The sequence below is a fragment of the Pipistrellus hanaki genome, assembly GCF_964339955.1.
Source record: "Pipistrellus hanaki genome assembly, chromosome: X".
Classification (NCBI taxonomy): domain Eukaryota; kingdom Metazoa; phylum Chordata; class Mammalia; order Chiroptera; family Vespertilionidae; genus Pipistrellus; species Pipistrellus hanaki.
The window spans coordinates 25,201,700-25,345,878 of record NC_140524.1 but is presented as its reverse complement, the minus strand read 5'-3'; the positions used below and the strand labels follow the sequence as shown (position 1 = coordinate 25,345,878).

The following is a 144,179-nucleotide window of genomic DNA, read 5'->3' as shown; positions in this document are numbered from 1 at the left end:
CTTAAGCAAGTTAAGATCCCTTTGAATAATCTGAGATGTGTGAAATAAGGTTAGTCACAGGATTTCCTGCCACCAGAGCTCACAAACAAACTTTCCTCACTTCCTCTTTTTTAAAGTTCAATTTAGGCTCACTAATCTAGTTGCTTTGTTTTAGTGGTTACAGTCTCCACCCTGTTACCAATGGTTAAAAGGGTTAACGGATGTTCTTTCAATCTCTCTCTCTCTCTCTTTCTCTCTCTCTCTCTTACACACACACACACACACACACACACACACACACACACACACACAAAACACACACACACACGCACACACACATGCACACACACCACAGATGTTATATTAAAATCATAGACATTCTTTCCATCAGAAACTAAGTCTTTAAGAAAACTTAGTTTCCTCCAGTTTTGGCTTCCTCCTCTGTCTTCCTTGTACACTTTATTATCTGTATTCTTATCCATGGAATTTACTATAGTATCCTTTCTCTGGCTATCACCCTCTTCTCATCTTTCCAGGTGCTTAGGTTGTCAGCCCCCATAGAGCTCCAGGCTCTAAATTTTTCTTAGTCTCTCTCTCTCTCTCTCTCTCTCTCTCTCTCTCTCTCTCTCTCTCTCTCTCTCTCTCTCTCTCTCTTTCTCTCTCTCTCTCCTGCAGCCTCCTCCCAACTATACCTCCCCACATGTCCTGTGACCTTCTTGAAGGAAGGGATTGTACATATGTGCATCCCCTAGTGTTGTGCCAGACCCCCAATGTTTGTTGAACAAATGGTGACAAAACAAATGAATCAGATAAAGTCATTCCTCCCAGGTAAGGGAGTGGGGAGGTATAAGAGGGTAAAAGCAGCAATAAGTGATGATAGGAGACTTGACTTGGGGTAGTGAACACACAATGCAATACAGCTAATATAATATAGAAGTGTACACTCCAATAAACTCAATAAATAAAATATCTAGCTGATAACTACTGATGAAATTAAAACAGTAATAAAAATAAAAATAAAACTTCCAGCAAACAAAAGCTCTGGACTGGATGGCTTCAAAGGGGAGTTTACCATACATTCAAAGAAGAACTTAAACCTATTCTTCTCAGACTATTCCAAAAAAATCCAAGAGGAAGGAACACTTCCAAGCTCCGTCTATGAAGCCAGCATTACCCTAATCCCAAAACCAGATAAAGCCACTTTAAAGAAAGAGAATTAAAGGACAATATCTCTGATGAACATAGATGCTAAAATCCTCAACAAAATTCTAGCAAATCATATCCAGCATTACATTAGAAAGATCATACACCATAACCAATTGCCATTTATTCTGGGGATGCAAGGCTGGTACAATATCCGCAAATCAATAAACGTGATACACCACATACACAAATTGAGAGACAAAAATAACATAATCATATCAATTGATGCAGAAAAGGTGTTTGACAAAATCCAAGAAATTTCCTGATAAAAACTCTCAGTAAAATGTGAATAGAGAGATCATACCTCAACATAATAAAAACCTTATATGACAAACCTACAGCCAACATCATACACAATGGGCAAAAACTAAAACCATTTCCCCTAAGAACAGGAACAAGACAGGGCTGCCTACTTTCATCACTCCTGTTCAACATAGTACTGGAATTGTAGCCACAGTGATCAGACAAGATGAAAAAATAAAAGGCATCCAAATTGGAAAAGAAGTAAAATTGTCATTATCTGCAGATAACATGATATCGTACATAGAAAAAAACTGCTAGACTTAATAAATGAATTCAGCGCGGTAGCAGGATACAAAATTAACACCCAGAAGCCTATGGCTTTTTTATACACCAATAATGAACTCAAAGAAAGAGGAACTAGGAAAAACAATCCTATTTACCATTGCAACAACAACAAAATTAAGATACCTAGGAATAAACTTAACCAAGAAGGTAAACGACCTGCACTCAGCAAATTAAAATTACAGGACGCTGAAAAAAGAGGTAGAGGCAGACATAAACAAAAGGAAGGCTATACCATGTTCATAGATTGGTAGAATCAACATCATTAAAATGCCCATACTACCTGAAGCAATCTATAGATTCTATGTAATCATTAAAATGCCAACAGCATATTGCAAAGACCTAGAACAAACTCTCCAAAAGTTCACCTGGAATAAAAAAAAAATACCACAAATAGCTGCAGCTATCTTGAGAAAGAAGAACAATGTTGGAGGGATCACAGTACCAGATATCAAGCTATATACAAAGCCACTGTCCTCAAAACTGCCTGGTACTGGCACAAAACAGATATATAGACAATGGAACAGAACAGAGAACCCAGAAATCGACCCAAGTCATTATGCTCACTTAATATTTGACAAAGGAAGCCAGAGCATACAATGGAGCCAAGACAGTCTCTTCAATAAATTGTGTTGGGAAAATTGGACAGATACCTGCAAAAAAATGAAACTAGAACACCAAATTACACCTTACACAAAAATAAACTGAAGATAGATAAAGGACTTAAATATAAGATAGGAAACCATAAAACTCTTAAAAGAATCCATAGGCAGCAAAATAGCAGACACATGTTATAGCAATATCTTTACTGACACAGCTCCTAGAACAATGGAAACTAAGGAGAAAATAAACAAATGGGACTACATCAAAATAAAAAGCCTCTGCACAGCAAAAGAAACCATCAACAAAACAACATCAATTTTATAATAGCTAAGATTTGGAAACAGCCAAAGTGCCCATCAGCAGATGAGTTGATTAGAAAACAGTAGTACATCTACACAATGGAATACTATAATATACAAAAACAAACAAACAAACAAACAAACAAACAAACAAAGACCTGTAAAAAAGGAATTCTTACCATTTGCAACAGCATGGATGGGACTGGGGAGCATTATACTAAGTGAAATAAGCCAGTTAGAGAAAGATAAATATCACATGATCTCACTCATTTATGGAATATAATGAACAACATAATTTGATGAGCAAAAATATAACCAGAGACATAGAAGCATCAACCAGACTGTTCAACCTATGAGGGAAGGTGAGATGAGGGGGTAAGAGATCCACCAAAGGACTCATATGCACGCATATGAGCATAACCAATGGGCATAGACATTAGAGGGGTGAGGGCATGTGCTAGGGGTTAGGAGCAGCCAGGGAAAGATCGATGGGGGCAAAAGGAGACTCATGCAATACTTTAAACAATAAATAATTTAAAATTTAAATATGTATGTAATAAAATAAAAGATCTATTTCTACAAAGCCATAAAATATAGAATCTAATGGTAGAAATTTCAGACCCCAAGGCATAGTTTTCCCCACTTTGACTTATCTCAGATTCCTAAGATGCTATGTGTGATGGGGCTGAAGATTTTTATATTCAGAGTTATAGATTCCCCATTTTCACCAGACTGTCCAGATTTTCCAGTAGCATTCTTCTCCTTTCATCTTGTCCACTGATGACCAGGACAACATGTAATTTATCTTTATAACAAAATCTACCACTAATACAAAAAAGGTCCAATCTAAGTACTATATACCAGTTAAGTTTTTCCCAGGTACAGTTCATGTCACTCATTTTACACAGATGTAAGTCACGGAATGATTCCATTCAGGATCCCTTTAATGGTATTCCTTTTTAATCCACAGGCCTTTTATCAAAAGTGATAGGATTCAGGTTGGTTCACTTTATTTCCATCCCCAGTCTAGGGAGGAGCTATTATCTTTGTTTCTCATTCTGGTTTGCAGAGCAGTCAGGTTGTGTTTTGTTTTAACCCTAAATAATATCCATTTGCTTCTGATAGAACCCATTTCTGTATATGCAGTCAGCACCTTCATCGCCACCACATTGGTATTGTACATTCTGACTACTCTGCTCTATGAATTTTGCTTTTTTTGATTTTACCTCCTTTCCCCACCCCAAAGCACAGGCCTTGTTCTCTCCATGAACTTTTCTATGTACTTCTTTTTTTGTTTTAGAAGGTCCTTCCTGGCATTATCCACTACCAAGCATCTAGGATCCTCTGCCTTGGATCTTTATTTTTTTCCCTTCTTAACTCTCCAGCCAATCTTTCCCAGACTATATATTCTTCTATCATAGCTTGCCTGCTCTGTCATTTTTCTTTAAGTGCCTCAATTAATTATTCATAACTACCGGCTCAGGGTCAACTTCACCTCCTTCCCCCATTCCTGATCTAGCTAAGGGATCTCTATGTGACCTAACTAAACAACTTAGTTTAGAGCAAGGGCCATGGTGTATGCTTCTTAATGCTCCACACAGAAATAAGAACAGGGCTTTACACATAGCCAATACTCAATAAAGATTTTTTGGTTTGATATTCTTGAATAATATCCCCCATTTAGTGTTCTATGATGCATATTGGTGATGTAAGGACAATTCAAATTTACTTCAAGTTTACTGGAAAAATACTTTTTAAAATGAATGCAACTATTTCTAATTCACCGTAGGGGTGGTTGGGGGGGTTTTCATAATCATTTTGGGGGAAAGACATGTAGCTTCCCATGATAGTGGAGGGAAACATTTCTGTAGATTGTGCTATATCATTACAGAGGGTGTATGCTATAAATAAGAAAACCACTGGTATTACATTCTGTTTGAGTGTAAGGGGAGACTTGGTAGTGCTGGCCTGGGAAAAGCAACCAAATGGGTAGCACCAAATAACCACAGGGATTTATCCAAATTTTGACTGGTTAAATGAAAAACAAGTGTGTATTCTTTTCAATAAAAATAATGGATATGTATTCCCTTAAAGAAGGAATTCCAAACCTGTCACATCTCAGCAGGTAGAATTCTGCCTCCTAACACTCATAGGAATTTAGTTTCAGTTTCTAAGTATTTTTCTTGAGTCAGTCTCTTGGGGGGATAGTATTTCTACCTAAATAATACCAAAAACTTTCACTTTTAAAAAGGACTTTGGTTTATTAAGTATGATTTACAATGAGTACTGTGTCAGCTGCTGGATGGAAAATATTCAATTGCTGCTGTCCTTCATAAATAATCATCATTTCTAAAGGAAAGAGGTACCTCCATAATTTCAAATCTTCTGTAGACTTTCAGTAAATACTATACAATATCTCAATTATAAAATATTTTATGTTGTTCCTTAACAAAATTAATTGTGTAATTCTCCCTTTTTCAGTAAGGCTTGGTCCTAGTACCTCCCTACATGTGATATATTTGGGCAAATGATAATTAATTACTGCTTATGAGTTTCATGTAATAAAAATGTTTACTACCTTCTGTTCTAAATGCTTTGTCAGACAAAAAGTATGGGTATAAATTTTATAAGACAAGTCTTTAACCCTTATCTCATAGTCTAGTGAATCAGATGAATATACCAATCAATAATTACAAGTAATGGACATAGACATTAGCAGGGATGGGGGCATTTGCTGGGGGTGGGAGGTGGGAGTGGCTGGGTAAAGGTCAATGAGCAGAAAAGGAGAAATATGTAATACTTTAAATAATAACTAAAAATTTTATTGGTAGTTCAGCTCATGGTAAAATTGTGTACATGTAATGAACCTAAAGCAGTCATATTTTAGTGCAAAAAACTAAAATTTAAAAGCTATCAAGACTACATTATAAAATTTCCAAAAGCCTCCTAATATTTAAATAAAAAGGGGGATAGTAGAAGAATATCATGTAAGGAAAAATATCCTGTAAGTAAATTACATCTAGAAAATTTTTCTTTAGGAAATTAACTTTCATTTGTAATGCTAACAGCAAGACACCCATGTAAAACATACATGGTGTCAAAACAAGCCAAAGGAAAATAGTTTGGGCAAAAAATGAAAAAGGATAGCAAGTCAAATTTATAGAAAAGATTCCTTTATTAACTTTTGGTCGAGAATATGTTGTATATTTTCAGAAAACAACTCTGAGACCATGTGGGTTCCTGCAACAGAGAGGAATTGACAGGACTGCTCCAGCCATGAAGACAGAAGAGAAACAGTCCAGAGATGGAAGATGCTGACCACGCCTTGTCATACTAGCCTTCAGCAGCTGTGTGTCACTGTAGCTTACCCAGGACCAAATCAGAGAGGGTTGGACCTGCATTACCACCATTTGTCCACCATCCATAACTGAAATATCATTGCTGACATGTACACATAAGGAACTGTTTGACATTGAAATTGGGACTCAAAAGAACTGTTGGCCCAGAAAGAAACTCACTATAGACTGATTCATTTGCCTCTCAGCATAACCATTATTGCTTTTCTCATTTTTGGTTCTTATAAGTGTATTTCTAGTATCACATAATCTCATTCATCTAGGGGAAATGATGAGCAACAATGACTGATGAACGAGAACGGACCTGAAGGCAAGGAAGCATAGATCAGACTATAGGACCTCAGAGGGAAGGCAGGGTAGGGGGGGGATAAGGGGAAGAGATCAACCAAAGGACTTGTGTGCATGCATATGAGCCTAATCAGTGGTCATGAACAACAGGGGGCTGGGGGCATGCACGGGGAGGGTTTTGTGATGGGAATGGGGGGATGAGGACAAATATGTAATACCTTAATCAATAAAGAAATTTTTAAAAAGAATTAAAAATATAATAATTACAACTAAATTTGTTAAGTGCCATACAGGAGTTTATATGAAGACTAATGAAAACATCCCATCAGGTTTAGACTATCTTACTGAAGACATCTCTTATGAGCTCCTCCAACATAGTAAGGTAGACAACAGGAGGAAGAAATTCTTGCAATCTCATGAAAAACACAAAACCAACAAAGGTCATTGAGGTTAAAGAAAGGAGCTTGTTCTAGCCAGAACATAGGGTATGTAAGAAGGAGACCAGGAAATGGATGAGGTATGGCATGATAATGAATTGGGATTTTATTTGAAGGTATTGAGAATTCATTGATGGAACTTAAGAAAGTGAGTGTCATGTTTAGATTTTTACTTTTAAATAGCCCATTTTAATAGTAACATGTAGAACAGATCATAAGATCATGAGCAGAATAGTTAAAAAACTATTGCAATAATCCAAAGAAGAAACAATGGTAGCCTGGGCTAGGGCCATGGGAGTGGAAATGGGAACTTCAATCAATAGTGGTTACATTTAAGCATTATAGAGATAAAATAAATAGCATCTTATCACTACTAGAAGAAAAGGTTTGAAAGAGAGTTAGACATAATGGGAACCAAGATTAAGTCTGAGGTCAACAACCTAGAATTTGGAGTTAAATCTGGAATGTTCATCACTTAGCAGCTGAGGTTTGAGGCAAGCCTTTTCATCTCTGGAAACTCAGTTTCCTCACAGCAGAAGCACAAATAGCTGTGGCTTACGTAATAGATCTGTTGTAGGAATTAAATGAAATCATGTAGCCCCAGCCAGTTTGGCTCAGTGGATAGAGTGTTGGCCCACAGACTTAAGGGTCCCAGGTTCAATTCTAGTCAAGGGCATGTACCTCAGTTGCAGACTTGACGCAACCAACCAATATTTCTTTCTGTCTCTCCCTTCCATTCTCTCTAAAAATCAATGGAAAATAAAAATTATTTTTTAAAAATCTATACTAATAAAAGGTTAATATGCTAATTAGACCAAGAGATCTTCCGGGAAACCTTCCAGACAAAGCCATGGTGGTGGGCCTGAGGCAGAGGCGGTTAGGGGCAAGCAGGCCAGCAAGGGGGCAGATGGGGGCAAGCAGGCCAGCATGGAGGGGGCAGTTGGGGGTGAGCAGGCCAGTGGGGGAGCAGTTGGGGGCAAGCAGGCCAGCAGGGGCGGGGGCAGATGGGGGTGATCAAGCCAGCAAACAGAGTGGTTAGTGGAGATTGGGAAGGCAGGCAGGTGAGCAGTTAGGAGCCAGCAGTCCCGGATTGTAAGAGGAATAGGGCCTAAATTGGCAGTCGGACATCTCCCAAGGGATCCCAAATTGGAGAGGGTGCGAGCCAGGCTGAGGGACACCCCCTCCCTTGCACAAATTTTGTGCACTGGGCAACTAGTGAATAAATAAAATCATGTATAATAGTATGGTTTACATGTTTCAAAGTGCTATATACAAATGTTAATTGTTATTCTGTTGACTTGAAAACTCACATTTCTTGAATTTAACAAAACCAAACCATGACCTTCTTCCTTAAGGCCAGATACTGGCACTATGTTTCTTATAATTAAAGAAAATGTTCCTTGTGCAGGACAGGTAGACAGAAGAGATTATTTAAGTCATAATGATGAATCAGGATGACAAGTCAATCAGCTCTCTCCCCTATGCTGCCAAACAGGAAATGGCTATCAGGAGTTATTGTATAGGTGACACTCAACAGCCATACTTTTAATATTCCATTAGACCTACTGCTTTGGCCTGCTTTTAGTCACATAGGCAAGAAATCATTGTTTATATCCTTAAAAAAAGCAAGAGTTTTAACTTGGGGATTTGAGATTGTTTATCTCATCTAATCAGCTATATTAGAACAAGTAAAATGTCCTCAGGCCCAAGGAGAATGCAAAAACAAATTTTATTTTCTCTGAATTGTCAAAAGTCCACATAAATAATAATAAACATGCCCTGTGAATAGTGAGGTCTATATAAGGAGTTGTACCTCTATTTTATTCCTCTAAATTATTTTTGTGAAGGAAACTACATATATTTTTTACAAGCTGACTAGAGATTATACCTATTTCTAGGTGAATAGGTAATGTTTGCATTTGCTTCTAGCTTTGTATCATCTGCTTACCTTCTACATTGCTCTGAGTTCTCATGGTACTAATTCAGTTATCAACTATACATATTTGATTAGACCTCATATTTCCAAAATATGACTTTTGGGTCTCTGTTGGGAAACAAGGATCCTTCTATCCTGTGTATTTCTTTGGCTTATTTCTTATGCTATTTTAACCATATTTATTTATTTCCAGCATCAAATAAATTAGCTAGAGTTTTTATTTTTAAAGTGCCATAAATCTGGCTCCACTAAGGTAGTCTTTCAGTGGAAAAAAATATATATATATAATTTCTTAATTACTCATAATATTTCATATATTCCACTAGGTGCTTTACATGAACTATCTCATTTAATTTCTCAAGACAACCCTGTATGTTAGGTATTACCATTATTTTAAAGATCAGCAAATCAAGGCTCAGAATGATTAGGACATTTGCCAAAGGCTCCAAAGATAGAGAGTGCCAGAACTAGAATTTGAGCTCAAGTCTGTCTGATTCCAGAACTTGATTTCTTTTAAAAAAAAATAAAATATATATATATATATATATATATATATATATATATATATATATATATATATATATAATTGATTTCAAAGAGGAAGGGAGAGGAATACAAAGATGGGCACATCAATTATGAGAGAGATCTCCTATTGGGAATCTAGATTGCAACCCCAGCATGTGCCCGACTGGTAATCAAACCATAATCTCTGCTTCATAGGTTGATGCTCAATCACTGAGCCACACTGGCTAGGCAAGATCGTAGTTTCTTAACAATTATATGATTCTATTAATACATATAATACCATTTCATATATTCTTAATTATTACTGGCTTAAAGCTTAATGGGTATGTAAGAGAAGCTCATCTTCTGGTACTTTTCTGCTTCTCCATTCCAGAAATATTCCTACTTTACCCACATGTGTCCCATCTTATGCCTTTAGAGTACCCTCAGGATTTGACTTAAGTCTGTTCTTACCATCAAAATGTAGCAGCCAAGTATTTTCCTTAAGGCACCTCTTTTATTTAAGTTTTCAGTGAAAAAGATCAGACAAATATGCTATCTGTACATAAGGTTGAAACTGATGCTTTCATCACATCTCTGTAAACAGAAAAGTTAGAATAATCTGTCCAATGTTTTATTAATCATTCAATAAAGAACCTAGAAGTTAAGTGGAATTACTACAGAATTTATCTGATGTCATGTTAATAATTGTTATCTAATAAGTCATCAGTAGAGATGGAACTAGCATGCTTGCACAAGAACTGTATGATTAGTAAATTACTATTTCCATTATATATTTATAGAGAATCCTTAAGGGTCCTTCACATAGCATTTTGGAGAATCATAGCTTATCTTTGTCTAGATGATTATTACCAAAATGTGTTTATATAACTGCATATACCATACACACACACACACACACACACACACACTAGAGGGGCCCTATGTACCCTCTCCATTCCAGAACAATTCAGGGGAAGTCTATTGGCCAGTTTAGGTCCAATCCCTGTGGGATCGCTGGCTCCCAACCACTCACCTGCCTGCCTGCCTGATCACTCCTAACCACATGCCTGCCTGCCTGGCTGCCCCAAACTGCTCTCCCCTGCTGGCCTGGTCATCCCTAACTGCCCACCCCTACTGATCTGGTCACACTAACCACCTCTGCCTCAGCCCCCACCACCATGGCTTTGTCCCGAAGGATGTCCAGATGTCTGGTCTAATTAGCATATTACTCTTTTATTAGTATATTAGAGGCCTGGTGCACAAAATTTGTGCATGGGGAGGGGGGTGTTTCCTTTAGCCCAGTCTGCACTCTCTCCAATCTGGGACCCCTCAAGGGATGTCCACTGCCAATTTAGGCCCAATCCTGGTAAGATTGGCCTAAATGGTCAGTGGGACATCCCTCTCACAATCCAGGATGGCTGGCTCCCAACTTCTTTCATGCCTGACTTCCTGATTGTCCCTAACCACTTCTACCTACTAGCCTGGTCACCCCCAAGCAACACCCCTGCCAGCCTGATTGATGCCTAACTGCTCCCCTGCCATCCTGTTTGTCTCCCCTCCCCTGCAGGCCTGGTCACCCCTAACTGCCCTCCCCTGCAAGCCTGGTCCCCCCCTAAATGCTCTCTCCTGCAGGCCTGGGTTCCCCCCAACTGCCCTTTCCTGCAGGCCCAGTTGTCCCCAACTTCCCTCTTTTGCTGGCCTGGTCACCCCTAACTGCCCTCCCCTGCTGGCCTGATTTCCCCCAACTGCCCTCCCTTGCAGACCTGGTCCCTCCCAACTGCCCTCCCCTGCTGGCCATCTTGTGGTGGCCATCTTGTGTTCACATGGGGGCAGCCATCTTGTGTGTTGGAGTTATGGTCAATTTGCATATTAACTCTTTTATTAGCTAGGATAGAGGCCTGGCGCATGGGTGGGGGCCAGCTGGTTTGCCCTGAAGGATGTCCTGAATCAGGGTAGGAGTTCCCTTGGGGCATGGGGAAGCCTGGGATAGGGGCCTGTGGTGGTTTGCAGGCCATCCACGCCCCCAGGGACCCAAGGAGAGGCCCTGGTATCTGATATTTCTTTATCTTCTATAATTGAAACTTTGTAGCCTTGAGCAGAGCCAAGCCTCCTGCTTGCTCCATGGCTGCAGCCATTTTTTGTTAGGATTTATTTATCTTCTATAATTAAAACTTTGTAGCCTTGAGTGGAGGCCTGGGACGGCCAGGGTGCACGGAAAGCTTGGCTTCCTCCAGTGCTGGGGAAACCCAAGCCTTCTGCTCACTACATGGCTGCAGACTTCTTGGATGGGTTAATTTGTATACTTGCTCCTAATTGGCTTGTGGGTGGGCGTGGCTTGTGGGTGTAGCAGAGTTATGGTTAATTTGAATATTACTCTTTTATTAGGATATATACTAGAGGCCTGGTGCATGAAATTTGAGGATCAGGCCTGAACCAGCAGTCGGACATCCCTCTCACAATCCTGGATCATTGGCTCCTAACTGCACACCTGCCTGCATGCCTGATTACCACTAACTGCCCCCTTGCCAGCTTGATCATGCCTAACCACCTCTGCTTGCCGGCCTGATCATCCCTAACTGCCCCCTCTGCCAGCCTGGTCACCCCTAACTGCTCCTATGCTCACCTGATCACCTCTAAATGCCTCTGCCTGCTGGCATGATTGCCCCCAACTGACCCCCACCAGACTGGTTGCCCCTAACTGGCCCTCCTGCTGGCCTGGTTGCCTCCAACTTCCCACCCCACCAGTCTGGTCATCCAGCTGCCCCCCCTGCTGGCCTGGTCACCTCATGCAGCCTGTTGTTCGGTTTTTTGGTCATTCCTCACTACCCCACTGCGAACCTAGTCATCCCACACAGCCTGTTTGGCCATCCATCCAGTTGTTTTGGTCATGAGGGCCCCTAGTTTTATATATATATGGATTACTAAAGAGTTACTATTATATTTGATTTTTCAAGGAAAAGGGATGGAGTCAGGATGAAGACTTATCCATATTCTGTTACTGATATTCCATTGGAACCTGCAATTGTAAAATAGCTGGCTGAGATTAAGGTTATAGACTATGTCCATGAAACCGAACGAGATTAACTTAAACAAATGGGAATTGAAATACAACTTTGACCTTAGTAATTGCATGTTTGAAACAACTAAGGTTTACCAGCATCTGAACAGATTTAACAAATTCATTCTTTGGAACTAAATTTTTTAATTTTATTTAAGAGTAACTAATATACTCAGTGAAATAGATACAGTACACATTTAATTTCTAATATACATACCTCATATTATGTACAATTCATTATATATATATGATGAGAGATATGAGGAGAGATCTATGAGGAGAGATCATATATATATATGTTATGATCTCTCCTCATATATAGAGATAAAATATCATAGAGTTATTGTTAAAATTACATAATAGCTGTGAAAACATTCTAAAGCATAATACAGACATAGCATGGTAGATCGATATTATTGGCACAATTAGAATAGTCTATCTTCTTAAAAACCAGAATCATGTATATAATGACAGCCAGAAACATACATGAGAATAAAATGTATTAAAAAGAAGATTAACTTGATTGGATATGTGCTTTAGAAAGATTACTTTGACAGAAGTATGGAGAATTGATTGGCAAGAGATAGAGGGTGTGCAAGAGTAGGACCAGGGGAGAAATAGACACTGACTGCAGTAGACCAATTATTAGGGTACTATTACAAAGAGCTCAGAACATAGATGATCAACTCAAGAGTTATTATAGAGGTTACAATTAATAATTCTTTGAATGCAACGGATGGATAGGCTTTTGGGAGGAGGTGGATACAAATGAGAGGAAAAAATAAATAGCAATTATTCACATCTGAAAAATTAGAACTACTAAATACTATATACTATAAACCATCTTTCTTTTCTTTATGTACTTCAATCAAACAAAAATTCAGTTGGCTCTTTTATATAAAATAATTTGGCAAGCATTTCCCCCTTTTCATTTATTTTCTGCTGTTTCTGAGAGTAGTATCAAGGAGCCACAAATCTCAAGTCTGAGTCCTGCTCCAAGGGATTGTTTGATTTTGCAGTTGTATCTTCCATGAGAGGCTGTGTGAAAGTCCCAAGGCATGGGTTAGTCCCAGTGGGGCACTCATCCAAGGATGCCAATAGTTGTCTAGCCAAGTGGGGAATCAGATTTTTGGCCAAAGAAGACTGCAAAAGTTCAAGTTTGATAAGTAGCACCATGTGCCAGGTCCTAGGGTGAGGCAAAGCGATAAGAGGAAAAATGAGTCACAAGGACAGAAATTAGAACAGACTGAGGACAAGTTAGAAATGCATATGAGATAAGCTGGGGTGAATGGTTCAGGCCAGAAGCCATGGATTCTGAAAAAAATGTAGGAGGCCTGTTTTCATTCAGTGTGGGCCGGTTGGTACAGGCAAATACCTGATAGCTTGAAGGCACTGAACAGGCCCAGACAACTTATATGGAATTCCTGATCCAAAGTATCTCTGCTTCAAGAGCTGAAACTTACATTCTTATAATGATAGCAGGATTTTCTATTTGTATTCAGTTTCCTAAGATTTTCAGTAGAAATATGTGTTCTCAACAAGTAAGACCACAAGTTCTTTCACCCCCTCTAAATTCATGGGACACATGATTTCTAATCCAGAAGTCTAAATCCAAGGATATCTATCTTTCTCATTCTATTGGGTTACTATTATCAAAGACAAACACTCTATAAACACAGACTGCTTCATTAACTGTATTTAACAGGTAGCGAAGGCTTAGTTACTGACAACTGCCAGATGCTAACTGTGAACATAGCCCTTGGCTTTCAAATTTGCTGTAACCTGATACAGAGCACAGAGCACATATTTTACTTCAAGAGAGATGTCCAATTTCATTAAACTTTCTGCTCAGGCTCCCATAACCTGTGCATGCTACACTAGGCTCTCCAAGAAGTTCATATCGGCCTTGTCGTTAAAAAAGTGTGAAACAAAGGAGTAGGAAAAATACAGAAAGAAAATACAATGACTCTTTCCCCACCCCCCAAAATATAGTATTAGGTGTAATAGGGATAAAGAACTTAAGTAAGAAAAGGTTTATGAGGGAAAATTCAAGCCGGAAATGGTTCAGTCATCATAGCTATTTCTGATCCTTTCTCAGCTGACTTTTGACTTTTGTTCTGCACTAAAGCTTCTCCCTGCCTTTTACCTAGGGCAGTCATTGTCACAACCATGCCTGGTTTCCAGCAGTCCTAACTCTCCTGGACCACTTATGGTTGTCCTACTAGAATAAAGTTGGTGTTTTTTAAAGAGGATTTTTACTAAGAAAGAAAAAGAAAACAAAAGCAAGGAAGCTGTTGCCTAAAACTGGACAGGATTTTTTACTTTAAGACAATGTTTCTCAAAGTGGGCTCCTAAGATCAGTGGTATCAGCAATATCAGGAAACTCATGAGAAATGCAATTTCTTAGGCCTCATCCAAGACTTTCTGAATGAGATACTCTAGAAGAGAGGCCCAGACATCTATCATTCAACAAGCCTTTCAGATTGAGAAGTACAGATTGGTAGTTACAAAGTAGTCTTGGGGATGTAAAGTACAGAATAGTAAATAAAGTCAATAATCTATATATGTAGAAGGCTAAGTGATCGACTGTCCATCCATCTGACCATCTGACTGACTGACTGGCAGGTACATATGACGCACACTGACAAATTATAAATAAATGTTGACTCGCACATGTGCTATACATGTAAAGCTCTCCCTGGCGCCAATCACATGCCTGTTTTAATTTTATAATACTGTATTATATACACTATTTTGACATGTAAATTTTTTGCAGTAACATAATTACTGCACAAATCTTTCCTCTAATTAATTTTCTTTCAATGTGCACAAATCCCTGCAATGGACACTAGTATGGTAATAATGATATATGGTGCCAATTGGATATTTGAAGTATCAGTGGGAACAGTTTGTAAAGTATATAATTGTCTAACCACTATGCAGTACACCTGAAACTAATACAAAATAATATTAAATGTAAACTGTAATTAAAAAAAACTAAAAAAATTAAATGTAAAAAACAAACAATCTTTTCAGATGATTCTAAAATAGGCTCAAGTTTTGAGAATCACTTTTCTAAGGAAATTGCAACCTATTCCTGAGTAGTGTTGACAGTCCTACCTGCAGAATACACAGCCTACTCTTTCTCTCCTTGTGTCTACCGTGTTTGGTTTTCCTATGGCCTGCTCACTACTGGCTAACTATATATTTGGTCCAGTTACTCCATGTTTTGGGCTAGCAGGTGTACTAAGTTTTACTACTAATAATCACTTCAGGAACTTCCACATTTTTGCCTGTTTCTCATATGCTCTGTACTGTACTAAGCACATTACATTCAGTGTTTTACTTAAGTCTTACAACAGCTTTATAAGGTAGGCATTATTATCTGTATCTTCCAAATGAGGAAAGTAACTCAAGGAATGCCAGGTAATAAGGGGCAGGGACAGGATTTATAACTAGGTGTCTGTGACTTCAAAGCCCATACTGATAACCTTGGTTTCATACTATCTCTACATAGTCACATAGCTCCCATTGTCTGGGAAGCTTCTGTCATCACATGTCAATTCACTATCCTGGTGTTCTGATTCTTCTTATGCATGGCCCCTTTCACATATTATCCCAAGACAAGTTACTTAAGCTCATGGAGCTTCAGTTCTCTTATCTGTAAAATGTAAAAATAATTCTTACCTCAGAGGGTGGCTGTGAGGGTCAAGTAGGTAAATGTATGTGAAAGTGTTGTTCATTTTAATAGAAATGAAAGGTATTATGTATCGCCATTCTACAGATGAGAAAACTTAAGGGCAGTGTGGTTACCTGACTTAGACAAAAACTGTTGCCTTTCCACCTTTCATTATTCCACCTTTTATTTGAGTCTATGTGAAAGCTTCTGCTCCCAAAATAATGCTACTTGCAACTAGAAACCATATTTAGTAAGTATTCTCTATTAATATAAAAAATAGTCTCAGGCCAGGGTTTAAAATGAGGAGAACACAAATATATTTTAAACAAAAGAGGTGAGAATGGCTTCGAACCAGGGTCTGCCTGTGGGAGTACTGGCCTAGCCACTAGTTACTGAAACAGACTTTGGGCAGCCAGAGGACACAGAGTCACGGTGAGGGGATACAGAAAGCAGAGACTCTGTGCTTTGAGAAATAGAAGAGCTCAAAGGATTGGGCAGCTTCACCATTTTGCTTATGGCCCAATTATTTATATTATCACTGAAATCCACACTTAATCCTATTTCTCTTTTTAAACAATTTAAAAATTGTATCATACTATACTTCAGAACAATCCTGTGCTTTCCTTTGTCCCTTTCTCCTTCCTCTGTTTCTTAGGTTCCAATTTTTTTTTAATTTTTCTTTTCATACTTCCTTCCCAGTGATAAGGTTAACTCTCTGTCAACTAGATGTTCAGTCCTAGTCTTTCTTTTCTTCTCTGTTTATTTTTCATGGTGTTCCCAGAGCACTGATAGTGTTCCAATAAGGTAGAGGTAACCAAGCCAGGAGAGGATAGTAGAACATTTTGTGGAAATAGGCAGTATTGCACCAACAAGACAGAAGAACCCCCAAGTAACACTGGATGAGTCTGTCCTTGGGTTTTGTGAGGATTGATGTGTCAGTTTTCATGAGAGGTGTTTTTTACACAGGGGTACTGTTTTAAGCTACTTTCCCACTTTTGCTTGTATTAAATGTATTTTCTCTGTAATATAATTTATTAAAGGAATATGGGCTTGAAATAACCTAAAATAAATGCTGACTGGAATATAGATATTAAAGGGAAAACCTCTATCTGCTCTGTTTATGGCAATTCATTATTCTGCAAGTGATTTTTTTTTAAGTTCCATTTCTAATGGGAAAAACTTTGCTTTAAACAGGATTATGTGTAATTTAGCTATCAATGAAAACAGATCCAGGAAGAATATAAGTTCCATCTTGAAATACCCACAAGGAATTCACATCTATTCCATTACTTACGTCAAATCATAAAAAGAAAAGCCACATTTGGGCAAATTTCTGGTCCATCTAACCCAGAATTTTTTAGGGGGTTCAGAGACATGTTGGCAAGTAGGAGCCCAGAGAGTGTGATTATCTTTTTAATGACAACCTCAAAGTTTTAATACAATTTACAAGACTTTCTTCGTAAGCTATCTTGGTTTTATCTTCTACATATATAGTTCTAAATCCTTAACTCTCTTTTCAGCTCAACTTGTACTGTTGCTTGAGGTGGCGAGTTCCCTAGATTTACTGACCACTTGTAAAGTCTCACTTCCTTTTGTTTGTCTTGGATTTTACTCTTTTTAGTTGAGTTTGAAGTTCTGTGCTGAGCTCTAGCCAGTAAATAAATATTGGGTCGGCAACTAAGTAATTGCGGATTTTTTAAAGAAAATCAAAGACAATTTTTTCATGGAACTAAATAACTTTATTCTGTAATGTATTGCCCATTTTGATCAATGACCTTTTGCCTTCTTTCAGGCAGCATCATAATCCCACGTTCAAAAAACTTCTGGTTTTTATTAGCAAAAAACTGAATCAGGTACGATTTGACATCATCATCATTATTGAAATTTTTACCATTCAAGGAGTTTTGTAAAGATCGAAACAAAAAGTAATCAGATGGTGCAAGGTCAGGACTATATGGTGGATGTGGCAAAACATCCCAACCAAGCTCCATTAATTTTTGCCGAGTGACCAAAGATGTGTGTGGCCTTGCATTGTCATGATGGAATACAACACCTTTTTGATTTGTCAATTCGGGCCACTTTTCTTCAACTGCATTGTTTAATTTCGTTAGTTGTTCAATGTAGACATCAGAATTGATCGTTCGGTTGGGTGGTAAGAGTTCAAAGTAGACAATTCCTTTGTAATCCCACCAAACTGATAACAAAACCTTCTTTTGATGAATATCAGCTTTTGATGTTGTTTGAGTTGGTTCACCTGGCCTGCTCCACGATCTTTTCCGCTTGATATTGTTGTAAACAACCCATTTTTCATCGCCAGTTATCAGTCGTTTTAAAAATGGATCATTTTCATTACGTTTCTTTAGCAAATCGCAGCTGCTAATGCGTTGCGTTAACTGTGATTCTTTCAGTTCGTGAGGAACCCATGTATCAAGTTTTTGAACATAGCTAAGTTGTTTTAAGTGATTTTCAATGCATGTATGTGATACATGAAGCTTCTCTGCAATCTCACGTGTTGTACTGTGACAGTCTGAATTGATTATTGCTTTGATTAGGGCGTCATCAACTTCAACTGGACGACCAGAGCGTTTTTCATCTTTGAGTGAAAAATCACCAGAACGAAATTTGGCAAACCAATTTTGACACTGCCGTTCTTTTAAGGCTTCGTCACCATAAACAGCACATAACTTTTTATGAGCTTGCGATGCGTTTTCCCTTTGCGGAAATAAAAAAGCAAAATATGATGAAAATGTTCCTTTTGATTTTCCATTTTTCAACGAACGCCAAACGAAAACTACAAAACAGATCAAAAAACTTTTTTTACTGATTAACAGCTGAATAGCCAACTATCAAATAACAAAATGTGTTTTACATTTGTACTACGTCTGCAAACTAAAAATTCAACTGAAGCCATATATGTGTGAAACCCGCAATTACTTAGCTGCCGACCCAATAGCTTTCACTACTACTCTGTATATACCCTTCATGATGCTTTTATAATGAGCATAACAGTGATACCTACCTCATAGGGTTAATAAATATTGAATAATTTAATACATGTCAAGTGCTTAGACCCGTGCCAGGCACAGAATGAGTAGTAAATAAGTGGTAATTATCAGTAGTACTAGTATTATTGTGAACTTTGGCCATTGGCTCTATTTTCATGATTTTGGGTTAAAGGATCCTAATACTTTGAGTATGTCTCAGTATAGTGCATTCTAATTCATGCTGCCCATCTCTATATCACCTTGAGCTCCATTATGCCTTCCTTTATTTATGGCCTCCTGTGTTAAACATTATGGCTGCTACAGGTTTTAATATTTTTCAAAACTAGGATAATGTTTTATTATCTTTCTAGTCTGTTTTCTATTGATACATAGCATTTTGTTGACCTTTCCAGCCAAAATGGCACAGAGAGCTGAAATTGTTTCAGAAATATCTATAACTCCTAGATCTCTTTCTAGAGCCATAAATAACACTAGATCTTATTTGTATTGTATAGTTAGGATTTTTTATTGTAAATGCTTTGCCTTGCTAAGACAATCTACTTACTCTTCCTTTTTTTCCATTCCCTCAATTTTCAGAGATTTTCTTGCCATTTATTCTGCAGTGGCTTGGCATTTCTCTGCTGAGAATAGCTTAGTGCCAGCTACAAAACACAGAAATACCACTTTGTATACCTTATTTTACACCACTTATAATACTTAAATAAACCTAGGACTATGGGAATCTTAATGCAAACACTTCTCCTTTTAGAGAAGCACCCACTTTTCCTATCTTCTATTTAATTCTGTAAGTTGGCTCACCTTTCATGGCATGTTTCCCCAAATCCCATAAGAATTCATTTAACAACAACAAAATGTCAACAGTGTGGAAGCTTGTCAAAGGCTTTTTTTTAAGTCTATGCAAATTATATCCCCTGGTTCTTCTTGTCCATATGTTATTTACTCTCTTGAGGAGCACTAACAGATTAATCAGACATGATTTTCCCTCACATAAACCCTACTGCCTTTCTTCGGAAAGGTCAGGTTTTACTGTGACTCTAGATATACTATTTGGCTATAAAAAGATAGTTCAGATATTTCCATATTTTGCTTTTTAAGAAAATTTTCACATAATCATTAAATGTCAGTGCTGGAAAGAATCTTAGAGATGACCAAATTCTCTTCACTTTATAAAAAAGAAACTGAGGCCTAAAAAGGCTTCAGCCAAACTCATTTTTTATTTTTATTAGTCATTTAATTATTATTCTGCATTGTGCAAAAACATTTGGACATATGTTTTTTCTGATGTTTCAAATTCAATGCATTTGTAGTTAAGCATAGAATATGCAATAGATATAATTTATGGAAGCAAAATGTTTTCAAGAACACAATCATTTTTTAAAAACAGGCTTGTTACACTTATTGCCATACTTTAGCACCCAAGTATGCTCTTTATCTTGTTATTACAGTTAAGAATCCTACCCCCAAAATATACCTGCTTTGTTATTGTTAAAATCATATTGTTAAGCTTATATTGTGTTTAGTATGTGTCAGGCACTGTTCTGAGCATATATGACATAGATCCTCAATTAAACTTCAAAAGTAGGAATATGAATTCACAATGTTTGAAGACAAGTAAGTGGATACATTTGGGTTGGAGGAGGTAGTGACTGGATAAGGGTGTCAAGATGACTTCTAGAGTACAGGTAGTGTTCTACTTCTTGATCTCGGCAACAGATTCATGAGTGTGTTAACTTTGTGAAAATCCATTCAGCTATGATTTGTACACCTTTCTGTATGTCATACTTCAATTAAAAATTTAAAGAAAAAATAATCCCATAAATAAACTTGATTAGGTAGATATTTTTATTACCTACATTTGACAGATGAGGAAACTGAGGCACAGATAAACTAAATACCTTGCTAAAGATCATAGAGTTAATATGTAAACAAAACTGGCATTTGAACTTAGTCTGGCCCCTCAGCCATGTTCTTAATTAGCATACTATATTCCACCTCTCAGAATTGATTTTATTTTTCAATAACAAGATTATTTTCTTTCTAATCTTATGATAGCTTTGCCTTTGATCCTAACTGCACTTAATTTTTTTAAAATTTAATAAATCTTTATTGTTCAGATTATTACAACTGTTCCTATTCTTTCCTGCCATAGGTCCCCTCCACCCGGTTCCCACCCCACCCTCTGCCCTTACCTCCCCCACCCCCCAATGTCCCCATCCATAGGTATACAATTTTTGTACAGTCTCTTCCCGCACCCCCAACACCCCTTTCTCTCTGAGATTTATAAATCTACTCCCTTTCTATGCCCCTGATTCTATTATATTCACCAGTTTATTCTGTTCCTCAGATTTTTAATTAACTTGATTCTTAGATTCACTTGTTGGTATGTATCTGTTGTTCATAATTTTTATTTTTCTTCTTCTTCCTCTTCTTAAAGAATACCTTTCAGCATTTCATATAATACTGGTTTGGCAGTGATGAACTTCTTTAGCTTTTTCTTATCTGTGAAGCTCTTTATCTGACCTTCAATTCCTGAATGGTAACTTTGGGGGGGTAGAGTAATCTTGGTTGTAGGTTCTTGAGATTCATCACTTTGAATATTTCTTGACACTTCCATCTTGCCTGCGTAGTTTCTGTTGAGAAATCAGCTGACAATAGTATGGCTGCTCCCTTGTAGGTAATTAACTGTTTTTCTCTTGATGCTTTTAATATTCTCTCCTTGTCTTTTGCTCTTGGCATTTTAATTATGATGCGCCTTGTTGTGGTCCTCTTTGGATTCCTTTTGTTTGGGGTTCTGTGCACTTCCTAGACTTGTAAGTCTATTTCTTTCACCAGGTGGGGGAAGTTTTCAGTCATTTTCCTCAAATAAGTTTTCAGTGTCTTGCTGTCTCTCTTCTTCTGGCACCCCCATTATTCTGATGTTGGTATGCTTGAAGTTGTCCCAGAGGCTTCTTACACTATCTTCAACTTTTTGGATTCTTTTTTCTTTTTGCTTTCCTGGTTGAGTGTTTTTTGCTTCTTTGTATTTCAAATTTTTTACTTGATTCTTATGATCCTCTAGTCTGCTGTTGAATCTCTGTATAATATTTTTTTTTTATTTCAGTCAATGTATGTTCAATTTTTAGTTAGTCCTTCTTCATATCCTCAAGGGTCTCATTAAATTTATCTGCCTTTTCTAGGAAATTCTTGGAAAACCTTATAATCATGGTTTTGAACGCTGTATCCAGTCGTTTGCTTTCCTCCATTTCTTTTGTTTGTGTTTTGTTTCTTTGTCTCCACATTTTTGCTGCTTCTCTGAGTTGGTAGGGTGACTTTTTGTGCTAGGTGTCCTATATGGCCCAGTGGGTTGGCCTCCCAGTTACCTGAGGTGGGCACTCTTGGTGCACCCTTTTGTGGACTATGTGTAAAGTTTTGTTGTAGTTAAGTCTTAATTGTTGTTGGTGTCACTGGGAGAAATTGACCTTCAGGCCAATTGGCTATGAGGACCCGCTGTGTCTATAATGGAAGAACTGCTGTGCTGGAGACATGCTTATGGGGCAGGGCTTGTTTCAGTGGGGCTTTGGTGTTCACTGACTCTGCCTCTTGAATGTGTCACTCATGGATGTGAATAGTTGAAATCTGGTGTCGTCTCATAGTGACCACTAGATACACTAGCTTGTGGATCTCCAATGAGGTATAGGTCAGCTACTGTCTGGGCCCAACAGGAGCTACAGTGAGAACTACAGTTTTCTCTTCTTTGCTTGGGATTTGGAGGTTTGGAGCTGTCTGACCAGAGCTGCAGTTTGTTAGGTTAAGCTGCAATAGGGCAGGCCATTTATATGCAAAAAGCCACTAAATGGAGCTTGGGTGGGTTTGTAGATTGTAAGGGGTGAGATCTCAGGGAATCACTAGGCTAGGGTGTGGCAAAAAGTGATGGCTGCCAGTCAGGCATCTCTGTGTCTCCGAGTTTCCAAGTCTCTGAGTCCTGTGCCCCAGTGCAGTAAACAATGATTGCTGTGTGCACCTCTGCAAGAAAGTCACCTTCACTTTCTGACCTGATGGCAGACAATCCAGCATCTCCACAGAAAGTGGATTTCAGAGTATTTGAGAGCTTGTCTCCCTTTGGGTTGAAAAAAGCAGTGCACCCAGTTACCTGCCGCCAGCCCAATTCACATGCTTGGGTACCTCAGCTTTTCAGAGCTTGTGCATGTCTCAAGCTCTTTTATCTCCCCTTCTATTGATAGTTGTAGAATGTCCACTCAGCCAGCTTTCCTGTGGTTCTGGGTGATAGACATTTTGTCTTTTAGTTGTAGTTTTGAAATTGTTGTGCCAGGCAGCAGTTTAGGTGTTTACCTATGCTGCCTTCTTGGTTTCTCTGCACTTACATTTGTATTTCCCCTGATTATATATCATGGCTTCTTGCTTCAATGCACATGCACACACATATACACAGTAAAATGCTTTAATGATACAATTTCCCTGCCCTTGCCATCTCTTTTTATGCCTCTCTGTACCCCTCAGAGATGAACATTCTCAATGAAAATAACTCTCTAAAAATCCTTGCAACTAATCTCTAAGAGCAGAAATCACACTGTAGTCTTTTGTTCCAACCTAAATATACGAGAGACTCAAAAAATCACAGAAGAAGGGGAAATATTTTAGGCACACTGGATTCCAATGGACTCTACCCCTTGATTCCTATGTAACTTCTGGACAAGTCTAAATATTTTTGTAAAAAGGGGTAGATTTTCAAAGATTCATGAAGATTACTGAGAGTGGTGACTCAGGGGAAGAGGTAAATGGACAGGAGGAAAAACCTACCACTATATTTGAAGTGTCAAATCTGCACCAGATATTGCAATAGAGCAATTTATGTTCATTATCTCATTTAATCTTCACCATTACCATTTTAAGGAGATATTAATAATCCCCATTTTTCAGCCGAGAAATATGAAGCTCAGACATCAAGTTCACATACCTCATAAGATCTGTTTGACTCCAAAGCCCATTTATTTAGTTTCCTTTTCCCCATTAAATTGCAGTGCCTATCAAAAAGTAGATGCCCTTTGCCTGCTTTAGAGTGAAAATATCAAAGGAAGAGAGAAGAAAATTGTATAAATAAATATATATTTATATTTTAAAAACTTCTTACTAAAAGCAAACTATTACTCTATTAACAACACAAGGCTGTTTTGTGAAGGAAGAAAAAAGTATTTTCAACAATGGTACTGATCAGTTAATTCCACTTATTACAGTGAATCATACTTTTTCTATAATCTCCCAACTTAGAAATCACTGAACTTTTAAAATGTTATCGATATTTTCACTTTCAGAACAAAAGTTCTTGCTAAAAATACTGTGACCAAATAATAATTAACCACTAGAGTAAATTACAATAAATTAAAACTTATAGACCTAACATCCTGCTCAGGAAGTATCCATTAGTCTTTACTTTTTTCAATATTCCACATATGGATAATGAATCACTCTATGCTCCATTCTTTATAATCACACTTCCTGGGTTCAAATCCTGGCTCCACCCCTTAATAACCATGTGACATTGGCTTGTAGGGTTGTCAGATTTAGCAAATAAAAATACAGGAGAGCCGGTTAAATTTAAATTTCAGATAAATAATATATTGTTTAACTATGTCTCATGTAGAATTATCCATCACTTATCTAAAATTCAAATTTAACTGGGAATCTTATATTTTATCTGGTAACCCTACCTTGGATGAATTAATTTCTCTGTGCCTCAGTTTGGTCAACTGTAAAATGGGAGTGACATTATGATAGTAGTACCAAGCTCATGGAGTTCTGATGAAGATTACATGGGGATATGTGTAAATTGCAGCCATTCTGAACACAGAATAAGCATTATGTAAATGATAACTCTTATAATTAGCTAATCCCCCTATTTACATTAATATGAGTTTGGTTTGGGCTCCTGCTTTAAAAAGGACAATTAAATAATTACTTTATACCTCATTTACTATGTGCAGAACCAAAGTAGAAGAGTGATACTGAAGTGAATTGTTATATATATTCACATAGAATAGCTTATGTTTTTATTAGGAAACATGTTCAATAACCAGCACTTTACAACCCAGAACAGTCTCTTCTGTTATTGTTCATAGAAATGACCTTTCCATACAGCAATAACCTTTTTATGCTTTGAGATTCTGAAAAAAAAGAAAATATATTTTTATATTTATTTTATGAACTAAATATATCCTTTACAACATAGTTAAGTACTCATTTCTCTATATTTGCATAGCAGGAATCTTTATATTGACAACATGCAAAAATAACATTAAAATTTAAGAGCTGGTATATTTCAGTTTCTTGTAACACCTTAGAAAAACCCAAACACATAATAAAATGCATTGTACAAACATTTAAAATACAATCTATTTGTATCTGCTTTATGATCTCAGATTGTAAATGTCTACCACTATTTTCACAATTTATAAGAAAGCATGATTTATCTATGTTAATTTCAAGTTGGAATTTAGCCATTTTAATGCTTACCTTCACATATGGTAAACTACAGGGATATGTGAAGTTTCATAAAAAGTCAATAGCACAGAAAGAATGAAAGAACCAGGAAAGCACGAATGATTCTGAAAAATTGGAGAAATGTTAGCTAAAGTTGCTGTGCACTTTCACAGCAGGCAAATATCATGGTTTTGCCAGTAATCTGTGTTTTATATTGCAATAAATTGTTCCTATTTTTTTTCATGTGGAAGACACTAACTTGGCTTCATGAAACCAGGCACACATGTCATCTCCCACCTCATTTTCTTTTTAGTGTAGGAGGGGAAATATAATATAAATTATTCTGTTGGACAATAATCTATTTTACAGTTGCATGCAATGAAACCATCTCAGAAAACCTGGCAAGATAGGATTCAGATCTTTCCATATAATTTCTATCATTTATTCAATGCCTTCCTTTACTGTCATTATCATGCATGCAAAAGGTAGTCTATATATACAGCACACAACAGAAATATTTAGTAATACAATCTTATAGACATAAGACCAGCAATTATTACTTTGAAAAAATGGTAGGCTCTCTGCAGATAAGTATGATGTCAGTGGGGACAGGCAGCATTTGACTGGACCAAAATGTAGGACAATTATTCAAGAAGTGATCTTCTAAATAGGAAGTGAATGTTTCTACTTGGTTTCTATTTTTTATCTTCTTTATTGACACCTTAATATGAGCTTTGAAAAGATTTCTATCCACAATTCTCAAATCTATGTTTGCAATCTGACTTCTGATATTTTCCATTTTTTCTGGAGATCATAACTTAGATATCACTTAAGCATCTCAAATTCAGTGTACCCACATTTAACTCCTTATCTTTCCCCCAAATCTGGTCCTCCTGTATTCCCTGGTTTATATCCCTAGGCACCAACATTTACTCATTTCCCTAAATTAGATGTCTCTGGCATTTTAAAGTTCTCCCTTTGATACTGTCCACATCTAATCTATTGAATGTGTTTTATTCCACCTCCAAATTATTTCTGGACTCCATCTCTTCCTCTTTATTCTCAAAGTCATTCACTTAGTTCAGTCATCCTCCTATACTTCTACAATGGCCTACTAATGGCCTTTTAATAGGTACCTCTGCTTCTAGTCTCTTTCGTATCCAATCTATCTTTTATGTACAAACTAGAGGGGTTTTTTGCTTGTTTTCTTTCTTTCTTTCTTTCTTTCTTTCTTTCTTTCTTTCTTTCTTTCTTTCTTTCTTTTTTTCTTTCTTTCTTTCTTTCTTTTTTTAAAATACAAATCTGGAGTAAATTCCTTACTTCCTTAAAACCATTCAGTATTCCTAGGAGCCTACGGCATTAAGTCCAAAGTCTTTAGAATGACATACAACGCTCACAATCTTCTCCTTTCAAACTTTTCTCCTTCTAAACTCATTGCTGATGGATGCCTCATGTACTCTGTTTCTGCCTGTTAAACCAAACAGCTAGTTCTGAAAGAAAACTGTCATTTCTCTAAGTTAGTGGTACATAACAAAGAGGACACATTATAATTACCTGGGAGTTGTTTTTTCAATATCAGACCTACAAAATCAGAATCTATACGAATGGAGGACAATATCTGTATTTTAATCAGGTCATCAGGTAATGAGCGATTCACATGCCTGGTTTAGGCTTTTGTTCATGATGTTTCTTCTAGATGGAATTCCCTCTCTTCTCTACTCTCTCTCCCCATTTCTCTACTTGGCTACCTCCTACTAATTTTCAAGGCTTAGCTCAAATATCACTTCTCTTGCAAAGCCTTCCAGGATCTACACAGATAAAATGAATTTCTCTTTTGTGCCTGTTGCTATAGCATTTTTTCATATACTACTACTGTAATCATGTATCACTTCGTTAAAACATATTTTTATTGATTTCAGAGAGCAAGGGAGAGGGAGTGAGAGATAGAAACATCAATGATGAGAGAAAATCATGGCTCAACTGCCTCCTTCACGCCCACCCACCCCCCTCCGCAATGGGGAATGAGCTCACAACCTGGACATGTGCTTTGATTGGGAATCAAACCATGACCTCCTGGTTTATGGGTGGATGCTCAACCACTAAGGCTAATTATGTATCATTTTAGTGCTCCCTATTTTTTATTGTGTTCTGTGAGAAAGCAAACTCCTGTGTTTATTTGTATTCCCAGCCCTTATAGCACAGTTCCTGGCACTCTGCTCAAGAAATGTGTGAGAAGAAAACGAAGGGAGGGGAAAAGAAAGGAAAAAGGGAAATGTGGTATGGCCTAGGGTGGCTCTGAGGTCCAAGTGAAAATATGAAAAGACATTCTATCTTCTATTTCTCAGCAAAAATCCTGTTACCGTTTATAGTTGGATACTGTGGTGGTTCCCACGGTATAACATATTAAATTTTAACTAATCTTAAAATGTCTATTTAGCACGGGGGGAGGGGGGATGAGTGGGGTGGAAGCTTTGCTTGTCTACAATGTTGAGTTTCTGCCCCAGAAACTTCTGGTAGTCCCTGATAACAGTCCTACAAGGGGTGCCTGTTAGTCCCCTGCTCTGTTCATGTTCTTGTGAGTACAGCAGTACTATAACTATGAGGGCTTTTACCACAGTGACAGAACTTCAGCAAGCAAGTCGAAGGGTGGTAATTTTACACAACTGCCTTTCTTAGAGGTCCTGGCAACAACTTCCTTTTCCTCAGTGTGAGCTGATGGCATAGTCACTTCCTATTTGGTCTCAACTGCCAGTTTTTTTTTTCTGTTTTTAACTGCCACCTTTGACTAGAGCTGTTTTCTTGAGAAGCCTACGAATTAAAGAACAAGTGGTCAATTCAAGACATTTTAAGAAGTTAATTCAGAGGGAAAAATATCACCCAAACTGTTTGCTTAGCATCACTTCATAGAAGCACATGAAAGGTTCTCCTGTGACTAAAAACTGCACACTGAAGAGCACAAAGAAGTTACCTGACTTCATTACAAAGAGTCTAGTCACCCAAAGACTCTGTTCTAAGAAACTCTCCAGTCTCTTCATGTCCCTCCTTGGCAACACAAAACTATCATTATAGGATGATTGGTGTAGCAGACAGTGGTTTTTTCACCACTGAAGCAACTATGAGTACATTTAGGCTTCTGAATTCTTTCACCTTGGGACGATGGCATTTAAAGATTAACAGTGCAATTCTGTGAGAGTTTAGGCATGCAGAAAACTGAAACCAGGAAGATTCTCTTTAACATTGCGTCTTTTGACTCCTACCTCTACATCTGAATGAGATTGTCTGGACCATGTTTTCCTCTCTCAGTTTTGTAACCAATTGGTAAAGGCAAGAAATTATGAGCTCCTCAATGTTTGGGGCTCACTAAATGCAAATATTTCAAAGTCAGTAAGCATATATGTAAAGAAATGTTATAAGCAGGAAACCACCTAAGCAGCATCTGCTTCCCCCCCACCTCCTCTGTTGCTCTATTCACCTCAGTAACATCAGGAAGTAAAGCTAGCAAGAAAAATGTTGTTCTAATTTTTTTGTTTTGTTTTGTTTTAAATGATACTGTGGTATTGTGCAATCCCACAAAGGTGCAAGGTTACTCAGGAGAAGAAATCACATAGGTTTAATGCTCCTTCACCAAGAATCAATTCAATAGGTTTTCCCTGGGGATGCTTTGCTAGAACAATAGCAAGGATGCAACATCTGGTTTCCAATTTGATACCCACAGAGAGTAAAGAGGAGATTTGAGCTATCAAACATGCCATTACATAAAAAAAAATAAAAATAAAAAAATAAAAGGGACTCTTGAATGTTGTCCTTCCAAATGTTAGTAGAGTCCAGAACTTTAATGAAAATATTCTTATTACTGGATCATGAGCTTCTAGAATTACTCAGACAAGTTCCTTTAGTTTTAAATAAACAGATAATTAAAAGAAATCCAGATGACTGTATCAATTTGCCCTTAAACTTCATACATTTATATAATTTATACACTCAAAGTGGTTATTAGGCTCAAAATATAAAAGCCTAAAATGTGAAAACACACTTTTAAATTTTGTAAAGTGGAATAAGAAGTCAAATTTATCTCAATGAGGTATCACATTTGAATGTTCCTAGCTAATGTCTGGTACATTAGACTATGCTCCACGATTAAACATTTTTTAAACATAACCATTACATTTCTTAAAGTTAGCTATTTTCTTTTCAATAGTAGTTTTCATTAAGTAGTATTCACTCTTTGGGGCAGGTGATCTATAATTTAATACACAAATAATATAAAAATACTGCTTTGTTTCCAATGCCCACTTGATGCAGCCCAATATCTTGTGGGTTTTGTTATTGTTGTTTTGGAAGAGGAACAGCCACCCTATTGAACTGAAATCCTCAGGGAACAGTGATCCCTAAGTCTGCTTCTTAGTTAGTGATCCCTAATTTAAAGAGTGTGGAACATGGATTTTCAAATATTGGCACCGTTGACATTTTGGGCTGGGTAATTCATTGCTGTGAGGCCTGTCATGTGCATTGGAGGATGGTTAGCAGCATCCATGGCCTCTACCCACTACCAGTATCACCCTGTCCTAGACTCTGAGGATACAGCAATGATCCAAACTGACAAGAATGTTGCCCACTGAGAGTTGGCATCCTACCTGAATAATCCTTATGTAGTAAGAGAAGTTGGATCTCTGGCCTCAAGGACCTAATAATCGTGTTGGGCAAACTAAACAAATGCAATGAATAAAATAAGAGGAAAAACTACAATGTGAGTGCTGCTTCCATGGACATGCGATAGGAGAAATTTGAAGGAGGGCTTGGAGCAACAAGGAAGGCTTCATGGGGATGGGATTTGAGATGAACCTTACCTACTGGAACTTGATTCAGACCCTTGTTACTCAAAGTGTGGTCTAAGAATTAGCAGTATTGACCACCTGTGAAATTGTTAGCAATGCAGAATCTTAGGCTCACTCCAGAGTTGCTAAGTGAAAATCTGCACTTTAAAGATAATCCCAGGGAATTTCTATGGACATTTAAGTTTAGGTCACACTGCAAGTTTCTTGTCAATGTGGCATTATTAAGTGTAAGCTGGGCTAGTGGAAATAGAGACTGAATTTGGGGACTGTCATCATATTAGAAGTCGTGAGGGCCTGGACTTGGGAAACAAGGAGTAAGGGAAATGCAATTATATATTTTATCATCTGAATGGAATTTTATCATTAAATGGAATATTACCCACCCATAAAAAAAGATGGGAATCCTGCCATTTACAACAATATGAATGAATCTTGGAAAGCATTATGCTAAGTGAAATAAATCAGACTGAGAAATACAAATATGTGGAATCTAAAAAATAACAAATTTATACAGAGAGTAGATTGGTGGTTGCCAGGGGCAGGAGATAAGGAAAATTAGTGAAGGTGGTCAAAGGGTACAAATTTCCAGTTATAAGATAAATAAGTTCTGGGGATCTAATGTACAGCACAGTAACTATAGTTAACAATACTATTTTGTATACTTAAAATTTGCTAACAGAATAGATCTTAAAAGTTAGAGATACCTGCATTTTAATTCCAAGCTTTACCACTTCTTAATTGTGTGAAATTTTACATTAAATTATTTAACCTGCCCAGCCAGGGTGACTCAGTGGTTGAGTTTTGACCTGTGAACCAGGAGGTCATTGTTAGATTCCTGGTCAGGGCACATGCCTGCGTTGCGGGCTTGATCCCCAGTGTGGAGTGTGCAAGATGGTTCTCTCTCAATAATGAGTCTCTCTCATCACTTACGTTTCTATCTATCACTCACTCTCACTTCCTCCCTGAAATCAATAAAAAATTATTTTTTAAAAATAAAATTATTTAACTTCACTGAGCCTTTTTTTAAAATCTGTAAAATGTGTGTGGGTGGCGGGGTGGGAGGCTATATGACCTCAGAGGGCCCTTGTAAAGATTCAGCAAGGTAACACGTATAGTGTTTAGCAGTCTCTGGTACAAAGTCAATGGCATCCATTAACAGTAACAATTTTGATAACAATAATAGTCTGTCTTTCGAGAAAGGTTCAAAAGGAACAAAAGAAATGCGTGTCTACTAGAGCCCTAACATTATGTTGTGTACAGACCTGTAACAACCTGCAAGATAGGAAATTCCATCCTCATTTTAGACTAGCACTTGGATATTACATTTTAAAAATATAAGTAACTTCTGTGGGTTCCCAGAGGTCCCTTCATGAGATTCCTGTAATTGTTATTATCATTGTTACTGTTATTATTAGGGTACTCTCAAAAGGCTTTACTCCCTCTTGGAGTGCAACCTAACATGGGGTGGAGGCAGGGAGTTGCTAAAACCACCGTCCAGTAATATGTACTGTCACTGATCCAATCTCATTTCCCATACCTCTATTATTCTCGTTAAAATTTCTGTGGATGAATCATCTGTTTTCCAAGTTACCTCTCTCTTACACCTGCAGTATTTGTGATGAAGAGAACCCCCAGTCTGGCTGCCGCCCACCAAGTGATATCATACGATGTACGGGTAGCCTCAGATTTAAGTCACCTGAAGAATATCTGGGGGCAGGGAATCTTGAAAGCAGGAGTGTGACTATGGATCTGCCCCAAGGCGTGAGGGCCCCAAGCTGGGGATACCCCACTCCAGGACTAGGTGTGGCTTTCTGTGCCTCCACCCTTGCCCAGCTCAGGATGCCAGCACTCCCCGAGTTTCAACTCAAAAGGTCTCCCAGGCTTCGTGTGCCCCAGCCTTGCACGCCTGCCTGCAACGTGGCCGCATCTGGGACGTCCTCTTACTCCCAGAGTCACCCAAACTCTTCCAGTCTTTGTCCAGGCCGAGCCAGATGCCCCAGTCCCTGGCTTCTCCCCTCCGCGCGCCTGCAATCTCCACCTTCTCGGGCTCCAGCAACTCCAGGCAAACCCCTGCACTCAAGAGTCTCAGTCTCTTGACACCGCCCGGCTGCGGGGCGGGGGCAGGGCCAGTGGTGGGACCGCCCCCAACCGCCTCCCGGACCAGCCCAGCCGAGCGGGCGGGTTGCTGGGGCGCCTCCACCTCCTCTTCCTAAAGCGGCGAGGCGCAGACGAGCGGCATCACTGGAGCCCAGGTCCCAGCCACCGCCGCGCACAGCTCCTCGAATTCAGGAGTAGGAGCACCAACCGAGGCGGCGGCAACAGCGGCCGGGGGGCGCCCTAAAAGGTAGACTGAGTCCCGGGGAGTCTCGTCGCGAAATGCCCACCTCCCAGCCCGTGGCTGCGCGCCACTAGTCCAGTAACCCCACTTCTGTGTGTCCTTCCAGGCCCGGGTCGAAAAGCCTGGGAGGGCCGCGGAGCTACCCCTGGAGGAGGAGCCAGTCCCAGCCCGAGGCGCCAGCAGCACCGAAGCAGCGCGGAGCAGCGATCGCTTTCATGGCCCACTCACCGGTGGCCGTCCGAGTGCCCGGGATGCAGGTGAGGAAGCTCAGGCCGCCCCTGGCACCCACGTGACTGCCCGGGAGCCTTCTGCTCTGGGCACTGGCATTGCCAGGCGGCCCCAGGACTCCCCCGAAGGCTGGGCCGATCGCTCTGGCCAGGTGACCTGGGAACTGGGCTCGAAGTGTTTTGTGGTGTTCAGGCTCAGTGGTGCCCTGTGCTGGGAAGGCGGGGGAGGACTGGGGCGCCCGTCGATGTCGGGATGGGGGGGCGGTTATAAAAACAGGCCGGAGTGAGACACCTGCGCCCGCTGAGAGTGATACCCTTGGGCGCTGGAGGAGAGAGAACTTCACTTGGGTAAGACGGAGGTGCCTCTGGATCTGTGGGATAGAACGCAAGTTGTGCCTCCTCCCTCCCCCCACAACACATACAACTTGGGGCGGAGCTAGACGAGAGGGTGTTGTTGGCGGCGACGTTGAATTGGGCTCTTCCTGTGTGCCTTGAGTGAGGCGCGAGGTGACTTCGTTTCCCTTTTTGGTGCAGCTTAAGGGCAAAGTTGTAACTCGCTCCCCCACCTGGCCTGACCCCATAGTTCAGTGTGAGAAATGTGGGATCCCATATCAGAGTCACCTAGGAGATGACTCTCTAGCCCCCTTCTCTGCCTTTCCCACAAGATGACTGTTGCATGTGGTTAAAGGAAGCTTTTTGTACTGGATAAGGGGCTGTTGCAATGGGACTCAACTTCTTACTGGAGATCTGCCCAGCCCCCTTATTATATTTTCATTTTATTAAAGAAGAAATGGCTATAGCCATACTTTTTATGCTAGTACTGTTTTTAATCGGTGCATTTCAAGCTAGCTACTAAATGTTATACAAGTCTACTAAGTTTTAAGCATTCACGTTTCATTTTTTCCTTTGTCACATAGCCTACACAACCTACTTATGAATAGAGACTAAAAACACTTAAGCCTCATTCTCTCATTGTCTTCTAAAAATGTGAAAGCAAACTTTTTCCAAGTTCAAAAAACTTTTTTTCATTAGTAAATAGCTTATATTTCATTAGGGCCTCGATTTACTGCTAGTTGATGCATGACATTCATCTTTTTTTAAGCAATCTGTCACATATTATACATGGTCACAAAAAAGTTATTTTTTAAGATACTCCCCCCCCCCCAAAAAAAAAGAACCATTTGTGTTAGCCATATATCTAATCTTAGGGCTCCAGTGTATCCTAAGCACCAGGTTATTTAACTGAATAAAGTATAGAGCAAGTCTAAGTTGAGTCCCAGGAAGTCGGTGTGTATTTAATAAAAAAAGAGAGGAAGAAAAGGGAAAATAAGAAATATTAGGGCTTCTAAAAAAGTTAATCCATTCAAGTTTTACAAAATGCCCCTCTTCAAGTTTATTTTTTCTTTTCAGGACACCCCCACTTCCCCCCTCTTCCCCCCATGGGCCCTGCCCCACACCCCATTCATTCAGTTCTGCCTTTGATTGTATTAAGTGAATTAGTAGTTTGCAACACTACAGTTTTGGAAGAAAGTGTGAAAATTTTCTCACTGTGCCCTTCTTTCCATTATGTGGAGAAAAGATCTTTACAGATGTAAAGTTGGTCTCCGAGGGTTTTCAAGCTTTTCTCTCCATTGTGTGCTGGAGAGTCTGCTTGTATTTGTCAGCAGAGTGAGTGCCTCCCCTTTACCAAGTTCCTGATTGTGAAAAACTCTGTGTGCCGGAAAAATATGTGTACTAAAAGAGAAAATAGTTTCTGGGGTTTATTTCATTTGTCTTGACTTTATTTGATTTATATGGATTCTGGTCCTTATTTGATTTGTCTTTATTTGATTTATATGGTTTAGGAACTGCTTGCTATTCAGTATTTCTTACTGCTCCTAGCTTTGTTGAATTATCTGAGTTTCCTATCTCTGGAATTGCTAAATGTTAATTAAAATTCTTTAGAATATGAATCATGTATTTTAAATGATAAATTCTACCTTTCACTTTATGCCTTCCCAAAGTTGTGATTACTTTGTTCAACCTAATTTGGCGAGTGCAATCTCTCAATATTAGCAAAGAAGAGAGAAATATTTTTTTGTCACTTTCTCCGTCTTAATAAAAATGGTGAATTCTGAACTTCTTATTTCCATTTTCTTGTATATGTAGTTTTTAAGCATTTGGTGCAACACAAATGTTTTCCACAGTTAAAATTGTACAGTACTCTAAAAATAAATTTAACGGCATGCAGTGTGACTTGAGCCTAGATTTCTTTTACTATTCTTTTGTTCAAAAATATTGCAGATGAGATGCAGAAATATATCATGAGATTTTGAAATTCCCCTAGAGTTTTGTTAAAGAGTTAGGAGTAACTTTTGGACCTTTAGACTAGTAAAAAAAAAAAACAAACTCTGATTAACCATGTGTTCTTGAAATTAATGTATAGTAAGTATTTCCACAAATCAGGATGAAGTGGTTGCCTGGCCTATAACTTTTTAACAGTTTATTTTAGAGAATTGCGAAGATTGATGGAAAAAATGATTTTTCCAGAAATAAAAACAAAATTACTTTATCCACAATGTTTTTCTCCCCCTCACCCCCTGCCCCAGGAGAGATGTGAAGTAAAAGCTGAGCTACCTGTTCTATCACTTAAGACTTCCAGCATTCCTGACTTTCAAACAAAGAAATTTCTGTTGCCACTAGTTTAAAATAGAAAAGAAACTTGGAGTGACGAAAGAAAATCCAGGATTTGGTCCAGTTTAAACTCTTCCTTATGAATTAGTTATTCAAACTCATTGTTGATATTTCTTAATATTGTGGTAATGAACATTTTTGCCACATTACACCAAATGTCAAGGATATGAATTTTTTTGTATTTAATTTGTGCTTACTTCTTTAGTATATAACTAAAGGAATTTTCCATACCAGGAGCTAAACTCTTGAAAAATATTTAAAGCACAACTTTTTATAGCACAACTTTAAAAAAACGAATCAATAAACCTGTTTCTTTCCACTGAAATATTTACTCTTTAATGATTTAAAACATGTTTTTTTCCTTTGAAATTTTTAGTTATAAATCATGCTTAAGTTTGTTATTTCCCTTTAGAACCTGCATTGGTATTTCTAAAGACAAGTATTTTAAACTGGTTGTTAAATATTTTATAAAATATAGGTAGGAGAATAAAGTTAAATGTTGAATTGGAGTGCTAAGTTATGGTGTGCTTTATGTTATGTCTCTTGTGAAATAATTTTTTTAAGTTCTTGCTAAAGAATTTAAAAATTAGCTTTCATGTATCCTTAAATATGATCAAATTGGTACTATTTTTGAATGGTTTCAGCTTTGAGGTTTGAGATGGAAATGAGGTTTAACACTTTATTGAAGACTTCTGTTAAGAGGTAGAAAACATTGGCTTGCATTGGTGAACTTAGTTACTGGGCTCTGAGAAGGATACATAAGTACATATACTAAATGATCTCTACCTTTAAAAATCTTAAAATGTTGTCAGGGAGTTAAATCTAACACATGAAATATCAACTAATGTAAAATATGTAATACTCTATAATAGAATTTTCTGAGTGGAAGTGTTGAAGATTTACAGATGATAAACTAACCCCAAAGGATTGTTGTTAGGATCTATATTGGAGAAAGTACTTCCAAGCAGAGAAAAATTCTGAGAAAATGTGTGTAGACAAGGAAGGGCACACCTGCTAAATGCGGGTGTGCACACAGTCTTTGAGAATGAGATAAAAATCACATGGACTATGATGAAGAATTCTTCTAGAGTCGTGTTTCCCAGACTTTGACATATGTGTACCCCTTCTATAATTTTCGTGACTCTGAGTACCCCTCGTAATCATGAGAACGTAGAATTAGACGCAGCTAAGCACGGTGCAGTGCATATCCCCACCAAACTCCGGTGCAACGCGTACCCCCACCAAATTCTTCCCATACCCCTGGGGGTACACATACCACACTTTGGGAAACACTGCTCTAGAGACATAATAGAAGGTAAAATTGGAAAATTTTTATTGGCTCCAGATTACAATAGTTCTTGACTTCTAAGAAAGGCTTTTGGCCTTTGGGCTAGCCATTATACATTTCTGAATAAGGGAGACTCAGTGAACAAAGTTGTATATAGGAAGAGCAATCTCAACATTGGATTAATTGATGATCTGGATAATTGAGAGATTTGAGGCCATTTGATCTACTGAGGCTATTTCAGTGGGATAATTATGTCTGTTCAGATGTAATGGGCCTTGAATTAACTGCCTTCCATACGTCTAATACTACGAAGAAAAAAAATAGAGATTACCAGATTTAACAATTAGCCAGTTAAGGAAAGAGGAATATAAGCTTTTGTAGTATTTAATATGGGTAACTGGGAGAATTATGATATATCTTAAATAATTGGAAAGTCATGGAGAAGAGCCAGATCTAGTAGGACATTAATGATTTCTGTTTAAGGGGACATATCTTCAACTTAAGTATGATTTATAACTGAATACTTCAAAGAAAAACATGTCTTACATCATAAAAGAATAAATATTTGTGTGGAAATAGGTTTGTTGCTTTACTTCTTTTTTTTCTGTTAGGTTTGAGGTAACAATGGGATGACAAAGTTAAAATGTAGAACATGTTTATTATCTTGCTTGTGGTGATGGTTTCCACACACGAATTCTTATGTCCAAACTCATCAAATTGTATACATTAAATTATACATTTTTGTATATCAATATGCCTCAATTAAGCTGTCTTTAAAAATTGTTCAGCAAATACTTGAAAATGTAGGTTTGATGCTTTAGTTATTTATCACACATTTACTAAGCACTTACTATATGCCAGTCTCTTTTCTTGAAATTGAAGAATATGAGCCACCAGGAGGGAGAAGGTCATAATGACAGAGAATATGTTTAAGTGAGGGCCCTCATGAGATAGAAAGTATAGGTGAAGGATCGGCTTATAAGGAAAGGATCAGTGACTTTAAGGTGCATGGGAGGAAGAGAAAATGTGTCAGGACCCAGAAGGACTTAACTGAGGGGATTCCTTAACATTTTACTCTCATCATGAAACCTAAATTGGAGAAAAGGATTTGGATTTGGTGCCAGAATCTAGCATGTGAAGTTCTTTTTTTTTTTTTAAATATATTTTTATTGATTTTGTACAGAGAGGAAGGGAGAGAGATAGAGAGTTAGAAACATCGATGAGAGAGAGTCATCGATCAGCTGCCTCTTGCATACCCCCTACTGGGGATATGCCCGCAACCAAGGTACATGCCCTTGACCGGCCAACGCTCTACCACTGAGCCAAACCGGTCTTGGCCAGCATGTGAAGTTCTAACCTCCCTTGTACCTTCTGAAGGTAATAATAAGTTTTGCAATTTGAGGTGAAAGTAGAAAGCATTGCCTGGCATTGATTAAACTCAAACCATTGTCCTATTGGTGAGCAGTTGATACAGAAATGTTGAGTATGCTAATGATAATGACAGCAGACCATCTGAGACAGAATAATACAAGACAACTGTTACCTGGGAAAGTTGGGACTGGTTAGAAAATATGGTGTCAGGGGACTAGAGGCTACAGGAAGAGTAAACAGTAATTGGGTGTGGTAGGACACGTGCCTTGAACACTAAAGAGGGTCTAGAAATGGCACTTGACAACAAATGTCCATCATCTACTTCTCTTGCTTGAGTCATAGAAAATAAGAGAATATTATTTAGAAGGTGCTTAAGAAACATTGAACAGTGTGATACTGTGTTTTTATTCTGGCTGTCATTTATTTAGTGACCTTGAACAAATTATTTATGAAATGAGGAATAATAAAAGCTAAATTTTCTTTGCCTCAATGAAATGTTATTAAGATGAATTAACTATCATCTGTAGAATATATTTTGAGCTCCTTTATAAAATGTGTATGATGTATGTGGACAGTTACTCTTGCAAAGCAATGTTTTCATGTCATTATCTTATCTATCTTTTGTGTGATAACCCACATTTTTTGAAATCCACTACCCCTCCGCACACATACACATGCCAATACCATCACCAGGCACCAAATCCTCTGCTCAACTTTCCAGACTTTCTGTTATCCAGCTCCTTGCTACAGATATAAACTTAGTTATCACTACTTTTCAATAAGAAATCCCTTTTGTTCTACCATGCCAGTTACAGTTCAGTAATTACTGACTGACCAAATCCTACCTGATATTCAGGGTTTCCATCTTACTTTCTCCATGAACGTTCTCTAAATGTTCCAGACTACCAAAATCTCTTTCATTTCCAAGCACTTATTTTATCTATTGACAGTAGCAAAAAACTCAGTCCTTGATTTATATGCTGCCTTAGATTTTTTTTTCTAATTATATATGTTACTAGGGGCCCAGTGCACGAAATTCGTGCGCTGGGGGTTGGGGGGTCCCTCAGCCCAACCTGCCCCCTCTCACATACCTCTCACATACTGGGAGCCCTCAGGGGATATCCTACTGACAGCAGTCTGGCCTCCCTTTGTGGGAGGCAACCTGGCTGATCAAGGGAAGGCACCAGTCCCATCACCCCGCTACTGCAGCCACTGCCAGTCACCGCAACCACCAAGGTGTTTTCATCAACAGGGACTCCAGTCCCTTCACCAAGAAAAAATGACAATTTTTTTAGGCATTTTCAAGATGTGTCTTTCATAAAATATGCATTTATTTCTCCTTCCTTCCTTCCTTCCTTCCTTCCTTCCTTCCTTCCTTCCTTCCTTCCTTCCTTCCTTCCTTCCTTTCTTTCTTTCTTTCTTTCTTTCTTTCTTTCTTTCTTTCTTTCTTTCTTTCTTTCTTTCTTTCTTTCTTTCTTTCTTTCTTTCTTTTCTCCTCACCTGAGGATATGTTTCCATTGACTTTTAGAGTATGTGGAAGAGAAAGGGAAAGACAGAGAGCAACATCAAAGTGAGAGGAACACTTTGACTGGTTGACTCCTGCATGAGCCCTGATCTGGGCCCCAACCAGGGAGGAGCCTGCAACCTAGGTACATGCCCTTGATCAGAATCAAAACTGGACCCTGTGGTTGGCAAGCCTAGGCATTATCCACTGAGCCAAACTAGCTAGGGCAGGATATGATATTTCTTAGCCCTCCAACAGCAGACCTTCAGTTTTTTCTCCAGAAGTGTGGTGGAAAAACCCTAGATCACCTTTTTGGATTCTTATTACCCAAGTTACTAAGAATATTACCAGTGGCATACAGGAAGCTTAGCCAATGTGCAGTCACAAAAGATGTTTCCTCTATAGTTCACACCAATCATGGGCTGGGCCCTGCTGAGGCGTAAAGCCTCTGGCCGAAGCTTTAGGCCTGGGCAGGGGCCCTCCAGGTCCCTCTGATCACCGGCTCTGCCCCTGCCCAGGCCTGCCCAGGCTGAAAGCTACTTGGGCAGGAGCAGAGCCCCAGCTCCCTGCAATTGATTGCAGGGGGTCCGCTCCTGCCCAAGCCGAAAGCAGATGCCCAGCTCCCTGCGATTGATCACAGGGGTCCGCTCCTGCTCCCTGAGATGGATCATTGGGGGGGGGGGTCTGCTCCTGCCCAGGCCTTACCTCACAATGACCTGGGTGCCAGGATGTACCTGGGACACAGGTGCTGGACGCCTATGTATGCAAATTAACCGCCATCTTATTTGGGTTGATTTGCATAGTCACTCCGATTGGCTATGAGTGTAGCGAAGGTACGGTCAATTTACATGTTTGTCTTCTATTATTAGGTAAGATACTTGTCCTCCAAACTAGGTTGTACATTTCTTAAAGGCAAGGACCACATATTTTACCTTTTTTATACCATTAAGTATGAATTATATGCAATTGGCTGAGTGCAGTATAGATTAGACTTACTTTTCTAACTTTTTACCATTCTGTTTCTTTAATGATACATATTGTGTGATGTTTAAATTATTGTAGTTCATAAAGGCTAGTTTATATGTACACAATGTAGATTTTTTTCTACTTATTAAAATGATTTAAATGTATTATATGTATTATATCTAAGAAAATATACTTGTAAATAACCAACTATTCACACTAAAGCTCTCATTCCCTTACCTTCCAAGGCCTTTGAGGGAATAGGGAGCCTCATTGCTTTCTGTAACTAAGGCTGATTTCAGACAAATTTCTGCCTTTGGGAGAAAAAGAACCTTTTGTACCTGCCCTCTGTTTCCACCCCTCCAAAACAAACAAATAAAAAAAGAAAGTACATTTCTCTCCAGCTGTCACATTAGCAGAGTCTGATAAATTTTGTTCATAGTAAGTTGTTTTTGATTAATGACTTAGTGTATGACTTCTCCCATGGATGTTCATATTTTACAGGGAATAATGCCTTTAAAAAAGGAAATCTAATAGTAAATTTTGGACAGATTGATGATAGTTTTTGACTGAATGATGTTTTTTGTAAGAGTGGTAGTTTTACTTGTTGCTAGAAAATGGGATTAGGAGAACAAAAATTAACACCAATATTAAGTGTGATGCAATAAACTCCTTTTCATTTGTCATCACTAAGTCTCAAAAAATTTCTACTACAGGAACATATAAAACAATGTGTCTCTGGAGGAATGCCATGTGACAACTCCTTTTTAAAAGAACAAAGAAATCTTACCTAATAATAGACAAACATGTAAATTGACCATACCTCCGTTACACCCACAGCCAATCAGAGTGAGTATGCAAATTAACCCAACAAAGATGGTGGCTAATTTGCATACTTAGATGCCCAGAAGCCTCCATCCAGGAACATCCTTGGCACCCAGATCACTCCAAGGTAGGACCAGCTTGGGCCCTGAGCAGCCTGGGAAGGGCCTGAGCCAGGGGGCTCCTGGGCAGGGCCAAGCCTGTGATTGGAGCCAAGGGGGCAGGAGCAGAGCTGGCCATCTGAGGGAGCTGGGGGACCCTGGCTCCAGGCCCTGTGATCAGAGGGAGAAGGAGCCAGCCATTGGAGCGAGGGGGAGCCAGCAATCAGAGCGAGAGGGGAGCCAGGGATTGGAGCAAAAGGGAGCCAGCCATCAGAGCGAGTGGGAGTCAGCCATAGGAAGGAGAGGGAGCCAGAGATGGGGGAGAGGGAGCCAGTGATTGGAGGGAGAGGGAGCCAGTGATTGGAGGGATCTGGGGGGGAGGGAAGAGTGTCATAGGCTTTAGGCCTGGGCAGGGATGGAGCCTGCAATTGGAGGGAGCTGGAGGGCACCTGCCCAGGCCCCGAGGCTTTAGACCTGAGTAGGGGCAGAGCCGGAGATTGGTGAGAACTAAGTTTCTAATCCACTTGATCTATGTACCTTTTCTGACTGCTCATTGGCTAAGCTCCCTGTATGCCACTAGTAATATTCTTAGTAACTTGGGTAATAAGAATCCAAAAATGTGATCCAGGGTTTTTCCACCACACTCCTGGAGAAAAAACAAACAAACAAAGGTCCACTGCTGGAGGGCTAAGAAATGTCATGTCCTGCCCTAGCCGGGTTGGCTCAGTGAATAATGTGTTGGCCTGCTGACAGCAGGATCTGGGTTTGATTTTGATCAAGGGCATGTACCTAAGTTGCAGGCTCTTCCCTGGCTGGTACCCAGGTCAGGGCTCATGCAGGAGTCAACCAGTCAAAGTGTTCCTCTCACTTTGATGTTGTTCTCTGTCTCTCCCTTTCTCTTCCACATTCTCTAAAAATCAATGGAAATATATCCTCAGGTGAAGATTAAAAAAAGAAAGAAAGAAATGTCATATCCTATGAAAGACACATCTTGAAAATGCCTAAAGAAAGTTGTCATTTTTTCATGGTGAAGGGACTGAAGTCCGGGTTGATGAAAACACCTTGGTGGCTGTGGTGACTGGTAGTGGCTATAGCAGTGGGGTGATGGGGCTGGTGCCTTCCCCTGACCAGCCCAGTCACCTCCCATAAAAGGAGCAGGTTTAAGCCATCAGTAGCACATCCCCTGAGGGTTCCCAGTATGTGAGAGGGGGCAGGCTGGGCTGAGGGACTGTCCCCCCTGTGCACAAATTTCATGTATTGGGCCCCTCATCAATAAAACATACACAAATAACATTTTGACTGCATCTGAAGTACATTTCTCGTATGGTTGCCTGCCATTTTAGACTAAGGTGTTATGTGGTAGAAACAACATCTTTGAATTAATGCTTATAGAAATCAAACATTTTCAAAAGATATCAACTAATTCTTCTCAACAATACTATGAAATTCCTCGCAGCAATACTTTTCCAATAGGAAAAGGCCTTCAAATATGGATTAAAAAACAAAATAGCAAATTGATGGCCAACTCTATCCACCATTCGCTTTGTTGCCCCTTCCTAAAATTTTATATAATTGAGGAATTATATGATTATATGTGGATCACCTGACTTGCACATTCAAAGAAACTAGGAAACCTAGTACAAAGGAAATCTTGTTTTTCTTCTCTGTTCTTACCTCTTCCCCTTCTCCCCCCTCACCAGCATTTACCTCACTGGAGATAGAGGTACCCTCCCCCTCAACCTTTTATGGACTTGTTTCAGCATTTTCCTAATAGCATCCTACTGGGCTTTCCTTTCCTTCATTTATCATATGGTCATGGATTAGAATGATCCTTGTCCTAAAAAATCAGATTAGCCTATTGGTCTGACATAGCTCTGGATATTCTAGCAAAATTATGGTTCATACTTCTTTTGGACTAGAGTAAGCAAAATTGTAGACAGCTCAGATGAAAGAGTTGAAAATATTCCAATTTTATATTTAAGTGTCCACTTCTTTCTGGTCAAGTAATTTAAAAAATGTGCTGTTAAGGAAATCCAAAAAAATTATGTTTTTGTCTTTTTCTTATGAAAAACTTTTCAACCTTTTTTTTTGTGATACTTGTACAGAGATTGTGTTCTTAGTGGTTTTTTTCCCAAGCCCTTTTCATCTGTTTAAAAAAAGTAAGAAAAATAAATATGTAAAACTCTATTAGTTTAAACTCAAATGACTGAAAAAAAGTATGGATTCAAATTTACCATCATTGTATTTTTCAATTTGTTTATTATAGAACAATAGAGTGTCTTGCTAAAGAATAACAGTTGCTTTGAATTATAGAAACAGCTTACTACTACCAAATTAATGAGGTTTTCTTGGATACAACATCCATATCACACTTGATGTGTTAGGGAATTTCTAAGCACACTAGTGAGTTACTCTACCAGGTTTCAAGAGTGCCTAGTAACACAATCCTAGGAGTGAATTTTTGGTGGAAGAAATACTTCAAGAACATCTAGACACATCCAGATTTTTCTTTGAAAATGCATTTTTTGAGTCACGTGTTAGTGCCTTTTAATCCCCTCCCCCAGCTTTCTATTAAGCCATTGGCTTTGGACATATCATTTTACAGTATATTATATCAAACTGGGATTTGATTTGTTGATGCAGAATAGTATAAATAGCACAATAGTGGGTGATGGGGAAGGGATAGGTAACATAGATAATCAGGTGGGGCATAAGTTGTTATTAATGCAATAAATTTGGTGGAAGCTGAGCCAATAGGAATTATAGTCATAATTTCCTCCCAAAGCCTCTGCCTCATGATTATGTCTGCCCACTGTAGCTAGTAAAGTTTCTCAGCTCTCTGGTCTCAATTTCCTGCCGCCAGCCTTAAATTTAAGCAGAAGCACAAAAGAAACCAATCAGCAAACCATGCACATATGCTACTAAGTATGGTGAAAGAAAATACAACTTTGACCTCTGTGGTTAAGGGGGCATAGGCAGTGTGCCTGGCAGCTTTAGGGAAAGAAGCATATTTCAAATGTATGCTTTTTAAATGATACTGACCTCATGGGAAGGACAGTTAGCAAACTCATTCATTAGGGTCCTATTTGCTTCTCTAGTTTTAGTTCAAATCCTTTGTTTTAGTTTAACTCTGAGCCTTCCTATGTGCCTGTCAGTAAGTAGTGATATATTGACTTTCCCAGGTTGCACTGGTGATCCAGGTTTAATGTTTTTCACACTTAGTCTGCATAAAATAATGGTGTGATTTAAACTAGAAAAGTATTTGCAGCAAAGTTTAGAGGTCTAATTTGTATAGGATGAGGTGCTCGATGTCTGTGTTTGAGATGCAAAAAATATAAAAGTAGTTTATACTATAACTAGAGGCCTGGTGCAAAAAAAAAAAAATGTGCACAGGTAGGGTCCCAAGGCCTGGCTGGCAATCAGGGCCTGCTGGATGCCAGCTGGGGCCTCCCTTCCCTGACTACTGGCTGCTGGCAGGGGCCTTCCTTTATTCCACGCCACCCTCTGGTAGTCACCACACATTATAGCAAGCAATCAAACTCCCTGTTTCCCAGTCAAACACTGGAGTGGACACTTTGCATATTTGTTTTTTATAGAGAGAGACTGGAGAAACTTGACATGGGTACATATAGAAATCTAAGAACACAGAGCAATAGTGATGAATTCCAAATAGGACTGATACTGCCATAGAAGCATTCCAAGGAAGACTGTACTAAGGAAAAGAACTCTCATTTACGGAGTACCTTTCTGCTAGGTATTCATGCTTTACATCACTGTACTACATTGCTTCTAGGCAGGGCAGCCTTCAACAGACCCTTCAAGGAGAATGGGAGATAGACAAGAGAAAAGGACAAAGAGGCACACACAAGGTTCTTTCTATAACAGAGGTTTGAGGTAGGTGCTTATTGCCATGAATGGATAGGACTAAATTGTAAAAGGCCTGGGATACCAAATAGTTTTTAAAATCCTGTCTACAACAAGGAGGTTTTTTTTTTTTTTTTTTTTTCAGCAAGAAAGTAAACTGATGAGAGCAATACGGTTTTTTGTTTGTTTTTGGAGATTGCATTAGGCTTCCAACCCAGCAGGCTGGGTTAGAGAAGTGGAAGGCTATATATACTATGCAAATATTGTAATAGCTCAGGCTATAGAAATAAGGATTTGATGTAGGGCAGTGATGGACAAACCTGAGCATACACAAGAACCACCTAGAAGGTTTGTTAAAACAAAGATTGTCAGGCCTCAGTTCTAGAACTTCTGGTTCAATAGGTTTGAAGTCGGGTCTTGAATTTTGCATATCTTATGAGTTCCCAGATGTTCTGCTGGTCTGAGGATCACTCTGAGCACCACTGAAGGAAGACTAACAGACCATGGTTACTAATTCCATATGGAAAGGGAAGAAATATGAATGGAGAGTAAAGACTCAAAGACATGGCTGAGTTTGAAAGAAAATTAGTTCATTTCTAGAAATGTTGACTTTTTAAGTGCTGGCCACAAATCCCAGCAGAAGTAATTAGTTACAGGTTTGTTCAAGAATGAAGATCGATATTGGAGGTGCTGCATGGAAATAGATCGGTGGTCGGCAAACTGTGGCTCACGAGCCACATGCGGCCCCTTGAGTGTGGCTCTTCCACAAAATACCACAGCCTGGATGAGTCTATTTTGAAGAAGTGGCATTAGAAGAAGTTTAAGTTGAAAAATTTTGGCTCTCAAAAGAAATTTCAACCGTTGTACTGTTGATATTTGGCTCTGTTGATTAATGAGTTTGCCGACCACTGAAATAAATAGATGAAATTGTGAGGAATTAAAATAACATGATTTTTGCTCTAGCTCATGTTTCTCAGTGGCTAGAACATTGGCCCTCCCTGTCACTCTCTCTAAAATAAATAGATAAATAAATAATGTAACATAACATGCTTTCCAATTATCATTCTAAGAGGCCAAACTCAACATTGTGTTAAATTCTGCAACTTCCAAAATCTCGGTCACCCATCAACTTCTGTTTCTTTGATCCAGGTAGGCTTGAACACTTAGTAAATGCTCCTATCTCCAAATGAAAAACAGTTTTATTAAGAACATGAATTCGCCGAAACCGGTTTGGCTCAGCGGTAGAGCGTCGGTCTGCGGACTGAAAGGTCCTGGGTTCGATTCCGGTCAAGGGCATGTTCATTGGTTGCAGGCACATCCCCGGTAGGGGGTGTGCAGGAGGCAGCTGGTCGATGTTTCTCTCTCATCGACATTTCTAGCTCTCTATCTCTCTCCCTTCCTCTCTGTAAAAAATCAATAAAATATATTTTTTTAAAAAAAAGAACATGAAATATATTTGGTCTTCGAGTTATAAAAATGCAATTTGGCTAATAAAATGCCAGTAAAATAAAATGCCAGTATCATATATTCCAGTAAATGGCAATATTGCCCCCAAATGTAGATATTTTTAAGACTTTTTTCCCCCAATTTTGACATATTGCCAATTTTTATTATTTATAATTCCTTTTCCTCATGCTGTTACTCGCCCTTCCTCTATCCAAGTCCTGGACTTAATAACCCTGGACTGCTATTATGTGAAAACTACCCATTCACAGTGAAAACTTTGGAAACTTATGTTTACATATGTAAATTCCTGGAGGTGAAAGGAAGTTACTTCTGTACCATTAAGGAAATATCAAGCCACTTCCTAAATGAGCTTTTTGACTCCAGCTTCAGCTCTCTAAAATATTCTCCATACCTATCAGATTAATGAATTACTGTTTTCCAACAAGTACCATGCAGAAGAGCTCAGAGCTTAGTTAAAACAAAGGATTAGGACTGGAAATGAGAGAAGCAAATAGGGACTATTTAATGTGTTTGCCAACACCTAACAATGTGAACAAACTTGATTACACACCTCATTCATCAGTCTTGGACCTAAGTCACTTCCAATTTCTAAAATGAACACACAACCATTAAAACAAAATTAACCCTCCTAATCAAAGTTTGCCACAAATGAGGGTGATCGAAAGCATGTGCAGAAATGTACCTCTACATTTTGAAGAATATTTAATTATCATTAGAATAAATTCCTTGAGTCCCTGGGAAACTTTAGGGAATACAATTTGTTCAGGTGTAAAAATTCTGATATGTTTACCTAATACCTCTCACTTCTTATGTGGTAGCTGTTTTACAGGTTACTTTTTTTCCCCCCATTATTCTGAGTGGTAGATTAAGTTTTTGTTAAAGAAAATTGATGGGTGTGTGTGTATATGCACACAAAATGTACAGTTGACCCTTGAACAACATGGGAGTTAGGAGAACTGAATCCTGATCAGTCAAAAGTCTGAGTATAACCGAGACCAGTTTGGCTCAATGGATAGAGCGTCGGCTTGGGGACTGAAGGGACCTGGGTTCGATTCCGGTCAAGGGCATGTACCTTGGTTGCGGGCATATCCCCAGTAGGGGGTGTACAAGAGGCAGCTGATCGATGACTCTCTCTCATCGATGTTTCTAGCTTTCTATCTCTCTCCCTTCCTCTCTGTACAAAATCAATAAAATATATTTTTTTAAAAAAGTCTGAGTATACCTGTTGACACCCAAAAAAACTAACTTCAGTCATCCCTTGGTATGTATGAGGGATTGTTTCCAGAACCTCCCATGCAGATACCCAAATCCTCAGGTGCTCGGGGCTCTTATATAAAATGGTGTCAAACAGTGCATTCAGATTGCATATAGTGAGTCCTTCACATCTGAAGATTCTCAACTGTGGATGGAAAATACTGTTTTGCATCCGCCATGGGTTGATTCCATGGATACAGAGGGCAGAGTGTATATTTATTAAATAATATACATATAAATGGACCAGCCCAGTTCAAACTACTTGTTGTTCAAGAGTCAACTGTATATTGTACATGAAATATATTTTATGTCTGAAAACACTTTTAATCTGTTCAAGAAAATAAGGCTCAACATTTGCTTATAGAGTTTTTAATCCATTCTACCAATTTTAGACATAATTCTTTTTTTAAAGTAGAAAAGTGAATTATAGTACTAAAAATGGGTAAAAGATAAGATGATCACTAAGTTCAAGAAGCAGAAAATTATAATTTGACAATGTCATTTAAGAAGGTCTTTATATAATGAGAATTCAGTAAAAATTATGCACTCAGTAAAAATTATGGATTTGCTAAATATATTTTATTAGATAGAAATATGTAGGATTCTTTACCCTTTTTAAGAATATTTACTCTAATGTAAATACATATATTTATATGTACCTCAGTCTAAATATGTAATGGGGTTAACAGGGTTTTATACATGCTGCATTTTTATCATGGCTAGCTCTTTCTGCCTTTAATATTAAAATTATTATTGTTCTTGAAAAAATGGACTCACATCAGTCTTACTCTATACAGAATGCAGATAATGGGAAATTACTTTTAATAAAATTAAATGACACTGTTGAGCTATTTTAGTGAATTAGAATTTAATTGAACATTATGTAGAATTATTTTTTTCAAGATTCTCAATTTTCTGCTTAATTTCTCCCATACAGTTAGTTAGCCTTACAGGGTATCATCACAACAAAAGAGCTGTTTTTGATAAATATAAATCAGTTTACCTGTTAGTATAATCAGTGGTATATAGGTATTACATAAATGACTTGTAGTTAACAGAAATTTGTGATCATTGTCTAAGCTCTTATTTTAAAGCTAATATTGTCATAGGTGTGTCATACTGTGTATTCTAAGATGATAGATTATGGAAGGGATGGGGAATTAGATTCTCTTACAGTGATGAAATCTTATATCCAGAGAGCTGCTCTTAAAAAAAACAACTATTTCTTTATGAAAAAAAATGGTGACTGTCAGTGAAAGATCTTTTTTACTGTGTCACAGGCTTCCCAAAGGACACACATAATGAAAACGTGGATTTGAGTAGTTAAACAATGAGTCAATTTCCAGGTTGTCACATAAGTGACACCTCCATGGTCATCTTTTGGGACTGTGATTTCTGGTAATAGCAAGTGAAAAAAACTATTCCTGCTGTTGCTATGGATCTTTTATCTGGTGAGGTTTAGGCATCATTTTGGAGGCTGCAGTGTAAACCTGCTTAGGGAAGGTAGAGTTTCATGATACCAGAGGATTACAGAAAATATTGGTGAGGGAAAAGGTGTTGGACTCTGGAAGAAGAGAAAGACAGTATTTCCAAGGAAGGAGAAAAGTAGTCTTTTGCTTTAAAGATTTGAGAATTCTATTTTTTTAGAATGGGAAATTTCTTTACTTTCTGCAGAGAGGAGGAAAAGCTAACAGAAAAGGAAATTGGGGAGGTAATAGTAATTCATTTCTTTCTTCTTGCTTATGACTTCTGTGATAAGAATTATGTGTACAGAATTGCTTTGGTATGGCAAGAAAATGTCTATAAAGAGTATATTTGGTTGAGAGAAAGCTTGTGAAAGACCAGGGGAAGAGCTGATATCACAGGAATGGTGATTTCAGCTGCTTTTCTGTTTAAGATGTGCAGTTTTGGTGGCATGTGTACTGGGCCAATAAATTGTTTCTGGATGCTTGGAGTCATTTTGGGTGGCTTTTTTTTTTCTCTGTAGGCAAAAGGAATACTTTCCATTAACAAGGAAAAATGCCCGATTATCACTGTTTATATTTGGCTAATTTAGACTGTTATTGGGGGAGGGAGGTTAAAGAGAAGGAATTGTTCTTCCATATGACTGGACTTATTATTATTTTTACTTTTCCAGTAGGTTCTGGCCTTGAAATTCTCTCTCAGGAAATTATTAAAACAGTTCTTTGGAGCCTTGAAGGCTGAGTAGTATCTCAGATTTATTTTAAAATAAGTTTGCTTAATGACAGTTTAGCACTATTTGATTTATGTCTTGGCTGAGAGAGTTCTAAGTGGTATGTTATCCAATTACTTTTTTCTAATAACACTTATGGATACTAAATACTGTATTAATTCTGTTGTTGGCCTTTGACTTTTCAACAATTTAGAAGATATAAATGTCTTCACACTTAAAAAACAAGCGTTGTTTTCTGCTCAGGGATTACAGCCCCCTGCCCACATTTCAAGATAGAGATAGCTCTCTTCTGTTGTCCATTCACATGCCTGTATTATTTGGGAGGGTGAACTTGTATAACTTAAAAGTGTTTTAATTTGATTACTCTTTGTGTAATTTTTATGACAGTTATAATGTTTGTTTATGAATGAAAGATGAAGCACGGCTTTGGATAATTAAAAAAAAAAAACTCCTTTAACTGAAAAGATGATCAGTTTATTGTGAAATAATAATATTATTTAATATGGCCAAGAGCTTGAGAATTTAGTTATTTTTTCTGATAGGCCACTAACTTGTTTTCTCCTAACTACTAGAATGCAGAATGTAGTGTGTTCTGTTGCTCTGTACTATGAAATAATGCCTGCATACATCTCCTCAAGTGTAAAGTGAGAAGATTGTTTAGCTAACCCTTAAACTCTAAAACTAAGCCTTGAGGATTTCTCTAAGGTGTCTAGACTATGCTGATATTTACAAAAGATAAGGCACACGTGACTCTATATAAAAATGATCAGGTATCCATTCCGAGCAAGGTTTGAATTAGATGTAATTAATTTTATACTGAGGCAATAAATGTGTAATTACTTTTCTATTACGTGTAATTAATTTTCTACTAAGAGGCCGTGAGGCTATAACATTTGATTTATGCTTTAGACAAAAATGACAGTTCCCTGGAATTTTGGATTTTAACTTCTCCCTAGTAAATTTTTGAAAGCTTGTATTTTTTACATAATATCATCTTTGTCCAGAAGCATTTTTTGAGCTTTGTTAATTTAATGCAACCCTTTCTCAACCACAATTTTCATCTTAACCACAAAACAGAGAAAATGATTTGATTTAATTTTTTTCTCAATCCTCCCAAGAAGGGCACAACTAAGACCATTCTAGAAGCACTGGAGAGGTTTATATATTATATACAGTGGATTCCTTAGAGCACCAGACAGCAAACCGTAGCCAAATCCTGCCTCCAGCCTGTTTGTGTGTAGCCTATAAGCTAAAAATAGTTTTTTACATTTGTGATAGAGTATGTGACAGAGACCGCAGACTGTAACTGGCCCACAAAGCCCAAGACATTTACTCTATGGCCCTCTAGAGAAAAAGTTTGCAGATCCCTGTCTTTAAGGCATGGAACCTATTGAGAATTGCTGATCTAATGAAAGGAAGCTTCTTACTAGTATAGTATTTTCTCGAGATTGGGGATGCAGTAAAATAGTAGGAAAGTTTCTTTTTTATTTTGGTAAATAGCTTGTATATTGGTCTCATTATTGTAATGCTTAATTCAAGGAGAGACTCCAGATAATAGTAAAGAGGTAGATATATTTTTGTTTGCTTTCTAGACATAAAATTTTAATGGTTGAATTATATGGAAAGTTGTATTGGTAACTACGAGTGGTAATTTGTGTGTGAGTATATAGATACATTTTAACTTTTTTTGTAGTTTCTAAAGCAAGAAAATAAGACTGGATAAATTGTATGCAGGAATATAAAGGAGGGCATTGATTGCTGTGATCACTATTTTAAATTAAAAGGCCATATCTATTAGAGAAGGAAAGCGACTAGAGAATGTTAAGTGTCAGATATAATCACATTTGTTTCCTCCTGGGCTGAATAAGTGTCTTCCCCCTACAATTAACATCTCAGGTACCTTGTCAGCAGTAAAGAGAATAGTACTTAATCAAAAATTCATTAAAATTATGAGATCATAATGTGAAATAATCAGGCTCTACCAAATGCCACTTATCTAGTTGATTTAGTAGGGAAGGTGTCATCAGCCTTAAAATGTATATTGGTAAATCAGGAAATTATGAAAGGAGAAAAAGGATAACAGGTATTTGTAATTAGCTACTACTGATTTCCTTTATCTTCGTGTACAGTTAATCATGAAGTTCTATTAGTATTTTTGTCTGGAAAATGTCAGACAGCATACCTTTTTTAAATCATGCTATTCTGTCCTTTGTCACTATGTAGAGTAAAGGCAACATGCAGACGTGATGCAGCTGCCTGAAATACAGACTTTATTTTCTCAGACTCCTCTAATGAAAGCTTTCAGTAGCTCCCTACTAGCCTGACCAGAAATTCCTAAGAAAGTTGAATCAAGCCAGACTACTGAAGTGGGCAGAAAAGGCATCACTGGCTAGCTGAGCTGGCTTTGAGACTAGGTAAAAAGAAGATAAAGGAAGAGAATGATATTAGCCAAGGCAAGAAAAGACAAAGGGAGTTCTAAGATTGTGTTTTTCAAAGTTATGGGTCCTTTTGGGGTGGGCAGTGAAGATTTGTTTGCTGAATGGTACTTTCTTGTCAGGGCTGTGAATGATAGGGTATGTCATTTCTAGTTGTAGATCACAGATCTTTTCGGGTAGCACACTGCTCAAATCATTTTAATTACTTTGAATTGCTCATAATGCTTATTTTGGTTATGGCAACTGAAGAACTAATTAAGGAACTTGGTCATTTGTCTCCATTTTGAGGTTACTTGTTTGTCATTGCCCATCCCACCTGCAGCTAGAAATCACTCATTATACAGTCAAAGAAATCCAAGTATCTTATAAGGGTTATTTCCAGTCCTAAAACCCTATGGTCTTTTAAAATTCTTAAACAGGCCGAAATCGGTTTGGCTCAGTGGATAGAGCATAGGCCTGCGGACTGAAAGGTCCCAGGTTCGATTCTGGGCAAGGGCATGTACCTTGGTTGCGGGCACATCCCCAGTAGGGGGTGTGCAAGAGGCAGCTGATCGATGATTCTCTCTCATCAATGTTTCTAACTCTCTCCCTCTCTCTTCCTCTCTGTAAAAAATCAATAAAATATATTTAAAAAATAAAATAAAATTCTTAAACAGATTATATGTAATTTTTAAAGGAAAAAAATCAGATTTTGTACCTATATTCACATTTTGTACTGGATATTGATTATCCTTACAGTTTTATTAAGTTGATTACCAACTGAGCAAGGACTATAAATTTCAACTAATAAAATATATCCTAGCCATAGTTTTTTTTATATTTGTTAAAAATTAAAAGTTTTCCCTAACCCGTTTGGCTCAGAGGATAGAGTGTCAGCCTACGGACTGAAAGGTCCCAGGTTCAATTCCCAACAAGGGCATGTACCTTGGTTGCAGGCACATCCCCAGTAGGGGGTGTGCAAGAGGCAGCTGATCGATGATTCTCATCAATGAGAGAGAGTCAATAAAATATATTTTAAAAAATCAATAAAATATATTTTAAAAATAAAATTCTTAAACAGATTATATGTAATTTTTAAAGGAATAAAATTCAGATTTTATACCTATGTTTATATTTCATACTGGATGTTGATTATCCTTACAGTTTTATTAAGTTGATTACCAACTGAGCAAGGACTATAAATTTCAACTAATAAAATATATCCTAACCATAGCTTTTTTATATTTGTTAAAAATTAAAAGTTTTGCTGAAACTGGTTTGGCTCAGTGGATAGAGTGTTGACCTATAGACTGAAAGGTGCCCGGTTCGATTCCAGTCAAGGGCATGTACCTTGGTTGCGGTCACATCCCCAGTAGGGGGTGTGCAAGAGGCAGCTGATCGATGATTCTCTCTCATCAATGTTTCTAACTCTCTATCCCTCTCTCTTCCTCTCTGTAAAATATCAATAAAATATATATATTTTAAAATTAAAAGTTTTGCTCTAGCCAGTTTTGCTCAGTGAATAGAGCATCAGCGTTCAGACTGAAAGGTCCTGGGTTCAATTCTGGTCAAGGGCCCATGCCCAGGTTGTGCTCATCCCTAGTAGGGGTTGTGCAGGAGGCAGCCAATCAATGTTACTCTGTCATCATTGATGTTTCTATCTCTCTCCCTCTCCCTTCCTCTCTGAAATATATATATATTTTAAGGTACAACTCATGTTAGTAGATATCTCATAATTTCATTAGCACGTCTCCCTTTATTTGAACATTTAAGTTGTCAAATGTTGTGCTTTGGCAACATGAATAGATTTTAGCAATATCAGCACAGATCAGTGGGAGTAGAAACTGGTGAATTTGTATCGTTAGGAATAGGGATTAGGATAGTCACAAGTGCTATTGATGATAAGGTGTAAAGTAGGATAGAGATCAATTTGAGAAAATCCAGTTCAGGAAAAGCTGGTGAACTTTGAGAGGAGATTAATTTCTTTTTAAAAAAAATAGTTCTCTTAGCTTGAATTCTTTGGGAAAATGGAAATATGACATTATTTAGTACCTCCCCCCCCCCAATGAACTGATACTCATTGTGCAAGGGAAAACGAATAACAATAATAAAATCATCATTAATAATAAAATGCACACACCCACATATCCCTTTTTACTTGGTTTCTGAGTTAATTTTTGTTTATTAAGGCACTGCTTCTCTTAAAGCAGTAGATAAGTCATTAAAAAATAACAATAAGCATTATTTTTAGCACTGCACCCATATGCACATATAGACACTCTAATATTTTTCACTTTTGAAAAATGAAAAATAGATTGTTGAAAATATTAGAGACAATTCTTTTAGAATAATCTATAATCTCCTCTTTGCTCCATTATTAGTCTTTGTCAAGATTAAAATTGTTTGCTATTGACCACATCATGCTATTAGTATCATTTTCTTGAGATCATAGAATGTTAAAGCCAGCAGATCCCAAGAGATAATTTTCCTTAGTCCTAAGATTCCATTCAGTAACTTCTTGCAAATACTATTTGATTAAATTTGTTCAAAGTATAGATTTGATTAAAGAGGGAAATTATACTGCAGCCACTTTCTCATTAAGAATGAAAAGGTAAGTCTATATAAAATCCCACTTTTTCAATCAGTGTTAAATTTCTAAAAGAACTCATGGTGTTAATAATTTAGTGCTGTGCTTACAAGCTTCAAATCTATTGATTTTAATTGGAGTTTTGCATCTAGAAGGAAGATAGGCAGTGAAAAAAAATCAATTTTGTTTCAATCCAATGCATTTTAATAAGTGAGCTAAAGATTCACCATAACATTATCTGTGATAGTTCGATATTCTCTATTAGGGGTCTCTGCTTTAGATTCTCTACAAAGGTATTTATTTCTGAAAGCACTGGAATGACATCCTCCAGTATGGATAGCATAAAATCAGGCTCTCAGTGTCCATCATGTTAAAGTGCCCTATGTGGATTTGATTAAATAATGGCCTGAATAAATTAGGATACCTATTTTATAATTTATATATTAGTAGAATCTTTGTCTTCCTTTCACTGTATGACCTTGTCCCCTTTCCAAATTAATATTTTATAGTTAGAGCTTGTTATCAATCCCAAGTCATATTTATGTAACTTCCTGTCTAGTCAGAAATAATCCCTTTAATTTTAACATTAATGCTATGGTTAAACCTGATCCCTGATTGAATTGCGGATTTCTATATGTGTTTAGCCCAACTAAATTGAAATGTAAAGCAAAGTGATACACAGACTGTGGCTCTTTGATGCCTCTAATCTTTGCATTCACGTATGAAATCATACTGGTCTCTATAGAACAAAGAGTAGTCTTGTGGCTCTGGTTAATAGTGATTGCAGATGTGCTTTCAAAATCAGATTTGCATATAGCACTGATATGCATCCTTGTGTTTATGGCTACTACCAGCTTTCTTTGGGGTATAGCTCCATATTATTTCAAAACCTGTTGTTCTCTGCACACTAAAGAGCTGGAGAACACTAGTATTATGCTAAGTGAAATAAGCCAGTCAGAGAATGACAAGTACCAAGTGATTTCACTTATATGTAGAATCTAATGAACAATATAAACTAACAAACCAAATAGAAACAGACTCGGATATAAAGAACAGATTGCAGCTGTCAAAGGGAAGGGGTGATAAGGGTGAGTGAAAAAGATGAAGTGATTAAGCAAAAAAAAAAAAAAACCCAAAACTCATAGACAACAGTATGGTTGCCAGAGGAAAAGGGGAAGGAGGCAGGCAGAAGAGGTTAAAGGAGGAGTAAATGATAATGGAAGGAGACTTGACTTGGAGTGGTGAACATACCATACCATATATAGAAAATGTATTATAGATTTGTACACTTGAAATCTATATAATTTTATTAACCAAAGTCACTCCAATAAATTTAACTTAGAAATAGCTCTTCAAGCCAGAGGAAAAATATATTTTAGAATATAATAGAAGTAATCCTGTTATTTGCAGATTTTTTAATATTTCCTGCAACTTTTGTGATATCATACTATGTTAGTATAGTTTTGGTAATATTATTATACTTAAAATCCTTTTTTCTTAAAATAATGTCTTTTGCATGTAATATTATATTTGAGATTATTTTTCTTGAATAATTGGTGTTTATTGCATGTAACATTATTATATTTAACATTGTTTTTTCTTGAGATATTAAAAAAGCTCTTCAGTAGAAAGAAAAAAAATCTCAAAGTTGTCACTTTGGAAAGTTTTTATTATGTCAATCACACATGAGAAAGGGTATTGCCTTAGAATTTCATACCTATTTTAATATCCTTTGGTTTATTGAATGTAATCTCCTTGCACCAAAAGTCAGAAATAAAATATTAAATTAAAGGACAACCTCATGTCAATGATTTCATCTTAGAATGGCCTCCAGGTAAACACCCAGCATATATCCAAGACCCACAGTATACAAAGCACTATACTGGGTCCTGTAGTGCTCAGGGTAGATGGTGCTTAGTAAGAGATCCCCAACCTTAATGTGTTTACTCATTAGAAAATAGAAAGGGGGGAAAAAACATGAAAAGCTCATGGCAATGAAATAGAATGCAAGGATAATAAAATGTGTGCTGTAATAAAAGTTAAAGCAAAGAACTGTGGGAGGGCAAAAGAAGAAGCAACTTACTGTTTTGGTGATTAACTTCCCCTTCAGAGTTGGAGAGCTAGTTTTTTGAATAAGGATGAAGAATTTCCATCTCAGAGATGGAAGACGCTGACGATGCCTGGCCACACTAGCAGTCAGAAGCTGTGCATCACTGCAGGTTGCCCAGGACCAAACCAGAGAGGGTTGGACCTGCATTACCACAATTTGTCCACCATCCAGAACTGAAATATTATTGCTGACAAGTACACATAAGGAACTGGGACTCAAAAGAACTGTTGGCTCAGAAAGAAACTCACTACAGACTGATTCATTTGCCTCTCAGCATAACCATTATTGCTTGTCTCGTTTTCAGTTCTTATTGTATTTCTAGTATCACATGATCTCACTCATCTAGGGGAAATAAAGAACAACATAAACTGATGAACAAAAACAGACCCAGAGGCAGGAAAGCATCGATCAGACTGTCAAACCTCAGAGGGAAAGTAGGGTGGGGGTAAGGGGGAGAGATCAACCAAAGGACTTGTGTGCATGCATATAAGCCTAACCAGAGAGGTCATGGACACCAGGGGGTGGGACATGCGTGAGGAGAGGTTTGGGATGGGAATGGGGGATGAGGACAAATATGTGATACCTTAATCAATAAAGAATTTTTTTTTAAAGGATGAAAAATTTTTCAGAGATGGAGGAGAGATAGTTATTGTCGATGGAGAAAATGGCATAACTCAAAGGCTCAAAAGTAAAAAAAAAAAAAAACATTGCATTTAAGTTTGAATGACTAACTGCTACTCACTGAAGCCTTGGATTGGATATATGGTTAAGACATCCCTGAAATTTCTCCTCTGGGCACTTAATTGTTGGATGTTGTGCTTCTGTATATGGTCAGGTATAAACCTGGTTACTTTCTGAATGCTACTTTTTATTTATGAATTTACAATTGAAGGAGAAGAAGACTAATAGAAGCTTAGCCCTTGTATAACCTAAATCCTGGCTTCAATTGACTTCCTTGGAGCAGCCATTCATAAAATGGGATGTTTCCTTCCCCTTCCCCATGGATATAATTAAAGTTTTAGTAAAAAAGACAAAATTAGTTATTTCCTTTAAGAGGTCTTAGATACAGAGATATTTTACATGGCTAAATAAAATAATCTGACATTTCTACTTTCAATTAAAATAACACGAATTTAAAGATCTATCTAGGAAATGGAGCTAATAAAAGTGCTGCATAGTAAAATGTGGTTTCTTGCTTGAGGATTTCTAAGGTGGAGACTTGTATGGTTAAAGTTCTTATCCCACCTGTATTTCATTTTCTTGAGAAAAATGTGGTATGTGTGAAGTGATAATAGAATCAAAGAAATGTTTCATTCTTCTTTTCTGGATTATAAATTGAACTATTTCAAAAATATATAAAGAAATGCATTCTTCAACCAAAGGACTTAAACGCATAAATATAAGAATAACCAATAGATGCAAAACATTGGGCATTGAGAGCATGTATGGGGGGGCGGGCAATAGTAAGATATGTACACATATAATACCTTAATAATAGAAAATAAAAAAATTTAAAAATTAAAAAAAGAAATGCATTCTTCACATCCTAGAATGTGTCCCACTTACTTCATTTCCCCCCCTCTGATCTGAGCTTGGGTAAACAGAAGAATCCAAGTTAGGAGACAGAAGAAGTGCTTCTCTTATTCTGAGGAGGATTTAATATGAATATTACCAATTATTCTTTTCATAAGGATGAAATAAACTCAAAATAATGAATTAGGAGAAATTCCTCAAAATGGTATTATTCATACAGCCATGTCAAAACCTTTTGTAATAAATTTAATGATGTTTTCCTTTATGAAAACATTTGCATTCTAAGTATTTTTGCTAATGTGCATTTAAAAATAGGAATAATAAAATAAAGAGATGAAAAAGTACTTATAAATTTAATTTAATTTCTGCCTTATAAACACATTTTTCTTGTTGCTATGCACAATACTGCTGAAAGTTTACACCATTGCCTTAAGAATAGAAAATAATAGTGTGTGAGATTTTTCACTTTATGCTTTACCATTAAGACCAGGGCTACCTTGCTGTTGCCTCATCCATCTCAAAACTGTTTTTTAAGTGAGTGAATAAAGACAGGAACTCAACTGTGAGTTGATAAAACACTATCTGATTACCAGAAAGAAGCACAGGGCTGTTGTAACTACACCTCATTTATATCATTGAATATACATAAAATCAGACAATTTGGCTGCTACTTTATTATATATTGCAAAAACCTTTGAGAGATGTAAAAATGTGAGTATGCCATGAAATAAGTAAACTAAGATATTTCCTTTATTGTGTTTAAATAAATATTTTGAGCACTCATGAGCATGGAAATTAAAAACAACAAAAACTTGACAACTTAAAGAAAGTTAACTACAAGCCAAATTCTTCATATTTAATTTTGAAACATATACAGACCTACTTAATTTTTATCTTAAGTTTTATTCTATTATATGCAAAATATAGTGAGACTACATATTTTATTTCAGAAATATGGATCACTGAGGTCTCTTAAGAATCCATAAAATTTTATCACATACTTATAATATGAACATGAGGTTGTACAAAGTAGAGAAATACTCTTCTAATATCACATTTTTCAAAAGTTTAGAAAAACTACCGTATTTTTCGGACCATAAGACGCCCTTTTTTTCCCCAGAAGTGGGGGGAAAAAGTCCCTGCGTCTTATGGTCCAAATATAGCCTACACATATACTGTAAAAAAAAAGTTTTTTTACTTGCCCGGCTCTGTGTGGTCTCTGTGTGCTTGCCCGGCTCTAAAATGGTTCTAAATGCTGCTGTTTACTTTACAGGGTTGATTACATGTGTTTATGACTGTGATGTTGGGTTTTAATGCACATAAAATATTTTAGGACACTATTTGTTTCAGAATCTTTTTTTCTTCATTTCCCTTCTCTAAAAACTGGTGCGTCTTATGGTCCGGTGCGTCTTATGGTCTGAAAAATACGGTAATTAGTTTTTTAATCTTTCTCATTAAAATAATCTGAGTATTCACTTGGTCATTTGAATAATTCTTTGCTTATATACAACGTGTTACACAAATATTTTTATTCTTGGAAAATGTGATCAATTTGAGGGTCTTTTTTTGGGAACAGAACTGAAAATCTTAGTGTTAAGGGTTACTGAAGTCTACAGTAAATCACTGATGAAGCTGGAATTGGAGCTATTGGCTTCTGGACATTGGATCCTATGGAAATTATGGTGCAAAATACCACCCCTTCCTTGCCTCCTATACTCTAAAAGTTACCCCATTCCAGTCTAGTTACTGACAAGGAAAAAATGGACCAAGTACAGTAACCTTGACAAAAAGTCAAGATAACATATAGCTCACTTCTCTGTAAGACTGTAACATGAAATATTTGGTAATTGTGCATATAAACAAGGACCAACTAATCACAGAGTGGTTCAATAATTATAAGTAATCATATCATTCAAAGAATATGAAAGTCCTGTTCTAAGTTTTTCAAATTTTTTTTCAATTTTTTAAGTTATTGAGATGTAGGGCCATTTCTAAGTAGACATTTGAGCAGTATGATTTCTTTATGATAGAAAATAATTTTGGTTTTATAGAAAAAGAATATATTTTAAGTTACAAGTTAACCTAAGCTGTAGTGATTTTTTTAAAGGTAAGGAATACTAGGTTCAAGTTTGAGCTTTGCCACTAATGAACCACTTTAGAACTTTGTACAATTTATAACCTCTCTAGGCTACAGGTTTGTTTATTTTTTTCACTATAAAAATAAATTTTGTACCAGATATTTGCTAACTACCTGTTTATCTCAAAGAGTCGATAGTTCTTTTAATTCCAAGATTTATTTTTCCATCCATTACCTTTCTCTACTTCTAACATCATTTTGACATAAATAGCCTTAAATTTCATAGTTTCCAGTTGGTAGTATTAGCCTAGGACACAGCAGGTACACAATAGGTAAATGCTATTTGTTGGTGGTGGTGATAAGGAATTGGATCAAATGACCTAAATTTCCTTCTAACTCTAAAAGCCTGTGATTGTTATAGTTCTATCCAGGGGAAACTCAGTTGTGCTTGGATTATATAAAATACTTTTAAAAGTTATTATCCTGAAATCTTGAATACAAGCAGTACTGAAAGGTATATGTCTGTTGATTTTAACCTATATTTTCTGGCAGTATCTTGATTAGGAAGCACTCAGCAGACTTATAAGGCAACGTTCATGGGGCAAATGAACAATCTTAAAATCTTATCTGAAGAAAAACCAAGATGGCAGCATAGGTAAACACCTAAACAGCTGCCTCACACAACAATTTCAAAACTACAACTAAAAGAATAGACATAATACAGAACCACAGAAAAGCTGAAGCTGGATGTGTAGAAATTCTACAACTAGAAGGAGAGAGGAAAGCACCGGAGAATCAGAGGAGCTGCAAAGGACTGAAGTATGGAGACACATGCGCAGGGAGGAAGGGCAGTTGAGTGCCTGGCTGGCTCTCTCTGGTGGGAGAGGGAAGGAAGCCCCTGACTGCACTGAACCCCAGTTCCAACTGCACTGAACCCCAGTTCCAGGTGAAACCCCATGGACCCAGGCTCATACAGGAGGAGTCGGGACTGTCAGGTAGAGAGAAAGGCACACAGAGACTCCAGTAAGCCACGGTAGGCAGGAGTCTGGAGGTGAGTGCGAGTGAGTGCACAAAGAGAAGATTGACTAGTGAGGTTGCTACTAGCTCTCCCTAGCAGAAGGGAGTTGGAAGCTCATGACTGCATGGAACCCCAGTTTCTACTGCACTGTACTTCAGTTCCAGGCGAGCCTGGGGGAATCTGGACTGTCAGGCAGAAACTCAGGGGAGCCATGGAAGGCAGAGGTCTGGAGGCATGTGTACAAGGGCAGGGCTGACGGGAAGCATAGACTGTCTGCTTAGCCCTGAGACTCCACCCCATCCAAGCTGAGGACAGAGGCTTTTGCAATTTTGCAAGTCTGGTCCTATAAGGCTGTCTCCAGCACAGGTCTCCTAATGTAGACATAGCTGATACAGATAGCCAATTGGCCTGGATGTCAATTCCTCCCAGTGATATCAACAACAATCAAGACTTAACTACAGCAAGGCTTTACACACAGACAACAAAGGGGTGCACCAAGAGTGTCCACCTCAGGTGACTGGGAGGCTGACAAAGCTACCTTACCAACTCAGGGAAGCAGTGAAAATGAGGAGACAAGGAAACACATCACAAACAAAAGAAATGGAGGAAAACAAACATCTGGATATAGAATTCAAAACCACAGTTATAAGGTTTTTATAGAATTTTCTAGAAAAGGCCTATCAATTTAGCCAGACCCTTGAGGATATGAAAAAGGACCAAAAAGGACCAAATTAAACATACACTGACTGAAATTTAAAAAAATATATTATACAGAGACCCAACAGCAGACTAAAGGATCGCAAGAATGAAGTCAAAGATTTGAAATTCAAAGAAGTAAAAAAAACACTAAAAAAAAAACAAACAAAAAAAAAACCACTCAACAGCTGAAACCGGTTTGGCTCAGTGGATAGAGCGTCGGCTTGGGGCCTGAAAGGTCCCAAGTTCGATTCCGGTCAAGGGCATGTACCTTGGTTTCGGGCACATCCCCAGTAGGGGATGTGCAAGAGGCAGCTGATTGATGATTCTCTCTCATTGATGTTTCTAACTATCTGTACCTCTCTCTTCCTCTCTGAAAAATCAATAAAATATATTAAAAACAACAACAACAACAACAAAAAAAAAACACTCAACAAAAGCAAAACGAAAAAAAATCCAAAAAGTTGAAGATAGTGTAAGAGGCCTTTGGGACAACTTCAAGCATGCCAACATCAGAATTATGCGGGTGCTAGTAGAAGAAAGAGAGCAAGATACTGAAAACATATTTGAAGAAATAATGACTGAAACTTCTCCTACCTGGTGAAAGAAAAAGACTTACAAGTCCAGGAAGCGCAGAGAACCCCAAACAAAAGGAATCCAAAGAGGATCACACCAACACACATCATAATTAAAATGCCAAGGACATGACCTCACTCATTTATGGATAATAAAGAACATTATAAACTGATGAACCAAAAGATAGATATAGAGACAGTAAAGCAACAAGCAGACTGTCAAATTACAGCAGGGAGGGTAGGGAGATCTGGGGGAGATAATAGATCAACCGAAGGACTCATATACATGCATATAAGTACAACCAATGGACACAAAACTCTGGGGAGGGAGGGTATGTATGGGGGGGCAATGTTAAAATATGTACACAGATAATAATTTAATTTAAAAAAGGTTAAAAAAATTAAAAATTAAAAAAATGTTTAAAAAATAAAAATAAAATAAAATGCCAAGGACAAAAGACAAAGAGAGAATATTAAAAGCAACAAGGGAAAACCAGTTAATTACCTACAAGGGAGCACCTATATGATTGTCAGCTGATTTCTCAACGGAAACTATGCAGGCCAGACAGGAGTGGCAGGAAATATTCAAAGTGATGAATAGCAAGAACCTACATCCAAGATTATTCTACCCAGAAAAGCTATCGTTAAGAATTGAAGGTTAGACAATCTCCGTGATTGTCAGGGCATCCTGAATTCATTGCAGGTCACCCCTGTTGTTACCTCTTGAGAACTAGAATGGATAAGAGGTCTTCCTTTCTAAGCTTTGATGTCATTAGCACATTTTTTTTTGCTCATTATTTCTGTATATCCCTCCTCATCAGTGATAGGCCTTTACATGTAATCAGTCTTGGTAAAAATGCAAACAGTATCTTATAGCTAAGAGCATTCATAGAATAGGTTTTATCAAGGTAGGAAAGATATAGGAAAATGTAGTTTGAGGTCAACTTTGCTCAGCTTGGTTTATAGTTCTTCAAGGTTCTTTTGGAACACCTGAGGTCAACCCTTTCTGATAAAATTATCTGAGAAATCTATCCCTCTTCCCTAAATTTATTATGTTTTCACTATCAACTCCAGACTAAAAGTCTGGCTGAGCTACCTCAGATTCAAAGAAACTAGATTTGTTACATTTTGTTCTTGCCATCCTTTGGCTCTCTGGGTCTCCATTCTGCTTAGAACACTAGGGAGAATTCTAACTCTGTCTACGTTTTCTTGTTTCTCCTGATCATCTGTTCTTAATGCCTACTGATGGGGTTCAAGACAGGCTACCTCAAAGTATGGCACCATGGCATATTGGATATTTTAAACTGAAGGAGTTTGAGAAAATGACAGAAGAAGAAAGGTTACTTTACTTATTCTCCCACACCATCCTCCCCACATACCTCCCTGCTCTACTTCCTGAAACTGGTCTTAAGACCCTCTGTGAGGGGGACTCTCCCTATTCCAGGAGAAAAGAAGCATCTGTATCTCCTAAGACAGGGGACACCAGGAAGAATCTGAACAAATAGGCCTTGCTAAGTTTCCTTCAGTTTATGACACTTAGCTCACATCTTTCTACAACTTTCCAATTCTTCATCAAACCTAACAAAAATACACAGGTTAACCATTTCTTTATTTCCTTATGGAGGCTCTGGTGTCACGTAAAACTTATGTTAAATAGATTTATATAATTTTCTTATGTTCATCTGTCTATCAGTTTAATGTTCAGATCCAACCAGGGACTCTACGAAGGTTGAAGAGACCTTTTTGTTTTTTTCTCCCCTACATTGCCCTCCACAGTTTTTACCCATTTTCTACTAGCTAACTAAAACTAAACTTTTATTCTTTGTCAATGTTGACTGTTACCTCAAAACTATCATTCATTAAATCTTAAGCTATTATGCTGAGTTAAAAAAAAAAAAAAAAAAAGTTCAAGAGTCCTCGCTGGTTTGGCTCAGTAGATAGAGGGCCAGTCTGTGAATTGAAGGGTCCTGGGTTTGATTCCAGTCAAGAGCACATGCCCGGTTTGTGGGCTCCATCCCCACTAGGGTGCATGCAGGAGGCAGCCAACCAATGATTCTCTCTCGTCATTGATGTTGCTTTCTCTCTCTTCCTCTCCCTTTCTCTCTGAAATCAATTTGTTTTTAAGTTCAAGAATACATACACAAAATGTAGAGAACACATTGTGTATATTTTGGTAAATATTGTTTCTTGTTTTATTTTCGGGTAATTTTATTGTTAGAGATGTGTCCATATAAAAGTATTGAAGACCTAATTTTTGAAACATAGGTACATATATATATAAATATTAAGGTGTTCTTGGTTTTATTTTAATTTCCAAGTTGTTTTCTTAAACAGTCCAAGTGAGAAGAGAGCCACAGGCTTACCTGGGAAAAAATAGTGGTAATGAGTTCCATATAATCAATAATATAAATTCAATATCTGCCTGCTTACTGGTTCCCAAATGCTAATCTTAAAACTGGGGCCAAAATGACTATATGAAAAATATTTTTGAGTACTTTTAAAAAACATACTGATTGCTGGGTCCAATTTCAGAGATTCTGAATCAATAGTTTTGGAATGAGTCCTAGGTATCTGCATTTAAAAAGTTGTATTGGTGATTCCTTATGTGCAGTCAGGACTGGAGGGCACTTAGAGAACCCTCAAAAGTTCTTTCACCTGCTGATTTTGTGATTTAAGTATGCAAGTAGTCTTCTTTCATCTGCCCCTGACTTTACACAGGAGACAAACAAAATGACCATCTTATGTTTTTCCCTTTTGGACTTACTAAGAGTATTTCCATACTAAAAGTTGTCATCGTTGTTATTTTATTAATAGTAATGATACGTCCGCTTCAGACTTAAATTTGTAACAATGTACTTATAGCTAAAGAGATAAATTTCAAGCAAAGGAAAGATAAAGACAGTGAAAGAATAATGTGAATGTCCTGAGGTGGATCTGTGAGATTTTTATTTTCACAGACCTGTTTTTGTGATAAATTGGCTACCATTCATTGTAAATCAATATGACATTAATTAGCCATTCTTCCTATTTGCTGCTTTAGAACTTAGAGCTCCTTTCTGAACTACAGCTTTTAGAAGGTATTACAAATATAGATATAATAATAAACTGCAATCTTGCAGTAGCAATAGAACGATTTGGGAATTTTAATAGTCTTAAAAGAATATTTGATTTGAGTGGGAAGGAAACTGACTTGACTTTCTTAGAGGCTCTGAAGAAGAGTGATGTGAATAAGATTGGGAAAATCAAGAAACAACAAGAAAGCCCACTGCATGGGAGAACATATTTGTCAATGATATCTCCAAAAAGGGATTAATCTCCAAAATTTACAAAGAGCTCATGCAACTTATCAAAAAGAAGATAAGCAATTCAATCAAAAAAAGGGCAAAGGGCCTAGATAGACACTTTTGGAAAATGGACATACAGAAGGCCAAGAGACATGTGAAAATGTGCTCAAAGTCACTTATCTTCTGAGAGATGCAAATCAAAATAACAATGAGGTACCATCTCACACCTGTCAGAATGGCTATCATCCACAAATCCCAAAGGAAAAGTGCTGGCAAGGATGCGAAGAAAAAGGAACCCTGTTGCATTGCTGGTGGGAATGCAGACTGGTACAGCCACTGTGGAGAACAGTATGGAGTTTCCTCAAAAAATTAAAAATGGAACTGCCATTTGACTCAATAATCCCACTTCTATGAATATATCCCAAGAAAACAGAAACACCAATCAGAAAGGATATATGCACCCCTATGTTATTAGCACAGTTCACCATAGCTAAGATTTGGAAACAGCCTAAGTGCCCATCAGTAGATGAGTGGATTAAAAACTGTGGTATATCTACACAATGGATACTACACTGCTATAAAAAAGAAGGAATTCTTACCATTTGTAACAACATGGATGGACCTTGAGAACATTATGCTAAGTGAAATAAATCAGACAGAAAAGGCTAAGAACCATATAACTTCACTCATATGTGGGATATAAAACAAACTTATGAACACAAATAGAGTGGTGGTTGGCAGAGGGAAGGGGGTGGGGGAGAAAGGTGTCCTAATATGAGATGACAGGAGAAGATTTGACTTTAGGTGGTGGGCACACAGAGCAATATACAGATTTTATAACATAGAAACCCACACCTAAAACCTATATGATCATATTAACCAATATCACTCCAATAAATTTAATTTAAAAAGTAGGAAGGAAGGAAAGGAGGGAGGGAGGGAGGAAGATTAGGATTTAATACAACATTTTTTTTTGTTGTTGTAGAGCATAAAATGTTCTCTATAACCAAGTTTAATCTACTTCCTAGTTGACAGTGTATCAGAAAGTACATATTATGTATTTTTTTTAAATTATGGTATATATCCAATTTTTAAATTTGTTATATAGTTATGTCAGAAAGACTGAAAGCTTTTTCCTTTTTTTAAATTTCTTTATTGATTATAATATCACACAATTGTCCTCATTCCCCCATTCCCATCCCAAACCCCTCCCCATTCATGCCCCCACCTCCCTGTAGTCCATGACCACTGGTTAGACTTATATGCATGCATACATACAAGTCCTTTGGTTGATCTCTCCCCCTCCCCCAACCCTCCTCTACCTTCCCTCTGAGGTTTGACAGTCTGATCTATGCTTTCCTGTCTCTGGGTCTGTTTTGTTCATCAGTTATGCTGTTCATTATTTCCCCTAGTTGAGTGAGATCATGTGATACAAGAAATACACTTATAAGAACCGAAAATGAGACAAGCCATAATAGCTATGCTGAGAGGCAAATGAAGAGGAAGAAAAAAAAAAGGAAAAAAAAAAGCTTTTTTAAAAATCTTTTTCTAATTTACTGAATTTAGGAAGTAATAGGGTGGTGAACCTGTCACCAAGCTGTTTGACAAAGCTTTTGTTTTTGCCATAAGGTACTGGAAAGACAAGAACCATCACCAAAAGTTGGAAGAGAGATACCTTTGGTTTAGCTACTATGTAATAGTAATCATAATGAAGTACAATGTCTTTGTAAGAAAGAGACTACCAATGACATTGATAATGAGAGTTCTGAAGTGTTGGGGAACATATTATAAAAAAGTGTGAGCATTAAAAAGGCATTTCAACCTACTGAAAGTCTAAACCAGTTTTAAAAGTCTATATGGGAAACTCAAGATATATTTCTTTCATGTGGGTTCTGTAGGTGGGGTGAGGATAACAAGTAGCTTGCAACATCAAAAAGACTACTACATAGAAAGTACAACTTTTAGAAATGGAAAACATCCAACTCAGGAAAATGCAGAAGTTTATAAAATAAGCAGGTCATGTGCAAACTGAATTTAAGCAGGTTGGAAAAAAGAAAAGTTGGTGAAAAAAGTTTTAAGGCAATTATAAGTTTTCAAGTTACTCAAAATTAGTTTACTGGAGTGATAATGAATCTATTTGGTTATAATATTGCAAAGAATTTGATGAGAGAGAAAAGTTAACTTTAATGATTACTTTGTGTAATAAAAGAAGACATAAGGGAACATGCTAACTCTATAATTGTCTCCTCAATTTATGACTAGGTAAGGTTGTAAATGAACAGATGATCTGGGTTCAACTGTCAAAATAAATATAGATAACTACCAGAACTAGCTAATATTCTCCTATATTTTGAAGGAACTAAAAGTAAAGTTTTAGGTACAGAATAATAAATCACTTAAATATAAATTAATAACATGCCTTTGGAGAAGGTTTATAGATCTTGTGTTCTACTTGATTAGAAAGATGTACAGTATTAAGCGATATGAATTTAAGTAGGCACATAAAGGTGTCTTGTGGGCATAAAATTTTAGTTAAAAGTTATATATGATAAGATAAAGGATGATTTTGAATCAGGAAAGGACAGTGATTTATAAATATAAACCATGCCTATATTTTTATTAAAACATATGCTTGACTACAAATTTTATGTGGACTTACTCTGGATTCCCAGTGTGAGATAAGTTGTGAAAATTCAATATATTGCCATTTCCTGATGAGTACTAGCAATTATAATGATAAAGGCATAGAATATTATTTCAGTAATTGATGAGAACATTTCATTTGGATAAGATCTCAAGTAAAGAAAAAAATGAAAGGAGGACCTATGTAATATTTTCAACAATAAAGATTTTTTTAAAAAAACAAGAAAAAATGAGACTTGTAGATTGAGTCTTTTGTGTTCTGTGTTGTTTACATGGTGGTTTAGAAGTGTACTAGTAGGATGGCTGATTGAGTTGTCCAAGTTGAAGAAGTATAAGGAGAATTAAAAGGTAACATATTGCTGGTGGAATGCTAGAATTTTTAATGATTCACATTTTAATAGCTTAGTTTAAGAGTTCTCTCACTATTGCCGAAACCGGTTTGGCTCAATGGATAGAGCGTCAGCCTGCTTATTGAAAGGTCTCAGGTTTGATTCCGGTCAAGGGCATGTACCTTGGTTGCGGGCATATCCCCAGTAGAGGGTGTGCAGGAGGCAGTTGATCGATGTTTCTTTTCTTTTTTTTCTTTTTAAAAAAATATATTTTATTGATTTTTCACAGAGAGGAAGGGAGAGAGATAGAGAGCTAGAAACGTCGATGAGAGAGAAACATCGACCAGCTGCCTCTTGCACACCCCTCCTACCGGGGATGTGCCCGCAACCAACGTACATGCCCTTGACCGGAATCGAACCTGGGACCTTTCAGTCCGCAGACCGACGCTCTACCGCTGAGCCAAACCGGTTTCGGCTGATCGATGTTTCTAACTCTCCCTCTCTCTCTTTCTCTTCCTCTCTGTAAAAAAATCAATAAAATATATTTTAAAAAAGAGTTCTTTCACTATAGCTATCATGGTATTAATGTGCAAACTATTTATAGCCAGCTGCTTTACTCTAAAACATGTCAGGCCCTTTGGCAGACTTCAGAGACAACATTTGTTATATAGGATTGTTTGTGGTAGCAGGATTAAGGAAAGGAAGCCAAATGAATGTGTGTGATCCAGTAGAATATGGACTAGTCCACCATTTGGAGTTACTGTTGTTCTAACAAAGCACATGTGAAGAGTCAAGGGAATTTGTATGTTTTTTAAAAATGTGTTAATATCCTATACGATTTATTTTCCTTCATTTAAAAGAATTGATGCAAAACATTTGTGTTATTCTCTTTCTTTCTTTCCCTCCTCTTAGAATAATATAGCTGATCCAGAAGAACTGTTCACAAAATTAGAACGCATTGGAAAAGGCTCCTTTGGAGAAGTTTTCAAAGGAATTGATAACCGTACCCAGCAAGTGGTTGCTATTAAAATCATAGACCTCGAGGAAGCTGAAGATGAAATTGAAGACATTCAGCAAGAAATAACTGTTTTGAGTCAGTGTGACAGCTCATATGTAACAAAATACTATGGATCATATTTAAAGGTAATGTGTGCCATATTATTTGTCATAATGTATTTTCATTATAAGTTTTCCTTTCTTTTTTTTTCTTTTTTTTTTCAAATTCAATATCTTAAATTGGGATTTGGCAGTCTTTGGCTTCCTGGCAGAATCCAGCCCCATTTATAGTGCCAAATAGAATTTGTATAGATCTAGCAGCTGTATCCTCATTATATCCCAGTACTCAGCTGCATCATTTTTCCCACACCTGAGCTTTTGGATTGAGGAGGAGCAGAAATGCAGCTGGTCCTTGAGACATATCCTTTGTTAAGAAAGAACTTTCCCCCCAGTGCTTTCACACATTATTCTCAATCGTCCAGTCTGTCTCAACCTCAGAATTTACAAAATATGTAAGTCTGTAACTTATTCCATTGAGGTTTGGTGGTTATTTACACACCTCTCTCTCCCTCCAGATTGTCAGCTCTGTGATGGCAGGGAGATTAGCTCAACTAGTCTTGGTTTTTTTACATCACTTAGCACAGGGCATGGCACATCTTACAAAAGTGATCAATATTTGTTTAAACAAAATTAAATTGAATAATATCTGTCCCCTTCTCTACCCCTCCAAAAATGAATTTTTAATTTCTAGAATTGTGGAATTAATGGACACCCAAAATTCCAGCAGATGGAGATCTTACTGCATAACAGAAAACTCTTTAGTTAGTAAATCCACAAGTTCCTGGGTTCCAGAGTTAGAAGTTAAATTTGTGTCTATTGAATGTGAAGCATAAATACAAAAATAGCTTATGTTAGAGTTTAAATTATGTTAAAATTAAAATTTATTTGCTTAGTGTTGAAATTTTTTGAATTTGTCTCTTTTTTATTTTATTTATTTTTTTATTTTTATTTTTTATTTTTTTATTAAATTATTATCTTTGTACATATACCATTGCCCCACCCTCCCATATATGCCCTCCCTCCCCAGAGTTTTGTGTCCAATGGTTGTACTTATATGCATGTATACAAGTCCTTCGGTTGATCTATTATCTACCCCAGATCTCCCTACCCTCCCCACTGTAATTTGACACTCTGTTTGTTGCTTTACTTTCTCTATATCTATCTTTTGGTTCTTCAGTTTATAATGTTCTTTATCATCCATAAATGAGTGAGGTCATGTGGTGTTTCTCTTTCATTGACTGGCTTATTTTACTCAGCATGATGTTCTCCAATTCCATCCAGGTTGCTGCAAATGATGAGAATTCTTTCTTTTTTATGGCAGCATAATATTCCATTGTGTAAATGTACCATAGTTTTTTGATCCAATCATCTGCTGATGGGCGTCTAGGCTGTTTCCAAATCCTAGCTATTGTAAATTGTGCTGCTATCAACATAGGGGTGCATATATCCTTTCTGATTGGTGTTTCTAGTTTCTTGGGATATATTCCTAGGAGTGGGATTACTGGGTCAAATGGAAGTTCCATTTTCAGTTTTTTGAGGAAGCTCCATACTGTTCTCCACAGTGGTTGCACCAGTCTGCATTCCCACCAGCAGTGCACGAGGGTTCCTTTTTCTCCACAACCTCGCCAACACTTGTCGTTTGTTGACTTGTTGATGTTGGCCATTCTGACAGGTGTGAGATGGTACCGCATTGTTGTTTTGATTTGATTCTCTCGGACAATTAGTGACTTTGAGCATGTTTTCATGTGCCTCTTGGCCTTCCTTCTGTCTTCTTTTGAGAAGATTCTATTTAGATCCATTGCCCATTTTTTAATTGGGTCATTTATCTTCCTTTTATTAAGTTGTATATGCTGTCTGTAGATGTTGGAGATTAAACCTTTATCAGTGATAACATTTTCAAATATGTTCTCCCATACAGTGGGCTTTCTTGTTGTTTTGTTGATGGTTTCTTTTTTTTTTTAATATATTTTATTGATTTTTTTTTTGCCCCCCTCCCTCCCTCCCACACATACCCTCCCTCCCCAGAGTTTTGTGTCCATTGGTTGTACTTATATGCATGTATAAAAGTCCTTCGGTTGATCTATTATCTCCCCCAGATCTTCCTCCCCTCCCTGCTGTAATTTGACAGTCTACTTGTTGATATACTGTCTCTATATCTATCTTTTGGTTCATCAGTTTATAATGCTCTTTATTATCCACAAATGAGTGAGGTCATGTGGTGTTTCTCTTTCATTGATTGGCTTATTTCACTCAGCATGATGTTCTCCAACTCCATCCAGGTTGCTGCAAATGATGAGAATTCCTTCTTTTTTATGGCAGCATAGTATTCCATTGTGTAGATGTACCATAGTTTTTGGATCCAATCATCTGCTGACGGATACTTAGGCTGTTTCCAAATTCTGGCTATTGTAGATTGTGCTGCTATAAACATAGGGGTGCATATATCCTTTCTGATTGGTGTTTCTAGTTTCTTGGGATATATTCCTAGAAGTGGGATTACTGGGTCAAATGGGAGTTCCATTTTCAGTTTTTTGAGGAAGCTCCATACTGTTCTCCACAGTGGTTGCACCAGTCTGCATTCCCACCAGCAGTGCACGAGGGTTCCTTTTTCTCCGCAACCTCGCCAACACTTCTCGTTTGTTGACTTGTTGATGTTGGCCATTCTGACAGGTGTGAGATGGTACCGCATTGTTGTTTTGATTTGATTCTCTCGGACAATTAGTGACTTTGAGCATGTTTTCATGTGCCTTTTGGCCTTCCTTCTGTCTTCTTTTGAAAATGTTCTATTTAGGTCCATTGCCCATTTTTTAATTGGATTATTTATCTTCCTTTTATTTAGTTGTATAAGCTGTTTGTAGATGTTGGAGATTAAACCTTTATCAGTGGTATCATTTGCAAATATGTTCTCCCACACTGTGGGCTTTCTTGTTGTTTTGTTGATGGTTTCTTTTGCTGTAAAAAAGCTTTTTATTTTAATGTAGTCCCATTTGTTTATTTTCTCTTTAGCTTCCATTGCCCTAGGGGCAGTATCAGTGAAGAAGTTCTTTTGGCATACGTCTGAGATTTTGCTGCCTGTGGATGCTTCTAGTATTTTTATGGTTTCCCATCTGATGTTTAAGTCCTGTATCCATTTTGAGTTTATTTTTGTGAATGGTGTAAGTTGGTGATCTAGTTTCATTCTTTTGCATGTGTCTGTCCAATTTTCCCAACACCATTTATTGAAGAAACTGTCTTGACTCCATTGTATATTCGTGCCTCCTTTGTCAAATATTAATTGAACATAGTGATTTGGGTTGATATCTGGGTTCTTGATTCGATTCCATTGATCTATATGTCTGTTCTTGTGCCAGTACCAGGCTGTTTTGAGAACAGTGGCTTTGTAATATAGTTTGAAGTCTGGTATTGAGATCCCTCCTACTTTACTCTTCTTTCTCAGGATTGCTGTGGCTATTCGGGGTCTTTTATTGTTCCAAATGAACTTTTGGAGAGTTCTTTCTAGATTGGTGAAATATGTCGTTGGTATTTTAATGGGGAGTGCATTGAACCTATAGATTGCTTTAGGAAGTATGGACATTTTGATGATGTTGATCCTACCGATCCATGAACATGGTATGTTCTTCCATCTCCTTACATCTTCCTCTATCTCTTTTTTCAGTGTCGTGTAGTTTTCCGCATATAGGTCCTTTACTTTCTTAGTTAAATTTATTCCTAGGTATCTTAATTTTTTTGGTGCGATGGTAAATGGAATTGCTTTTTTAGTCTCTGTTTCTGCAGTTTCTCTGTTGGTGTATAGAAAAGCCATGGATTTCTTGGCATTAATTTTGTATCCTGCTACATTGCCAAATTCATTTATTAAGTCTATTAGTATTTTGATGGAGTCTTTTGTTTTTTTTTATGTACAATATCATGTCGTCTGCAAATAAGGATAACTTTACTTCTTCTTTTCCAATTTGGATGCCTTTTATTTCCACCTCTTGTCTAATTGCGATGGCCAGTACTATGTCAAACAGGAGTGGTGAGAGTGGGCAACCCTGTCTTGTTCCTGTTCTTAGAGGGAATGGTTTTAGTTTTTGCCCATTGAGTATGATGTTGGCTGTGGGTTTATCATATATAGCTTTTATTATGTTGAGGTATGATCCTGGTACTCCCACCTTGTTGAGAGTTTTCATCAGGAAAAGGTGTTGGATTTTATCAAATGCTTTTTCTGCATCAATTGATATGACTGTATGATTTTAATCTTTCAATTTGTTAATGTGATGTATCACGTTTATTGATTTGCGGATATTGTACCATCCTTGCATTCCCGGAATAAATCCTACTTGGTCATGGTGTATGATCTTTGTGATGTTCTGCTGGAGCTGACTTGCAAGAATTTTGTTGCGGCTTTTGGCATCTAAGTTCATGAGGGATATTGGCCTGTAATTCTCTTTCATTGAGTTGTCTTTATCTGGTTTTGGTATTAGGGTGATGCTGGCTTCATAGAAGGAGTTTGGAAGTGTTCCGTTCTCTTGAATTCTTTTTTGAATAGTTTGAGGAGGATAGGTTTTAGTTCTTCCTTGAATGTTTGGTAAAACTCTCCTGTGAAGCCATCAGGTGCTGGGCTTTTGTTTGCTGGAAGCTTTTTGATGACTGTTTTAATTTCTTCCCAAGTCACTGGTCTATTGAGGTTTTTAGATTCTTACTGATTGAGTTTTGGAAGGTTGTATTTTTCTAGGAATCTGTCCATTTCCTCCAGGTTGTCCAGTTTGTTGGAATAGAGTTCATAGTATTTTGTTACAATCCTTTGTATTTCGGAGGGGTCTATTGTTATTTCACCTCTTTCGTTTCTGATTTTGTTTATTTGGGTCCTCTCTCTTTGTTTCTTGGTTAGCCTGGCCAGAGGTTTGTCAATCTTGTTTATCCTTTCAAAGAACCAGCTCTTGGTTTTATTGATCTTATGTATTGTTTCTTTGGTCTCTATGTAGTTTATCTCCGCTCTGATTTTTGTTATTTCCTTCCTTCTGCTTACACTGGGCTTTTCTTGTTGCTCTTTTTCTAACTCTTTGAGTTGTAGAGTTAGATAATTTGTTACCATTTTTTCTTGGTTTTTTTTTTTTTTTTTCAATAGGCTTGTAGAGATATGAACTTCACTCTCAAAACTGCTTTTGCTGTGTCCCATAGATTTTGGATTGTTGTGTTTTCATTGTCATTTGTTGCCAAGATGTTTTTAATTTCTTCCTTGATTTCTCTGGTCACCCAGTCATTGTTTAATAGCATGCTGTTTAATCTCCATGTGTTTGATTTCTTTGGATTATTTTTATTGTAGTTAATTTCCAGTTTTATGCTACTATGATCTGAGAAGATGCTTGATATGATTTCTATTTTCTTGAATTTGAAGAGACTTTGCCTATGTCCCAACATGTGGTCTATCTTTGAGAATGTCCCATGTGTACTTGAGAAGAATGTATATTCTGTGGCTTTGGGGTGGAATGTTCTGAAGATGTCGATTAATTCCATCTGGTGTAGTGCTTCATTTAGGATTGATATTTCTTTTCTGATTTTTTGTTTAGATGATTTGTCCAAAGGTGACAGTGGGGTTTTAAAAGCTCCTAGTATGATTGTATTGCTATTAATCTCTCCCTTAATGTCCTCCAGCAGGTTTTTTTTTTTTTTTAATGTATTTGGGTGCTTCTGTATTGGGTGCATATATGTTTACCAGGGTTATTTCTTCTTGTTGGATTGCTCCCTTTAGTATTATGAAGTGGCCTTCATTACCTCTTGTTATGTCCTTCACTTTGAGGTCTAATTTCTCAGATATAAGTATTGCTACCCCATTTCCATTTGCCTGGAAAACCTTTTTCCATCCCTTTATCCTCAGTCTGTGTGCGTCTTGTTTTCTGAAGTGGGTTTCTTGTAGACAACAGATATATGGGTCTTGTTTTCTTATCCAGTCTGTTACCCTATGTCTTTTGATTGGAGCATTTAATCCATTTACATTTACAGTTATTATTGATAGGTATTTATTTGACGCCATTTTTATTATATACTCCTATGTTCCTTCTTTGCTTCGTATTTCTTTATTATTACAGTAGAACCTTTAGCATTTCTTGCATTGCTTGTTTGGTGGAGATAAATTCCTTCAGTCTTTTTTTGTTTGTGAAGCTCCTGATTTCACCTTCAATTTTGAATGATAGCCTTGCTGGGTACAGTATTCTTGAATTCAGACCCTTCCTTTGCATGACTTTGTATATTTCATCCCATTCCCTTCTGACCTGATTAGTTTCTGTGGAGAAATCAGTTGTTAGTCTGATGGGGGTTCCTTTCTGTCTCTCTCTGGCTGCTTTTAAGATTCTTACTTTGTCATTGGTGTTTGCCAATTTAATTATAATGTGCCTTGGCATCGGTATTCTGGGATTCATTTTGCTTGGGACTGTGCGAGTATCTTGGATTTGTGTGGGTTGTTTCTTCTCTATCTCAGGAAATTTTTTCTGTCATTATTTCTTGAAATATGTTTTCCATGTCTTCCTCAGTTTCCTTTACTTCTGGAACCCCTATTATTCTAATATTGTTTTGTTTTGTATTGTCCCAAAGTTCCCTTAGGCTCCCCTCCTGCTTTTTAATTTTTTTTTCCAGAAGCTGCTCTATTGGGTTTTTTTTTTTCATCTTGTATTCTAGTTCACTTATGTGGTCCTCTGCTTCTTCTAGTCTGCTCTTGATGCTTTCTATTGAGTTCTTCATAGTAACGATGTCATTTTTCATTTCTTCTTGATTCATCTTCATTTCTTCTTGGTTCTTCTTCATTTTCTCTTGGGTCTTACCCATATTGTCAAATTTGTCTTCCATTCTTTTTAGCCATCTTATGATCATTACTCTGAATTCTTGCTCTGGTAGGTTGCTTCCCTCTAACTCGTTTACCTCCTTTTCTGGTGATGCCTGCTTTTCTTTCATTTGTGGGATGTTTCTTTGTCTCCCCATGGTCTCTCTTTTTGGGATGTATGGTTATGTAGATCTCTCTCTCCTGCATTGATTTAAAGACACAAAATACAACACAACCAGTTACAACACACAAGGCACTAAACAGAAATTTATTTGCGATATTAATAACCTCCAATAAATGTAACCACTAGGGAAAGGCAAATTAGGGGAAAGGAGAGAAAGAGGAAGAGTAAAAAGAGAAGAGGGAGGGAGTAAAAGAAAAACATAGATGGGGGGAAATATAAATATAAAGGAGTGTCAAAATGAAATTGGGAAACAGGGAGAAGAAAGAGAGAGAGAGAGAGAGAGAGAGAGAGAGAGAGAGAGAGAGAGAGAGAGAGAGAGAGAGGAGAGAGAGAGAGAGAGAGAGAAAGAGAGAGAGAAAAGAGACTTAGAGATAAATGGGGAATTATCTATATATATGAGGAGAATTTCAATAGAACAACCACTAACCCCAGCAAATGCTGGCAGCAGTACCTGGAGAATAATACAATCTACAACCCCCCCTAATTTACAGCAAAGGAAGGGAAAACAGAAGAAAAAGAAAAAACAATCAAATAAGAAAATACCAAGCAACAGCAATAACAAAAGAATAAGCAAAATACTCTCACTAAAAAGCATAAAAAATACAATAAAATCAACATTGCCCCAAACAGCATCAAAAGGACAGTGAGGAAAACAATTTTGTTGTTGTTGTTGTTAGTTAACACAGCTCAGAGAGGGGTGCGTATGCACTTGGCACAGGGGATTGGAATTAGATATATAAGTGTGGTAGAAATTTTTGCAGGGGGGAGACAGAAAGAGTAAGGAAAATATAAAGCAGGAAAGGGTTAAGATAAACAGGATAGCAAAAGGGGGAAGGTTTGAATGAGAGTGATGATGTAAAGGTAGTGTTGAGATAGGGTTAAACAATGTTAAAGGAGAAATGAAAATAAAATGAAGAACACTGCCGAGACCAGTTTGGCTCAATGGATAGAGCGTCGGCTTGGGGACTGAAAGGTCCGGGGTTTGATTCCGGTCAAGGGCATGTACCTTGGTTGTGGGCACATCCCCAGTAGGGGGTGTGCAAGAGGCAGCTGGTCGGTGACTCTCTTTTATCGAAGTTTCTAGCTCTATCTCTCTCCCTTCCTCTCTGTACAAAATCAATAAAATATATTTTAAAAAATAAAATAAAATAAAATGAAGAACACTAATTCCAATGTAAAATAAAGAGAAAATGAAATGGCACTTAAAAAAATTAAAATAGCAGTAGTAATAATGCTGATTGAACCTAAAAATGTAATAATTAAAAAGTTAAAATCAAGTGAGGAAAAAAGAAAAAAATTTGTTTCTTAAATAAAAGATGCAAAAAATGAAAATAAAATAAAAAATAAAAGATTTAGCAAAAAAAAAAATGTGCAGTTGTGAAGGCCACTCACTTCTTCTGTTATTCTGTTTCACACACGTGTTTCAGACAGTATTGCAGTTCCCTGCGTTCTGCTGCACCTCTGTGTTGTAAACTAGTCCTTGATTTTAGATGGCGATTCCTTAGTTTCTTGATTTTTGATCAAATAAAACTAGTTATAAACACAGTTAGTTTGTACTCCAGCCCCTAGGTGGCAGTGTTTCTGGATTGATGTCCCGGTCTTTTTGGCTTCTCTAGCCTTCTTTTTCTATGGCACTCAATAGCGTTTGTTTTATTTTTGGGTTTTTTGTTGTTGTTGTTTGTTTGTTTGTTTTTTGCCTCAGAGCTGAATCCTGGATAAGTTCTCCCCACTTTGCTTCTCAGCTTCCAGAAAAGCAGTTTCCCCCTGCTGTCTCTTAGGGCCAGCCAATCTGGGTGATCTCTCAGAAGCAAAGGGTTGCAGGGGAACCAGCCTAGGTGTGCAATGGGCCAGTCTGCGCGCACTTACAGACTGCTTTCCAACTCCTTTGTTCTCCCTCCGTGTGGATCAGAATGGGTTGCTCCCTAGAGAACCCCACTATTATCAACTTTGGGGACCCGTCCATTCTCTTAAATCACGCCAGACCCAACAGCAGGGGGCTTTTGTGGGCACAGATTTCCATGGTCCCAGCAAGCGCTTTTGCCTCTGCTGCCACAGCGGCCGCAGCTTCAGCTGCTGCTTTCACTGTTAGGACACAGACACCCCACGTTATTCCCGGCAATACCCAACCTTTCTGTGGAATCCGCGTGTCCACACTGATTGGGGCCCCCACAGTTGTGGTTTTTTCAGGTCTCAGGTAAGATCCCCTTAGGTAAGTTGCAGCACTGATGTTGTTGTGAGAGGCAGCACGTAGGAGTGTTTACCTTGCTGCCATCTTTCAGGAAGTCCCTAGTGTTGAAATTTTTAATGGAAGGCAATATTAGTTAGCTCTTCGATTTTCAGGGTTTACATGGGGTGGGGAGGGTTTGTTTTGTTTAATTTTTTTTTATTTCTAGGCCAAAAGGGGTATGTTTATAACTTCTCAAGCTGTTGACCTACATAAAAATTTATGCTATATTTTTATGTTCTGCTGACCAAATAAGCCCTAGGATAACCTATCTAAAGATAAGAAATTCATCAACAATTTTCCTGCCTTTTTACAAAGTCTGATTTATTCTAATACTTGAGTCCCAGGGCATGAAATTTGTGCACAGTGGGGGAGGTGTCCCTCAGCCCTGCCTGCACCCTCTTCAATCTGGGACCCCTGCAGGATCAGGCCTAAACCAGCAGTCAGACATCCATCTTGCAATCCCAGACTGCTGGCTCCTAACCACTCACCTGCCTGCCTAATTGCCCCTAGCCACTCTGCCTGCCAGCCTAATAGCCCCCTAACTGCTCCCTGCCAGCCTGATTGATGCCAAACTGCTTCCCTGCCACCATGATTGTCCCCAACTGCCCTCCCTTGCTGGCCTGATCACCTCCAACTGCCATCCCCTGCCAGCCCAAGAACCCCAACTGCCTCCCCTGCAGGGCTGAGGGTTCTGAAGGATTCTGGCTGATGAGGCAGGGTTGAGGGGGCTGGAGGACTGAGGCTGGATGAGGCTGGATTCTGTAGGGACTGGATGAGGTGGGGCTGAGGGGACTGGGGGAACTGAGACTGGATGAGGCAGGGCTGAGGGGTCTGGGGGACTCAAGCTGGATGAGGCAGGGCTGAGGAGACTGGGAGTTCCCATCTTGTGGCTGTGGGTGCTGCCATCTTGTGAGGATGTGGCAGTCAATTAGCATAATCCCTCTTTATTGACTGTGGGCACCACCATCTTATGAGGGTGTGGTGGTTAATTAGCATATTCCTTCTTTATTAGATAGGATTATATGAATTAGATGAATGTGCAAATAATGCATAGGAGAATGAATCATTAAACAGCCAAATAGTCACTTTGTATCATACACTTTACTAAGTGCTAGATGTAAAAATGAACAACTCACTTCTGCCATTAAGGAGCTCACCATCCTATATTGCACTAAAACGGGGCCAATTTTGTTATTAAGTATGTATAAGGTACAAGTAGAACACAAATAATCAAGTAGTCACTTCTATCCTTTTTTGGAGGGGTAAGTGAAGGCTTCAAGAAAAGCTTCCAAGAGAAGGTATTTCTGCGGGAAATTTCTGTTCAATTTACTTCTTACAGTGAGCCATTACTCCATTTTACCAGGCAAATAATTATAGAAAGCTTATTTAGTGGTAAGAGTCTTTTTAAATAGTCCTAGGGTCACTCTATCTCAGTAGTTTTATGTCTCCCTCCTAATTCCCATAGCAGCCTTGGTTATACTACAGCCCCAAGAATTTGTTGTGTGTATGTATGTGTTGTTATTGTCCTTGTTTGTTCATTCTGGATTGAATTCTGGTAATTCCAGACCCTTCCTATTTTTAGGCATAGATAAGCTATTTTTGTTAACTAACTTAAAATATTAAGTAAGCCCTAATTATAAAGAGTTATTCTATATTATAATGAAAATGGGTACTGAAATGGTATTGACTGTTTATTGGTTGCTTATAGTCTTTGTTCATATTCAGTATTCTCATATAAAATGAATTGTAGGTCTTTTTCTATTATATATACCTAATATTTCACCTTTTAAAAAAATTTCCCTCATGGTATACATGTACCAGTCATCCAATAAATACTTAATTTTTAAGCAAATAAAACTGATAGTTCTTATCCAAATCTTGACTATAGAATGTTCTCAGCACCAGTTAGTGACATAAAACCATTATCTAAGATGTCTTCTTCAAGGATTAAACAGAATTATTTTTATTTCTTTTACCCATCATTAAGTAAAGTCCATGATATTAAGAAGCATGTTATTTCATGATAAAACTGTTGACATTCATAGCTGGCTGATATTATTTTTATCCTGAATATATTTACCTTAAAGTAAATAAACATATATGTATTAATTCTATATATATGTACACATATACACAAAAAAGAAATGTCTTATGATTTTATAACATTTTAATATGTTTTATTTCAATTATTTTCTTAAATTGAACAACTTGTTTATTTTCCACTTATATTAAAACATAGTGTGGCTCTGTAGGCTCATATTTTTTCAGTAAATTCATATCAATTATAACAGGGTTCTGTTTAATGATGAAGTCATTGTAATTCAAGGCTGCATCCTTTAAATACCATCTGGGAACTGCATTATCAATCAACTTATGTTCTTATTGTGACCCATTCTTCCATTTCAGATGACATGGGGAATTTTGTGAGTAAAGTCAATTGAGTAGAGTAAGATATGTGTTTTTCTTAGGTTGTCCTTACACAGGATACTATACATAACCAAGAAATCACTGTATGCTGAAGGAAAAGTTATTGCTTTTGAGAGAAAATTATATGCTCTTTGGAACTATATGCAGTTGTAATGATTTTTTTTTTTGAGACATGAAAAAATGTACTGGTGTTCATTTTGACTGAGCTCACTGTATAACTTCATTTTTAAAAACAAGAGTAAAAACCAGACAAACACATCAGTATGACCACAGTATTTTCCTTTAATTTTAGTTCACTGCAGATTTTCTTGAGAAACAAAGTTAGTCTTTATAAAGTGTACTAAAATAAGCAAACCCTTCCTTTCTGATCTCATAATACTGGAAGAGTCTTTTATAATCTTTAAATATTTTTCTAGTTCAATGTAAATATTAAAATGAAACTTACTCAGGCATTGAATAGAATTTGAATCATGTCTTTATTTGCTGTTCAAAAATGCCTTTAGATTTAGATTTCTGTTTATGTTAAGGAAATATGCTCCCCTCCAGATACTACCACCACTAATATTTATTTATTTTTAAATAATGGAATGATTTAAGTAAAATATTCCAGAATAGAGTCTATACAATTTTGTAGCCTTCTCATTTTTCCTGAGATTTTTGTATGTACATAATGTACATAACTCCAGGGTTGGTAGAATGTTTTTGGAATATTCCTTAAAAATAATATTAGTTTTTCTTTTTATGTTCATTTCCTTTATATTGACTTTATTAGGGTGTCACTAGTTAACAAAATTATACTGGTTTCAGGTGCACAATTCAACAACACATCATCTGTACACTGCATTGTGTGTTCACCACCCCAAGCCAAGACTCCTTCCATCGCCATTTATACCACATATACCTTTCTCTACCTCTTCCCACCCCCTTCCCCTCATCCTGTCAATCACCATACTGTTGTCCATGTCCAGAACTTTAAAAAAAATACATGAAGGAAATTGAGGAGGGAAAATTTTTCTACTTACGTTTTTCCTGCTTTTCAAAATAAGAATAGCTTTAAACTTCACATAACACACTTCTATGAAGCCCCATATGAGGTTCAGTTCTACAGATGTTTACTTATGTGTATTGCTGTCATTATACACATATTTTCCTGGTCAGTCTCACTCACTTTATTCTGACAATGTCTAAATTCACATCTCTAGTTCTAGCCTCTCTCTTTAGCTCCAGATATGTACATCTAACTTGCCTCCTATTATTCATTTATTACATAAAGTGCAATAACCCCAAAACTGGGGAGTAGAATTTGAACTAAGTCCTGAGTATGATTTTGATGGAGGTTGGGATGTGAAGGTGGGGCATAGACAAGAATTCTAAACTGAAATAAAACAGTTCAGAGATGGTAAGATGATCTCTACTGTCACTTGAAATTCTATAAAATTTTACATTCTTTTTTTGTTTTGTTATTCTCACTCAAGGACATGTTCATCAGTTTTTTAGAGAGAAGGAGGAAGAGAGAAAGAGGGAGAGAGAGAGAGAGAGACATCAATTGTTTGCCTTCTGTGTGCCCCAACCAGAGATTGAAGCCACAACCTAGGTATGTGCCTTGACTGGGAATCTTACCCACAACCCTTTGTTGTACAAGACGATGTTCCAACCAACTAATCCACACAGGTTCGGGCTATACTACATTCTATTTTTTTTTATCCTGGTAAAATATACATCACAAAATTTATTGTTTTAATTATTTTAAGTGTGCAATTCTGTGGCATTAAGTACATTGTTTGTTGTATAATTATCACCACCATCCATCTCCAGAACTTTTTAATATTCCTCAACTTGAACTGTACACATTAAACAATAAGTGTTCATTCTCTCCTCATTACACTCCTTGGTAACATCATCCTAATTTCTGTATCTCTACATTAATTTCCTTATATATGTGAAATCATACAACATTTGTTCTTTGGTGAGTAGCTTATTTTACTTATACATGCTGGTTTGTCTGGTCAATGTCATGATTGGCTATTGGAGTTCTAGATCAGCTCATTTCATTCAACATGTACTTGATATATAATAATGATCTCTCAAATACATATATGAAGAATAGCTATTTTAAGTCCATTTTCTATGAACAAATGCATTCCAAGTTCCACAGCATTTCTTTTCCCTTTGGCCAAGTGTTGCCTTTAGCAGCAAACAGTGGGGTTCAAAGGCCTCATGGGGTAACAGAGTTGATACTCTAGATACCAGTAATTTGTTAACACTAGACTCCAGCCACGCCTCAATAAATAGTACAGTTATGGAATACTTGCTCTTTAGGCAGTTTGAATTTTGGAACAGGGAGCTACTTCCTAACATTTAGCTGACCAACTATATTAATGTAGGAATTTAAACTTATTCTTCTGACCCATTTTTAAAATGTGTGGATCATTTTATAAGTGAAGAAGTTGAGTTTTTCCTACAGAGACTTCCAATGCTTAAATGTACAGGATATATGTTTATGGTTTCCAGTCACTTGGCTATTTTAGAATTGTAAACTAGAATGTAGACATCATCTTGGTTTTTTTAATTCTTTAAACGCAAACCAAACATACTTATTTGCTTTCTCCAACACAAACATCTTTTACCAGAAATCAAAGGTAGAAGTTTTAGTCCCTCCAAAAGAATGAAAACATAGGATCTAGATGTTTTTATTTTGTTTTGCTTGTGATTGGTGTTTTTTTTTTTTTATTGAGAACTTCTGTGGCCAAGGAACTGGTAAACAGAAGTTTCCTTGAGCAGTGAGGAACCCCACCAGCTCACCATTTATGTCTATGCCCACTCAGGCCTTGCTTCAGCACTCATGCCTGCCTAGCAATCTTCTGAGTGTTCAGACCTATGGCCATCTGCCAGTGAGGCTTGTCTCTGGAAGTGGTGATCAGAAGGACTCAAACAGAAGAGCTATTGGCAGTTCTGGTTCTCTGCCTGTCTCAGAAAAGTTCTACTTCCACTGAGGGGGGAAAAATCTAAGAGGAAGCCTTCTTTTCAGATTGAGAAGTTAATTAGTCATAACTTGAATAACATTTTAAACTTTATATGAATATTTTTGGTGAAGAATAGAAGTTGGTAAGATTCTGTTTTGAATTTGTACCTTGGAAAACAGGTGCTTTCATTCATGCAGAACTGCAGAAACAGATAAAAATGTTTTATAAGATTCTTTATTTTTCTTTTAAATTTCAGGTGAATGGGAAGCATTCTGAATTCATAAGGTAGAATATAATGGTTGTTAGAAATACACTGTGCAAAAGAAAAATCTCAGGCTATACAGTGTTGTGAGAAGCCCTTTCTTCTCTTGAAAAGAATATAAAATGCACATCAGTTTCATAATTTTGAGGTTCAGAATACCTGGTTTCTATACATAAAAATGAGTTACAAGACCCAATCCTAGAACCCCTCTCCCCTAATCAACATAATGGGAATTTATTTTCCCTCTCTCCTTCTATAGACACTACTGTTATCAAAGACTTTCAGCTCTTTTTTTCCTCAGGTTAAGCTGGCCCTTTGTGACAGGAAAGAGTGGATGTCAAGATTAGCGGGAGGAAGCATTGTTCCTCTCTTTCTCTTATACATTCTACATAGTGTGAGCATCAAGAAAGAAAGGAGGAATCCTTTCATCTTAAATTAATGGAGCCCACCCTCCCTGGTCTCCAATCCTAGGCCACATCCCCTTCTCCACACTGCAATGCCACCTAAACACTCATCATGATATTACTGGAATCCATTCTCTGCCATGATAAGGCCCCAGCCTCATGAAGATGCTTACACATTTTAAATTAAACTCCTTGGAAATTTTGAATGAGTACTTCCCAGGGATTTTAGAATTTGAGAGCTACTGACAATAGTTTTAGAATCTTCATCCCACAGCTGGATTTGTAAAGCTGAGAAAGGTGTTCCTGGCATCCCAAGTTAAGCACACTGAAGATATATTTCCCCATAGAAATATTGTTATGGTATAATAAATAGTAGGTAGTTTCCTACTCTTCCTGCTGTACTATGGATACCTTTATATTAAATTGTCTTTTGGGGGAATACCGCAGGAAACTAGACATTATTTTTATGGGGAAATGCTTGCTTTCTAAATTCCAAACATCTTACTTAAAAATGTACTTTTGGAACACAATCCAATCTCAACTTGGCACTTGCCAGTATAGTAAAACCAACCATTTCTCTTCCAGTCAATTTTGTGGTCCCACAGAAATTCAGGGACTACCACTCAAGAAATTGTAGGGAGAGGAATCCGTAGTATTTCAATGTATAGTTGAAAGAAGGAAGAAAAAAGATATAATGGTTTATTCCAACTTTTATCTGATAGAACTGAATGGTGCGTTTGTGTGTGTATATACAACTGTTTTGGGATTCACATATATGCATTCTCTCAATGCACCCCATTTCCTCTTGTACAACTTACTATGAAGTTAATTCTAACTGGAGTAATCGTATTCTTTTTAAGCTATATACTCCCTTTCTCTTATCTGTTTAACTGAATAGGGTATATTATTCTTTCTAGGTTCTAAGTTAATAAAAATTTTCATTAATCATGGCTGAATAAAGTTGTAAACTACATAAAAACAAAAAGCAAAAATTAAAAGAAGGCAAAATATCCAGGGTCCTTAAATTTGAAAATTGAATGAAAACACTCAGAACTCCTATTCAAAATTTCTGCAGGTTTCTATTTACTTCCTCGTTCTGTAATGCACCTTTCTTTTCCCTTTAATATTATAATTCAAAATAATAATTTAAAGCTATGGTTTATCTTTTCTGGGTATTATGAAAATTGCCAATCCTATCTAATAAAAGAGTAATATGCAGATTTACCATCACTCCAACACACAATATGGCTGCCCCCATATGGTCAAAGATCCTGCCCCCATGTGGACACAAGATGGCCACCACAAGATGGCCACCACAAGATGGCCAGCAAGGAGGACAGTTGGGAGGCACCAGGTCTGCAAGAGAGGGCAGTTGAGGGTGATCAACCTTGAAGGGGAGAGCAGTTGGGAGGGACCAGGCCTGCAAGGGAGGGAAGTTGGGGGCGACCAGACTTTCAGGGAAGGGCAGTTGTGGGGGAACAAGGCCTGCAGGGGAGAGCAGTTGGGAGGGACCATGCCTGCAGGGGAGGGCAGTTAGGAGCAAATAGGCTGGCAGTGGAGCAGTTAGGCATCAATCAGGCTGGCAGGAAGTAGTTAGGGCATGATCAGGCTGGCAGGCAGAAGTGGTTAGGGGCAATCAGGAAGGCAGGCAAGCGAGCAGTTGGAAGCCAGCAGTCCTAGATTGTAAGAGGGATGTCCGACTGCCATTTAGGCCCAATTCTAGTGGGATGGGGCCTAAATGGTCAGTCAGACATCCCTCAAAGGGTCTAAGATTGGAGAGGGTGCAGGCTGTGCTGAGATACAGCGCCCCCCCCCCCGCACTAATTTCATGCACCAGGCCTCTAGTAGTTCTATAATAAGAAACAATAATTAGCTACTTATTTAGCTATATCATAAGCTAACTAAATTTCGAGGAGGATCAAGTCTCAGAATTTTACTTTAATTTTTAATGTTCTATGTAAAAAATAATATTCAGGGTTCCAAATACCAAACTTTAATATACTGTTTTTTAAAACTAATACATTAGTATAGTATATCAGATTTAACGTTTATGTTATGCTCAAGTTTATAATTATACATTGTTTTGTGATTCTTGCAGGGATCAAAATTATGGATAATAATGGAATACCTAGGTGGCGGCTCAGCGCTGGATCTTGTAAGTATTTTTAAATAAACATACACATCCATGCTATAATCTCTTTTTTAATTGGAATGAACAACAGCTTTTGGGCAAGCTAAGTGGTTGCTTTAGTTAATATGTTCACATTAAACTCTTTAGGACCTCTACCCTTACGTAGATTTAATTATATTGCGAGAGTGACCATGTTGCTCATCTCCTTAGAGTATATAAGAAGTGCAAGTAGCTTAATAAAATCAAGCCCCTCCAATTTAGGAATGAGTGTGTCACAGTTGTCAGTTTAGTTTTACTTTGTAAGGTTATCTCTGAAAAGATTGAGTGTTCTTAGATTTTTAAAAATATATAATTCAGGTAACTGTCACTAGTGACCATGTAGGCCTATAGATCCCATTCTCTATAGTTTTCTCTTCTCCTTAATATATCATTTGGAAATGTGATGGCATTTATGGTTGTCAAATGACTTGAAAGTGCTGCAGCACTTTTAGTGGACAGGGATGAGGATGCTAAAATTCCACAGTGTGCAGAAATTCCACCCAATGAAGTTGTGTTCACACCGAAAACACCTTTGAGAAATACTGGTTATTTTCTCCAAATTACTGTGATTCTATCAGTGTTGTTTTTTTGACATTTTACAATCTTTATTAAAATGGCATTGTATTTAAAATTCAATGTGAAGTACTAGAGGCAGCTTTGTGTAGTAGAATGACTACTGGGCTGGCCTATGGAAGTTTGAGTTTATAGAGCTGGCTCTATTCATAACTAAATCATTGTGAACCAAACACACAAATTCTTGGACTTTGATGTCATATAAAACAAAGAAGTGGCACTAAGTTATTTCTAAGTTATATTTAATATTTTATGACATATTTTATTAGTATGCTTCTGCTTTTGAAATTATAGAGTATGCTACTTCTAAAAATAAGATCATCAAGTACTATTTTAATTCTTACTTTTTCAGTGGAGATGATTTTTCCTAACTAAAAGTGATTAAATATTTTAAATATGGTTTAATTCTGACTGCCAATAACTCAAAGTTTGTAATAATCCTATGAACAGAAATAGCCATAGGAGATTCTTTCCTTTAAACAGAAACATTCTTTTTTTTTTCTTTTTTTTTTTTTTTAAAGAACCATTCTTAAACCATTCTAAAGAAATGGTAATTAAACTTGATGGAGAGTTCCACATCCTTCTAGGAATTCATCTCAGTTTAATCAGCCAAGTTAAATAATCCTTCCTTGTGGAAAATGTGAAATATATTCTTATATTCTAAAGTTGGAGTTCCTTTTTTTTTCTATTCCTCTCTAGTGATAGAACACAATTGGTGTTTCTTTGTATAATAACCCTTCATGCGTATGGAGTCATATCTCATTCTTGTGTTGAAGTTAAATAATCTCATTTCTATTTGTCTCATCATAATTTTGTTATACAATAGTTTGTTGTTGTTTTTCCATTAGCTCCACAAGAAGTCTTATAGTTGCTCCATGATCCTCCTTTCACTTTTTATATAGTAAGAGCCCTTTCCAAATTTATCACAGTTATCTAGTCTCCCATGATGCTCACAATGTCTCTTCCCTGCTTAGTTGGCATTGACAAAGCTATTCCACTGATTTCATTAGGGTCACTGATAAAAATGATACACACATGACACACTGGCCCAACTCTAACTAACACAATCTGTATCCCCCAATGATAGTTTGGTCAGTTTTATGAAATCTATTAATGAAATGATTGTGAAACCTTAATCTCATCCTGCCATTCTGACCTCTGCCTAATCAAATGGGAATTAGCACAAATTCAATGAACTTAAATTTTTCTTAGCCTTGTAGGGGCTAAAAATCAAGAGACCTAGGTTCTAATCCTGGTTCTTCCATTGACTAGCTGCATTAATTTTCTTGAGTGTTAACTGAAGAAATTAAGTTAGTAGTCTATCTAGTCTTATTTTTCTAGCTATCAAATATATTATGATTTATTTATAAATATCATTTAACTGGACTTCGTAAAGAGAGCAAATAATGAGGAAATATGCTATTTCTTCTCCATGTATAGTTCTGTACAAATGAATACTATCATTTGAGGAGTCTAGTAAAGGATTAGGCTTATAGGCTTAGGCTACGAGGAACAAGAGGAAAAAAAGAGGGATGCTGAACAGAAAGAGTTTATCGCTTTAAGCTGGTACCTGACTAATGGAATATGACTGTGACTTTTAATTTATGTCAACATTATATAGTGTATACCTCAAGATTCTCTTCCATCTTGAAAAAAAAAAACACGTGTTGTATGTCAACAGACTTTGAGCATACTATATGATATATTTTTGAATTGCAGTGACTTACAACAAAAGCACATATAATAAGGTTAATAGAATAAAATATGAGCACCAAGGAAAAAAGAAGCAATATGCTAACTGTAAGAGAAAGCATAACAACATGTTGCACCAGGGACAGGCTGGAAACTACCCAAATGCACAAGTATACAATCTTTGAAAGAACAAATGTTCCTCTCTTGCGTATCCTCAGTTGACAACAGAGGCATATTACCCAAGGCCAGTATGCTTCCCTGGAGGTGGAGGTATTAGGTATTAGTGCATAATCTTTAGTCCTTCAGTCTTTGGAGAGAAGTTCAAATATGTACTCTCTGTACAGTGGAGCAAAATCTTGGCATTCTTCTTCTCAAGGTTGCATTGGGAAACACACACACACACACACACACACACACACACACACACAACAATAACAACAACCCTCTATTCCATATATTTTACTTTTCTTCTTTTTCCAATTCCTTTACCTCCTCTTTGTCTAATCATTATTAAGATGACCAAGGAAACATTTTAAGCACAAGTTTTGGGATAGTTTTCTATTTTGTAATGAGCCATAAAAACTCAAGTGTACCACTATCCCATTCTCATTTCTCTGCCACAAAATCTCCCCTCCCAGAGAAGCTAATGGATTTTTAGTACCTCTTTTTTGTTTGTTTTTACTTAAATATATTTTTTAAATCCTGTTTTAGGTAGAACACTGGCTTATCCAGGCCACTTTTTAGAAGTCCTTCAGAATGATAGCTAGTATCCATTATATGAACCTTGCCCAATTTCTTAAGTAACTGAGAGTATACCTCTTATGGCCTTGTCAACATTTTGTGATCAGTGATACTCAGTACTAATTTTGAGTAGTATAATGTTTGTCTTTCAGTTATTTGGTAGTACCCCAGAATTTCATTGCCAATAATCAATAAAATAATATTCACTTTTTACCATTTACACTGACTTTAATCACTACTGTTTAAATATAAATTTGGGGATTAGAAGTTGATAGATTTGAAAATAAATAGGTAATGTTACCTAGGAAAAGCTTCTATTGACTATGGATATGCATGGAGTGCACTTTATATCCAGACCACAGTTAATATTAAAAGGTAAGACGGAAGTATGGGTTCTATTTTAAGCTGTTAAATTTCAACATGAAAGTACCCTTTATTCAGAATAAATAAGGCATTCATGAAAGATGAAATACACAAGGTGCCAAAGGGCTGTGAACCCCTACCAATGTGAGGCAGAGTGGCCAATGTTTGATTTTCACCACCTCTTCCCTCCTTCCAGCAAACAGAACTTCACCTCAGCTCTGACTTTGGTTTCCCACCCTTTCCTGTAAATGTTGTACAGTCTACTGTTTGTGCTTTATGAGGTAGCAGAATTTTAAAATAACCATTTATTTAAAGAGAGATTTTCAGTTATTCCATTACAACTTCTCCTGAAACCTAATAATTGCTTCCCTTGTATTCCAGTTGAAACTATTGGCTGTGGTACAAGGATGGGGAAAGAAAGGGAAATGTTATATTTATTTAAAAAACCGTATTCTCCCATGATTTGATATTTTTTTAAAAAAACTGTGAAAGTTTGAATAGTTTAATTATTATACTCATGGATAAATTTTGAGTCCCCAAAAGTCTCTATGCTTTTGCAATGTTATTAAAACACATAAATGCTAAGAACTATGCTACAGTTGACCTATATGATCAAATTGGGTTGATGCTAAAAATAAGTTAATTGTAAATATTGAATAACTTTTTAAATGCAGTTTGTTTTTTATCAACCCTCACTTCTAAATATTGATTTACTTTTTGGAGATAGTATAAGGGAGAGAGAAAGACAGAGAGAGAAAAACATTGATGTGCGAGAGATACATAAATCGGTAGTCTCCAACATGATTCCCAATGATAACCCAGGATCGAGCCTGCAACCAAAGTAGGTAGCTCTGGACTGGAATCGAACCCAGGACCCTTCAGACTGAGGGCTGATGCTCTATCTACAGACCCAAACCAGCTAGGGCTATGTTTTTATTTTTTAAATGTGTTTTATTGATTTCAGAGAGAGGAAGGGAGAGGGAGAGAGATAGAAGCATCAATGATGAGAGAGAATCATGGATCAGCTGCCTCCTGCACACTCCCTACTGGGGATTGAGTCCTCACCCCAGGCATGTGCCTTGACTGAGAATTGAAACTGTATCCTCCTGATTCCTGGGTCAGTGTTCAACCACTGAGCCACACCAGCCGGCCAATATTTAATAACTCTTGAACAAATGTAAAAATTTAAGTAACTAATTTTCTTTTTCTCAAATGAACAAATAAAGCTAGTTTTGCCATTATGTAAGTGTATCTTAAATTGTTTATGTAAATATTTTAAAACCTCGGGATTTGGAGCTAGTATATAGGTCACACTGCTTATATTATCATCTTTCATGATTAAATTCAATAATTAAAAAACCCTTCTATTCCTTTGACTTTTTAACTTTCTTCCCTTGCCTTTTAACTTGTTCTCACTTATTTAAATATTGGTTAAATAAACAGAACTGCTTCATACATGTAAGTGGTTCCCTTATTTCGAAGATAATGTCAAGTTTAAACTTTTATACATGTATGTTTGTATATTTTCCCCCCTAAGCTGCGAGCTGGTCCATTTGATGAGTTCCAGATTGCTACCATGCTAAAGGAAATTTTGAAAGGTCTGGACTATCTGCATTCAGAAAAGAAAATCCACCGAGACATAAAAGGTATACACAAATTTAATATGAACCTGAGAAAAATAGGTACATTTCGAGGAAGCTGAGATTTATTTCATTGTCTTTTTCTCCCCTCCTAGCTGCTAATGTCTTGCTCTCAGAACAAGGAGATGTTAAACTTGCAGATTTTGGAGTTGCTGGCCAGCTGACAGATACACAAATTAAAAGAAACACTTTTGTGGGAACACCATTTTGGATGGCTCCTGAAGTTATCCAACAGTCTGCTTATGACTCAAAAGTAAAGCACTGCCTATTTTTGTTTCTTATAAATTTTATATAACATACTGTCTTATTTAATAAACTGCCTTAATTTATCTTCATTTTAAAGTATTTCTAACGGGAGAGTTATGACAAATGTTGCTGCTAAATTATAAGTTCCCTGAAGCTGATAATATTGAGACCCCAATCCCTTCAATTTCATTCCATACCACTTGGAGTAAAATCCAAAATCCGTAGTATCACATACATTGCTCACTAGATCTTGCTCTTGTCCAGCTCTCCAGCTTCATCTCATGTCACCCTCCTTTACATTATATTTGCTTCAGCGACAGTGGCTTGATTGCTGTTCCACAAACATAGCAAGCACACTTTGGTCTCAGGACTTTTTGCACTTAACTTCCCTCTATCTGGAATAACCTTTCTCCCAATCAGTTTTCTGCTTTAAGCATTACCTACACAGACTAGTCTTCTCTAGCTATCCTGTATAAATTTGCAGACCCTCAACACCATCATTCATTATTTCCTTATCCTATCCTGAGTTCTTTTCTTCACAGAACTTAGCATCACCTGACATATTATCTGTCTCTTCTACTAAAACATAAGCCCCTTGAGAGCAGGGATTTTTGCCTGGTTTATTACCACCTGAATCCTCAGTGCCTAGACTGTGGTACTTAGCATAATATAGAGAATTTGATACTTTTTAAAAATAAATGAATTTTATTAAGGAACATTTATTAAGCTCACATTTCTTGAGAAACTTGTAATATTGTTGTGACCATTAAAATTCCACAGGCTACTTTGCGGCAGTATTTTGGAATGGAATTTCAAAAATATTATTTTCTTTCTCTTAAATTTAGGCTGACATTTGGTCATTGGGAATTACTGCTATTGAACTAGCCAAGGGAGAGCCACCGAACTCCGATATGCATCCAATGAGAGTTTTATTTCTTATTCCAAAAAACAATCCTCCAACTCTTGTCGGAGAGTTTACTAAGTCCTTTAAGGAGTTTATTGATGCTTGCCTGAACAAAGATCCATCATTTGTAAGTATATGAGGCCACTGTTATCTATTATCAGATCTACATAGAACAAATGTGTATTTTTTTTTACAGTGAGGAAATACAGTGCATGTGAAAATTGTCAAAAGTCCATTCAGGAAACTGGTTTTTCCTTTATATTGCTAATTCTTTTCAGTTTTTAACAAGATCCTTAGTCCCCCCTCCCCCTCAATCTGTGTTTTGTTGTTGTTTTTTGTTTTGTTTTTTTCATGGTCCATAGCTTCTTCCTTATTCTATTGATCATTTTCTATTTCAGGGGGAAATAAATTTGAGAAATAAAATTTATTTAATAGGATGTCTTTATTAAAGTATATATGTAACTATTCACAATGATTTTTATTCACTGTGTTTTCGCTTTTCATAAAAAGCTATATTTTCATTTCATTATTTTAAATGTATATTTAGAAATTCCAAGATGAAAGTACACACTTTTCCTGAAGTCTAGTAAGCTCCACTCATTTACCTAACAAATTTGATTACAGTTGTTTTACTATTTTTAAAACAAGGCTGCCTGGAAACTTCTAGAAACTAGAAATATATAAGAGCTGTATTCTGATATTAATAAAATACTATGGGGGAAATATCTCCTATAGCATCTGGTATTTGTATTTAGATGTAATATAAATTAATCTGAGGGTCATAAATTGTGTGCAGCTAATACTGAAGTTACAGCCTTTCTAGTTTTCATCCATTTTTTTTTAATTTTGCAGTTAATACAATAAAGTATTTCAAAGCACTACTTTGAAATGGCTTAAATTTTACTTTATTTTCAAAATCCTGCCATGTTTTTCCCTGCTTTTGAGAAGGCCTGCCTGCCATTTTGCTGGTAGGTAGGCCATCTTTTGCCCATTGAGCTTTAACAAATTAGTACCAGGCAATTAGTATAATTGGTTGCCTTGAGCTACTTCAAAAATAGATTAGTATTGTCCTACAGCATTTTAGTTGTCCTCATGTATGCAGACATACTTTCACACCTTTCAACTTCATAATTGAAACAATTTCTTACCCCTTTCAATCATAAAGAGCCTAGAAATATTTATCCATGCTTCATTTTTTCCTTAGCGTCCTACAGCTAAAGAACTGCTGAAACACAAATTCATTGTAAAAAATTCAAAGAAGACTTCTTATCTCACTGAACTGATTGATCGATTTAAGAGATGGAAGGCAGAAGGACACAGTGATGATGAATCTGATTCTGAGGGCTCTGATTCGTATGTACAAATCATTTCATTGTTATTTACATAGCGTGTTTTGATATTGTATATCTTTTAACTATGATCCAGTATGCTTTTACTAGCATAAAATATAAACTATATTTTAAAGTTTTATGTTAAAAACTGTGAAAGTCTTTTAAAATCAGTCCATGGAGTACAATGAATTTGAAAACATGTTTTTCTTACAAGTGAGTTGCTCTAGTTTTAAATGGTCTCAGTCTAACCCCTAGTGGATACTTGAGCATATTACAAAATTTTGGAATAAGATTTTATTAAAGGTGCTATATTAGTTTGCCCAAAGTGATAAGGGGCTACATCTTCTCATAGTTTGTTGTCAACCTACAAAATTCTTCTGGAGAATGACCTGCAGGCCCTTCCCACCTCTTAACCATCAACCAAACCATAGTCAGACTGGTACATTTAAATACAGTAAGTCCTTACTTAACATTGTTGATAGGTTCTTGGAAACTGCAAACTAAAACAAAATGTTTTATAATGAAACCAATTTTACCATAGAATAATCAATAGAAACAAGAGTTAAATTCCTATGATATATGTCTAGTCACAAAAACATCACAAAGCATCTAAATAAAGCATTGAAATAAATATAAGCTATGCATACATTTAAGAAAGATGAATAATGACAAGTCAGATAATGACTTTCTAGTCCGCTTTTTTTTAGTTCAGGGTCATGGATGAATGGAGCCTTTTCAATAGCTCAGGGCAAAAGGCGGAACCCACTGTGGACAAGACACCTTTGCATCACAGGGCCCCTCACACATACCCACACACACTCAGAGTGGGACAACTTAGACACACCAATTCACCTCACATGCACATCTTGGGGATGCGGGAGAATATTGAACTCTACAAAGATATTGACCCTGGCAGGGAATCTTTTTTTTTAACCTTCATCAACATTATAATGAAACGATGTTATTTGAGGACCTGCTAAATTTATTTATATAGATTGATACCCCTCAAAAGTTACACTGCTTTTTACATTAACCTTTTAGTGTTTAGGTCCATAACTTAATTTAGACTAGAAATGTCTATAGACTGCGCCAGAATTTACTTCTCCACTGGCTAAAATACTCTCAGAGTCCTGCATTGATGAGAAAGTGCCTATCTTTTGAAAGGAATAAACAAATGCCAGGATAGTTTTATATGCTGTTCTAGTGGTTGTTGGCCTTAGCTGCCCTTGAGAGTTGCCCATGGAGCCTTAAAAAAAATAAGGCACCCTAAAGAAGATCCTGATCCGGTGAGTGAGGAGGGGTAGGTGCAGGGTTTTATATATGGTTAAAGGTTCCCATATGTGATTGTGATGTACACTTAGACTTGAGAACCATTTCTACTCTTCAATAAAATGTATTATCAACCTGAAACTGAAATCAAAGGCTTTCTACTACTATATTATCTTATACATTGGGACAGTTTCTCTTAAGAGTTTTATTGCATTGATTTGGTATTTTCACCAAGCTGAATTATTTAAGAACTTATTGAGATATCCTTGGCAATCATTTCAGGGAATCCACCAGCAGGGAAAATAATACTCATCCTGAATGGAGCTTTACCACCGTGCGAAAGAAGCCTGACCCAAAGAAACTGCAGAATGGGGCAGTATGTACATGGAGATGATCACTTCCTCTTGATAGATTTTTTTCAAACTATGTAATGAGGTTTTGATGGTCAAAATTATTGGAATTTAAATACCCCTAAAATGCCTGTCTACTTCACTGTTTCCCTAGTATACTGCATTTGTCATTAGTTATGAGCTAATTAAGAAAAGGTCATAGAAATAATTTATGTGGCCACTTGTATAATTTTAAATGTATTTTACCTAGAGATACATATATATCCAGTGAAATCATGGATATCTATTATAATCCTAGAAGTTAGAAACCTTCTGGATGATGGATGAAATTAGTGATGGAAAAACAGCATGGAGATTTGCCTTATATTGGGTATTTTTTTGGGGTGGGGGAAGGATTCAAATTAATGCACATTAACCATAGAAAGAAAACAAAAATATCAATGAATGTTTTAATTTCATGTGTATATTCTATATTATTTGTTCAAAGGAGAAAGAACTTGTGCAAACCCTGAGCTGTTTGTCTATGATAATCACACCTGCATTTGCTGAAGTAAGTACAGATTCATCATTGACTATGTATCTTAAGAAATACAGTAATTTTAAATGTTATAGCTATTGATCTTTTTCAGCTTAAACAGCAGGATGAGAATAATGCTAGTAGGAATCAGGCAATTGAAGAACTCGAGAAAAGTATTGCTGTGGCTGAAGCCGCCTGTCCTGGCATCACAGATAAAATGGTGAAGAAATTAATTGAAAAATTTCAAAAGTAAGTTTGAAATGTCATTAAAAAAAAAACACAACTCTTTTGACATTTTCTGTTGGATGTTAATTTATAATGCAATATAATTACCTTGATTCAATTATTTAAATTGTTCTCACAAAATCACTTTTTTATAGTTGTATGCTTAAAACTCTTTTATTCTATAATGCATGAACTGTCTATTGTGTTGTGTGTTCCCCATCCCATGTCAAGTCTCCTTCCATCACCATTTATTCCCCTTATATTCTCTTCTACCTCCCTCTACCCCCTTTTCCTCTGGTAATCACCATGCTATTGCCTGTGCCTATGAAGTCCTTGTGTGGTTGTTATTTGTTTGTTTGTTTGCTTGTTTGATTGTTTTTTACTTAATTTTATTAACCAATGTTGCCACAATAAAATGAATTAAATTTCAAAAAAGTTTTTTGCTTGTTGCCCATTTTAAACATTAGCTTTTAGAATTATTATCTTCAGGCATTACAAAGTAATTTTATGCCCCCCCCCCCTTTCCCTGCTAGATGAAGTCTAGACAAAAGATTATGTATGGAATGTATTTTTATCTGGGCCCTTGTAAACATAGTTTAGGAATGCATTCATTTTTGCCACTACTCTCATTACACCACTATTTACAGTTTCCAGTGCTAAAATCCATAAATTTAATCCCCATAAAAAAATAAGGAAAGGATTTTAGGTAGAGGAACTCAATGAAGGCTATAAATGTTCCTTATAATTAACTTTAGTTTCTATATTGTGACTTAACCTGTTGGTTTAATTTTTTTTAACATTCAACACAGTCCTTCCATTTAATTTTTTAAATGCTCTTTTGAGCAAGGCTTTTGTGCAAATGCACAACTCCTTAGCTCAAGTACGTTATGAGGCAATACTAATTTTAGCCTTAATCCCATTATATCGCTTCTTGTTGCATCTTTATATTTCTTTGTATCACTGGCATCAAGTAGGAACAAACTATAAAGCCTATAAAAGCATACACACTCATAGATCTTTAGATCTGATAAAACCTACTTGTACTTATAACCTAAAACTCCTTAGGTTTTAATGGAAAACTCCTCCCTCTTTTCCAATTTGTAAAAAAATCAACTGCCAGTTGTAAAATCAAATGTGGAAGGGATTTTTAAACTTTAAATTTTTCACATCTACATGTTAGGATTCAATGGTAAAGGATTTACTTTGCTGAATCTGTTTCTTTATTGTAGATTTCATACAGATGTGAAATATAAGCATGTATAGTTGTATATCAATATAAGTTTTTCTTAATTTTGTAGGTGTTCAGCAGATGAATCCCCCTGAGAAACTTAATATTGGCTTTCATTTCATGTGGACTCAGAGAAACCCACCAAAGTCACTTCAAGCTTAACAATGCTTAACTCATGAGCTCCATGTGCCTTTTGGATCTTTGCAACATTGAAGATGTGAAAGAAGCTATTCAACTATTTTGTGATGGTGTTTATCATTTTATATTTTAAAGAGATTATTTTGTAAGGAATAACTTTTAAAACTATAGTTTCATCTGTTTTCTAGTAAATGTTGAGATATAGTTTTGCTTTTAGATATCATTATTAAGTTACTAGGATGAATACCTTTCATGTTTTGATCTTATACACTGATGAAACATACAGGTCTCTCAAAGTCATTCGAAATATTCAACTTTTATAAATCATCAAACCTCAAAAAGCTTTTTTAAAAAAAAATACAAGCATGTTCTAAAAATTACTGTGGGTGGAGTGGAGAGGTACAAACAAGTCATACCTTCTTACAAGAGAAATTTTTAATAAACTCTTGGAAATGGTACCTGGAAAAGCATTGACTCTTCTACAAAGTTGGTATGATATTCCAGGTAGCTCAATGACGATCACATTAAAGAGCCCTGTGTTTAAAGTATTTATGGGCAACATGTAGCAACAGGGGTACTTCTTGGTGTGCAGTATTTACCTTCTCTTTTAGAAGAGGAAATTAACTCTTATTTAACATGGTTGAGGATTTAATGCAATGCCAAGTAATACTGTAGGAATTAGTCTTCATTTTTAAAATCTTCAATTCAAATAGCATATTATATGCTTAGATTTGGGGAGCTTAAAAAGCTGCTCTTCATGTGATTAAAACCTGGTCAACAGGTAGGAATATAATTTACACCAGCATATTTTTGTCATGGTAGTAAAATATGCTATAAACTATTTATACATTTTTGCTCTTCATAATTATCCAGTACATAAGCATCATTTGTTCATTTTTGAAAGGGTATTTAAATAGAAATTTTCTGGTTCATATGAAAGTAACCATAGTACAGGATGATTTCTGTCTGTACAAAGGTAAGTTAGACTGTACAGTTAATTTTCAGTTATATTTATGGTACTGTTATATGGGTAATACTTTTTTTTAAGCCCAGTATTATTATATATATTATGCCTGCTTAAGTTCTGAACTGTAGTTGTAGAATTATTGATACTAGTTAATTTTGATGCTTGATGTTTTATTATTTAGAATGGCACAATTTTGTTTTGTACAAAAGTCATTTTTAAAAATCTGAATAATTGCCAAATATTAGAAGAAAGATATTCTTCAAGTAAAGAATATGGTTTTTAATCACAGTGGCCATTACCTCCTCTTTTTTTGTAGCAACGAAGACAAGTTTTTGTCATGTCATATGCCAAGAAAATTCTTTTCATTGGTGCCTATACTTTAATAATTACTTTTAACACGTTGTATTTTCAAGTAATGGCTCAGTTAAAATTTTTAACTTTTATGTAACTGAAGCTCAATTACATTTTATAATCTGTAGAGGCCAGGAAATAAATTTGCCACTCATATCATGAGTTAAAAAAATTTTTTTAATTTATAAATTGATTGTTTGAAACTTTACATCACAACTGCATTATAAATATAAATTGTATTGCTTATTCGTTGTAGTAAATAGTCCTGTAAACTGTTTCTAGGTGAAGTGTACTCCAGTGTTTGAGGGGAATAAAATAAATATTTAAATTTTCTGGTCCTCAGTGTTTATTTTCTTAAGGAATATATGGTGTGGTATTTTAATTGTTTCAAATCATTTCCCCTTTGTCCTTTAATTTATTGTGGGAATTTTAATACTAATTGGAACCTAAAAAACATTTTTCACATTTTATTTTATTAAGCATTGATTATAGCTACAGTGAATATATGTCCTCATTTCCACCTTCTATCCTGACAAAATTATTAACAGAGTACTCTTTCACTCAAAAATGTTCTATGTTGGACAATAAATTATATGTTCTCTCTGATTATAGTTTTTATTAGGAAATCTCAAAATTTGAATCCTATAGTTCTCTGGGAAAAGCAAACTTTACAAAGACTTACAGAAATTGAAACAAGAAACAACATATAAGCCTAAATTAATTTGAGTTTTTCCTAGAGAAAAAGTCAAAGGTGAACTTAATATAGGTTTGAGGGTATTTAGGATTAATATATAGGTGATTGGACTTCAATAGTGAGGTGGGCAAAATTAGGTTTATAGTTGTATGTGAATCAGAGTTAATAAAGCTATTGTAATAATCAAAACCTGCATGTCTTTTTCCATACAAACAACTCATCCTTGTATATTCTTATTATAAACTATCTATTCTATACTTGTAAGTTACTGGACACAATTTCAGGAGCAGGAAAGAAAGTGCTAGAATATGGGAAAGGGTAAAAGAAAGTATATTAAAAGAAATTTTCCTGATGTAAAGACTAGGAGAATAAGGAAATTATTCTATCCATCTTTTCTCCATTAAGTAATATATGAAAATAGCTTGCTTATATAATTGAAACATTTTTAAAGTTAGTAATTAACATTATCTTATATGCTTTACTCAAAATTTAATTCAGTAAACCAAAAGATGATCTTAAATAGAATGCTGTGCCTTCCAGGAGGAAGAGTAGAAAAGTTCTGAATGGGTTAAGAATAGACTTTGGTTTATTAACTCAGTCTGCTTTTAGTACTATCATTTTTTTTCAGCTATCCTAATTCTACCACTTCTTCATCCATAACTATACATTTTCACTGAACTCCCTCCTTTCACTCCTTCAGTCCTTTTCCTTAGTAGCAGGCTAGAACCAATCACTCCTGAAATTTATTAAAATAAAAGGAAAATAATACAGCACTTCTAATAAATGGTTTTCAATCATTCTCTGTTAAAATACTATTCTTCTCATTTCCTTACCTACATACATGCAACAAGATATAGCAAAAAATAAAGTCTTGCAGGAGATTAAAGAAACCAACAGTTAGCTTTTCTCTTCCACTACATAAAATAGTTAAGAATAGAGAAGTAATAAGTTAAACATTATTATATCCTCAGCAGGCATATATCTGGCTTTAGAAATGGATTGATTCATTCATTTCTAAGGATAAGAATTTTGCCAAGTCCTAGATAAATTATAAACTTGTGGCTGTTGAGAGACTCTGTGACATATCTTGTTCCTGAGCTTCAGGAAGACAGATAGTGAGGATTGAAACCTTTAGTCATAGTATTATTTAAGAACAAAATGACTAACACAGTCACAATTTAATAAATCACTAAATGACATAAGAAGCCAATTCTATATTGCAACCCATGCTGTAACCATTCTTCAGTATTAAGGAGTCTGATCTTCATTTATAATGTCTCTACGGGGAAATGTGTCATGGAAATGACAAATACCCACCACTTCACTACAGTGCTGAGGAGAGGGCATGTTCCACAGATCTTTTAGAGGGAATAGAAGAGTAGAAGTTGATAAACATGGCGGCATTTGAATCTTTCATAAGCCACATGCCTAAACTTTGAAGAGTCCCTAAATACCAATAAATAGGAACTAAGAAAATGGTTTATGCAGAAGGTTCCTTCTTGTTACCTGAGTTGGTAACAGGACTGGTCCAAATATGGTCAGAAAATTTACACTTTTAAGCTAAAAAGTAATTACATGGTTGTAATAAAGTCCTGTCTTCAGCAGTTGTGGTATTGGAAGAAACATTTTCATCTTCTTCATCTAGCTGTAGACTACCAGAAGACAAGCGAATTCTGGCCATGGGTGACCTCATTCCTTTACCATACAAAGAGTAATAGTCTGGTTTAAGAAACTCTGATTCAGAATCACTGGATTCATTAGCTACACACCTTTCTGCTGCTCCCTGATCCATTAGAGCTGTTGGAAACTCCTGCTCTGCAAACATATCAGTAAACAGGTCAGCTTTACAACTCAGAGCAGGACAAGGCCCTAAAGGTCTAAATTCTGACCCAAAAGGAAAACGGATAGTTTTCATGTCTGATTGGCTGTGGGAGCGTTTAGGGGGTTGCTCTTGAATATTATATGCAAATGCATCTTCTAAATCTGGATCTTCTAGATCTACGTTTATGTTGCTCCTACCACTTGTCCTATCCATAGCTTCTTGGAGTTCTTGACAGTCTTGCTGAAAGCTCTTCATTCTGATATTCCTTGGGCTTCTTTTGGCTGGCTTCATTGCAGTGGGTTCTATATAACTGTCTAGCTTTTCCCTTTCCTCTACCATAATTGGAGACCATCTGGGCACCTGGGGTGGATTGTCCGTATAAAAAAATATTTGAGGAGGCATAATATCAACCTGCTGACCAGTACAAGGAATATATGGGACATCTGTGTATGTTAGCCTCCTTGCTGGACTCACTTTGCTTGTAAGGCCAGAAGATGTGTTCATGTGATTGTCAGCAAACTTAAAGCTTGTTCGGAAGGAGCTTAAAGGACTTCTTTCCTCAAAGTAGTCTCTAGAATCAGTGTCAGGGTCAGGGTCAGTGGTAAAGACAGGATCAGTATAAAAAAAAGAGAAAGAGGAACTGCTTTGCGATTGATGTAACAATGTGGGATCTGCCTCTGGTTTGGAACGCTCCAGCTCTGCTGCAAATGTCACCTCCAATGCAGAGTTTCTCCTCCTACTGTCTAGCACAGGCTCAGATGCGTGCACTCCATTCACATTTCGGTAGTACCCACTGCCATATGCTAGTCTCAAATCTTCCACCTTCAGAGAAAGGACATGTTGGTAAAAGAAGGAAAAAGTCATTTGGTTGGGTGGGATCAGGAATCTAAATTAGCCTTAAGTTTTGAAAAGGTGATTGTTCACAAAGTTATTTCAAATCATCTTCTATTCCAGAGTTGATAAATATATTCAGAAAGGGTAATAACTTGTACCATATCCCAATTCATGTGTAAAAAACAGACATGACACTATCCTTTCTCAGTTCTATCCCACTCTCGAGCTCCAAGTTCTCTATATACTTCAGCCAGAATTGTGCTTCAATCAGTATGGTTTAGTAACTATATCAATGAGCCAGAAGTTCTGACTTCTCTCCTGGCTCATTGCTGTGTAGGTAAGTCTTCTAAACTCACTGTTCCAGCTTCCTGCCTATTTTCTGTAAAATGCTGAGGAAGCCTATGACTGGCATGAGAGGGTCATATATTATATGGTACCTTTCAACATTATACCTTTGCCATGCCTTTCAAATAAAAAATGCCTCTGATTTGCATGAAGACATAAGAGTTTATGAGACCTATAATTAATTATTTTTTGTGAGAGCAAAAGACAAATTAGCATGGTTCATACTATACCACTCACATGAAGCCATCATTTCAGGATAATAGCACTTTGTTCTTAAATGAAGTTACAAAGTTATCCAGCAAAAGTACTTTAAATCTTTAACCCAACACCTTATAACTTTCTCTGTGTCTTAAGTTTTTATAGGTAATATAAAGCCATATATATTCATTGGACTCTACATTTTTCAACATGTTAGCACTACATATTGCAATTTAAGCCAGATCCTTCTGGTCTATAAGATACACACCAGTGGTCATATACTAAATGCTCTTCTATTGGCAGGAAAGATTGAACTTACAGACCTCCATGGGAGGTTAACCTACTAAAACACAGTAACTGTGAGATTCTGGCAGAATCAATTCTTGGAAGCTTTTGAAACAACACATTACACTTATCTTTAAAAAAAAAAAAAAAGTAGCATTTTCAGAAACCTTACTTGTTTTGAGACATCAGAGAGGAGGTCTGGTGAGGACCTGCACTGCCGTTCATGGTACTGAGATGGGTAATGTTTCCTGAAATTGCCAAATGAAGAATGTATTCAAATGGTGTTTGTGTGAATATAGGATACATATAAATCTCTAAATTCAATTCAAATTGAACATGAGAGAGAGAAACAAAACTATGTACCTTTCAAATGGCAAGCTCTTTAACCTCCTTTTCCCCCCATATTCCAAAAGTTGCCTTTGGGTTCTTCCACTATTATAAGAAAAAAGAGAAACATTTTATTAATGCTAGTTTATAGTGAATAGGCTACTAAAACTCAAAAGCCTCATTAATTGTTAAAATATTAAAAGTCTGGAAGAATTACATATGTCATAAATCTTTGACCAGCATATTAATGATAATACCCACTTTAGTCACCAGCAGACATAGAGCAACATCAATTACTCAGATCCCAGAAAATTTCAAAAAGCTTCTGAACAGGGCTCTATAACAGTTAAATATTCTGGCCTTGGAAATAATATGCTTTATGTTTATACTCATTTTCTCTACTTCCAAATTTGCAAAGAATTTCTAATGACACTATTTTACTGGTTTTCTAACCCATGACAGAAGAAAAACAGCTAATCAAACAGTAGAAGAAGGTTGCTTCAGTCAGACATACACTAGCAAAATACCCAGATGACTTCTGGAAGAAACACAGGAGCCTAAAAAGAAACCACAAGAATAATAAAACCCAACAATTCTGGGCCATTTATCACTGAGATACAGGGTCTGGCATGTGTCCCCCACCATAAGGCCATCATCACCTTACTACAGCTGCCTGCAGATGATAATTAATATTTATAATTACTTAGGCCACTTAAAAAGGCAAAATATTATCATTATCATCTGTTTAAGAAATTGGGGATCTATAGAATATATTTTGGAAACATTCCATCAAAATTATGTATGTTTTTTAAAAAAATCTCACAAGAAACAAAGATGGTGGCATAGGTAAACACCTGAACTTGCTGCCTCACACAACCACTTCAAAACTACAACTAAAAGACAAAATATCCAGAACCACAGGAAGGCTGGCTGAGTGGAAATTCTACAACAGAGAAAGAAAGAGAAAAGCACACTGAGACTCAGAGGAGGTGTGGAAGTAAAGTGGGGAGGTTCAGAGACAAGCGAGCAAAGGGGCTGGCAACTGAGGACGGGTTGTCTTTTGCTTTTCTTTTCTTTTCTTTTTTCTTTTTTCTTTTTTCTCTTTTCTTTTCTTTTCTTTTCTTTTCTTTTCTTTTCTTTCTTTTCTTTTTTTTCCTTTCCTTTTCTTTTTCTTTATTAATAAATTTAATAAATTTACTTTTAATTTAATAAATCTTTATTGTTCAGATTATTACAATTGTTTCTCCTTTTTCCCCCCACATAGCTCCCCTCCACCTGGTTCCCACTCCACCCTCTGCCCTTACCTCCCCCTGCCACTGTCCTCATCCATAGGTGTACAATTTTTGTCCAATCCCTGCCCACACTCCCCACATCCCTTTCCTCCTGAGAATTATCAATCCCCTCCCATTCTATGTGCCTGATTCTATTATAATAACCAGTTTATTCTGTTCCTCAGATTTTTAATTCACTTGATTTTTAGATTCACTTGTTGATAGATATGTATTTGTTGTTCATAATTTTTATATTTACTTTTTTCTTCTTCTTCCTCTTCTTAAAGAATAACTTTTAGCATTTCATATAATACTGGTTTGGTGGTAATGAACTCCTTTAGCTTTTTCTTATCTGTGAAGCTCTTTATCTGACCTTCAATTCTGAATGGTAACTTTGCTGAGTAGAGTAATCTTGGTTGTAGGTTCTTGCTATTCATCACTTTGAATATTTATTGCCACTCCCGTCTGGCCTGCATAGTTTCTGTTGAGAAATCAGATGCCAGTCATATGGGTACTCCCTTGTAGGTAACTAGCTTTTTTTTCTTGCTGCTTTTAATATTCTCTCTTTGTCTTTTGCCCTTGGCATTTTAATAATGATGTGTCTTGGTGTGGTCCTCTTTGGATTCCTTCTGTTTGGGATTCTCTGCCCTTCCTGGACTTGTAAGTCTATTTCTTTTACCAGATAGGGGACGTTTTCTGTCATTATTTCTTCAAATAGGTTTTCAATGTCTTGCTCTCTCTCTTCTTCTGGCACTCCCATTATTCTGATGTTGGTACACTTGAAGTTGTCCCAAAGGCTTCTTACACTACAATTTTTTGGATTATTTTTCTATTTTCTTTTCCAGTTGAGTGTTTTTTGCTTCTTTGTATTTCAAATCTTTGACTTGATTCTTGCATTCCTCTAGTCTGCTGTTGGGTCTCTGTATATTATTCTTTATTTCAGACAGTTTAGGCTTAATTTCTAGTTGGTCCTTTTTCATATCTTCGAGGGTCTCATTAAATTTATTGGCCTTTTCTATGAAATTCTTGAAAACCTTATAACCATGGTTTTGAACTCTATATCCAGTAGTTTGTTTTCCCCATTTCTTTTGTTTGTGATGTGTTTCCTTGTCTCCTCATTTTCATTGCTTTCCTGAGTTGGTAGGGTGGCTTTGTGTGCTAGGTGTCCTGATTGGACCAATGGGTTAGCCTCCCAGTTACCTGAGGTGGACACTCTTGGTGCACTCCTTTGTGGACTGTGTGTACACCCTTTTTGTATTTAAGTCTTTATTGTTGTTGGTATCACTGGGAGGAATTGACCTTTAGGCCAATTGGCTGTGAGGACCCGCTGTGTCTATAATGGAAGAATTGCTGTGCTGGAAACGTGCTAATGAGGCAGGACTTGTTTCAGTGGGGCTTTGGTGCTCACTGAGTCTGCCTCTTGAATGTGTCCCTTATGACAGTAGTTGAAATCTGGTGTCATCTCCCACAGACCACTAGATACACTAGCTTCTGTATCTCCAATGGGGTGCAGGTCAGCTACTGTCTGAGGCCACCCAACAGGAGGTAAAGTGAGAACTACAGTTTTCTCCTCTTTCCTTGGGGTTTGGAGGTTTTGTAGCTGTCTGACCAGAGCTGCAGTTTATTTGGTTAAGCTGTGATAGGGCAGGCCATTTATATCCAAAAACTGCTGCATGGAGCTTGGGCAGGTTTGTAGATTGTGCAGGGCGAAGTCTCAGGGCATCACTAGGCTAGGGCGTGGCAAACAGCGATGGCTGCCAGTCAGCTTTCTTGGCGTTTCCACATTTTCAAGTCCCTGGGTCCCACACTTCAGCGCAGTAAACAATGATTACTGGGTGCACCTCTACAAGAAAGTCACCCTCACTTTCTGACCCAATGGCCAACAGTCCAGCTTCTCCCTGAAGGAGTTTGGGTCCCCAGTGTCTCCCCAGAAACTGGATTTCAGAGTAATTCGGAACTTGTCTCCCTTCAGGTTGAAAAAAAGCACATCAATTGCCCGCTAACAGCCCAATTCGCGCGCCTCCATACCTCGGCTTTTCAGCTCTTGTGCATGTCTCAGTGCTCTTTTCTCTTTCCTTCTAGTTGTAGAAATTCCACTTAGCCAGCTTTCTGGTGGTTCTGGGTGATAGATGTTTTGTCTTTTAGTTGTAGTTTTGAAATTATTGTGCAAGGCAGCCATCTTGGTGTTTACCTATTCCACCATCTTGGTTTCTCTATTGCAGTTGTCTTTTCAATCAGGAGGGTGCTACAAGCTCCCAACTGCTCTGAAGTCCAGTTCTGGGTGAGATTCTGGGGACCCAGACTCATAGGGGGACAAACTGGACTATGAGGCATTGGGCTTGAACACAAGGGCAGCTTTCTCACAGAGGTGCTTGCATTGATTACCATGGGACACTAAGACCCGGGGCCTCTTAGGGCAGGGCTGAAGGTCAGCCATTGTTTTTTATTTGTTTGTTTGGGTTTTTTGGTGGGTTTTTTGTTGTTGTTGTTTGGTTTTTTTTTGCACTGCCCTATGGATTTCCTGAAACTTCGCCCCACTCAATTTACAACTCCACCCCAGCTGTGCACAGAGGCTTTTGCATTTGAATGGCCTGGCCCTTTGCAATATAAAATTACCTACCAAACTGAAACTGGGTCAGAGAGCCCCCAGACATCCAAAAGAAGGCCCAAGGCTCCACAGCAGCTTGCATTGCTTCACAACTGGACCTCATCTGGCACCACCAAACCCCAAACAAAGAAGAGGAATCTGAAGATCTCTCCATAGCTGCTGCTGGATGGCTTAGGCAGAGGCTAAATTTACACCTCCTTGGAGATCCAAAAACCAGTGTACCCAGTGGTCAGAGTGAGATCTTCCAGATTACAGCTCCTCAGATCCATAAGAGACATACTCAGGGGGCAGACTCAGGGAGCACCAAAGCCCCACTGAAGCACGTCTTTCCCCATAATGGTGTCTCTAGCACAGAAGCTCTCCCATCATAGACATAACTGATCCTTACAGCCAATTGGCCTGGAGGTCAATTTCTTCCAGTGATACCATCAACAATCATGGCTTAACTACAACAAGGCTGTTCCCACAGCCCACAAAAGGGTGCACCAAGAGTGCCCACCTCAGGAAATTGGGGAAGCTGAGCCACTGGGCCTTATAAGACACCTTGCACACATAGCCACTCTATCAACACAGGGAAGCAGCCAAAATACAGAGACAAAGAAACAAGTCACAAATGAAAGAAATGGAGGAAAGCAAACTACTGGATATAGAGTTCAAAACCATGGTTATAAGGTTACTCAAGAATTTTCTAGAAACCTCTGAGAAATTTAGTGAGACCCTCAAGGATATAAAAAAGACCAACTAGAAATTAAGCCTACACTGTCTGAAATAAAGAATAATATACAGAAATCCAACAGCAGACTAGAGGATTCCAAGAATCAAGTCAAAGATTTGAAATACGAAGAAGCAAAAAATACCCAACCAGAAAAGAAAAAAGAAAAAGGAATCCAAAAATATGAAGATACTGTAAGGAGCCTCTGAGACAACTACAAGTGTACCAACATCAGAATTATTGGGGTGCTTGCCGAAACTGGTTTGGCTCAGTGGTAGAGTGTCAGTCTGCGGACTGAAAGATCCCAGGTTTGATTCCGGTCAAGGGCATGTACATTGGTTGCGGGCACATCCCTGGTAGGGGGTGTGCAAGAGGCAGCTGGTTGATGTTTCTCTCTCATCAACATTTCTAACTCTCTCTCCCTCTCCCTTCCTCTCTGTAAAAAATCAAATATATATATATATATATATATATATATATATATATATGTATATATATATACATATATATATATATGTATATATATATACATATATACATATACATATATATATATATATATATATATATATATATATATATATATATATATATTTAAAAAAAAGAATTATGGGGGTGCCAGAAGAAGGGAGAGAGCAAGACATTGAAAACCTATTTGAAGAAATAATGACGGAAAACATTCCCTAAGTGGTGAAAGAAATAGACTTACAAGTCCAGGAAGGGCAGAGAACCCCAAACAAAAGGAATCCAAAGAGGACCACACCAAGACACATCATTATTAAAATGCCAAGGGCAAAAGACAAAGAGAGAATATTAAAAGCAGCAAGAAAAAAAAAAAAAAAAGCTAGTTCCCTACAAGGGAGTACCCATATGATTGGCATCTGATTTCTCAACAGAAACTATGCAGGCCAGAAAGAAGTGGCAAGAAATAATCAAAGTGATGAATAGCAAGAACCTACAACCAAGATTACTCTACTCACCAAAGTTACCATTCAGAATTGAAGGTCAGATAAAGAGCTTCACAGATAAGAAAAAGCTAAAGGAGTTCATTACCACCAACCCAGTATTATATGAAATGCTGAAGGGTATTCTTTAGGAAGAGGAAGAAAAAGATAAAAATTATGAACAACAAATATATATCTATCAACAAGTGAATCTAAAAATCAAATAAATGAAAAATCTGATGAATAGAATAAACTGGTGAATATAATAGAAACAGGGGCATAGAAAAGGGAGTGGACTGATAATTCTTGGGGGCAAGGGGGTGTGGGGGTGTTGGAAGAGATTGGACAAAAATTGTACACCTATTGTTGTGGACAGTGATGGGTTAAGGGCAGAGGGTGGGGTGGGAACCAGGTGGAGGGGAGCTATGGGAGGGAAAAAAGAGGAACAACTGTAATAATCTGAACAATAAAGATTTATTAAACATAAAAAAATCTCAGCTCTTACTGGAGCAGGTCTACACTATTTGAAAAATCTCTTATGGGAAGCATTTGATTAAAATATTTTTCTCTTAGCAAAGAGTTTTAAAAGGTCTTCCCAAAGAATTCCTAGTTTTGTGTCTTCAACTAGAGACAAGATCTTATTTAGATGTTGCTTCAATTTCTCCAAGGTGTTACCTGTAATAAGGAGCTTCTACTACAATATTGCTCAAACTTTTTAATCTCTTGGCCCTTTCGTGCTTACTTACACTGTCTTTTTGCCTAACCACTGCCAAAAGAATATCATTGAGTTTTCTTTTCCATGACTTGCACATAAATTGTATATAAGCAAAGCAATAGGTTCATTGATTATATTTTCTCAAACTGCCTATGTCCCCTCATCCTTGCAGAATTCTGATCTAACCCCTTAAGTAAGATGTTTCTCTCCCCCACCTTCCATTTAGAAAATATTGACATAATATGTCACACGGAGAATGAATAGTAAAAAGTATCATTGTTTAAGTGATTGAAATGAATTCTTTATTGCTTCTATAATTCAACTTCTCCTACTGCCTGCCATTTTATTGAAAATTTCTGTGTATAGTTTGCCTATGTGTAATATTAAATTACCTATAGCGGAAACTGGAACCCTTGCTGCAGAGTAGGGTTTTGGGCTTTGATTTGGGTTCTTCAGAGAGTCTGAAGAAAGCGTGGTATTCCACACAAGTCTTCCAGAAAGCCTTACAGACATCTCGGCTGGCCATGGTGAACTCCAAGGTATCCTTGCACAACACCTGTATAAACCAAGTTCCATCAAGCAAAATAGCCTTCAAGATTATAAAGACCTTCAAATCCCAAAGCCTTTCAATCTATTGGTCCAGGTGCCCATGCAGCTCATGATTTTCCACTTGGCCCCCTATAAGCTTCACACCTATTGAAACCAAATTATTGGCAACCTTCCGAGGAACAGCTAGGGCCACTGCTCAAAAACAGACCCTTCTCTAAGAACCAAATTTTACCTTGCATACCCCCCTTCACCTCAAACATTTTACCCCTTCTTTTCTGCCAGGAACATTTTTATGAAGTTGTAAATTAGGTTAAAATGAACATTAAAGAGTAACCTTTCAAGGTAACAAGAATTATAAATGACCAACAGGAAAGAGGAGTGGGGAGGAGATTTTCATATAGATGATAGGCTTTATAGTATGGTTACATGTATATGAATCTTTTTAATATACCAGCCAGAAGCACTTTTCCCTCTCTAAGATGCCTTGTTCTATGATGGTTTGTATTTTTCATTTAGCATGTTCTAATCTGCTCTGGGGGAGGCTTAGCCTTTCAGACATAAAAGTCAAGTTTGTTTTTTTTTCCATTCCCTTAATACACTATATACCCCCATTTTTTCATACATGTGCCTAGCCATATTTTCAGCAGCCTCTCTCCCCCCGCAACTTTGATGGTGCCTCCCATCTCTTATTCCTTCCCATGTTCCTATGTACAATCCTGGAATTCTCTATAAGCTTCAAACTGTATACAGTCTCCTTATGATTCTATATAAGGCTAAGATCCAGAGAATGAAGCCCAAACTACTGGATCTTCTGTAGGTAAAAAAAATAATAATAATAATGCATATTTGCTTTATAGTCATAAAAGAACTTCCTTCCTAGCACCTTTGTCTTACCCTGTAAAATGCAGCCTTAATCAATAGTTGTTTCTCTTGCTTAATATACACCTAACCCCGACATCATGCTTTTATAAACTGTAGGTGTTCAAATATTTGGCATGTAGTAGGTGATTATTTTTGCTTAAGGAAAAAAGATGAAAATACTTTGTAAAATGGAGCAGAAAACAGAATAAATATGTCCATAGTCCAAGATCTGATCACATCTATTTAACTTATCAGATCCCTGAAAAAAGGTTTCTAAGGAAACTTGTCTTTCATCCCAACCACCACATTTTCCTATTACTTTTATTCATTTTAAATCGCTAGTAGGATTTCTTTGTATTTGCCTTTAGTAAAAATATAACTAAGTAAAGCTCTAGTTTATTTATGTAGAGTTAAAAAAGGGAGCACATGACCCCTCAGGACTAGCTAGCTTTCACCATTCACATTCAAACTATTTGCAGAAACAACCAAGAAATCCCAGGTGAACAGAAGGTGATAGAATTCATTAGAAAGCTACTTACCAAGATGTTGGCGTGAAGTTTGATGAGAAAATGCTTTCTCTTAAAACTCAACTTGCGGATTTTAGCCCAATTGAAAGTATTAATCTTTGTATTTCCCTATAATTAAATACATGGAAGATTTCAGAGAGATGAATATCAGCACAAGTTGGTTTATAAGACAATGCAAACCTGACAGAAAATGTATGTCATGAATGAGACTACCCTTGATCTATTTCTTACACAGACTGATCCTGCTGTACTTGATAGAAGCTATAGCCAATGAAGGCATTATAGGTGGGGCACAAGCCCTTTCCACATGTTACCTAGCATCCCATACTTCTTCTAGCACAAAGCGCATCATATTTGCTTATAATTACTTGCTTCATTATCTGTCTTCCCTCTATTAGAATGCAAGTTCCACAAGGTCAGGATCATTAATATTTACCTCTGTAGTTCTAGTCCCTGGGACAGAGTGAATACACAATAAATATATTGATAGAAAGATGAATAAATAGATTGATGCCTACCTCTGTAATTACTCTCAAATCCATTGAATTGTGTAGTTAAAACATGAATTTTGTTGTATGAAAATTATGTAAATTATGTATTTATAAAGACAAGGTGTTTTCTTTTTATTGTTGTTGTTGTTTTTTAAAAAAATATATATATTTTATTGATTTTTAACAGAGAGAAAGGGAGAGAGATAGAGAGCTAGAAACGTCGATGAGAGAGAAACATCGACCAGCTGCCTCCTGCACATCCCCCACTGGGGATGTGCCCGCAACCAACGTACATGCCCTTGACCGGAATCGAACCCAGGACCTTTCAGTCCGCAGACCGATGCTCTACCACTGAGCCAAACCGGCTTCGGCTGTTTTTGTTTTTTTAAGAAATAATAATGCAATGAAGAACACAGAGAAGGTACTCAACACTAAATATTATTTGACTGGATTTGAGTAAGACAAAATAGACCAGCTATATTGTTCCCAGCTATCCGCGGAAGTATTCACACTGAAAGGCTTCATAACTAACATTACGGCCATGCACACCTACCCTCCCAATCTGCTCCCATACAATAGAAAATACCAAAGATCATGGGTTAGAGTGCAATGGGTAAAATTCCTTCCTGGGTGAACAGGTATGCCTGTGATCCATTACTTTTTTGCCCATCAATGCTCTAAAGTTTACAACCAAATAAATTAGAAGGCAAAGATTATTTGAGCTGAATCTGCCTGACCTGCTTTGTAATGTAACTCAGTGCTCTAATTTGGTCCTTAGGGTCAGTAGGTCTGTGGTTAGCCCTTCCTCTCTCAAATGTGATTTGTTCCCAAACCTTCCTAGGTATCCGCTTTTCGTTTCGAAGTTTAGGCAAGTGTTCTTGAACCTTAATGTAGATTTAAATTCATTGAATATTCACAGATGTGAGTAGACCTAATAGATTATAAAATATGCTGAAAAAAATAGCTTTTGTCCAAGTTCTGTGGAGTGAGGATTAATAACAAAGAGAGCCATGAGCTTGTTTCTAGCCTAAAATACAAAGTTCTGGGTAAAGATGAGCCAGTAGACAGCAACAATTCCCTATTGGCTGACACTGGGTGCCTCCAATAAAACCAGTAACTGAATGAGAACACCACACTTTGGAACCTTTGAGTTGTTTTTGGTTAATTTGTCACAGCCTAAGGTTTTTGGATGCCAAAATTCATATTCTTTACTTAAGAGTCCAAAAGTTCCAAAGATGCTCTTGACTTCCTCTCTCAACCATGCTGGCCTGATCTAATATGTGAGTTTTTTAGAATAATCAGGTATAGACTGCAAATGGAAGCAAACCACATTGAAGAGAGAAGACTGACCCAAAACACTTCTAAGCATTATCTCTCTTTCTGACTGGTAGTAAGACTAAGGGGCTGGATCACCTTGGGAAAAGACACTAAAATTTGACCCAAGATAACTCCCAAAGCTAAAGGACTTCAAATGAAATAGTTGTTACCCGTAACACCAGTACTCCCATGTGAGCAACAGCTAGGTGGATTTGCATCCCTTCACCGTCACTGGCGGGTTGAGGCCTGATGCCATACATATCCAACTTCCTTGCTATGTCCAGTAGCAGAATGTCAGATTCAGCTGGGTTCCTGCCACTGTAAGGGGAAAGAATTTATGAGCCTAATAAATGTGACAAGGATGACAACTTCACCCTGAGAGCTCCATGACGAGTTCAGTGTTTTCTTGAGCCTCAAGCTTCTCTGACTGAAGGGTTTGCTTTTAAATCTGTCCTCAGCTGCAGTGTTCCCTGCTGGTGAAAACAGGTGCCAGTTAGAAGTACTTACATGTGCTTCTGATGAAAGTGCATGATCTTGCTCTCTAAACAGTCTTGGTTCGGTAAGTAACGGGTTTGTGACAGATGTTTCCTATCTATTTCTTCATGAAAGTCTCCCAGTTCTGCTGCATAATAGAACAGTGACATTTTTTTCACATTACCATTGAGGAGTTAAGCAATGGAGCACCCAGAAGACTCTCTGACCTCCCCAAAACAATCCTTTCTTTGCAGCCAATGCAGGGTGAGGCCTCCCATCCCATGCTTTATGTCTATTTAGGGGGGGGGGGAGGCAAGGAAGAGGTCTAACTGGTTCTTTTTCAAATCAGAAGCAGTGCGCTGTTATTAAGTCCCTGTATAGTATCTCATAGACACAAGGTAAGTCTTAAAGGCTACAGGAACACAGATGAGTATTTTGTTATTTCCTTCTCCTACATTCAGTTCATGGTTTCTTTTACATCTGATCAATCCCTGCTATGAGTTGAATTGTATGCCAACCCTTCTCAAATTCGTATGTTGATAATACCATTCCCCAGCACCTCAGAATGCAACTGTGTTTCGAGATAGGCTCTATAAAGGAGTGATTTAAGTTAAATGAGGCAGATGTGTGTCCATTAACCCAATATGACCAGTGTCCTCATAAAAACAGGAAATTTCATCACATAGAGAGACACCAGGAATGCAGGTGCACAGAGGAAAGACCATGTAAAGATGCATCACGAGGGTAACAATCTGCAAGCCACCGAGAGCCTTCAGAAGAACCCAAAATTTCAGTCTTGGAATTCCAGGCTCCAAGCTGTGAGAAACTAAATTTCTGTCATTTAAACAAACTAGTTGTTGGCATTTTGTTATAGCAGCCCAAGCAAATCAATTCAGCCTCCTAACTATGATGTAGGCCAGTCACAGCAATCTATTACTCTGGGATCCTAGTAAAACCTGAGCTATTTGTATTCCCCAGTAGATAAATCATAATGGGAATCATTCTAGCTTTTTCAACTCACTTGCAGTTTATCTCTGATAATAGTGTACTCTTTTCTAGATGTCTCCAGTTTATTGTTAGAAACCTATATTTTAGCACTGTCTACAAAGGCAATTGAGCTATATAGGACTATCTGCCCTCACAGTAAATGGCTTCAAACTATGTTGCTTTTGAATTCTTGTGTCTTCTTTATAATTTTTATGCCTTCTCTCTCTCTGTCAGATTAATATGAATCACTTCCTGGTCATTGACTTCCCCTAAAGAGTTAGGTCTCCACTTGGTTTTAAATTGTAACTTCTAATCTACCATAAAGTGGGAACCCAAAACAAATATTCCAATTAAAATTCACATTGTAACATTTAAAAAATGGAATACAGATATCCAAACTTGTTAGCAGTTTATGAATTGTAAGAATAAATAGACTTTCCATGGAACCTTGTGGTGCTCTCTTATGGGATAAAATACATGGGGGCACCCATATTGGGTGCTAGAAAGTTATTTTCTTTTTTGTCTTGGTTTTCTATCGTTTTAGACAGAAGGCACATTCATTTTTAGACAAGTGAGGTCTATGTGTATGTATATTTCAAGATCACATTATAATGAAAATCTCTAACAAGTTTTTCAAAAGACCAAATCAATGACTTTATTTATTTATTTATTTATTTATTTATTTATTTATTTATTACCAAAACTGATAAATGTACAAATCTCTTTAAAAATCAATCAGGCACATGTTGTCTCACTGAGTAATTATATCAAATATTCAAAAAAATATATAAATATAAATTCTTCACAAACTCTTCCAGAAAATAAAGGAATTAATAATTATCAACTCATCCTATGAGGCCAGTATTACTCTGATACCAAAACCAGACAAACGCATCAGAAGAAGAACAAAAAACTACACACAGTTCAATAACCTTCATAGATACAGATGCAAGAATCCTCAATAACACATTAGTAAAATGAATCCAGCAATATATAAAAATATCATAAAAAGATTATACATGACCAAGTGGAATTTATCCCAAGATTGCAAAATCAGTTGAATATGTGAAGATTAATTAATGTAACATACTATGTTAAAAGGATAAAGGACAAAAATATATTATCATTTTAATAGATGCAGAAAAAGCATTCGGCAAAACCCAACACCAATTCATAATAAAATAAATAAATAAATAAATAAATAAATAAATAAATAAATGTTCAACTAACAAGGAATAGAAGGGAACTTCTTAAACCTGAAATAGGTTAACTATTAAAAATCTACAGCTAAAATTATAATTACACTAAATGGTGTTAAAATGAATGCACTCCTTTAAGACCAAGAACAAGACAAAGATGTCTACTCTTGCGACTTTTACCAAACATTGTACTGGGGTTCTAGTCAGTGCAATCAGGCAACAAGAAGAAATAGAAAATATTTGTACTGAAAATAAAGAAGTAAAACTATCTTTACTTATAGTCAACATGGTCCTGTGTGTACAAAATCCTAAAAAATCCACACAAAAATACTCTACTAGAACTAATGTATGAGTTCAGCAAGGTAGCAAGATAGAAAATCAGTATACAAAACATCATTGTATTTGCATATACTAGCAACTAAAAAATTTTTAAAAAGTGAAACTAGGAAAACAATGTCATTTACAATAGCACATATAAAGAATAAAATACTTGGGAATAAATTTAACAAAATATATATAAGCCTTATATACTGAAAAGTACAAAACATTGCCAAGAAAAGTTTCTAAGAGAGCTGTATAAATTGAAAGACATTTCTGGTTCATGGATTAGAAGACTCAGCATTGTAAAAATTTTAATTCTGCCAAAATTGATGCACAAATTCAATGTAATCCCCACCAGTATTTTGTAGAAATTAGCGAATGATCTTAAAATTTACATGGAAATGCACAGGATGCAAAATAACAAAACAATTTTGTGAGAGAAGAAGAAAGCTGGAGGATGTACACATCCCTATTTCAAAGCTTAATACAAAACTACAATAAATAAGAGTATAAGAGCCAAAACTGGTTTGGCTCAGTGGATAGAGCGTCAGCCTGCTGACTGAAAGGTCCCAGGTTCGATTCTGGTCAAGGGCACGTACCTTGGTTGCGGGCACATCCCAGTAGGGGATGTGTAGGAGGCAGCTGATCGATGTTTCTCTCACATCGATGTTTCTCTCTATCTCTCTCCCTTCCTCTCTCTAAGAAATCAATAAAATATATTAAATAAATAAATAAGAGTATAAGAATGAATAAGACAGAATAGGGCATATAAATAATACAGTATAGAACATATATACTAATGGAACATAGTTGAAAATCCAGAAATAAGCCCTTACATTTATTGTCAACTGGTTTTTGACAAAGTTGTCAAGACAATTCAATGGAGAAATAATAATAGTCTTTTCAACAAATGGGAAAATATACATCTAAAGGCCAAAAATGTGAAGTTAGATTTCTCTCTCAATATATGCCATGTAAGCATACAAAAATAATTCAAAATGATTAATAGACAAAAATCTAAGAGGTAAACCTTAAAAAGTTCTAGAAGAAAACTTAAAAGTTTTTGTGACCTTAGGTTAGGCAAATAGTTTTTAGATATTACACCAAAAGCATAAACCACTAAAACATATTGAGAAAGTAAAAATACATCAAAATTAAAAACTGTTCCACTAAAAATTAGAGCATTAAGAACATGAAAAATCAAGGTACAGATTGGCGGAAAATAGCAAATTACATATTTCATAAAGGATTTTAATCAGAATATATAAAAACTATAGGCCCAGTGCACAAAAGGACCGGAGCATGAAATTTGTGCACGGGAAGGGGGGTGTCTCTCAGCCCAGGCTGCACTCTCTCCAATCTGGGACCCCTCGAGGGATGTCTGGTGGGATCAAGCCTAAATGGGTAGTCAGACAACCCTCTCACAATCCAGGACTGCTGGCTCCCAACTGCTCGCATGTCTGCCTTTCTAATTGCCCCTAACTGCTTCTACCTGCCAGCCTGATCACCCCCTAACTATTCCCCTGCCAACCTGTTTGCCCCTAACTTCCCTCCTTTGCTGGCCTTGTCACCCCTAACTGCCCTCTCCTTCAGGCTTGATCTCCCTCAACTGCCCTCCCTTGCAGGCCTGGTCCCTCCCAACTGCCCTCCCCTGCTGGTCATTTTGTGGTGGTCATCTTGTGTCCACATGGGGGCAGGATCTTTGACCACATGGGAGCAGCCATCTTGTGCATTGGAATGATGGTCAATTTGCATATTACTCTTTTATTAGATAGGATAGAGGCCTGGTGCATGGGTTGGGGGCCAGCTGGTTAGCCCTGAAGGGTGCCCTGAATCAGGGTGGGGGTTCTCTTGGGGTGTCAAGTGGCTTGGGCAAGGAGCCTGTGATGGTTTTCAGGCCAGCCATGCCACCCAGCGACCCAAATGGATGCCCTGGTATCTGGGACTTATTTATCTTCTACAATTGAAACTCTGTAGCCTGGAGTTGAGCCAAGCCTTCTGCTCACTCCATGGTGGCAGCTATTTCTGTTGGAATTTATTTATCTTCTATAATTGAAACTTTGTATCCTTAAGCAGAGGTCAAAGCAGGCCACAGCTGCAGAAGCTTGGCTTCCTCTATCGCTGGGGGAAACCCTAGCCTCCTGCTCTCTCCATCTCCATGGCTGCTGCCATTTCAGTTGGGATTTATGAATCTTCTATAATTGAAACTTTGTAGCCTTAAGCGGAGACCTGGGGCGACCAGGGTGTGTGGAAAGCTTGGCTTCCTCCATTGCTGGGGAAACCCAAACCTCCCTCCTGCTCTCTCTGTGACTACAGCCATCTTGGTTGGGTTAATTCACATACTCACTCTTGAATGGCTGGTGGGCATGGCTTGTGGGGTGTAGTGGAGTGATGGCTAATTTGAATATTACTCTTTTATTAGATAGGATATTTTAGCAGACAGCTGCAAAACCAAGAACACTGGTTCCAAAGTGGCACAAATACGTGGATTTGGAAAATATCATGGAAAGGTCAGATTTTTCCTGAGATAAGGAGAGAAGGAACTACATAACCAGACATCTGGAGAAGAGAGATCATGGAGACAAAGAAACAGCCTGCATATAAAAGAAAAGCAGGCATCATCAGAAAAGGAAGTAGAGGAAATGGAGGTAAGCAACCTGTCAGAGAAAGAATTCAGAGAAATGGTCATAAGGTGGATGAAAAGAATGGAGGATAAATTCAACGATAGAACCAAGAGAAACTGAAGAATAACCAAGAAGAAATGAAAAATGACATCACTGTTATAAAGAACTCAATAGAAAGCATAAACAGTAAACTAGAAGAAGCAGAGGACCGCATCAGTGAGCTAGAAGACAAGGTAGGAAAAAATACACAAGTAGAGCAGCTTCTAGAAAAAAAAATAAAAAGCAGGAAGAGAGCCTAAGGGAACTTTGGGACAACACAAAACAAAACAACATCCGCATAATAAGGGTGTCAGAAGGAAAGTAAACTGAGCAAGGAATAGAAAACCTGTTTGACAAAATGACAGAAAACTTCCCTGATATAGGGAAGAAAAATCCTACACAAATCCAAGAAGCTCACAGAGTCCCAAACAAAATGAACTCCAAAAGACTGATTCCAAGGCACATTATAATTAAATTGGCAAACACCAATGAAAAAGTAAGAATCTTAAAAGTGGCCAGAGAGACAGAAAGTTACCTACAAAGGATCCCCCATCAGACTAGTGACTGATTTATCAACAGAAACACATCAGGCCAGAAGGGAATGGAATGAAATATACAAACTTATGCAAAGGAAGGGTCTAAATCCAAGAATACTATACCCAGGCAAGGCTATCAATCAAAATTGAAGGTGGCCAAAACCGGTTTGGCTCAGTGGATAGAGCGTCGGCCTGCGGACTGAAAGGTCCCAGGTTCGATTCCAGTCAAGGGCATGTACCTTGGTTGCGGGCACATCCCCAGTGGGGGGTGTGCAAGAGGCAGCTGATCGATGATTCTCTCTCATTGATGTTTCTAACTCTCTGTCCCTCTCTCTTCCTCTCTGTAAAAATTCAATAAAATATATATTTTAAAAAAAATTGAAGGTGAAATCAGGAGCTTCTCAGACAAAAAAGGACTAAGGTAGTTTATTACCACCAAACCAACAATGCAAGAGCCTAAGCCCGGGCCAGGCACCAGGCTGCTTCTGCTTATCCCTGCCCCACTGTGCCCACCGCTGCCACTCAGTAGGCTCACTGCCATTCTACTGCAGTCTCCACACTCCCATCCTAGGGCAATACCAGCATGCCCATGACTGAGAAGTGGCTACGGGCTTGTGCTCAGGCAATCCCTGGTGGTCAGTATTTGTCATAGCAACCGGTCATTCCACCATTCAGTCAATTTGCATATTAGGCTTTTATGACATATGATTACATAATTATAGTACATTTTATGGTCTCTATTAATTATACTGTGTGTTAGAATTCTATGGCTTATTTACTACTCATTACAAGTTTATATTTTCACCATAACAGTCAAGATGATCTTGTTAAAACCTAGTTCAGATTATTTCACTCCTGTGCTTTAAATGCTTTGATGGCTTCCCATCTCAGAGTAATATTCTTGGTCTTAACATGCTTTTAAGGTACCCCATGATTATTCTCTTCCTCCCTCAGTTCCAGGCAGCCACAAAGTGCTTAATATTTCTTGAACATTCCAGCATGTTCCCACCTCAGGCCCATTATGCTAGATGTTTTCTCTGCCTGGAACTTCCTTCCACTGGTTTCTACATGGCTTCTTCTCTCACCTCCTTCAATTCTTTGTTCAGCTGTCACCTTCATAGTGAATCCTATTCTGAGCACTTTATTGAAAATATCAGCATCCACCCCCAGAATTCCCCATCTCCTTTTTATACTTTATTTTCTCCAGCACTTTTATCACCTTTTAACATGCATAAAATATTTCCTTATTTTGATTATTGTCTGATTCTCTACTGCTGCCAAAATGTGAGTCCCATGAAGGCAAAAATTTTTGTCTGATTAGTTTACTGCTATGTTTCCAGTGCCTCTAATAGTACCTGGCATGTAGTAGGTACTTAAGAAATTTTTGTTGAATAAATGACAAAAGAAGAGTAACTAAAGGCATTCATAAAAATGAGTCTTCATTTGAAATGTACAGATTGTGTTTGGGAGGAAGTGCCTGGCTAGAACCAGAAGGTTGTATAAGAGAAACTTAAGTGAAGAGGTCAGAACGTGGAGGTTCTTAAATGTGTGAAACATAAATATTGGATGAATGAATAAATTAGCAAATTAATGAGAAATCTGGTTGTGTTCTGCTTACTGCCTACATAGCCAATGAAATTGTCTGACAGGGATGGATTGTAAAGAGCTGACTCCTTGAAACTTTAGCCTTTTCCTATGGAAAGAGCATCTATTGACAAAAGCTGAAGTGTTCCATGCTGTGCCTGAAATGGCCACTAGGGAATGCCCAAATCTATAATGCTGCACCATTAGGAATGACATTGGGCTCACCCATTAGAGGCTGTCACCAAGCTTCAGTCCCCTGATTGCTACTATAATAGTTAATAGAGAAGGATGTCTCTCAACATTGTTTTCCCTATTTGCCTTACCCTGTGACCCTTGCCAAACAGAACACAATAGTGAACATGTTGTTAGTGTCCTTGACATTCAAGGCCCTTTCTGCCACCTCTCCTAAACAGACCCTGTGCTTGAGCTTTACCTGAGTTGCATCCTCTCTATACATGACTTCTTGTCCTACTACCATTTTTCCATGTTCTTTTCTCTTCCTATTACTACATATCCAATACCTATATGTCACTTTATGAACCAGCACAAAAGCCATGTCCTCCATAAGCCTTCCCTGCTCACTGCCTTCCTGAGATCCTGGAGCTGTCATTACCTGTCCCAGTCAGGAGTACTGACTGATACATACTGATTCAGAAACTGTCCCTCTTCAAGCACTTCTGAAGTTCCCAGTAAAAACAGAAATCTACCAATTATGGACTGTCATGATGTAAGGCAGTGTTTCCCAAAGTGTGGTATGTGTACCCCCAGGGGTACGGGAAGAGTTTGGTGGGAGTACGCGTTGCACCAGAGTTTGATGGGGATATGCACTGCACCATGCTTAGCTGCGCCTAATTCTACGTTCTCATGAGTACGAGGGGTACTCAGCGTTACGAAAATTATAGAAGGGGTACACATATGTCAAAAGTTTGGGAAACACTGAAATTTTGTAAGGGATAGAGGCAAACAGATGAACTTGTGAAACAAACAAAAATGAATGTATGATCCTGCAGAATGGTAAGGAACAAACTATTCTTGGAAGGCCTCTCTCAAAGAGAAAGCACAGCCAGCCCTAGAAGATATGCTTATCTCTAGTTGCCTCAACACCGCCCTTCAGGGGACAGGAGCAGCCTGGTCTGCCTAGATTCACCCACTCCCAGGTATGCCCCCCAGTATTTCCCAGGCTCTTTCTCCCTGCTGCCATTATTCAGCCTAGTCCAATTAGCTGCTAGTAGATGGAGAACTCTAACAGATGCCTGGAGCCTTTTTCCTTTTTAGTCTCTCTCTACCTGATATACTCTGTGCTTTGTTCTCTGTAATCATGATACAGAGCAAAGCAAAATCACATCAAACGTGACAATGTGCCACAAAAAGCACATGCCAGAAATGTATCCTGGGGCAAGCAGAGAGAGTGGGGCCTGCCTGGCAAAGTCCATGCCTGCATTAGTCCAACCAGTTCCTGGACAGTATGCCCCAGGCAGTGGGAGGGGAAAAGTTAGACCCAGACAGAAGAAAATCAGCCTTTACTTTTATTCTACATAAACACAACCACTCTGTGACAAAAACCGTTTTGTCACCATTTTAAAGTCTAAGAATCTCAGGCACAGTCAAGTGACAGGACTTTACCCTAGGATACAACAGTTACACTGTAGTAGAGACAGTATTTGAATCTAAATTTCCATAACTACAATGACAACCTCTTTCTATTTTTATATATTTTATCTAGGCTTTCTCTTCTAACATAATGGTGGGCATGCTGAGGGTGCTCAGCTCCTTTGCTTGGTTCTCTGCCTGGTTGATATGCCCCAAAGACAACATTTGCTACTTACATTGTAAGATGTGAGATACCATCAACGCTGTACAGTTGTCACTGCATGGAAGCCTTCCCAGAGCCAAATCCTTCTTTATTTGAAGAGTAAAAAGATACCTGCAAGGAAGTTGGGAGGAAATCTCTTGAGAAAGAAACAGAAACAAAAAAGAATATCCCTTCTCCCAGATCCAAAATGTTTCAAGAATGAAATGGCACCCCCAGCCAGTAGGATGTTTTTGGGAATGGTGAGTAATGCACAGGCTTTGCTTCAACCCCAAACCAGTACTAGACCACAACTTAGTTGATCCAGCACTTTGGCAGGACTAACAACCATTAGAAATCATCCCAGCCAAATCCTCATGCCAATTTGAAGGAGTTGGCCAATCATCCTCGGGTGGTTTCTGCCACGTAGCAAAGCCACATACCCAGTCCAAGAGAAAGGGAAATTCAGCAAGAATCAGCCTGCTCAGGAGGCCAGTACTGCTCTGTTTACAAAATACAATCAAGCACTCACTATCAAAACTATTTAGGAGGTTGGCAGGGCAGGAACAATCACCTCATTTCACAATTATGGGAAGACAGAGACTAGATGATTTGGGCAAGGTTATATCACCCAAAGAAAGTGAAACTGTGGCCAAAACTCAGGTCTGCCACTGAATTTAGGCCTCCTCGTATTCTAAAGATTGTGTTTCAGAAATCAAAGACTTGAGACCACTCTTTTGCTCTGTGCGGAGTGCTGGGCTAGATCACCTTATCTGTGTTACTACAGCCAAGGTAGCACTCTGCACAGAACAGGTATAGAATTACTTTATACCGGAATGGAAGGAAGTCAAACTGCCCCTTTTCCATGAACAGCTCATCAGGGACCCATAAAGTGCCAGTTGGTATCTAGAGCTTTGCCAAACAGATAGCATTTGTCTCACACTTTTAAGCCGTTATCAAAGGAGAATCAACTTTTGAAGAGATGTATATAATTAAGCTTCTACCACTGATGGCTTTATCTCATAGTCCAAAATTGGTTCCGATATTTTATTTTATACATTAAAACATTTATTGTATCTGCTGTTGGCATTTCCCTTTATTTATATAAAGCTGTACCTGGACTTTTATTTAAAACCAATTAATCCTTGAAGTCAATGTGGAGAATCGAAATTAATTTCAGGTGATAGATGAAAATTCAGGTTAGAAAACATACAAGTAAATTAGCAGGCAATTATTCAATTTACAAAAGCATTTGTCATTATAATACTTTCTACTGTGTGCTCCCCAAATGAGTTCCATTAGAAATTATTATTTGTACACAAGTTTCAGAAACTTACGTATTCGACTAAACAAATCATCGTTATCAATTCAATTATAGTTAAATATTCTTAGATGGACCAATGAGGATAAAATAAAGGAATTCTAACTTCTGCCATTGACTGATTTCAAATATAGATGCAAATACAATCATCAATTTCAATTGCTAAAAGGAAAGTGAATTTCATTTTGCTCCTAGCAAGAAAAAAATGAAACTTCTCGTCATTTGACACGTTCATTGCTGTTAAGAAGGCAGCTGTCTGCTAGAAATACCAAATCCTTGCTCTGAACAGCTGATGAATCATTTATGATCACATTGATTTCCTCTCTCTCTCTCTCTCTCTCTCTCTCTCTCTCTCTCTCTCTCTCTCTCTCTGGTGGAGGGAGAAAGTTTATCTCCATCAAAACTGGTCACACTTTGAGAATCAACTGAAATTAGTTATGGGCTGGCAAATGCAAATTGATATGGTTACCAAGATATTAAGTTATCTAGGAAAGTGGTCTACAACTCACAAATGTGGAGAGAATTAGGGGAAGGAGGGAGGGAGGGAGGGGGAGAGAGAGAGAGAGAGAGAGAGAGAGAGAGAGAGAGAGAGAGAGAGAGAGAGAGAGAGACTGATTTGTGAAAGGTGACTTCTCCAATGACCCTTCATAAAACAAGCATCCCTGCAGAAAAGGAGTAAAAAAGAGACTTCAGGGACAATAATTGCCAACTAAGTCACTCTAGCTCCCAGGACCTGTTCCTCATCTGTAAACAAAGAGGGCTGAACTAGATTATCTCATATATCTGTTACATCACTTCTACATGTAAAATCTAAAGTCTGGAAATCAGAGTAAGGTTTTGGGAAGTGTTATGTTGAAAATGTATCTTTGAAGAAGTAGATTTACATTAATATTGTAAAGGACATAATCTCTATTTAAAATCCCAGTGGCTCTAATGCCATAATGACCAAAGACCAACACAGGTGGGTGGGGCTGCGCAATTTCGCATGCTGGGCTTCTAGTTTTAAATAAGTACTAAAACACTTCTTAAAATGTTTTGACCCTGGGCTGGTTGGCTCAGTCAGTAGGACTGAGTTGGGTTCATTTCCAGTCAGGACACATGCCTAAGTTGCAGGTTCAATCCTTCGCCCCAGTTGGGAGCTTTCAGGAGCCAACTAATCAATGTTTCTCTCTCATATTGATATTTTTCCTTCCCTTTCTCTCTTTCCCTTCTTCTTGCTCTAAAATTCAATGATAATATTCTTGGGTAAGGAAATAAATAAATAAATAAAATGTCTTATACTTTTGAACATTTTAGTTTTTATAAGTAAAAATATTCTACTTTTATAAAGTTAAAAAATTTATTATTATAAATTATAAGTGACATATTAAGTTTTAATAATATGTAATTATTAAACAATTATAATAAAATTGCCAATAATATATATTGAACATTATAAATAATTTATAAAAATGTATACTTTTTACTTTTTAAATTTTTTATAAGTATATATCATCATCATTTTCTACCTATTGGGATACACATACACACACACACACACACACACACACACACACACACTTTTTAATATTCATGAAATTAGCTGGCATTACACTTGTGCTGTCAAGCTGCCCTCTGATTTGAGCACAGATGCAATGAAGGCAAGCACTATGTTGCAATAGTTAATGGCATAACCCTCAAGTGCACACCCACGCTAACTACCACTTCTAGAACACCCCCCTTCTCTGTGAAGTCCCCACCCTTTGGTAGAATAACATTTTGGGTACCAGCCAAGCCCTTCTTCTCTCCAGCTCCTCACCATCTTCCAGAGAGTGACATTGAGAGCCAAGCCATCCAAAGATTATAAGCCCATTCCCTGGTAAATGGAGAATAATAATTCTTAAGTAACATCATATAGCAGACACACAGGTGAGTACTAACCTTGTAAGCTCTTCTTGTAGATGTCCAGGGTCCACTGGGAAAAATTTCACCAGAAATTTGAAAACAGCCTCCTTAGGGTCTTAAAACACAATATCTCCGTAAGTTTTATTTACATGTCCATCACAACAGTTATAGGTGTATAGGTGTTTACACACACACATACACACACACACACACACACACACACACACACACACACGTTAGTACTCATCTTTACTATTCCCTCCTCTCCCCACCACTCCCTACACAGACTTTTTTTTTAATTTTTCACATTTGTAAGGTGCTGCTATTTCTATATTGTGTCTCTATGTGGATAGCATTTTCAAATGTTCTCCTGACCCTCTTCCTACCCTTTCCCTTTGAGTTTCTTTCCCTAAAGATGTACCTCTTAGGGACCTACTGTGTCCTCTCTTAAGTAAGAAGTGTCTCATTTTGAAAAATGTCCCACTTGCTGCTTTGAATTCTGCATTCCTGGTTGAGAGAAGTGCCCTGGTTTAAAAGCAGAAGAGTATCACCTGGCTGAATGATCTTATAAGGGGAACCAGAAAAAGTATGGTCTGATGCCTCTATGTATCTTAAAAATCTACATTAAAACATATCTAATTGCCTTAATTCCTATTTGCATTTAAAAATCAGAAACTCTACAGCTTGCAGATTTAGCATCATTCAGCAAATATTTGTGAGTACTTATTTTAAGCCATGCATTGTACTAGGCAAGTATTGGAAATAAAATGACAATAAAGCACTCATATTCTGGTATAAGAGATAGACATTTAGACAGACAATTACAGTGCCACAAAGTGTTGTAAGCACTGAGTACCGGGGAAGCACAAGGGGGGAACAAAAAAGTTTGCAGAAAGTCAAGGAAAGATTCTTATAAGAGTTGAAATCTGAGTATGGTTGCTAGATTTATCAAATAAAATATAGAAGTCCCAGTTAATTTTGAATTTCAGATAAATGATTGCATGGGACATACATATAGAAGGAAATTATCCTTTGTTTATTCGAAATTCCAACTTAGTTTGGCATCCTTTATTTTATCTGAGAAGCCTACAGCTGAAGTTAATTTAGTCAAAATCAGGAGGGATAGGAATATGATTTAAAAAAAAATAAAGTGATCAGAGGCAGAGGTAAAGCTAGAAATGCAGACAGAGTCCAGTGTTTTGTGGATCATGCTAATGAGTTTGCACTTTATTCTAAGAGCAATATGGAGCCATGGAAGCTTTGTAAGCAAAACAGTGATGTGGTGAGACTGGTATTTTCAATAGTTCCCTTTGGGAGTAGTGTGCATGATGAGTTAGGGGGAATCAGTTAAGAAGCTGTTGGAATAATGTGACATTATCATTTTGCGGTGGGAAAGAGATTGAGCTGTGGAAAGCACCAACATGTAAAGAGCAGATGAGAGAAAAGACACTACAAGAGAATGTTTCATAAAGTGTTGACTGAAATCAACCAGCATCAGAAACACCAGTGGAATTTGTTGAAAATGCAGGAATGAGGCCCAATAATCTGTAATTCAACAAGAACCCCAAATAATTATAATACACACTAAAAATTGAGAACCACCATGCTAGATTGTGATATACAGGGGAGGTATATTTCACAATTGTAGGCACTCAAATATGAACTGAAATGAATGAATAATGTCTGTGATAGGATAAAACAAAAACATCTTCAGGCAAAAAGTGAGTGGCATTGCAGATTAACATCAAGGATGCTCGAACATTTGTAATGCTAGAACCTGAAATATATTTCCAGAGCCAATCCACAGAGTGCTATAATTACCAGGCTTCTTCAAGTTCAATCAAAGATCCAGCAGCATGATTTTCTTTATCTCAAGGAAAGTTAAAATGATTTTTTAAATTGCTGAATTTACTAGATTTATGAAGGATTAAAATAATACATCAAAATCCATTTCTTCCCTTATATTAATGTGAGGAATAGTATGGCATTACTGAAATATTTTTAAGTTTTAACTGGGAATTATATTCCTTAAATGATTTTCCATACTTACTTTTTATTTGTTTTGTAATAGGCTTCAGAAGTTCCAACCAGACCTGCAATAACATTAATGAAAAAATTGGTAGGACATGGAATTGAATGCATCTTTCTTTTTGGTACCAGATAAAAATAAACATGAAATAAACAAATACCAAGACTAGTTAGACTTCTGAAAATAGTTAGAAACAGCAATGTCTGAGCTGACGTACCTCCACATCACTCAGTCTGTCCCCTTGTATTTTCTCAATGACAGTGAACATTGTGGATCTATAACCTTTTTGTTGTTGACATTTGAATCACTACTCCCCTGTCTGTAGAATGACAGAGGTGTCATATACAAGGCTCATTAGTTGCTATAAAAACCAATGAAGGCATTTGGCTCCACATTTGAATCCTACAGCCCCCAAATGCCAGCTTAACAGATATAATGAGCCTTTCTGGGAAGGTGCCAGATAACAGGAAGGACACAGCAGGAAGAATATAGGGAATATTAAGACTTCAGAGAGGGGAAGGAAAATCCTTTGAATACTCATAAGAGAGTTTAGGAGTCAATTCTGGAGGTTGAGGTCCAGCATCTGGAAAGTCAAAATAGATAAAGCATAGAGAGCTGTTCACTGAGCGACAAAAGAGGAAAGAGCATAGGGCAGAAGAGTTTGTGTTTGGCAAAATGAGGTAACTTAACAGAGAAGCTATTTTGCAAGTTATTTTTTCTATTTTTCAATCAGGGGTTTGAGCCTTATATACCTGGCTGCAAACTGCATTTAGAAGGAATTGTAGACACAAAGAACCAACTCACATTATTTCCAGAATGGCTACAGAATTCTAATCCAAAATATTCCTTTTCAGCAAGGTTTAGATGGCTGCAACTCAGGTTAAACAGCGCCTTCCCGGATGACTTTTGCTGAACAAAACAAAGAGACCATAACACAATTTGCATTGCTAACCTGATATCATTAGTTCAGTGTGCATAAATGGTAGACATGATAAGACTCTTCAAACACTGTTTCCCTTATGCATTGTTTAGAAGTGCTGCATCCCTCCACCCCCAAAAGATGTTGAGTATTATAGGTAGATCCATGCATCTATCTATCTATAAATTGTTTTAGGGGTATACCTTAAAAATATATCATTAGGTCTCAGACTAATGATAAATCCTCTTGAAAAAACAGAGCCTTGAACTTAACTATGGCTAGACCTGAAAATCTACCCTTTCAATAGAATTCTTTAATCAATTCATCACACAGGCAATTTGAATGATTTTCCTGAAATTGACAGTTTAATCAAGATGCAGCTCGGACCTGCTAAAATCCTTCAGAGACTCCCCTCAGGATAAAATCTATTCTCCTTAACATCATAAGCTGGGCCCTCTCTCCCTAAAGCAGCTCCACCTGCCCCTCCAGCCTCATTTCTTGCCCCTCCCCTTCCCCAACACTTTCCTCTAATAAATTATAGCCTGCTCCTAGTTCCCCACGCATGTCAAGTAGTTTCATTCCTCCATACTTCAGCTCAAATCGTTCCTTCTACACAGACCACTCTTCCCACAATTTTTTTTTTGGGGGGGGGGGGTTGGCTTACTCCTACTCTGCTCAGATATCATCTCCCTGGGATAGATAAACTTCTCTGGAACCTATCAGCAACAGGTTGAGCCAAGAGTGTCCTCACTTACCTCAAATGTGCCATTTCTTACACAGGATGTCTGTTAGACTGAATTCCTTCATAAAGGGACCTTGCTTTTTTTTCTTTTTTCTTTTTCTTGGTATGTACCAGGTCTAACAGAGCTTGGCACATAGTAGGAGCTCCTGAATGTTCATTGATCCAATATGAAGTTTATCAAATTACTCATATGAACTCCTTGAGTAGATTTCTTTTTGTAGCTTTTAATTTCATTCACATAAAGCCACATTTTTTTTTTATTTCATAAAGCCCACACAAACTGTGGGCACAAAACAACCCCCTTTTTTATGCTTCTCTGAAAACTGTGGCTTTGAAGAATTCTCTGTAAAAATATCTCTGAGCTGAGTGTGGCTGGGACTGATCTCCACCGCTAAGCCCCAGGGTTGATGTTTGCAGGGAGGGCTTTGATGGTACATTTGGGCACAGACGATTAGCCACAAAGATGATGCTGAAAATCCCTAGTTAAAGCCAAGTCACACGGTGCTGGAGTGCTGCAAAGAAAGCCCGGTGCAGGGAAATGTAGTTGGAAATCACTGACCCATAGAATTAACAGCAACTTTGAGCGGTCAAAAAATCCAGCCACACTGTCTCCTCCCCCTGCCAGCTCCCTCAAGGCAGCACCACACTGAACCAAGCCCACATCTGGGATTTAATAGCTTCCATGAAGACGGGGTTCCCCCTCCTCCCAGAAACCAAAAATACTCCCCTCTCTCCCGGACCTCTCTCCACTTGGTTATTCTGTTTCAAGCTCCACCAACTGGATATTCCTGTGGGTTAACTAGGGTCCTATTTTTAAATGCAAATAGGACACAAAGAGTGAAACCTACTGCATCCCTAGCGTCTGGAGTGAACTGAGAGAAAGGGGTTTGACTTTATGTGGAAGGTCACATTGGAACTATGGTCCAGGAAAAAGGTGTCAAGGCAGAAGTGGTAGGGCATGGAAAGGGACAGTGGGGGAGGGGTCCCTTGGTAGGGAGGAGGGAGGGGAAGATTTTGCCTATGGCAAGTGCTGACACAGACCATTCCAGACAGATGAAATTGCTTCTATTTTTAAAGTCCTCCAGGCAAGGAGCTACCACAAAATTTTTCTTATTAAAAAAATTTCTAAAGACAGATATGACAGCAATACTTTTTCCTACACCAAAGAAACACTTCAGTCATGTGAACTAAATTCCATCACAGGCACCAGTTACTTTGCAAACAATTTAAGAAATTCAACATTTTTCATTTTCTTCTTCATTTTTATTATTTTTTTCCATCCTGGTGCTTAATCCTCTCCATCATAGCCACCACATTCCATGTGTTCATACATGTAAATGTTTCAGCAGTCAGAAAGAATATATAGCCATTCTTGTAAGGTTTCCAATCAAGGCTTTCTTTTTGCTCCCTTATGTAAGATCCCATAATATGTTCATAAGAATAATCCCCTGATTCTTCCATCCCAGTACATGCTGCCAACTGGCTTTAAAAGCCTTTGGCATTTATGCATTTGAAGGTCAGATGCTCATGTGGCTCAATTTCCCCACCCCCATCTCGGGGAGAGAAATTTCCCTTCAGTCCTCCATAGTGTATGTTGAAATTGGCCAGCATTGTGGAATGTGTTGCATAATAGGTAAGGTCTTGGTTATGTCTCAACATGTAGCCTTTAAATTTTTCAAACATTATGATTCAATTCCTAAATTTTTATGTTATGATTCTTTTCCTCATAATATCTCTTTATATACAACTTTCTTTTTTTCTCTTGTCTGGACTTCTGATTCTCTTTACAATTGCTTGTTCTTGTTTAAGCTACCACTTTTCAATATTTTAATCAAGTTCCTTAGTGGATCTAAACCACATGTGTCAAACACAAGGCCCGCGGGCCAAATCCAGCCCGCCAGGCCTTGCAATGTGGCCCGCACCGCGCTGTCATCACTGCACTCCGCTGTCAGTTTATGACATTGTCAGTTTATGACTGTTCAGTAAACCATTCGGCCCGCAATTTAGGCTGGATTTTAGATTTTGGCCCCTTCTCTGATTGAGTTCGACACCCCTAATCTAAACTCTTTACCACAATCCTCCCACTTAGAGAATTAGAACTCCAAGCTTTCGTCCCATCTTATCTTAATCATCCTTGGATTACAGTAGAGCAGTATTTGCATATATGATTTAAAACTTTTCACAATGTATATTTATGGTCTGCAATTTCAAACTGGGTCTTTACAATTGGACACTGACTTCTGGGAGCTCCAAACTTATCTTCTCATGAAAGCAATAATATGTAAGTTGACTACTTCTAAAAAAAAAACACACAAAATCACAACAATCTACCAAAACATCTGTGCATCTAGAGGAGTCATAAAGCAATAGTTTTTAAAAACTCAAATTGTAATTCTGCTCTATTTACTAGCTGGATGAATTGGTGGTAGTCTATCTTTTAAGTCACAGGTTGATCCACCTTTTTCAGACACCTGAAGACAGAAACCATGTGTTTGAATACCTGGCTTTATGTTCAGTACCTGGCCAAGAATAGCCATTCTAAATAAATGTTTACTGAAGTAATGAATGGGCCCTAGCCCATGTGGTTTAGTTGGTTGAGCATCATCCCATGCACTGAGAGGTTGCCAGTTCAATTCCCAGTCAGGGCACATGCCCAGTTTTCAGGCTCAATCCCCAGTAAGGTATAAAGGTGTGTGTAGGAGGCAGCCAACCAATATTTCTATCCCATCCCATAAATGTTTCTCCCTCTCTCTCTCTCTCTCTCTCTCTCTCTCTCTCTCTCTCTCTTCTCTCTCTCTCTCTCTCTCTCTTTCTCTCTCTCTCTCTCTCTCTCTCTCTCTCTCTCTCTCTCTCTCTCTCTCTCTCTCTCTCTTCCTCTCCCTTCATCTCTTTCTAAAAATCAATAAAAATATATTTTTAAAAAGAAATAATGGATCCAAACATTTAACTTGATTAATATACATTAATTAAGACAATTCTCTCAGGAGGAAGAACAAATTAGTCACTCTGTGGCCTAGAATAATTTACTGAACCTTTCTGAGCCAAGATTTATGAATCTGTAGAATGACAACAGTAGTATTCTCATAAAGGTATTGTGGGGGTTAAACAAGATAATTCACATCAAGGTCTTAGTACAGTGCCTGGCAAATCATATAACTTAAAGCATGGACATGTAAAGACAAATGCATAGAAGAGTCTGGACTGATACATTCCAAATGTTAAGTGCATTTTCCCTGCAGAAAGGATAGATAAAAGGGAACTTTAATTTTTTATTCTACACATATCTAGATTTATTTTGTTAATGAGCAAGGATGGAAAAACTCTCTTAACCAACTTCTACTCAGCAAAGCACAGACAATACATTCAATTACCTCTCTAAAACATTGGCTGATGGGAGGATTTGAAGATGGCAGCCAACAGGATGACAGTGAGGGGAAGAGTGTGAGGGGGAGAGGGAACAAAAGGGGAATATGTGGACGCGTGTGATGTGTGTGTGTGTGATATGTGTGTGTGTGTGTGTGTGTGTGTGAGAGAGAGAGAGAGAGAGAGAGAGAGAGAGAGAGAGAGAGAGTGAGTTAGATCCCACAGGAGTCTCTGAGGCTGGCACACCAGGTTCTCCTAGATTGGGAGACCCTGCTACCACTGCAAGCACTCCCTGATGGCTGGCTCTGACACAGAAACCATGCCATCTTGAAGGGAAGAACTGCTATTACTAGGATACCAGCTTCATCTCCACCAAGACTGGCCTCAGACAGCATCCTTGACCCTACAGCCAAAGATCTGCTACCTCATCTGCAGACTCACAGAATCTGGGACTCTAGACTTCCCAGCTGCAGGCTCCTGTGAGCCCTGGAGTGCGCTTCCCCCTTGCTCTGCCAAGCCAGACACTTCAGACACAAGCCCCATGCAACTTGGCAACTGTACCCCTTGGTGAGACTCCAAGCAGGCCACAAGCTCTGCCCCCAGCTTAGTCATAATCTTTGGGCTAGTGCAAGTTCTGCCTCCCCCTTCCCACCACACAGACAGAGCTGTCACCTGGTGCATGCCATACCCCTGGCTGAAGTCAGAGCTACTGGTGCAACTTGGTGAGCCCAGCCACTGGTCAGAGGACCATGTTGCATATATGCTGACAGAGGTACCTAGGGTGCCATCATGCCTTGGGTTCTGGGGCCACACAGTGAATTGAATGCCAAAGGGCTCTAGGCCCTCACAGGTAATCACACACCAAAGGAATTGTGCATGCATGCCCACTGGCCCCAAGATACTGAAGTAGACAACTAAGGGACCAGAAATGGGAGAGATGGAGGTACAACTCAGAGCAGAGACAATAAAGGTGTAAAACTCATGACAGACCCAGCCTACAGTCTAGCCAGTCTTAGGTCATTGAACCTCTAGGGGCTTCAACACCTCAAATCCCAAGCAGGAAGCCTAGGGCCAAAAAAAAATACATAAAAATGGGGAGACAAAGAAACAATCCCCAAAGGAAAAAAAAGGAGGGGACACCAGAAAAGGAACTAAATGAAATAGAGAAATGCAATATGTCAGAAAAAGAATTCAGAGTAAGGGTCATATACTTTCTAAACTGGTGGGATGAGAAAATCAACAACTTAGGTAAGAATCAAGTGGAAATAAAGAATGATATAGCTACAATAAAAAAAAATGGAAGGTTTAAAGAGTAGACTAGAAGAAGCAGAGGACCAAATTAGCGAGTTAAAAGTCAGGAAAAGAAACACACCCAATCTGAACAGCATTTGGAGAAAAAAATTAGAAAGCAGGAGAAGTAAGGATTAAAAAAAAAATCTATTTGAAGAAATATTGACAGAAAATTTCCCTTATTTGGAAGAGTAAAAAATCACACAAGCACAGAGAATCCTCCCTCCCCCAAAAAAAATGAACCTAAAAAGACCCACATCAAGACCTGTCATAATTACAATGGCAAAAGTTAATGACAAAGAGAGAATCTTTAATGCTGCAAGAGACAGACAGAGAGTTACCTATTATAGAAGGGATTGCCCTTTAGATTATCAAATGATTTCTCAACAGAAACACATCAAGCCAGAAGAGAATGGATGAAGTATACAAAGTGATGCAAAGCAAGGGACTGTATCCAAGAATACTATATCCAGCAAGAGTTTCATTCAAAATTGAAGAGAAAATCAGAAGCTTCACAGACAAAAAAATAAAAGTCTAAGGGAATTTGTCACTACCAAGCCAGCAATGCAAGAAATGCTAAAGGGACTATTGTAAAAAGAAAAAAATAGAAAGTAAAGAGGAAACATGGGCATAAAGAATAAAAATGGCTACATATAAGAACCTATCAATAATAACCTTAAACATAAATGATTAAATGCTCCAACTAAAAGATATCAAGTGGCTGAATGAATAAGAAAACGTGATCCATATATATGCTGTCTACAGGTGACCCACCTTAAAACAAGGAACTCATGCAGACTGAAAGTGAAGAGATGGAAAAATAATGTTCGGGCAAATTGAAATGAAACAAACAAACAAACAAAACAAAACAAAACAAAACAAAAAAAAACCACAACCTGAGGTAGTAATACTTATGTCTGACAACATTGACCTCAAAGTGAAGGCCATACAAGAGATAAAAAGGCTACTTCATAATACTAAAGGGATTGATACAACAAGAGGATATAACTCTGGTAAACATATATGCACCCAATGCAGGAGCACCCAAATATTGTACATTAAAACAAAAAACAAATCAAACAAACAAAAAACTTCTGGACTATATCAAGGGAGAGATAAACAGCAATAAAATTATAGTAGGTGACTTCAACACCCCATTGACATCACTGGATAAATCCTCTAGACAAAAATTCAACAAAGAAACAGCAATCTTAAATGAATCATTAGATCAGATGGACTTAATTGACATCTTCAGAACATTTCACCCCAAATCTACAGAACATACATTCTTCTCAAGTGCATATGGAACATTTTCAAAGATAGACCACATAATGGGTCACAGTAAAAATCTCTTCAAGAAGATTGAAATTGCCCTGATCTGTTTGGCTCAGTAGATAGAGTGTCAGCCTGCAGACTGAAAGGTCCCAGGTTTTATTCCAGTCAAGGGCATGTACCTGGGTTGTAGGCACATCCCCAGCAGAAGGTGTGCAGGAGGCAGCTGATTGTTGTTTTTCTCTCATCGATGTTTCTAACTCTCTATGCCTTCCCATTCCTCTCTGTAAAAATAATAAAATATATTTTAAAAAGACTGAAATCATATTAAGCATCTTTTCAGATCACAATGGCATAAGATATCAACTACAATAAAAACAATCAAAAAATTCAAACACTTGGAGGCTAAATAGCATGTTATTAAACAATGAGAGGTAAGTTCATAGCATTACAGGCCTATCTAAAAAAATAAATAAATAAACTGTTATAGAATTATCTAACTCTACAACTTAAATAAGTAGAAAAAGACAACATGAAAAACCCAGAAGGAAATAATAAAGATCAGAGTGAAAACAAATGATATAGAGATAAAAATAATAATATAACATATCAATAAAAAAAAATAGCTGGTTCTTTGAAAGGATAAATAAGATTGATGAACCTCTAGCCAGGATTACCAGGGAGCAAAGAGGGAGGACAAAATAAAAAAATGAAAGAGGTGAAGTAACAACAAACTCCACAGAAATACAAAGGATTTAAAAAAAAATACTATGAACAACTCTATTGCAACAAATTGGTCAACTTGGGAAAAATGGACATATTCCTATAAAAATATGACCTTCCAAAACTCAATGAGGAAGAATAAAAATGTTGGAATAGGCCAATAACTATGGAGGAAATTGAAGCATTAAACAAAAAAACTTCCAGCAAACAAAATCCCTGATCCGGACAGAGTCACAGGAGAGTTTTACCAAACATTAAAAGAAGTAAAACCTATTGTCCTCAGAATTTTTCAAAAAATTCAAGAGGAAGGAACACTTCCAAGCTCTTTCTATGAAGCCAGAATTACCTTAATCCCAAAATCAGATAAAGGCACTACAAAGAAAGAGAATATCCCTGATGAAATAGATACTAAAATCCTCAACAAAATTCTAGCAAATCGAATCCAACATTACATTAGAAAGACCATACACCATGATGAAGTGGGATTTATTCTGGGGATGAAAGGATGGTACAATATCCACAAATCAATAAACATAATATATCACATAAACAAATTGAGAAACAAAAATCATATAGTCATATCAATTTATGTAGAAAATGCACTTGGCAAAATCCAACACCCTTTCTTAATAAAAACTTACAACAAAGTAGGAACAGAGGGATCATAACTCAACATAATAAAAGCCTTATATGTCAAACATAAACCTAACATTGTACTCAATGGGCAAAAACAAACTATTTCCCCTAAGAACAGGAACAAGATAGGGATGCCCACTTTCACCACTACTGTTCAACATAGTACTAAGTGCTAGCCATAGCAATAAGAGAAGAAATAAAAGACATCTAAATTGGAAAAGAAGAAATAAAACTGTCATCATTCACAGATAACATATTTCACATATAAAACCTTAAAGACTCCATCATAAAACTACTAGACTTATCAATTTTATGGCAATATAGAAGGATAAACATTAACAGCCATAAATCTATGTTTTTTTTTAATACACCTATAATGAACTCACAATAAGAGAAACTAAAAATCAATCCCATTTACCTTGCAAAAAAAAAAAAAAAAAAAACCCAAGATACCTAAGAATAAACTTAACTAAGGAGGTAAACTTCCTATAATCAGAAACTACTGGACATTGACAAAAGATAGAAGACATAAATAAGTGGGAAAATATAGCATATTCAAGGATTGGTGGAATCAACATCACTAAAATGTCCATACTACCCAAAGCAATCTATAGATTCAATGCAATCCCCATTAAAATACTAATGGCATATTTAACATTTCTAGAATAATCTGTCCAATAATTCATTTTGAATAATAAAAAAAAGACCCCGAGGGAGACCAAATGGCAGGGGAATAGACGGACATGTCCCGAGCCTGGACCTAGAGCAAATAGAATGAGCATCTGAAACAAATAGCACCCAACCCAAATTGGCAAAGGAGACTCAGCTGGTGAGACAGTTTGCAGCTGGGAAGGACAGAGGACCCTTGGAGAAAGACAAAATCAAGGATCTGGGCAGGAGAGTCTGCTAGACCTCTGGGCCCAGAGGTTCAAGGGAAACTGCATAGCACAGAGCCTCATACATGGGGACAGACACAGCATCTGACTGTGGAAAGAAGGTCCACAGGACTAATGGAGTAAGGGGATTATGGATCTGGGTCCACAGACACAAAAGGCTGAGCCCAGAGGGACAGCCTGAAGTGCTGACCAGATCGTGCAGTGTCAGCAGGAGAGGAGCTCACAGAGGTGCAATCTTTCCCCTCTCTGTGGTCTGTGCCTTTCTTCACTGAACCAAGTTCATAGGACCTTTTGGATACAGACTCTTACTCGTGGCTGAGGTGCAGGAGAAGGTACAGACTTTTGCAGTCTCAGGAAGGGAGGGGGTCCAGGAGAAGTGACAGCCAGTCTGGTGCTGAGTCAAACCTGAGCCCAGGATCTGGACAGCATTTTGTCCTGAAGAGATAGCCCCTCTCTCCAGTCTCCAGGCAACCAATACAGCCACACCCAGATTCCACCCTGAATGATATAAAGGATTTTTTAAAAATCTGAATAATCCCTGAGAGTCCACAGGGACTGGCCTAAAGAAAGGCATTAAGTCCCAGCAAACCAAAACTGAGAAACAGTATAGTACAGAAAACTGGAATCTTAAGCCAGCCAAAGGAACTACACTTTGCTTTTTCATTTTCATTTTTATTATTTTATTATTATAATAAAGGCCCGGTGCACGAAATTTGTGCACAGGGGCAGGGGCAGTTGTCCCTCAGCCCAGCCTGCACCCTCTCCAATCTGGGACATCACGCTCACAATCCAGGACTGCTGGCTCCCAACTGCTCGCCTGCCTGCCTTCCTGATTTCCTCTAACTGCTTCTGCCTCACAGGCTGATCACACCCTAACCACTTCAATGCCAGCCTGATTGATGTCTAACTGCTCCCCTGCCAGCCTGTTTGCCCCCAACTTCCCTCCTCTGCCAGCCTGGTCACCCTTAACTGCCCTCCCCTGCAGGCCTGGTGCCTCCCAACTGCCTTTCCTTGCAAGCCTGGTGCCTCCCAACTGCCTTCCCCTACTTGCCTGATCACCCACAACTGCCCTCCCTTGCAGGCCTGGTCCCTCCAAACTGCCCTCCTCTGCTGGCCATCTTGTGTCCACATAGGGGCAGGATCTTTGACCCCCATGGGGGCAGCCATATTGTGTGTTGGAGTGATGGTCAATCTGCATATTACTCTTTTATTATATAGGATAGAGGCCTGGTGCATAGGTGGAGGCTAGCTGGTTTGCTCTGAAGGTTGTCCCGGATCAGGGTGAGGGTTCCCTTGGGGTATGGGGCAGCTTGAATGAGAGGCCTGTGGTGGTTTGCAGGCCAGCCATGCCCCCCAGCAATCCAAGCAGAGGCCCTGGTATCTGGGATAGATTTACTTTCTACAATTGAAACTTTGTAGCTTGGAGTGGAGCCAAGCCTCCTGCTCGCTCAGTGGTGGCAGCTGTTTCTGTTTGGATTTGTTTACCTTCTATAATTGAAACTTTCATCAAGGTGGGAATAGAAAGATCATACCTCAGCATAATAAAAGCCATATAGGAAAAACCCACTGCCAACATCATACTCAATGGGCAAAAACTAAAACCATATCCCCTAAGAACAGGAACAAGACAGGGATGCTCACTCTCACCACACCTATTCAAAATAGTACTGGAAGTACTATCCATTGCAATCAGACAAGTAGGAGAAATAAAAGGCATCCAAATTGGAAAAAAAGTTCAACTGTCCTAATTCACAGATGACATGATACTGTACATAGAAAATCCTAAAGACTCCATCCAAAAATTATTCGATTTAAAAAATGAATTTGGCAATGCAGCAGGATACAAAATTAATGCCAAGAAATCTATAGCATTTCTTTACACCAATAATAAACACACAGAAAGAGAGACTAAAAAAGCAATCCCATTTACCATCACACCAAAAAATAATTAAGATACCTAGGAATAAACTTAACTAAGGACGTAAAAGACCTATGTGTGGAAAACTACAGGACACTGAAAAAAGAGATAGAGGAAGACATAAATAGATGGAAGAACATACCATGTTCATGGATTGGTAAAATCAACATTATTAAAATGTCCATACTACCTACCCAAAGCAATATATAGACTCAATGCACTCCCCATTAAAATACCACTGTCATATTTCATAGACCTTAAAAGAATTCTCAAAAAATTGATCTGGAATAAAAAAGACCCTGAATAGCCACAGCAATCCTGAGAAAGAAGAACAAAGTAGGTGGGATCTCAATACCAGATATCAAGAACATATTTGCCAATGTTATCGCGGAGAAGAGTTTAATCTCCAACATTTACAGGGAACTTTTACAACTTAACAAAAGGAAGATAAACAACCCAATCAAAAAATGGGCAATGGCCCCTAAATAGATACTTTTCAAAAAAGACAAAGGGAAGGCTAAGAGACATACAAAAACATGAGAGTATGCAGAGAAAAAGAAACCATCATGTAATTTGGGGGGCTGGGGGAGATAAGGACATACGTGTAATACCTTAAAAAAAAACACAAAAAATAAATAAAGAAAGAAAGAATAATAAAGAGTCACTTTAAAAAAAAAAAAAAAAAAAAAAAAAAAAAAAAAAAAAAAAAAAAAAAAAAAGAAAGAACCTGAATAGCCACAGCAATCCTGAGATAGAAAAACAAATTTGGAGGGATCACGGTACCAGATATCAAGATATGTTACAAAGCCACTGTTCTCAAAACTGCCTGATAATGGCACAAGAACAGACACATAGACCAATAGAACAGAACAAAGAGCCCAGAAATTGACCCAAGCTATTTTGCTCAATTAATATTTGACAAAGGAGGCCAGAACATATAATGGAGTCAAGACAGTCTCTTCAATAAATGGTGTTGGGAAAATTGGACAGATACCTGCAAAAAAATTAAAAAATGAAACTAGGCCACCAACTTACACCATACATAAAAATAAATTCAAAATGGACAAAGGACTTAAACATAAGATGGGAAACCACAAAAATCTTAGAAGAATCCATAGGGAGAAAAATATCAGACATATGCCATAGCAATATCTTTACAGATACAGTTCCTAGGGCAATGGAAACTTAAGAGAAAATAAACAAATGGGACTACATCTAAATAAAAATTTCTGTACATCAAAAGAAACCATCAACAAAACAACAAGAAAGTCCACTGCATGGGAGAACATATTTTCCAATGTTATATCTCATAAGGGTCTAATCTCCAAAATTTATAGGGAACTCATACATATTAACTAAAGGAAGATAAACAATCAAATCAAAAAAAGGGACAATAGACATTTTTGGAAAGTGTACATACAGAAGGCCAAAAGCCATATGAAAACATGCTGAAAGTCCCTAATCATCCAAGGGATGCAAATCAAAATGACAATGCAGTACCATCTCACACCTGTCAGAAATCTATAAACAACAAGTGCTATGGAGGATGTGGGGGGGAAAAAAGCAACCCTCAACTGCTGCTGGTGGGAAGGCAGACTGGTGCAGCTACTGTGAAGAACAGTATGAAGTTTCCTCAAAAAACTAAAAATGGAACTCGGTAATCCCACTTCTAGGACTATGCCCCAAGAAACTAGAAACACCAATCAGAAAGGATATATGCACCTCTATGTTCATAGCAGCACAATTTACAATGGCTTAGATTTGGAAACAACCTAAGTACCCATCAGCAGATGAGTGGATTAAAAAAAGTGGTACATCTACACAATGGATTACTACAGTGCTGTAAAAAAAGAAGGAATTCTTACCATTTGCAATAGCATTATGCTAAGTGGAATAAGCCAGTCAGTGAAAGAAAAATACCACATGATCTCACTCATTTATGGATAATAAAGAACATTATGAACTGATGAAAAATAGAAGCAGAGGCAAAGAAGCATCGAACAGACTGTCAAACTACAGTGGGAAGGCAGGGGAGGGTTTTTGGGATAAGAGATAAACCGGAGGACTTGCACGCATACATTTAAGCACAACCAATGGACGTAAGACACTGGGGGTGGGTGGGTGAGGGCAAGTGCCGGGGCGGTATGGGAGGCTGGGGGGGAGGTCAATGGGGTAAAAAAAGGAGACATGTGTACTATTATTTATAATACCTTAAACTAGGGGTGTCGAACTCAATCAGAGAAGGGTCCAAAATCTAAAATCCAGCCTAAATCGCGGGCCGAATGGTTTACTGAACAGTCATAAACTGACAATGTCATAAACTGACAGCGGAGTGCAGTGATGACAGCGCGGTGCGGGCCACATTGCAAGACCTGGCGGGCTGGATTTGGCCCGCGGGCCTTGTGTTTGACACATGTGCCTTAAACAATGAAATAAAAAGTAAAATCTGTTGTACATTTACACAATGGAATACTATACTGCTGTAAAAAAGAAAGATCTCTTACCATTTGCAAGAGCATGGATGGACATGGAG

General features: G+C 37.4%; 2 protein-coding genes across 2 annotated transcripts; one reads left to right on the top strand and one right to left on the bottom strand.

Moving 5' to 3' along the window:
- Window positions 1–32,431: 32,431 nt before the first annotated feature.
- On the top strand, window positions 32,432–100,938 carry STK26 (serine/threonine kinase 26). Its single transcript, XM_084870731.1, has 12 exons — window positions 32,432–32,588; window positions 32,689–32,839; window positions 70,489–70,719; window positions 87,994–88,050; window positions 92,972–93,080; window positions 93,170–93,327; window positions 94,166–94,351; window positions 95,429–95,577; window positions 97,107–97,200; window positions 97,662–97,724; window positions 97,804–97,940; window positions 99,215–100,938. Exons 2-12 carry the CDS (start codon window positions 32,798–32,800, stop codon window positions 99,237–99,239), a joined length of 1,251 nt encoding a protein of 416 aa, XP_084726857.1. The 5' UTR covers window positions 32,432–32,588; window positions 32,689–32,797; the 3' UTR covers window positions 99,240–100,938.
- A 782-nt stretch (window positions 100,939–101,720) lies between these two features.
- Window positions 101,721–130,832, bottom strand: FRMD7 (FERM domain containing 7; the record flags this gene model as incomplete). Its single annotated transcript, XM_084869935.1, has 11 exons — window positions 101,721–103,938; window positions 104,951–105,026; window positions 105,142–105,210; window positions 111,748–111,911; window positions 113,305–113,400; window positions 115,271–115,418; window positions 115,608–115,722; window positions 124,691–124,788; window positions 127,895–127,973; window positions 129,909–129,951; window positions 130,692–130,832. 11 exons carry the CDS (start codon window positions 130,830–130,832, stop codon window positions 102,850–102,852), a joined length of 2,118 nt encoding a protein of 705 aa, XP_084726061.1. The 3' UTR covers window positions 101,721–102,849.
- Window positions 130,833–144,179: the final 13,347 nt, after the last annotated feature.

Excerpts from the sequence above, each read along its gene's own strand:
- STK26 (XM_084870731.1), top strand. The coding sequence starts at position 32,798 with ATGGCCCACTCACCGGTGGCCGTCCGAGTGCCCGGGATGCAG. Across the intron at positions 95,578-97,106 it reads GATTCTGAGGGCTCTGATTC|GGAATCCACCAGCAGGGAAA; the intron begins GTATGTACAAAT and ends CAATCATTTCAG. Across the intron at positions 97,201-97,661 it reads AGAAACTGCAGAATGGGGCA|GAGAAAGAACTTGTGCAAAC; the intron begins GTATGTACATGG and ends ATTTGTTCAAAG.